Below are 139,277 nucleotides of genomic sequence, written 5' to 3'. Positions count from 1 at the left end.
GATTTCCGTGTTTAAAATGTGTATAAATAAAAACAACGTACATAAATAATATTCATTAAAATTCTCTTCGCTGTGTTTTATTGCCCGGGCAGACCGAACGTCTCGCCACCATGTATCGCCGTCCAACGTTCCAAGGGCTCTTGTCAGTTTTGGTGCGCTTTTCACCGTTCGGTGGAGGAAAAACCAAACGACTCGGTTTAGGGCGCAACCATTTCCACCAGCATCAGATCCATTGGCGAGTTGGCAAGAACGTCCCAAAAGCGGAATGCCGTCATTGCTTGGGGTTGCGAATCGATTTCGTTTGAAGAACAACAGATCGTGTTAATCGTTAAGAGGACGATCATGAAGGTAGTGCTTTGCCCAGAACCTGGAGTTTCGTTGCGTTTCAAATTGTCTACAGCTCATACGGGAGTTGGTAAGGTATTTTGTATTCCGTTCTTTGACGTACCTAACGCTTTTGACTACCGTTCAGTTATGCTGGAATTGTTACTTCCAAAAACATGTTTCTTTATATCGGTCCTGCAGAGTGGACGTCTATGTGTTGCTCGTTGGAATCATCAAACGAATCAATTTTTTTTCGATTTTTTAAACTACGTACTTTTCCTGAGAATTTAGCTACTTGTAACAAAAAAAAAGCAAAGCGTGTTATTAATCTCTGCCAACTTTATTGCAGACTAAAATTTTGGGTCGAATTTCAAAAACCAATGGAACTTATTCTGACATCCTTCAACCTCGTGCAGCCGCCCTCTGCAAGGCACGTTGGATAGCCTCCTGGCGGACCTGATCCCGATATTGTTGTATCAGTTCCGCTTCGCTCGCCGTAGTGGAAGCAGACTCAGTAGTCGTTGCAGAGTCGGCAGTGGTTGAAGAACCAGCTGTCGTTGTGGCATCGGCAGTTGTTGTAGATTCAGTAGTTGTGGTCGCCTCAGTAGTTGTGGTCGCCGCAGTAGTTGTGGTCGCCGCAGTAGTTGTAGCGGATTCAGCTGTTGTGGCTGCTGCACTGGTTGTCGCTGATTCTGCTGTTGTCGCTGATGCTGCTGTTGTTGCCGAGCTAGCTGTTGTCGTTCCCAGGCGTTCCTGAAGTCGCTGCTGTATTATTTGCGCACGCAACTCTTCTATAGTGAGTCCTTCTATGGCTGAAATCTATAACAATATTGCATCAATTAGACCATTCAAGAGCAGGTATTTAAAATTGATCCTCGCACTAATATTTACCATGCTGAAAGCAACAACAATCACCACGATCGAAATCAACTTTTGCGGAAACATGTTTGTCGATATGTCTTTCTGGTTTAGTGTGAAACTATGAACAGTCGATACACTTCTGACCGTTTTTGCAAGATTGCAACCTTCTTTTTATACCTTTAGCTGAGAAAATGAATATACGGAAGTGATCATTCGAACACCTGAACAAACGATTTACTACCTCGACGAAATAAAAACACATGAACCGATATGTTTGTGCGCATGCAAATGGTTCAACAAACTTTCACTGACACTTGACAGGCAGCTTCTGGTGACGTGCGGGTACTCTGTTTTAACAAAATATCACGTGGAATAGGTATATTTGAACAGTTTTGACTATGCATCGCACGTGTTTGACATGTTTTGGCGCGCGTGTTTGAGCTGAAATTAACATATTTTTCTCCCATAAAAAGTAAATGTTGGTTGTATTCTGCGTACGAAAACTTGTGCTTCATTATTTTCTTTAATTTTACTCTTGAAATACTATTTCTTTACCGAGCGAAATGGGGAATCTAAATCGAATAAAATTCTTGCACCATTTCTGGCGCTCCTCAAAACACGCCAAGGCGCATCGTAAATTCAATCAGCAACGATATGACGTCGGCCACGGATGCACCTTGCTCCAGCTGCGCTGCATACCAAATCCATAACCCCCCGGCCTGTCATCATCCAGGGCGCGACACCCTAAACTAATGAATCGAATGGCTCCGGAGTCCACGGAGCAAATTATTCCAGCCGCAACCAAAGCTTCATTAAAGCAACAGCTTCCCCCCGAAATTCCCAAACGAACAAACGATAACGATAACTTCCCCGTCCCGGGCTCGTACCGAACATACATTCCGGGCCGATTTTGCGTAATTATATCGAAATAAAATACAGCACTGCACTGCAACGGATTCCCCACCGGGGACGGGGTCGGGGACTGGGGTGGGGGGATCGTCGACGAATCGATCGAAATATATTCGATGATCATCGAACTCCCAATAAAACAAGAGACAACAACGGCCGTTATCGTCAAACAACCGATAACCGCAAGCGCGGCCTTTTGCTTTTCCCCCACTTTGGAACGGAACCCTTTTGCTTTTGTTTGTCTGGGGTCCCGGGAGGGGGGGATCCCGCGGGGTTCATTAACATTTCGTCATCTAATTACGCTGACGATTAGTATGCAAATGTGGGTGATGTTTCAGCTCCGTGTGTGCAACGGTGGACGCTTCGGAACGGAACCTGCTCCGGAACTCCGCTCGTTCCCGGCGGATCGGTCTGTCACACACTCGTTTGACGGCTGCTCGACAGCCGTCGTTGGGCTAACCTGTTTCGTTTGCGTCCCGAAAAATGTCCGCCGTCTCGGATCGCCCCCCCCCCTCGAGACACCCCAAAAGACGGTTGGTTGAGTTGATTGTTCGAAAGGTATCGATTGTTTGTTGGGGCATCCTCCAGCCACGGGACCCATGCTCCGACGAAATATATTACGCTCGTTAACTGCAAACCGCAACAAGTCGTAAATTGTGTCATAATTAGCCGGGACGTGCATAACGCGCACGGACATGACGCCGAAACGCCCGTCGGTCGGGCTCGTTACGACCAAATTAAGTCCACTCTCACCTTCTACGGGGGTAGGGAAAAGGTCCTGGCCGGACCGGCGCGCGGACAAAGGGGGGACTGATTTGCTGTTGGCACGGGTTCCGGGTGCTCCAGTGTCTGCATGCCTTAAAGCGAGATCTTAAGATAGCGCGCGGTGACACCTAACCGGGCCGATGCGATCGATTTGATCCGCTATTGATCATCGAGGATAGATGAAGCATAGATATCGTAGCGCTCACTGGATCCAACCAATGTTGACCCTTTTTTCTGGAGGCCCTTTCCCCCCTCCCGTCCCCCTTTCCTCCATCGGATTATGAAGAAAAACATCGAACAGAGATCCGACGCACCAGATAATCTCGCTTGCGCCCCATGTTCCGTCACCCGATCCGAATCGCTCAACCGAAAAACAAACCAAACTGGCTAATAACACAATTTGACCGTTTTTAATTGGCTTTAAATGAGGGGAAATTTTTCATAAAACTGCCGATTCTGGCACTCGCCTCGTCATGTTCCGCCCGATAAAGCGCACCGATGCCGCCCTTGAGGCCGCGGGTTAGGTCGAGGCAGCGGGGGTTCGATTCGAGAGTGGATCTGAACCGGCTAATCGATGCGATCGGATCGAATGACGGGTTCGGGGTTGTTGGTGCCGCAACATTTTGACCACATGCGCTACCTGCGGTGCTAACGAATTGTTCGAAGGCGTCTAGCTGTTTATTGCATTGGACGAGGGCCGCGCGCTCATCCTCCCGACCGGGAACAACCATGATCGTGTTTATTTTATTTGAAAATCTTTTTTCTATAAGTTCCACATTAGACCAGCCTAGAAGACATTTTAAGGAACGTGAATATTAAAAATCTAACGTTCGTGTTCATTTAAGCCATCAACTTTCAATAAAAATAAATAAAATTTGCATTACTATACGCAAGCTAAACAATTTAACAAGAATAAAACAGACCTACCATTCATATACTCCAAAACAAATACTAAAAACCCAACACCTCGGTGGAACCTCGCTGCCCTCGTCTGGCCGGACGGCGAGCGGCAACCGGCACGCTCAATAAGATGCAAATGTTCCAGAAACCAGCGGGAGGAAAATGCCGACGGAACAATAAACCGATGGCAATCGTCCACGGGCACGGTCAATGGGTGTAAAATGATTTTTAATGAGCATATTCCGACGGACGATCGTTGTCGTCAAAGCGATCGTTGGTTCAATTTTGGACGTGTGTGTTTGTTTGTTTATTTGTTCGCTCGGGCCACTTTCTTAAGGCATCGAGAGGGCCGCATTTTTCTGCTCTCTTTTTCCAACGAAAAAGTTCCGCTCGCGTTTTTATGACATATTCTTGAAAATGCGATGGCCCGGCAGAAAACCTGTCGGTGGCGGCATGGCCCTGATTTTAAGGATTGCACCCGCGGCAAAGGAAATTATTAATGAAGCATCGGGCAATAAATTAGTGCGCTTGTTAGCGACCTCGCGTGACATTGATGACGCTCCTCCAGCTTATAGTGGTACCAGCACCTATCGGGGACCGTGTACAGGTTTTTCCCAATTCCAAGCGGAACATCAATGTTAACATACTTGTCAAACACCTTCATCAAATCAATGTTGAAATTATCGGTTAGTAGATGAAAATTTGATTCAATTTGAGTTATTAATTATCGGTTCGTTGATAGAATTTTGAGTTATTATACTGACCCATTTTCTAAATATATCTACTACGTCTTACTTCTTTCTTTAGTTTTCTACGGTCTTGGTAAATTTCAAACCTTGAACGTAGTTTCCGAAATAGTTGGCCACGAGATTCAATAACAAACATCCGCACTAAAGGATATTCTTGATAGGATCAATTCAATAAACCAAGTTAAAACGCATAATCTGACAAGAAAATACTTCCTAAAGCTAAGCTAGCACCAAAAATAAACTCATAAATTGACGCACTTGTGGTTTCTCACATCTCTATCGTCTGGTAAATAAATGTTACCTATATTTGCGGTGACGAAACCTGCCACTAACGTCACCAATCCTTCTACATTCGAGTGCCGCATTCTTTAAGTTGTTTTTATTTATCCCTTGGCTCCCGTGGGACTTGGACAGAAAAAAAAGTGAACCGGGACGCCACTGAAAATGTGCCTGAAAGCCTACCGGCCGGGATGGATCCTTCCTCCTGCAGTCGATGGCGCCCTTGTGCGCAGGCTCTACCACTGAGGCACGGATTTGTGTGCGGCGGTACCGTACCATGTAGTATGTATCAACAAGTAGCAATGACCTTGACCGTCCGCTTGTGTGGGTAATCCCGGGTACCGCACCACAAACGGTACGCCGGCCGGGTAAAAAAGGGGGGCTCGATGGGACGTGAATGTGGGTTGTGGGCTCGCGGTGGGGAAAAATCGATATTTCATTCTACATTTTATCCCCAAGGGGATAAACCACAACGAAGGGGAGGCGAATGAAGGAAGGCATGAGGGGCGTTCTAGACGGGCATCCCACCTCCCAAAACTTGTCTCCTTTTTTCATTCTTCCCGAATTCGGGCGGCCATTTTGTTGACGTCATAGCATGCAGGCGTATTGGTGAACAAGTCTCCAGACCACCCTACAAAGGGGGGAAAGGGAGAAAACGGGCGCCAAAGGGATGCCGATACAAGAATCACACATACGAGGACACACCGCAACGGGCCACATTTCGCAGAACCTTCCACCACAATGCGAGGACAATTCTGCCCGCCAGCTCGCCGTTTTATGAATGAACCCACACACTACTATGACCGCTGGGCCGGGCCGCAACGTGGTCGTGAGCGTAGCAAAAAGCCTCCTCTCATGGCCTCCACCATCTTTTGAACTTGACACACACACACACACACGCGCGGCCGAAACCATGACCGTGACGAAGGACATCCGTATCGTCCGCATCCTCCACCGCGACCAGCGCCGTTCCGCACAGCAGGATGCAATTTGCAAAGTGCTTCCGGTCACCCAATTGTTGCAGTCTTCTGCTCCCCTCACCCCGAGACGGCGTTGTGCACCTGCACCACACCGACACGCCGGTCCGCTGGTGTGATTATTGACGTCAGCAAGCGAAAGGACTCGCGTGCAACATAATGCGCCGTGCGGTCGATGCTGCCCTGGACATCTGCACGTTTTCTTCCACCCTGGGGTACACGCTGTTGCTTCGCCTAGGACCGTTTTTTCCGGGAACGGATGATCCGACGCACACATACAAATCCCTTAAATATCCGGGCGTATGACGTGCTGGAAGAAAAACCGGAGTGGAATTAAAATAATCTCATTACCTGATGAAACGAACATAGTCCCGAAACGGATGGAGCAACCACACCGAAACGTGACGTGGCACAACTTTCATGAATGGAACACCGAGCGCCAGGAGTGCGACAAACGTAGCCAAAATAAACTAACCCCCCGTTCCCCATCTCCCTTCCAACCTGTTTTTCGACGTGACTCGCATGTTGGATGTAATTTATATAATTGACTCAAGTTAATCATATCGAAGCCGTTTCCGCCATCGAGCTGCACGCGGTGTTTTCCCCCGTTTTCCGTCACAAAACCGGGCCGGAAATAGAACCGCATTGACGAAATCATGCTTCGACCGTGCGAGGCGTCCTCTGCTCATCACGTGCCATGCGTCTGGTACCGCCAAGACTTTCGATTGCAAATCTTTCCTTTGTTTTCCAATTGACTGCTTCTCGAGAATATTTTTAACGTCAGCTCGCTTAGCCTGGCACTTACTGTGATTTGGCAAACAACGATTAGTAAGGATGGTGATACGGAGAAACCCAATGGATGGAAATAGAAATTTGAGACAAAACAACCGTTATCTCCGAAGCAATAATCTTCGTTACGCTAATCAATTGTCAACCCCGCAAGAGAATGTTGTGCGTAATAAGGTTTCAATGAGAACGGTAGAGGATATTTGGGCTAGGACGTGGTAGGAGTTTGGTTTACTGCAGTTGGAAAGATCATAATATAAACATAGACAGTTCTGAAGCATTATGTTAAGCACTCCAAACACGAAATAAAGTGTCCTATGTCGGAAGTTCCAAAGGATAATGAATGTGATTAGTTATTTATAAAGCTTTAATTGGGAGGACAAGCAAGTTATGCGACACATAACCAACTTATGGATGAAATGTAAGACTACAATAAAGTAAGCATAGCACTTCAAATTAAAAATAGCAATTCAAACAACATGACACATAGATGACATACCAGTAAAATACCTTATAATGTAACCAGCCATTGACGTCAGTAAGTTCACAGAATTTCTCAAACCTTTCTTACAATGTTGCAGTTGATGGTTTCTTCATAATTTTTCTCAGCATGATATTTCTTTGTTTTGCTCTTTACTGGTAGGTTCAGCATAGTCATAGTTTTATTGCCAGATTGGTTTCCAAATGTGGTTAATACCCCCACACACATTTGATTGACTTAGCTTAACCTTTTGTACACCCTCCTACTCATGAAACATATTAAGCAACATTAACATTGAAAAGTAACAATAATAATGAACCGAAGTTCAAAGAAAACCCACAGTATTAGTCTATGCTCTATGTAAAGTAATTTCTTGACAATCTCACCGGAAAAAGCACCTGCTGTTTGCTAATTTAAAGCTGTACTTCTAGAACTCTACTATTTTCCCAATCACTATGGTTTTTTTTATTCTTTAAAAGTAGTTTACGATATTCAATTCTTAATCGGACAGTCATGTTTCAAGGCCGTGAGGAAAACAAGTAAAAATTTCTCAGCTCTGACATAATTTCCTGAGCACGTTGCTTTAATGAGTCATTCACCAAAGTTTTGGTGGGTAAAAAATGTAGGTAAAAGAAGCTGCATAAAAAAACATCGGCTGTGTGTAATATTCAATTATCTCCATGGGGCTATTACATTTCACCAGCATCAACCGGGGCGGTAATAAGCTCTTAAGTGTCATGCTTTTATGACGGTTGTTAACATTCGTTTATTCGCTGCTTTCGAACCCGCTGCCCGAACCGTTGCTTCCTCGCCATACGTTAATTTACATGCGATGCGCACACCGAAACCAGTTCCCCGTCCCGTGTTGGGCCAAGTGTCGCCCGGGGGACACATTTAAACGCACGTCGGTGCCGCGCCGGTCGAACGGTCCAAAATGAAAAGTAATTGACATCCGAAGCCCATGTCCGTAGGGCGCAACGGGTTTATTAAGTCCACGAAAGGTCCTCGGACACGGGCGAGCGCGAGAACGCGGGCAACGGTGAAAGATGCACCGGCGGATTACCGATCGCGTTGCACCACGAGTCCCTTTCCCCCCCTGCTGGCTCCGGCAGCTCCTGTCCGGGGTTCCAATCGACAAAAGCAAATGGAACGAAATTTGTTCCCTTTCTGCTTCCCTCCGAGCCATTCGGTAATCAATCTTGCATCCCTGGGGGCGGTTGGGGGCCGGTGGCTTGGGGCAGGATGAGTTGATACCTGCCTCGAAGGAACCTGCCCCAACATCCCCACTTGCAGAGCTGAAAAGTGTCATCCACATGGTGGCAGCCCGAAAAGATTGAACAGTCCGTTATGAATATTGACAGTTTGATAGATTTACAAACGCGCACCAACAAAGTCGTCAGCCCTGACTGAAGCCTTTCGCGTCGTCATTAAGCGCTGAAGCCTTTAATGGCAGGCAGAGAAGTGGAATCGTTGCTTTACACGAGTGAAGCAAGCATGATGGAGCTCGCACGTGCCTTATCTCGACGTACCGGTAGCCAGCATCGAGAGCCGGGAAAGAAAGTAAACTCCAGCCTCCATTTACCTTTCTCGTTCATTTCGATGGCCCGAGTGGACAACAAGCAACGGCGAAGTCTACAAAACTGTATGCAGATCAAAGTTATTGCCAACCGGTGGGAACCGTGACCGAATGATTTATAGCACCGTTGTCCAGCGTCAAGGTGACCGAGAATTTGATCGCAACTAGATTACAATACTATGTGTTTGTTTCTTGAAACCAAAGTGAGCGTAGAATGTGTTATTTTCCTTCAATCTTATGTTCAAAATCACTATGATTCAATTGCACAAGAATGCACTCTGTGTTGCAAAGAAAAGGATTGCAGTTAACGGAGTCAACAACAAACATGCTTTTAAGTTTAACATACCAAAGGAGATAATCGTTGTTAGCAAAATTCACCTGTATTTGTGTAACTGAATAATTAATGAGCTTAGAATTAGAAAATAAAAACAATCGATATTGGACCACGTAAAACAACATGTTCAACATAAAATTCGTAGTGCCAAAAAGAATATGAAATAACTCTACTGCTTTGTAAATAGAAAGCCGAGTTTTAACTCATCCAATAAACTGTTGTTGTATAAATCACTTATAAGATCCAAACAAATGATATTCATAGAAGAACCTCAATGGAAAAAAAATAGTTGCTACACAAAGGAACTCAGTAGCAAGTATAAAATGAAATGCCAAACAAGTAAGTTTGTTGTTCAATAATAGCTAAATGCTTTTAGTAGTCTCTACGTCAGGTGTAAATGTATTTTCTTATTATTATTTTTTGATATTAGTTGTAATTTGTTTATGTTCTTTTTTTCTACATTAGGTGAAATGTAAAAAGCAATTGCAAGGATTGTTTTAATGATAAGTGTTTGATGTATTTTTCCGTTAGCTTACTTTATCACAACATGGTTCAATATGATGATTCAATGATCAGCGCAAAAGTTCTAGGACTGTCGACTTGAGGATACGTATCCAGTACCGAAGCATTTTCAAATGTACAAATATTGTAGAAATATTATACATAAATAAAACAAACTTAAAAAGGATCACGTAAAATATTGCAAGGATCCCTCAGAGTGTTTGAGCTCTCAGCATCCCATTCGGCTGAAAAGCTCACTCCAACTCGTCGGTTTCTTAGTTAAAATTGTTCGATAATCCGCCCCAACAAGTTCCCTAGGGGACGGTACTACCATGCACAGCATCAGATAAAGCTTTCTAATGCCCTTGTCCAGCGTGTAATCTCTCGGGCCCTGCGGGCACCGCCGCCACAGGTTCCCGTGACAGGTCGACCCGTTCGCGCCCGCGCTAGAAAAACAAGTCCCCCCACCCCTCCCCGCAACAAGTGTAGGGTAGAAATTAATTAAAATTTTTCATCACACAACAACTCGCTTCGCCAGCAAATCACGTCCAGCCAGCGCGTTTCGGAGGGACGAAAGGTTCAGCAAAAGGTGGTGGCGGTCCGGGGGGGATTTCGCTCCAGGTCCGAAAACGATGATTGATGCCTTTCAAAACGATCCACCACGGTACGCTAATTAGCGTCGTTGAGGGCTCTTGCTTCCCTGGACGATCCCTCCGAGGCCCAGGCAAGAACCTGATTCGGTGTCAAACTTTAACCACGTCTCGCGTGTGCGCGCGCTCGCGTCAAAGTGCTCGCCTCAGAAGTTGGCGATAGATTTAACTCATTTTGGGGTTCGAACCGGCTCCGGCGACCCGCCCGGGGTTTGTCCACACCACACCAGAAGAGTGAGAGCTCGCTAACGGTTGCCACGGAAGATGTGTCATTTCCAACGGTTTGTGCTCGTTGGGCCTTGGGTTAGGATTTTTGGACAACTTAACCATCCCGCATATTCAAGCCTTGCGGGAGTAAAAATCCCCTTCTTCAGTGAATGGCTCGGATGGACAGATTGATGGTTCTGGCCGCCACATAGGAAGGAAAAGGCAAATGAGCCTCCGAAGCCCGACAGGGTGTGGGAATTGACGAGCCAGAAACAAGTCCATTAGCTCTGCTCGTCAACGGGCGAGCGTGTGGCTGCACAAACCATCGCGAGTGCGTGAAAAATAACGCCGCCGGGAAAACTGTGGCCGGAATACGGCCCCCAAATCTCTCCACACAACCGGCAATTATTCACCCGTAGCGTTGCTTGTGTTGAAATATCATAATTGCGATAATTGATTGATTGGTTTCCTAATGAGTTCTGTTTTAAGATCTTTATCCCAAAACGCAACTGCGTGCACTAATCGATCGCGAATCGTGATTCGTTTCCCCGTCGCCGAAGGTCGGAGTGGAAGACAAAGAGGCTCAAAGCAAAGATCACTCCGGCTTGAGAACGGCCAACGATAAGTATCGTATTTTTCTTTCATCGACTCGAATCTGATTCCATCCCGGCGTTGCATCCCGGAGACGCACCATTAACTTGCGGTCATCGCAGCGGATAGCGATCATTTCGCTAATTGGAAGCATTACTTCGCACATTCGGGTGCATTTTTGCTGTCGAAGCACGACATCCTGCGGGCCGCTACCGGCCACTCGGTGCTGGTTTTATGGCCTTCCCCGGGTTGCACGCAGGAAGCCACCACGGGACGTGTGAGTGAAACGCCACGCCTCCCCACAGTGGCCACCTCGCACACATCGCGATCGCGATCGGCTCGAAGGTGTTGAAGATCTTAACGATCCCGAATCGTCGATCCCGTGCGCACGATAATGGACTCGAACGAAATGAAATAAAACCTCCCTACGAGACATGGACATGGATATACATTTTCGAAACCACGGTGATCGACTGACGATCGATCAAGATAGGGGGAAAAACGGTCGGCGCGGCGAACGCGCTGACTCATCGGAACGAAAGACTTCAAGCGACGAACCCGCGAACCCGGGCGCTCGCTAATTTCCAGCCCGTTCCGTATCGCGACCGAACAGGAAGAACTGGGAGAAGGATGAAACCATTAATAACTCACCGAACAAACAAAAGTTTGAAAACACCATTTTATGCTGGCATGCCATTTGGCATCCGAAGACGACTGTGAATATTGTGACTTTTGTTCACACATATTTTTTTTTATTTATTGTTCTTTACGCCCGCCATTCGCCGCTGCCTCCGCCAGTCGGTGGCCCGTTTCGTTTCGATTCGCACGCTGCGCCTCATTTATTCCCGTCATCATCAGCATGATCATCACCACCGCAGTCATCGTCGTCGTCCGTTCCACTATCATCCCAACAAAACCCCATGCTCATATCTACGATCGTTACGATCGGAGGGAATATCAGACATAAAATATTGTAATTTGATTTGACAACAATTTCCGGTTGATATAATGGCTCGGGGCCGGGGCGAATGTGTATGCGGCAGTGATATTGGGTGTGTCCCGATGGAGCGCGCGATCAGCTTGTGGTAGAAAACGGCTCGCATACGGACCTCAATCGTTCGTTGTTTTTTATTTTTATCTACCCGCTTTCCGCTTTCTCAGCTCTGTCCTGCCGCCTCTTCCCGCGGAAACACCGATCGACGGAATGGCCGTGACGGAAAGCAAATTTCGGCGTAGCATCAGTTGCCCGATTGTGCAAACGTGATTGATATATGAAACGGCCATTAGATGCTGTCTGACATACGGCCTACGCACCGAGCTACCAGATTTTATGCAAATGTTTTATGGATCCCAATTCATTCCGTGCCTATTTTGCGCGTTTCGTCTAGTTTCGATCGGGCTAATGGGCTGCGGGCTATAAATTTACCGATATTATTGCACAAATTATGTCGCATGAGAAATTATTCGGTAATTTGATGCGTTTGGTGCTGGTTTCAAGCAAACTCTATTTACGGAACTCTGGTGGACAGCACAAAGAGAGTTATAAAAGACAAAAGATTGTTTTGGAGAGTTCACAAAGGAAATTCCTCTTCGATAATGTTGTAAAGAACAAAGTTTAGGATAATTTCAACCAGGGTCATCATTATTTAAACTTTATTATTCAACCTATCAAACCACAAATACTCTATCGACGGAAAGTAAAAACAGGAAGAGGCTTCAATTTTTCAACTTAACAAATTATACTTTGTTAGAGGAAGAATAATGGTGCAACCATCGGCGATGGATGGTCCTTCGTAGGATCATCCGACCCGATATTCTCACACGTTTCTAAGCCGTGCCCAGCTACGACTACACCCGACTTGCGTCGCCCAACCACTCACTAAGCCCCAATTACGCTTGCGTCCGCGTAATGAACCACGAAATCCTGCGGGCCCTTCATTACCGCGGCTAATGGATTGTTTGTTTACGGCGAATTTGAGCCTAATTTCACGCCTTTTCACACGCTTCAGAGCCCATCGCCTGGGGATGGACGGGAAAACCGCAGCGCCTCTAACGCCTTCGGCCACAGCCTAACGGCTCGTAAATATCATTCTTCCGCGATTTTCAGCACCAGCGCCAACCATGCGCCTTATGCGACTGACGAATGCACCGCACATTTTCGAGCGCCCAAATATATGCACCGACACCGTGGATAATGGTGGCCCGGTGTTTGCTTAGAAGGAACGACCGCAGTACTCGCCCTCCACCTGGATGGCGAATTATAAATGACTCCGGTCGGCCGTCTGGCGGCGGTTAATGGGGTCAGGCAGGGTTGCGCATGCGCAGGAAAAGCGCCATGGCATTTTCCAGCGTCCCGTGCGTGATGGAGTACGGCCTAAGGCACATCTACCCGCTGCAGACCCGGTGATGGATTGATGCGCAAACAGAGATCGAACGGAGCCCCCCTGCGCAGACGCGGGGAGACAAAGATAATGCGCGAAAAATAAATGTTATATAATTACACATATGATCTTCCGGGCCCCGGCTTGGTCGGATCGTGTTCCGGAGTCTGGGTGGAGAACGGTTCTATCGGGTCGGGATGCAGGGATGCATGTCAGGCGCATGTGGGTATCGTTACCGAGAACAATGGCACGGACGCGCCACAAAAAAGGGCATAACAGTCCACAACATAGGGTAATATCGATAACACAGTTTGCTAACTGCATTAGAAAAGAACTGGCTTTGTAAAAAAAAAAAAAATGTTAATGTTCTCCAACGATAAAGAAAAAAAGAGACATATTGGTAAATTCAACACTTGCTAAATCATAACATATTTTTTATTGCTGAAAATATTCTATTTGGAACAGCTTATGTATAAAATATAAAATTTATCGATGTACTGTTGTATGCTATAGGGTTATACAATATCCTGTTGCATGCAAGAATGGTATGCAACCGGTAGCCTACTACAGGATTAGAAATAAATCAGCTTCGCATGTGATACATATACAAAAAAAAGAAAATTGTACGATGTTCCTGAGATTACTACACGTCAAATGCACAAAATTTACCAAACCACAATCCAGAGCTAACTCTGTTGGCCTCTACGTGGAAACAAAAGGCTATGTTTTATCAACTATAATTTCGAAGCTTGCTAAGATTTATTTGTAGTTGGACTGTATCTACATGAATGACATAAAAAGTAGCAATTTCTTTCCTACTGGGCTAGAAAACAAATTTGAATTAATTTTCTGAAATAAGTTTTACATTTCACTACCATCTAGCTTTTACCTTACAAAATGCATCGCACTGCCCGCGTCCATATAAGCCAGTAAAATTAAAAAATTGTAAGACTTCCCAACTTCTATGATATTTCTATTATTCCTCAAACTTATTGTTTTTGTGTGAACATAAAGAACAAATAAGTCTTTCAATACGTCTCGCAAAACCATTTTGTTCGCCATGCAGAACATCCTTCCACAGTGCTCCAATCGTTCGCAAGTTAACATAGGATTTGCGGACCAGCGAAAGATACTCGAGAATAATTTTCATTAAATTGCCTCGCAACTTCCCCCTTTCGTCGTGGCGACGACGAGTCCTCGTCCGCTCGAACGAAAAAAAAGGAGATGCTGTGTGATATTGAAAAATCACTTCACGGCCGCCCGGCCCGATCGCGGGTGGATCAAGCGGAACTCATATGGGCAAAAGGCACGCAAATCGATGCCGCCATCGTGGCGCGCACGAGTGGTGCAGTGCTTTTGTTTCCCCTTCTTCCTCTGTTTGCCCGATTTCCTCATTTTCCCGAATCCCGGACGATTCCCAGAGCCCGACCCGGGCGATAAGGTCATATGTCATATCCGATTCCGATTTCATGGCTCCAGGCGAAAAGTGGATCGATGCGATGCGGGCGCGCACGAGACAGCGATCATGCGCACGACGAGAAAAACGATCCCATGTTCGATCCCGTCCGTCGACATGCCCTCATACTCCATCCCCGTTGGGGGAGTGTGGGGAGATATACCTTGGGTTCCGCCGAACGAGGGTGTTCCAGTGAATTATGGTTTATCCACAGGCCATAGACGGGTACGATGGTTCCGCTCACGTGGTACGATCCCTCGTACTTGCCATTTTTCGTCAACTTTCCGGCACTCGACGGAAACCGCTGGCGCAGCGCTAAGCAGGTTGGAGGCAGGGGGCTGATGATGACCGTTTGACCGCTTCCATTGTTGCGCTCGGTACGTTCGTTGGCTCGAGGGCTAAGAACGAAGGCAGGAAGCGGGAACCAACAACCAGCGGAAGACAAATCCTCCGGGATCGCTAATAAAGTGATTCGCTCGATAGGTAAAGGGTCTTCCCGGGACGGTTGGAGGGTGGACGAAGAGAGCATAAATAAATAATTCAACCGCAATGCTCACACGCGCTGCCAAACCGATCCTAAGGATGCAAGGGAGAAGGTCAAGGTAGGTGCATGTATATTTCGATCGGTTCCCTTTTTCTGCCATGCTTTGCCTTTCTGACAGATTGCCTTCACGATGGATGGCCCGAGGCAAACGGACGGGACGGGCGCACTGGCCCGGTTGGAAGAGGTGGGAATGCTCATCGCCGGCTTATGATGCGACTGATGAGCGGATTCATTTGTTTATGAGCGTGCTAGGAAGCGGGAGGTGAATCGCTTGCGGCACCCAAAAAAGCGCTGGGAAAACATAGGAAATACTTTTGAAATGTCCACCATTTTTGGAAACAATTTATCGTAAAGATACTTTTTTATTTAATAAATAAAAAATCCCGCAAGTGATAAAAAATCATATAAGTACTGAAAACGATCGAAACGGTGAAATTTTCTTTACGAAGAAATAATTAGAACCTAAAGATACGGGAAAAAATAATGTTCTAGCGACTTAATGTCTGAATCATAAACATTGCTTATCTGCTGACAGTAACTCATCGCATTACGTTTAATTTATATTTCATCTTGACAAAACTCTTTTGCCTTTTTGTTCTTCTGCTTTAAGCATAGTTTAATGAGATTCTATTCTGTGTTTTATTTTTATTGTTGTATTTTATTTTACATGTTAAACATCCACCATTCCATTTAAAGGATAGGATGCATATGCAATAAAGCATCAAAGAATTAACTATGCAAATATAAGTGCCTCCGATCTACCATAACCTCCGATGCAATACAACAACATACCCAACCCAGGCATACGATCAAACACTAATCCGTCAAAACATCGCTTACGGAAAAGCTAACCGGCTGCGGCTCAATTTGTCAAAGCGTGCAATTATCAATTAGCGTTCGCGGAATTACAATCGTGATAAAACATCATTTTTTACGAGACAAGCTAAGATTTTCCCGCACGGTCCGGCACCGTTCCAGCCGTATGTGTGCAGTTCACATCTCCGGACCGCCCGGGCCGAGCATTAAAACGAAAAGAAAACGGACTGTTTTCCTCTCTGCCCTAAACAGTCGATCCCCGCGGCACGACGATGCTTGTACCGTTTTTGAGATGCAGATTTGTTTTGTTGCGGACAGCCTTCTTGCTGCCACCACCCGCGCGGCGTTCGGTCCGGCCCAGGAAGTGCTAGAGCGTACCCTATCTGAACTTCATCGACTTGTACTTGCCCTTGGCTTGAGAATGCGGAGAAAAGATGGCAAGGCAAACGGCGGAGAGCCTTCCGCGGAGTGTGTGTGCCTTTCTACATGGTTTCGGGTTCAAGCGATAAGTCAATGGAAAAACATGGACATATGATCGCGGAAAACCATAATCCCTGCAGGCCTCGGCAATAAGGCGGGAAAGGGGGGTACGGGAAGGAAGCACACCACGATGGCTTTCAACACCTCCCGGTATTGGACCGGCCCAACTAAGGTCCAACGCGAACGAGCCAAGAAAAAGAACGTCAGAAATGGCAGCCAGATAACGTACATAATTATGCAAATAAATAAATAAATAAAAACCCTGCCCTGACGGGGGTTTGACAATATTTTCTTGTTAAAATAATGTCCGTCCGGTAGCGCACTCATCCCGGCCCGGGTCACGACCCCGATTCACCGGCGGATTGGTTCTGGCGTCGTGGTGTGTGGCTTTGGCCGCAGGCGGTCGTACCTTACCCGATCGGACGTTCCGATGCGGTACGGCGTATAGCTCAGAGGGTTCTTATCTGCGCAGAATTATCGAACCCTTGTGTGGCGAAGAACGAACGCATGTGAACACACGAGGAAAAACATTCAAAATCGATACACCTTGTGCCGGGGAGTGTTTGGCATCGGCGAGTTTCGGAATTTGGCGTGTCGCGCTGGAATTGCTTTCGCATATTGACTCGATTTAGATATAAACATCAGATGGAATCATGGGATTTTTTTTATCCTTTTTTTGTTGATATTATGTTTTAAGTTTATTTTCATGATAAGATTGTGAATAATTGACAGCTTCATGGTTCTAAAAATGCAAGAAAGATTTTTCTCTCTTTGCTGGTTATGTTTTGCTGCTCAACAATCGCTTATTATCTATTGAACCTTTGGTTTCTTTTAGTTCCTATTTTCAAACATTGATACAAAGATTTGTTAAAACATTGACTTAAAATGCAAACTCGCAGATTTCATCAAACCATCTTAAAATGAATACTTGTACAATAAACATTTGTTAAAGCGGTATTACACTCCATATCCAACCCTTGGTTTAATGGATGGACAACAGCGTATTCATTGAAGTACCGTTCGAAATAAAATAATCTTTAGCGGTGATTCTGCGTGACATTTGCCCATTCGAACGGTTTGCGCACGGCCTTTTCCAAGCAAACCCTCTCTCTATCGATTGCGTTACCGTTCGATGTAAAAACCGGCGTACAATCTACCGCAGGTTCACGAGGTTCACCTGAAGTGTTTACCGGCACAGTCCCACGCAAGATAATGAGCGCCCGGTTCGCAGTCCGCCATCATGCCCTGGCGACATTAAGTGACGATCAATTTACCCGACCGACGCCGCATGTCCTTATTTGTCTATCGTACCCCGCCAAGGGGCCACTCCTATTTGGCCACTCCTAGCCCGCTAAAATTGAACCCCGGCCGAAGTGGTTAGAACCCATCCGGTTGCTTCCTTTTAAGGACAACCTTCCGCGACAAACCCGTGGCTGTAGAACGATCCGTCGTCGTCGCTAGAACGATCGAGGCGCCCTTTACTGCGCAAACATTGTAAGAACCCTCCCCTTATTCCGTTGGCAAATACAACTGCGATACGTTTTGATACACCTGTTACCTGCTTGAAGTGTGTGTGTGTGTGCAGATACAAAAATAGGTTGTTGCTACAACGGCGGTGGTACTTGCCAAGATTTACTTCACGTCTCGCTGGAGCGCATCAACGGAGGGGCAATAAAATCGTGCAAAACAAAAAAACACACACACACACACACCTATCTCCACTTCACTGCAGGGCTGTAGACAAGCATGTTTAACAACATTTAATTTGCCGCCGATGAAGACACCGGATCCGGCCATCCGGAGCCTTCGACGTTTAAAGACACTCATTAAAAAGGAGACAAGAAACGCGCCAACATTGCATTGCCAATGTTCCCTCGCACTCCGGATGATGGCACACACACGATTATTGGAGTGAACAAAAAACAAGTTTGCGCAACAAGATGCTCCAAATCAGCACGGAGTCGAGTGGAAGAGGGTAAGGTGTCTCAAGAAACCGTCGCGTCTTGCGCGTTGTTGGTTCAAGCGCAACCATGCGTAACAAAATGAATTACTAGGTTTTTCCTTTCTCTCTCTCACTCCACGTTTTCATGCTTCAACAACTCCCCTTATGAAAACGGGCTCACTTCAGCCTGATTTCGGTCGTTTCTCACATAATATTACCATAATCAATTTTCGGGCCCGACCGCTTTCCACTTGACCCATCGGCAATCATCGCCTCGGTTCGTCGCGGGAATGGTTGATTTGCGATCAGCACAATCCCACCTCACACATACACACACACACACACTCCGAAAGGGCCCATTCGAGAGGAACGGGTCGTGCGGAAAACAAAGACAAGCAGTTCACACGCTCCACCCCCGCCCGGCCGGCTGAAGGATACGTGAAGAGCACCGCTTGGAGTGTCGCCCGAAAACCGAAGCGAACCGCACTAGGACCCCGTCGAGACGAGCAAGCCATCTATAATCGGGCCACTCCGTGCTCTCAGTCTGCTCCCTTGCCGGGAGGTCAGCCACGGCTTGACATCGAAAGCCACCGAAACCCAGCCAGAACCCGCTACTTCGGTGCACCGTACCAATCACCCTCTCCGACTGGCGTCCGTCGCTGTCAACGGCTGAGCGGCGATGAGCGCGGCGTTAAAACCTGTCCAGCGCCAGCGTCTAATGATGCAATTGACAATGATTAATGGCCATCCATAGAACAATTGAAAATTTAAATTATACCAATAAATTTCGAAATTACTCATGTGCGCATAATTTAAAGTTAAACGCTCGCTCGCTCGCTCGGGGTTGGTCGCGGCGTTGACAGGGATGAACGAGGGAAAGGATGGTAAGGAACGGTTAGACAAGAAGAGTATCCCCTTCGGGAGCCATCGCGTAAGAGGTCGCGGGGTCCGCTGAGGGGAATGTAAATGAACCTGTCCAGGCACGGGATGGAGGATCGCACTATGGATTCGGGAAATGGCAAGAAAACGATATTTTTTTTGAAAATGGAAAAAAAATGTAAATTACTCCGAAAAGGGTTCCGATATATTTTCGAAGGAAGCATATTTACTGAATTGACAGAAATAAACAATTGGAACAATTGTTGAAAGGTTTGATAATAAAAAAAAAAAAAAAACTTTTATACTCAACACTGACAGGAATAAAAAACTGTCTGATTCAAAAATAAGCAAACAAATTTCTCTAAAACATTTGATTCCTTGTGTCATCTTTTTCGCCTACAGAACATACTACTTCACCCGCTCGTCACAACCACAACCGTTACCCGCTGGCAGTCGGTTAAAACAAGAAACCTTACGCCCTCTTCGCCCTCCGAACCGAAGACGACGAAGACGAACAGTGATGGGCATATAATAGGAAATAACCTATTAACAACCACCGATGATGTAAACAGCTTGGGAAATCATCAACAATAACAGTTTTGAAAAGGGGGGAGAGAGCGGGCAGGTCCGTTGCCATCGTGTTGTGCCTTCTGCGTTTCTGTCCCATTTTCGATCCTTGCTGCTTGCGTTCAAGCTCGGTGCTTGAGGGTACGATTGGGTGGCGGTCTTTCTAACCTCCGGTGCTCCAAACCGTACCGTGTTCTTTTGGAGTGTGCTCGGTTTCGGGTGCTTCCCTCTTCAAGCCGACCAGTGGAGAACGGGATGTTCGGCGGGGGCCGGTGGTAGTCTAAAAGATTTAATGTTTTGTTTATTTTCCTCTTCAGTACTTGTTTTCCGGGCCCAGACCCAAATTCGTAATGTTCTGGTACTTGAAAGCGACGACTTCGGTAGCGAACGGTGCAACGAAACGAGATGCTGCAAAGACTTCCTGTGCTCAGCTTCCCCCTCTCAGCTACCCCTTCCCACCACGCCGGCAAACGATGGCAATCATGCTTGACCGCAGTGCATCGGTTACGCATCCTCCTTCGGGTTTCCACCCGCCCGGTGGAACATTAAAAAAACCCGCCCCGCGTCGTTCTGGGCGTTCAAATTTTGGGGTGTAAAATTAAGCTACTCACTTACCGTCGCGTAGCTTGGACGTGCACGTCATGGGAAACTTTTCCGTCTCGATAAATCGACACACATAAGTGGCGTAAAGGCGCCGACAAAAACCCGCCCTCGAAAAGCGACATGGCATTTGTTTCACTAACTGTCGAGTGCACCCGTCTGGAGGAAACGAGGTTAAGACGGGAGCCGTGCTTTCCGCGAAAAGGTCCCCGCGACGTAAACGTATGTTAATTTACGTGAGAAAACACATGGGGGAGTGCTTTTGTTTTACGATGTCCATCGGTGCCTGCACCGTAGCTGGGGGCGGGAATCGTCAGCATTAACTTTACGTATCGTTTATTGCACCATGTGATTGTAAAAACTATAATCATAATAAACGATCTACTTTACTGCTCCGATCGTAAAGTGCATCAAAGATTGTATGCGCAAAAATGATATAAACTTTTGGAGACTTCTTGGAAGCAGTAAAATAAAGCAACTGCGCAGAAGCTCGTCCTCATTAAATTATTATTTTCTCAATTTTCCAATCGTTGATGAAGTGTGTGAAGTGATATTATTTCGTTTTAAATTGTAAAAACAAATTCACCAACTTGTGCAAAATTGATGAACACAAATTCGTTTTGCAATTCTCACAGTCATCGATCACCTAACGTCGAAAGACTGCATTTCGCCAACGGCTGACTCACTAGGGCTACACTTCAAGCATACAATTGCACACAATCACGCGAACATCTGGAACATGCTAAGGTCTCTCTCTCCTCCAATCATATTCCAGTACGAGCTGGAAGGAACAAAAGTTAATTGTCCTCCCTCTTGCATATAATTACAATAAATCTTCCCGAAGCAAAAACGATACCCGAGTACGGCACCGGCGCCCTCGTTGCACGATCAGCATCCTCCAACCCGCTGGGCGACGGAGCGTTTATGCAAAAGAGAATCTTCCCTCCCCCTTTCGGGAGGGAAAAAAAATGGGCTCCACCGTACGTGTCATTTCCGGTCGGTTATTTATGTTATTAGCGCACGAAGTGCTCCCCTAACGTGATGGACTGGGTGGCGGGGGAGGGGGTGAGCTGTCATTCTATTGTCAGAGGGAATCCTAAAAGCTAAATCCAAATAACAACCGAGCACACAGCACACACACGCACACAAAACCCGCTCCAAAGTGGCGAACAATCGCGTATCGAAAAAGTTCAAATCAAAAGACTTCAATCACAAGCGACGAACCTCGTGTCGGCGCCGAACCGAACTGCGCGTGATGGACATGCATCGCGTTACGGAACCGAAAGCATGGCACACAGGCCCTCCTCGGGCCACGCAGAAGGGAAAAGTCACCTCATAATAATGCTACTTCATTAATCATGCTACCTAATCCTGGGTCGCCGTCATCGTTCACATGAAAAGAGCGACAAGAAAACGGTGTCACGTTTCGCGTTCTAAACCATCGATGCCCGGGTACGCCTGTCAGCGGCTCGGAACGGTGTCAAACCAGTTGACCATCCAGTCCATTAGCGGGTGTCCACGGATCCAGGATGCTGCTCGCTCTCGTTAGGGTCGATTTGTTTTGTCCGATTTGCCATTTTGCCGCTTCATTTACCATATTGGAACGAACATTGTTTGACAGTAATTGGGCGCAAAAATTGATTTGGAACGAGGGTGGACCAGCAGGCGGGGGTTGAGGCCATCGGGAAGGAAATACTTGCAAGTCAGATCCATTCACTGGTGAGTGGGGTTTCTGGGGAGTTCATTGATGGATTTGTTGCTTTCAGTCCGTCAACGGTGGTTCTAACCGTTTCCCGTTCGGGTTGCATGTTAAAAGTTTGAAAGCATCTCAAACCTCTCCTGGCACATTTTCTGACGCCATGAACATGTGCCACATAGCTTGTTGAATCAAAATATTCCTCATGTTCAAGGATAAATGTTAAAGATAAATAACGCCAGAAGAGTAATTGTATTTCATTCTCCAACGAGTGGATAAAATGTCCCTGTTTATTTCCAGCATATCGCAGTCACGGTATGCAAAGATCACTCTGTTGGAACTGCCATCTCTTTCAAGTGAAACAGGTAAATAAAATATTCGCTGGTTGAAAACCCAACGCTTCTCAAGGTTGAACACAATCATTATGATCATTCGATAAGCGCAGCACCGTCGATCAGTGGGATAATTTTTACGATCATGAATATTGCGAAGATAACGAAAAATCATTCAGCTCTCTGGTCCCAATGAGCGCAAGCAAGTGAGTGATAAATATTAACAACACGTTACTGGTGGACAAGCTTGTACAGACACACTCTTAAGAGTGCCTTTTGCTCCATTCAACAACTGCATTGTGAAGCTTTGTTTTCTTTTTTTTCCTGCAATCATGCAACTTATCCGCATCATTTCCGAGCGGTCGTGCCGCTCGCGACCACATCCTTCTTTTTTCCACCTGAGGTGCACATTTTATTTCACTTTATTCGTATCAACCCCGGCCCCGGAAAGGGGAGGTCCGCATTGAATTGTGAATAAAATCACAATCGAAAACGAGACCACGAGCAAGCGCGACACTCCAACCCCACCACACATGAACACACACACATACACAATGGCTTTCCCAACCCCGATGCTCCCCCCCTCCCGCTTTCCAACCGGTCCGGTTGCCATTGACGACAAATCTGTGTCGTCGTGTTGCAGAAAAACAGCCCTCCCTCCTGGAGTTTCGGACTCGGCTGGTGTGTCTCGCTGACACCACAACCACCAACCCAAATACCGGCGGACGCGGAGGCTCGAGAAACACAATGAAGGTGTGTCAAAAAATTATTATTATGTCTGCCTTCGGAGAAGCCCCTCCTTCCGAGGGGCCCGAGCCAGCGCTGCGAGTGTCATTTCCGTGCAGCATTATTCACGCGGCTGCGAGGGGCGAAACAATGTCACTGGCAGCAGCCTCCAGATGGTACGACTGGTCGGGGACAAAGCCCACGCGTCCAAAAGACGGCACGATCTATTTATAACACTCATAAAACTGTTGCATCTGCAACATTTTGCACCTCGGCCGGCCGGCCCGTTTCATTAGCCTGTTGCCTTTTTGCCTTTTAGTTGTGTACAATTTGCTTCGGTTTGACTACGCTTTACGCGTCCCGGCGTTGCGATGCGCATCGAGCGAGGTGATAGGAACGACATAAAAAAAAAGAAATGCATCCTCGGGGCACGACCGACGCGCCTGCCGAAAATCATAAAACGATATTGTTATAATTAATTTCCATCCGTGCACATGCACACGCTCGTCGCTTGGAGCAGTACTCCAATAAATCTACCTCGTGAAAAGCGAACCAAAGCGGTGAAGATGCCTACTCCAAAAACGCCACCCACCAAACCAGCGCCATCTGGCGAAGTGGCGTGGGCGCGAATGGCATGACCAGATCCGCAGTGTGTTTTTGTATGGCCATTTTTGGACAACTCACCACCAGGCCGGAACAAAAAATACTACCTCATAAGATATAAACATTTCAGTGATTCATGGGGAAGTGGATTCGCTTTAAAAAGAAAAAGCGAAACGAAACTACGCACAGATTCACCAGAAAACGTCCAGTCGAAACGGGGGGAAAATTAGTGGAGAAATCACCACCGGCTACCGTGCGGTCGTTGCCGCAGGACATTTCATCGATTCGTCACGGCACCATTCGTAACTTGGCCAGATCGCCCGAAGATGTACGATCCGATGGCCCGAACCGATCGATGTACGATGCACCGGCGGCATCTTAAATTATGGATCCAATTAAAACACACTTTCCGCCCAAATTGGATTCGATACGGGCGCGCGTAGTCCGGGCAAAACCAGTCGCCGAAATCATTCGTCGCTGTCTCGCTGCACGTTTGGTGAATCTTCATCGAGGGTGTTTGCTGGTAGCGGATGATAAAAAAAAGCACTGTTGGCGAGGATCAAATGAGAGGAATGGTGAAAAAGCACAAACAAACAAAATTACGTACCAATGAGACACGATCGAGCTACGGGGGGAGGTAAAACGTGTAGAGGTGTGCGCCGCGGGTGCGACGACGACCACGACGACGACCGAAAGGCCCCGTGGGCGGCCGTACGCGTGCCGTCAATCATCTGTTGGCACGCCGGGGAAAAAGATCCCCGTGGCCACCGTGATCTTGCCCGTGACGGACGGAATTTATGTGCGCCCGCTCGTACGTGTGTGTGTGTGCTTTGGTTGCCCGCTGTTTTGAATGGCCCCAGCGATGGTCAACTTCCCGTCGGAACACATCCATTTCCGTGGCATGCCGAAGAACCGATCGCACACACTCACGCAGTTTCCCCTCCGGATCCTGGCAATTATTCAAAAAAGGAATAGACATCTTCCATATACATTACCCCCCACCATCTGGGCTATCAAAATGTTTAACGGCTCCAAATACGTAGCGATCGCGTGCAAAATCACGACCGTCTCACGCAGCGAAATAGCTTCGCCAAATCGAAAGACTTCAGTCACAGGCGACGAACCTTCAAATGTGTGATCGTTGCTCGAAAGATTAACGGTAATGCATAGATTCACAAATCTTTTCATTCACACGAAAACATAACGCTTAAATGGACTGGAAACGAGTCTGCGTCGGTTGATCTTCCTGAGAAAACTAAATTACTCAACAGCCTTCCTCACGGTGGAGGGCAGATGAGTCAAGCGCCTTCAGCACACCGCGGCTGTCAAGATTTGAAATTCAAAACTAAATTTATCGTGTTAACAGGTCGCTTCGGAACGGGTTACTTCCGGTGCCGGTTTTACTACAATAGTATCGCTCTTCCGAGAATCGACCCATGAGTAAACAAGCGGTACGCGTGAATCGAGCTGACGACGGGACCAATTAAATACGCCCACCGTATTGTGCACGCGCTGATTAATCCGATGTAGGTTTACAGAGCGTATTATTAACTTTTAAATTTTACTACGCTCATAACAATTAATTCGTAGCATTTTAATAATTTTGTTTCATGTTTATATCAATGTTGAAGAAAATTTTCGTTTTTACACCATCTTTATCTGATAATCCTCAAGTCATTGTAAGATACCGTTATCGATCATTTTGTAAATTCTTACTCGAAATTAGCACTTTTTATTATTCAAAAATCTTAAACGGGTTTTAAATTCAAAGAAAAATATGGAGGCCAAATCAATCTTTGGCGCAGACAATCATTTGATTTGTGTAACCAACCTTCGTCCAGGGGGTTCTTGCACAACATTTCAAGCCTCCTGGGGGACACAATTCTTCCTCCGATTTGTCGCACAAACGTGCTGCATTTTCCTTACGTCAAAGATTGCCCGATGTATCGTAAAATCAGCCCCAGGGAAGCTGCACACGGATTACGACCGGAACGTTCCCGATTTCTCCTTCTTGAGGACACACACATACAGCGGACGGAACCCGGAGCCCTCGGGAAGGAAAAAGCAAATCGTCACCCAGCTGCAAAACACGAACTCCACGATCGTCAGCTCCAGCCGGAGTTAATTAAATCCTTCCTCCCCGCAAGTAAATCACATTAAAGCGCGAAACAGAGATAAATAGCAAAAATGGCCGCTCGTCGGTGAGGTTAGGCACTAACCTTTGTTATGGTCGCTTGGGGGCACCCGCCCGGTCGCGAAAGGCTGGCGAACGGTGTATTTAAAGCTATCCCCCATCGTGGCGACGCTGGTGGCGATCATCGCGATGATGGTGATGATGATGAAGATGTGATACTCGTTATAATTCCCAATCATGTTTACGGTGCATGGCGGCCCGGAGGCATCGGCTGCGGCCATCTGCAGCCGGCATAACGCACTGCCATTTTCTTAACCGTTTCCGTTCTCGCCGGAACGAGAGCCGGGGAGGGCTGAGCAAATGACAAACGTAAAAATGTAGAACGGGGAACCGCGGGTGACGGCCCGATCCCGTCGGCAACGGTGATTTCCGTACCGTCTTAAGATCAGCCCTCCTGCCGTGTCTGGAACCCTTCCCCGCTTCGGGCCCTTTTGGGCTCGACAGGGGCTGGGTGTTTCCGCGATTCGTTTCGCGTCGGCTCCGGACGGAACTACCAGAAGGGAGCTTTTGTCTCCATCTGTCATCTGTACCCTGAGCCGGTATGTGTGTGTGTGTGTACTGACTCTCCTGGCTTCGGGCAAAGTATCGGTTGTAGCCGGTGAGAAGCGTCGAAGTTCGTACGGATGTGGCCACAACCCGGGGGAGAGGACGAACCCCCCGAACGGAGGGGCACATCATCCGAATGAAAAAGCACAATTATCGAGTTTAATAAACGAGCCAGTGAACATTATCCAATTACGAGCGTATGACTCTTCGCTCCCTTCGTCTCTTCCCCCGCGAGAGCCGCTTTCGATCCAATCCGATACATGAAAAGGCTGTCGTCGTCGTCGTCGTCGAATCGACGATAAAAGCGATCCCCGAGGGGAAAATCTAACGGAAAGGGACACGGCAAAACGGCGAAACCGACTCCTGGCGGATCCACCGACGACAGGACGGGCTTCGGCGTGATGTTCGGCCGCATCGGATTTCGATCGCACAGCGTAAGGAATATGCCCCAAAGACAATGTGCTTAAATTAAACCGCTTAACCGAACACGGCTAAATTCTGCCCCTCGCGCCCGCACTGGGTGCATCACGTTGCATTATTGCCGTCATAAAGTTGAATTGAATTAACCAAAAGTCGGCGAGTGCTGCGAGTCGGAAAACCGAGGTGGCTTTCCACCCGAAGACGCTCCACGGCGAGCAGTGGAAAACGAGAGTATCGTAAATCGTACCGGGGAGGATATGTTTTCGCCTGCTTGCCTCTCCCTCGGGGGGAACGGTTTGATTCGTTGAGTTTTCGACTTTTTTTCCCTTTATCCTACTGATGTCACTCATCATCGTTTTCTGGTGGAGCTTTTATTGCCCCTGAAGCTCAACCCGATTGGTCCCATTGGCACCCCCGTGTTGATATATTTTATTGTTTTATTCATCCAATCGTTTCCAGTTCGATTCGCTTATTTTGCATAGAACAGTAACTTATTTTAATGAAGCCACGCCACGCGGCGCGCAGAGAGCACATTCCAAACACAAATTAATGCGTGCATGAATTTATTGGAATGATCATTCCCGCGCGAATCTAATAACAAACCAACAACCACCGTATTTAATTATCAAAGGTGCTGTTTGCGATTGAAGAACTACTCTTTGCGTACCCGTGCGTGGACAGTTTCCCTCGAGAAGGCGTGCAGACGCAAACAACAAATCGGTTTGTCACCGTCACAATATTCGCAGACGGGGCGTGCACAGCATTTGACATTCGGTGAACTTAAAATTCAACGATCCTCAATGGATGCAAATTCCTACTCCATTTTCGCCGATCTGCCCAGGCGTGAAATAAATCATCATCACAACTATTATGTTTGAGACCCTTTTCGGAGAGCCCTACGCAATAACTTGCTGGAAGAACCAAACAACTGCGTCCAAGGCGGGGACATGGAATGTTGAAAAATATTTACCACGCACCGCGTCAGCTTTGTGGGGTGATTTTTATTATTTCACCTTTCCATCTTGCACCAAAGAGCACTGCACTGAGGTGAAGCACCATTTCAAACAGTTAAAAAGTCGTACACGGCATCGTAAAATGACCATCGAGGCTTAACACGATAATAAACCGAGCTGCATGAAGCGGTGATACAAAACCGAAATATGTCAAGGTTCGCAACCGAACTCACCCAAACCGGACGACTTTTTCAAACCACTGACAACCGTGCCAACCACTTCAAACTGCAACTGACAAACAACCGCATGCAGATCGTGATTATTTTACGGTCACTACATGAAAATGACAGCATTAAAGTGATGGTTTCATTACTTCAACGTAGCATTTCGGCATATTCAAACGTCTCTCACGGGTATTAAAGAGCCGCGTTTGCGTGTTTGCAATAAAATCGTCACCGAACGGGTCGTATTGTTTCATGCCACCAGTGCACTGAATGTATTTTTAAACATAAACTATCATGCGAAACGAACGCGCAATTGCGAACGTGTCGGGGCAGTTTCGCTTAGGACGTTAAATAGGCTTTTTGCCGATCAACAAGATCATATACTCTTTTATGTTCCCATATTTTTTTCAGTATTTTTATGGTTTGTCGTACGAAGGCAAACCGAGGATATCAGGTGGAAATGGAGTTTATAAAACACATCTGGTTTATTTCTTCTCGAAATATGTGTTATTCATCGAAAAACGATGTTTTATTCGATGCCATAATTGATAAAATATGCTGAACACAATCTAGACAACTGTTAGGAGTACAAAGTACTTCCTTACAATACAAACCAATGTCATCAAACTTCTTTCATTAAATGTTTCATCCAAATGACAGTATCACAGGAAATCACCAATCTAAACTGTTTAATAAAGCTCTCAATTTCTAAACCCTTAACATCGTTCTCATTGTCGTGCCAAGTTCGACAGAAAATAAAGCTTCACCAAAACTATAACGCAGGGCATGGTTCTACCAAGGCTGGCAGAAAAGCAGAAATTCGCTCCCTCCCCCATTTCCCCGGCCGGGCCCCGGATTTGCGAACGTTCCATCGAGAGATCACTTCGGCGACCTGTAGTTCATTAATAAAACGCGAAGCCCTCTCGGTACGACACCCCTTCGGCAACATAATCTGACGTGCCTGCCTCTCCGCCCGTCCTCCACTCCTGCAGACGCGTTATTTAAGGACAGGCAAGTTCGCGGGAAACTGGTTCCTCGCTAGAGCACGTCACACTCCGACGCCGCGCCATCCTCCATACCGTCCGCCCGGTCGTTTTATGAATGAAATTATCGCTGGATTCACTCACACACACACACACACTCCGAGCAGGCAACTGTTCGCTCGCTTCGTACGACTTCAAATCGTGCTAAAGTTCGAGAGCTAGAAAAAAAACAACAATTTAAACACCAAGCTGAGGATTAAAAGCAAGAAAATATACGACACTCAGTTTTGCAGCCACAAGGCACTGTCAAACGGTTCGGGCAGGAAGAGGCAACCAAAAGGGGCCAGTGGAGACGTTGGCTGGTGGTTTTTGTCATATAAATCCAACACTTTCGTATAATAAACCACTTCCAATAACCCGGCGGTTGGACACGTTGTATTGCGGGGCGTGCAAAACAAAGCTGTTGAAGCGACACGATTGTGTGTTCTTGGACCGAAAAGAACCAAAGTACTGATCAAATGGTTACAAGCAGCCAGAACCGCTCAGCCATGTAATCTGCAGCTAGTTTAACTAACGTCACGAGAAAAGATTAGTCCAGAAAACATATTGGGTTTCTGAATCGAATACTTTAGCAACGTATTCGACAGCAGATGGTGACTAGTCTTATTACTTTTTGTTAGAGTTGTTTTTGTTTATTAGTTCTCGCTTAAGCCGATGACGTGTTTAACGAAAATATTCAAAAGCAACATTTAAGGGTTTCTTTTGGACATTTTTAAGAAATGAAATAGGTAATTCATAATTATTACACAACAAAACCAAACAAAAGTAAGTGCCAATAAAACTCATTCAAATTTCGTACCAAATGCCTGATAGTTTTACTTAACACACACTTATGAACTTTTCTATCAACAGTCCCAACTAGTGTTGGGTCATATGAATCTTTCGACGAGATTCATTCACATGAATCTTTTACGGAAGATTCATTCAGAATCATTCATGAATCTCTCGGGATTCATGAATCTCTCGGGACTCATGAATCTCTTGGGATTCATGAATCTCTCGGGATTCATGAATCTCTTGGGATTCATGAATCTCTCGGGATTCATGAATCTCTCGGGATTCATGAATCTCTTGGGATTCATGAATCTCTTGGGATTCATGAATCTTTCGGGATTCATGAATCTTCAGATTCATGAATCTTCATGAATCTTCATTGAGAGATTCATGAATCTTCGTTGATTAATGAATCCTTAGGGATAGGAATCTTTAGGGAACAAACTAAAACAGACAACGACGATGCTTTGCCCCACCGTAGGAGGTACAGTCCGACAAGAAAGTATCCGTACAGTCATCAATTTTAACTTCAAGCCTAGTTATCTCAGCGACTACGTGACCTAGGACAACCATTTAAACGACATATCGTAGATAAACTTCTACTACACTGCGTCCCAAAATGATAGCCTCACCTAGTTTTTTCTGTGCAGGGTGAATACCGAGCATATAAATTTTTCCAAAAAATTCACAAATATTTGTAAGTATGAAACGACTACTTTGCATAAATATTGTTGAAGAAAACGAGAGAACAATCCCTTTACTACCAAGAAACTAAAATCAGTGGTGTCCCAAAATGATAGCCTCACTTAGGATTTTTATTAAATTATCAACAAAAATAGCATAAACTTATTAAAAAGTCATGATTTACTAATCAGTGGGGCCTCCATTACGATTTATTGCTTGGAAAAATCTTGATGTCATGCTCTCCGACAATTTTTCTAACGAATTTACTGACAAGGAACGCCAAGCATTTCTAAAAGCAAGTTTCAGCTCTAATATGGTCTCGTAATGTCTCCCATCTTCATAAATCTCTTGAACTAGCCTTCCACAAACATTTTCTATTGGATTAAGATCTTTGGAAACGGCTGGCTAAGACATTGTTTCGATACTCGATCGTGCATAGTGAGTTCTTGTCGTCTTACTTGCGTGCACGGCAGCATTTTCTTGCTTGAAAATGAGCTGTTGAGTGTTGTGATTTTCCAGATAAGGCTTTAAATGATTGTCCAGGATGTCGATAAACATATCGCTGTTCACATGTGTTGGTATAATGGCCAATTCACTTCTACTAAGATCACTGAACACAGCCCAAATCATGACCAATTCACCTTCAAAATTTGCGACTAGAGAAAAAAAACGTGGGTAACGTCTTAAATCTCTCCGGTAATGGATGTTTCCATCTGGTCCATCTAGATTGAACAGTATTTCATCATTATAATCCACCTAACATGAATTATTAATTTAAAATTTGAACAAGACTACAAAGTGACAACTTACGTTTCTCCACTCATTCTTCCTATCATATGTTCTGTAGCAAACTCCAATCTAGCGACTTTTTGGTGAAGTTTGAGGGCAGAAACTTTCTTCATGGACTCTCTTACAATATCAGAACATGAATTCAAAGCTCGCAACACAGCATTTTTGTGCACATTCAACCAGAAATCGTTTTTTGTCCTACGGCAACCTTTGGTTGAATTGAAAGCAACTTAAAAAATCCTCCGATTATCACACGAGGAAAGATTTTGAAGACGACCAGGAGACTTCTGAAGCCCATATTAACTGTAATCTTTTACATAATCGTTAATGAGGTTTGTGGATCTATTTATTAGCACACCAATCCCATGATTTGACCTGCCCTTAAAGCGATAAGCATCAATTTGACTTTTTTCTCGTTCCTAGAGTTGTTTTCCGCTTCCAATGTTCAAAATAAATTACAAATTAAAGAGAGAGAACTTAAAAATTACTTTTGGCAACTGATGACGTGGCTAGGAACTGGGTTGCTTTGTTAATTTGAATGATTTTTGAAGTGAGGCTATCTTTATGGGACACTCCATTTTTTAAATTTTTGATCAAAATGTTATAATTAATTTTTTTTTCTGATAAATTAGAAGTGAAACAAATTTATTTTAGATCAGGAAATATGTTTCGGTCGTTTATTTTACCTTGCGATCATTTAAAATAGCATATGAGTGAAAAAACTGGGTGAGGCTATCATTTTGGGACGCAGTGTATATCCAATGAGGTCTTAACATTTCGAAAAAGTTACTTGTAGGTCACTTTGTTTTATAGAAACCATAAAAAAGGCTCAAAATCGATGGCAAAAAAGTATCCGTACATGATGAGTATTGATGATGTGCCATCGGTACCTGATGTGCCAATATGTTACAATCAATGCCACTTGCCTCAATAATGGCCAGCAAGTGCCAAGGCATCATTTTTTTTTTCGAAAGATGCTGGAAATTTGACCCGATTTCTATAATGTTTCTAAAGGGGTTTTTCGACAAATGTTGTACAGAGATCGATTTCGTAGACTTTGGGAGTATCGTCAACACTTGTACGGTCTCATAAAGTGGTAATTCTTGGACAATACATGGTCTATTCTTGGGATCGTTATTTTACTCAGAGAGCATATTATTGAACATTTAAAGTTTAACCTAGCCCTGGCTTGTCCAAGTGACAAAATGGGCGAAGTATACTATGTCCCACAGATGATTCATATTTAATTCAATATTTCCAGTTCGATTAATGGTCTTAATGGAACACCATAACACAAACTCTCAACTACTGTGTTTTATAGTAGGAACAACGTTGCTCGTAATGATGTTTGAGTTCGACGTCTGGTGTCTATTGTTACTCGTTTTTTGGCCAAAATTGCTTAATTTTGTCTGTATATAGTGTATAAAACATTGAGCCTACACGCCAATGGCATCAAAATACAGCGATTTGCAAATCCCCAGTCTTTCTTATTCTTTCCTAGGAAATGAAAAGTTTGCAACTTACAATAATGCAATGTAATTGTTATTTACAAAAAACCTTCTTAAGAGTTGAAATCCAAATCATATGATTGATGCACTAGACACTTCGTTCGTCATGTTTGAGGACTCGAAGTATGAAGAACTTAACACTCTGACGGCCGGCTACATCTATAGATGTAATGGCTCCGTTTCAGTTTGCATCCGATCACATCATTTTGGTGTGCTGTCCACGCTGTCACCAGACACGCACCACAGACTACTGAATGTAAACAAATATCAAATGGAAAGTAAACAAATTCCACAGGGCGCGTTGCTGTTCGTTCGTAAATTATAATAATGATTGAAAAAGAATTATCAAACAGGGCGGCCAGATACGGAGGAACTAGTGCAAACGCGCCGGTCGCAAAGCGTTGTGACACCGTGAATTGTGCGGCCGTCAAAGTGTTAATAGCTTTTCGAGCAATCACCCTCCCATAGCGATTGAGTAACCACGAAAGGTGTCTGTTTGCGGGGTTTAGTCTAGTTGCATCCTGGTTAATTCGACAAATTATAAGTTCCTGAGACTTAGCATGAGATTTTTCACAGGGTTCATAAACTTGCCAAGTTAGGTTCCCTTTACATCACAAGAAAAAGATAGCTCTCTATCGGTTGCAGCTGTTTGCCTAGTTTCACCGGCCATTTCACGTTAAAATATAAAAATAGTAGATATAAAATTGTTGCCGCCATACTTTTAGACACTTGATAACTCTAAATAATGACTAGGCTGATATTTTGACTACTAGAACCTCACCAAACCGGTGTTTTTGGTCAAGAAAGTCGGGTGTACGAATACTTTTTTGTCATCGATTTTGAGCCTTTTTTTGGGTTTCTATAGAACAAAGTGACCTACAAGTAATTTTTTCGAAATGTTAAGACCTCATTGGATAGAATAGAAGTTTATCTACGAGATGTCGTTTAAATGATTGTTCTAGGTCACGTAGTCGCTGAGATAACTAGGCTTGAAGTTGAAATTGGTGACTGAACGGATACTTTCTTGTCAGACTGTATATATTTTCCCATCATCTCCTATTTTAATGTAGTGGTTGCGGTTGACAAAAATTCAAATTTTTTGCAGCTTTCATGTAGTTACGATTACCGAAGAATGCACTTGGAATGCATGATCGGTTCGCTTAGCAAGAACGCATACTCGAAACGCATACTCCAGACGTTATATATAATAATATATATATTTGATAATATATCTTTACTATTAATTATACATATTATTTATAGACATGTTAACCGTTACCCGTTCAACCGCTTACCTGGGTAGTTTTTGGATTTATGTTTTTAAATAACTCTGGATTGGATTGGCGTATCGGCATGAAACTTTTAGAATGCCTAGAAAAACTCACTTTCTATCGTTTTACTAAATAAAAAAAAATTTCCAAGGAATTTAAATAATTTTTATTCGAGTTTTTCGGTTGATACCCCTCAAACGTTCAACCGGACTACCCGGGTAGTCCATACATTTTGTATGGGAGATTCCGTTTTCCTGTACTTCAGACCAAATAACTTTTTATCTAGACGTCGGGAAGATTCGAAATTTTAAGTTTGGTAAATTAGCTCGCGAAAAACGCGACGTCGCTTTAGCTCTTGTCAAATGTCAATTCAAAACGTAAACAAACCGACAACTGGACAAAATATAGACAAACCGAAACACAAACGCGAACAAAACGAGCAATATTCTCCACGAAACATCGGAGTTTTTGTTTTACTACTTATTTCTACTCTTCTGAAATGTAGTTCAGTTATAAAACTCCGTTTTAATTGATATTCTTACCAACGTTTTTCCGGTGCCGAAACGAAAACAAACTGGCCGGTTGACAGAAATTTAATTTTTTACTACTACAGGTGAACGTCGATTATCCGGGGGTGTCGGGACCGGGAGGTCCCCGGATAATCGAATTCCACGGATAATCGAACACATACTAAAATACGTTTATAATACCTGGTTTGAGTTTTGGCTAGTTCACTTTTGATCAGTTCCAGTTAGTTGATTAATCATAAAAAATGTTTGAATTTTTTTTTATGGAAATTTTTATTGCTAATTTCGATCCGACAAATTATATTTGACACTATTCCTAAAAAAATGTTGTGAACCAACCTGATATTCATGGAAACAATTCAACCCGGTTGTGCAGTTGTCAGTTGCAAGACACCCGGATAATCCGCCCTCCGGTTAATCCGGCCCCGGATAATCGACGTCCAACTGTATCATGTAGTTCCAGCAAGAGTCCCAGCAATCTGCCATGGAAAAACTTGCTGTTACTACATGACAGCTGCAAAAAATTTGAATTTTTGTCAACCGGGTGCACTTCATTAAAATAGGAGATGATGGGAAAATATATACCTCCTACGGTGGGGCAAAACATCGTCGTTGTCTGTTTTAGTTTGTTTTCTCAGTGAATTTCTTTTGCGCCAAACTAACCAAGGTTGAATGAAATACGTAACTAAACAAATGTGTCAAAATTCAACAAACTTTTTGGGCCGAATTTGTGCTCAAATGTAATATATATTTCCCAAAACTCCCCTACCTCTATCGCGCTTTGCTGTTCCCTAAAGATTCCTATCCCTAAGGATTCATTAATCAATGAAGATTCATTAGTCAATGAAGATTCATTAATACCGAGAGATTCATGAATCCCGAGAGATTCATGAATCCCGAGAGATTCATGAATCCTGAGAGATTCATGAATCCTGAGAGATTCATGAATCCTGAGAGATTCATGAATCCTGAGAGATTCATGAATCCCGAGGGATTCATGAATCCCGAAAGATTCATGAATCTTCATGAATCCCGAGAGATTCATGAATCTTCATGAATCCCCAAAGATTCATGAATCTTTCGTTCAGCGATTCAGATTCATTAATTTTGTTGAAAGATTCATTCAGATTCATGAATCTGAATCTGAAATACACAACTCTAGTCCCAACCCATTCTCTTGGAGGTCTTGGCTTTTGCCAGGGGAACGGAACACGGCGACTGCAAACGGTGAAACGCAGCCTCTTACCGACCGAGTCAAGATTTCATTCATAAATTCAAAGTCTCGTGCGGTGTGTCTGTGTGTTTATGTGTGCCACACCAAGGACTGGTTGAAGTGGTAGAGGCCGACGAGGCGCTGCGCGTACAAAACTCGCGTAGGAGTCTGTAGTCCGCATTCGCTTCGATTCAGCTTTCGAAAGCTTGTGAGCAAAACTTAAGAAACCGAAGAGAAAAAAAGCAGCAGAGGGAAAAGTCAACCTGAAGCATAATGCACACACCAGCTCGCAACGGGGCGGGTGGAAGAGAAATTGAAGAAGAAATAGATGTTCCAGCGCATGGAACGAAATTACGGTGGCCATGTTGTTGTCTAGAAACAGGACAGCCCAGTACAACGTTCACGTTTGGTCGAAGCGGGCACCGGGGTTCGGCATCGGAAAGGAAAACAAAACCCAAAAGCCCATACGCGCATATGCCCGCGGTACTGCAGCTCGCGAGTATGTATGTTAATTGAGCCCCGCACAGGACATAAATCCCGCCCGACTTGCCAGTGACATGCAGAAACGTCGTGCGTTTCCTGTTTCTGGTGTGGTGGTCTCCCCGGAGATGGGAGCAGTGGGTGAAGAAGAAGGTTTAATTTGACAACGAGAAGATGAATGGATTCAACAACATGCAGTTTTTATATTACAGATTATGGAACAATCCTTAAATGTAAACAGTGTGTCAAAATTGCTTTCAACACCGTATTTTACCGAAATATTTCACTTAATTTATTCAGTGTTATTTCTACCAAGCAATTCGGAAGGAACATTGTGTTGGCATCATCTTCAAATTTTTTAGAGATAAAATTTATAATTTTACTATCTCTAAATTTGATGTTGATTGAGAAATATTGATAAACAAAATAAAGTAATTCGTTGCCGCTAAATTTTATAACCAGATAAATTTACGCGATTGTTGGCTCTAACAATACGGCAGCGTCCGTCATACCCCAATAAATAAATAAAATAAAAAAAAATAAATTTACGCAATTTCAGACTAATGTTGGGCAGTTGCAAATTAAGAAATCTGGTCTAGAATAAATACAATTACATTCAATTTATATATTAAACAGCTATAAAAAGCACAGTTGACAACTGGGAGGCATAAAGTGATCAAACAGAGGTAAAACTTGTGATTTAGAATTTGGCAGCATATTTTTAAACTGTGAATTAACGTGAAGGAACAATCAACTATGTGAGAGTGCTTTTGATACTTGAAATTTGGGACAGTAGAAAAATCCTATCCTATAACTTATCCTAAGGCTCCCGGACAAAAAACACATGCTCGTTCTCCTAGCATTTCTCACCCTCGCGTCATCCTGTGCCGTTGATGAAGTGCCCGCACATAATGACAATCATTACCGTCCGTTACCGATCGATCGTTCGGCACTTTTGCCCTCCTTTGCTTAATGATAAGCCGGACAGTAACGGCCGTCATCCAACACTTGCATACACACACACACACACACCAGCATAACCACCCGGGGTGTCCCGCAAGTATCCATCGCGAGGGCCATCATCGCCAGCCGTGGCGTAGCGTTATCAAACAAACTGGTTAAATCCGCTGGCAGGTCCCGGTGCTCGCGGACTAAATTACATACCGCGTTGCATAATGAACGGGCTGTGTGATCAAACGAATTACCCGGCCCCCTAACCTGGGGCCGCACTTCCCGCGCACACAAACAAACGATACGATATTATATGCGCAAGCCGATCGGAGAAAATTCATTATAATTTTCCGCTTAAATAACGCTTACAAAAATGTGACTGCACACAACCGGAGGGCTATTCCATTAGCCGGAGCAAAACGATTCGAGGGCAGGGGCCGGGAACTACCCTTGCGGAGGTCCTGTCGGTCGGGAAAATTGTTTTCTCCCCGCCGCGAATTCTGCTCGCGGATTTTGTGTAACGTCATTTAACGAGAGCACGGCACGGGAGAACATGACCCGAGCATGCGTCGGACCCATCGGGTCGCTAATCGGTAAGTTATTATTGTGCCTAGCTTTTATGTCTTCATTACCTCGAAAGTGCACCTTTCCTCTCGACCTCTGGCCTCTTTTAATCGGTTGATGAGGTCGTTCCCGTCAATGAAATTAAGTCGATCGTTGCTCATCGACTTTGCTGAGGATTCTGCTTAACGACTTTATGTGAGTACAAGTCCGATATAAGTGGTTAATAAAATTATTCCTTTTACGGTGTAGGTGCTTGATGAATGTCATTCCAATTAAGACGTAAATACGAATTAAGTTTTTTTATTTGCTTCGAATTTAAAATTATTTCGATGTGATGGTATTGTTCTGTTTATTCTTCGTTTAGTAAACGAATTGTACTAACCGGAAGTGATGACAAAACAGCAAGTGACGGTCACTTTAGGTCGATAAAACAAACAAACAAACATACAAACAATCCTTCTGGGGTCGGAAAAAAACAGCAAACAAATCAACCGTCAATCCTACGCATTTTGGGCCACGCGCCATTTTTCCTCCGATTGTATTCGCCGAAGAACTTGTTGCGCTTTCCTAATACCACGCGGATGCGCTTTTTCTCGAACCCCTGATACGGTACACGTGCTAGCATCCCCCAAGGGAAGCAGGGCCCACAAGTGTCGGGCACTCGAGTGTCTGCACGCTCTACGACCATTCACCGTTCGCATGTCCAACACCGAGATGAATGACGATGTTGAGCTTTCCATCGTGTCTGAAGAAGATGGACAGCATCGAACGGGCCACGGAAGAGGGGCAGGAAGACCAACCGGACCCCGATTCAAGTACCGAATAATTTTTCCACTCGACTTTCGAGGAGAAAGGCCGGTGCGACAAGTGCCTCCCGGTAACAAAACAGTCCGCTCGAACTCCGCACCACGCCACATTACCGTTTTCAACATTAGGGAAAAAAAACATCAAACAGTCAGTGTCCTCGAGAGCCCGGGGTGAAATAGTGCTTCAAACGGTGAGCATAAATAAAGTGGAAATGGCGGCATCGAGCTGGCAGAGTATTTGTGTTTTTATTCCAATCTATGCAATCTCACGAGAGCGAGGACTCACGATCAGTTCGGGGATGAATCTTGATGAACAATTCAAGTTATGATTTGGAGAGGGTCCTGGCCCACTTGGACCGTGCACGAAGCTAGCCATGCTAATTACGGAAGCCGATGCTTACTCATCCGGTAGCGGCTAGTTTGGCAGCTTGTTGACAATTGAGACACGACCATCACCAGGATCCGGCGTTATCAATAACGTAAAATCGCGCATTAAGCCTCCCATCAAACCCGAAATCGCGTCGCAAGCCTTCGGGCCCGGAAAGTGTGTGGATTCCTCCGTCGAAAAAGCACGGAACACACAAACTAGGCGCCAGTCGTATATGAGCAACACGCCCAACCTTCCTTTGCCGCAAATGTTTGCCGATGTTCTTAATGAAGGTGAAGCGCATGGAAAAAAACGAAAACAGTGGCTCCGTTTTATTGCCAACCCTGATCGTAACCGGCCCGCGGGAGATCTGCTAAGGTCACCCACTCGACACTTGCTCGAGCAGTGTCGTGAGTCACTGGGTGTTTTGTACCTATTCGCGAAATGAATCTCAAAAAGCTCGCTACGAAGGGCAAGTTGTTGAAAAATATTGCGCCTTTATGCGGTGCAGTAACATAAAAGTTAACTTGTCCGCAACTGGATAAGATCTCGAGGGTAAATTTCGGTCGAGGATTAGCGTTAGGATTAGAGTTCGAAGAATCGCTACGTGATTCATGCCTCCTTCAAAATTCGAATCGGAAGTGCGCACTTCATATGCCACTTGGAAACATATGTGTAATTAAAGCCAGAAATGAAAAGCCTTTGAATAACACATCATCTGAATGTGTAAAATCGTTTGCAACAGAACACTCAAAACAACTCTAAAATTAGGAGAAAACATCGAGAACCCAAAGACCAAAACTGTATGTTGATCAAAACAGTAACTAAAACTAACATTAGCACGAAGATATCAACACATCAATCACGAAAAAGGCCTAAAATAAAAACAATCATCAAATCAGTAATTTTTTAATTTGATATGTTGTTATCAACAAAAATAGCAGTTTGACAGATTAATATTTTTTAATATTAATTTATTTAATAATTGATTATTTTTTATTTTTTTAACACAACCAAAGAACATTGGTAAAATAAATGAGGCAAAATATAGGATAGAAATCCTTCCCATCTCCTTACTTGATACGCTGCAAACGGAATGCAAGAGAACAAATAACTTGAGCAATGTTTATGAAAGGATTGCCACACACGATACCATGAAAGCAGGGTGACTGTTTCGCTGCACGCTGTGGACTCAATAAAAATCCTTGACACCATCATTTACCCTCAACGGATAGTTTAGATAAGAGCGCCGATACTCCTTTCGCCGAACATCGTTTTCCGATCATCGTTGCGCCATTTCCCGTGCGCCTAATCGACAATAACATCAAATCGTGCGTGGCAAAAGTGAGCCAACTTTTGCGAAAAAACAACTCCTTCATCCAAAAACCAACCTGAGAAGTCCTTCGCAACGTGGGCTGCTATTACGAATGTCGACTTTTCTCCTCGCTTTGGGGCATCTGCTAGTGAGTTTGGGGAAAAAAAACACACCCCATTCCCAAGGGAAAGAGTGGCTTATAACCACAGTGGAAGCATAACAAGTCACACGATGCATCAAGAGGCAAGAGTAGAAGATTGGGAGAAGGTAAAAAAAAAATTGCGGAACGAAAGCTTCCGAGCACGTGCTTCGGATGGAAATGACTTCATTGCGGGCGCTCACGCAATTACTGTCACTCGGACGCGTTACGTTGCACTTATTATTATTTTTGTAACGCGTTCTTCTACGCTCCCGGGATCAGTTCCTTTTCGGTGCCAGCATTCTCGAAACCTCACACAGTCCTCCACAGATTCACTGTGCATATGAAAAAAACAATAACAACAAACAGAAATACATGTGAAAGGATTACCGGGGAACCGAAGACCTGCCCGCCGAAACCTGTCACCTATCACCAAGAGCGCCAGCCAAACTCTTGGCCAACGACCGTGGCACGACACTCGGCCACGCCGAGCACGGCATCCGGCAACCTCGTCGTTCGATTCGGTTAAGATTTAATGGCATTGTTTGAACATGCGCCCGATTGCGCCGACGCACCGAAGCTGACCATTCCGAATCGGAATCTTATCTGCTGTCCAGGGTTTTTATGCGACAACTCGAAAGACAACCACCCGCTTGCTGCCTCTGGCTCGTGCTCGTTGCCGGGATGTGCCCGAACGTAGGCCGGAGCCGTCCCAAACTTATGCGACTAGCACGAAAATAATGTTGACAACTGTTACGGACCGATCGACTTGCTCGAAGGCCCTCCGGGAATGTCCCTCTCGTTGGGCCATCGAGGGAAAACTTTTTTTTTTCCCACACGATATCTGATGAACGCACGGTGCTATTGCGCGTACATTGCGCGATAAACACCAGAAGGGTGACTCCGAGTGCGTCCGGCATCGTCTGATGAACGCTGCAACATAGCGATCAGGACTCCCTTTTTGAAACCCACACAAAAAGAAAGGGAACGATCATCATCAACACACGAGAGCACGTGGAACTTTCAACGTTGGAATCCAACGAAGTAAATTCGCTTTATAAAGCCTCATTTGCGTGAGCCAACTAAGAGCGGGGCAAGTGCGAATGTACTGGTGAGTGCGTTCGAGGGTGCAGGAACCAAAATTATGCTCTGAATTGTAGTATAAATTTCATTTTCCAAGATATGCTCCGATCCTTCCGCGGCTGTATCTAGTGTTACAATTTCGTTTTCCTGGGGTAGTAAATAAAAATCACCGGAACCTTGGTATGCTGAAACCCGCGCAGGAAAATGAAATTTATTTCTTCCTTATGCTTCTTTTTTGGAGTTTTACCTTCCGATGTATGTAGGAATACCGACGGGTTGGTTGGGTGAGACGGTGGTATGAAGCAAAATTTGCAGCTCGATTTATCCAGCGTATTATCCGATTGTGGCCATGGCTTAATGGATGCCTACTGCGCGCCGAATCCGAGCGACGCGACTGGACCGCAGAGGGCCGCCTCGGGATAGATCGTAGCGATCCAGCCATCCAGATGAAAGTCTTCGCGCGAGTTCGGCATCGGTGGATAGATCGTGCCGTAAACCTGTTCGTACAGATAGAACCCGTAGCGTGTCGGCTGCCCATCAGCATCGCCATCATCGATGGAGCGCGGTGCAGGGGATAGATAATCTGCATTAAGCAAAGAAACACGTTCGAACATTAACGAAACACAAGGCACGGATTCGCCGATCGATCGTGCGCAACAATGTAGCCATCAAGATGATGGCTGATGAACTGTACTGTGCGTGAAGAGTAGCGAACGAGCGAGGGAAAACGAACAAGTGTCACCGCAGATCGTTCGAATGCTTACCCATCACTGTATCACCATCCATGTATGTCATTCCATTTAGAAATGAAGATTCCTGAAGGAAGATGAGACAAGAGCAAACAGTTTTGCATTAAAAAGGGAAATAGATGTGAGCTTAATTCTCGAGAGGATTGTATTACACTTTTACTGGTTTTGGCGTGTTAAAATTTAAAACAAGTGGATACATCGAGTAATCGATCATGCCTGCCGTAGTGCCTACTTTCAGGCGTGTATTATTATAGCACGGGCCGATCTCAGAGTAACCCTTCATAGATCAGGTGTATAAGTTATCACATTCCGAAATGTTATACGCTTTTCATAAACACACATTCAAGAAACATTATTTCAGTCAATTATTGGTGCAACACATAATGCTCATGATTTTTTACTAAAATAAGATTGGGTCCTGTCCCATATGAAAGGTAAACAACACTGAAAAAAGTGAAAAAATGACTGGCCGTCTCGAAGATCTAAAACGACGTGACCTGCGTGACGAGATGGTGCGCGGAAACGAAACGAAGCGCGGCTAGCCATTTTTTCGCTTGTTTCATTTCATTTCATTTTATTGTACATAAATTGTTTGCCCCGAGGGCTATACAATTGGAACAAAAGCGGGGAACAAGGAAGGATAACGTAGCGGAGAAGGAGACGAAGAAGGATCATGACGTATGGGACACAAGGTGGGAGCGAAAGCTGGCAAGGGACATATTGTAGTCAAACCGATCACTCACGGCATTGAAGGCACGCAGGGCACGCAACCATAAAAAGGACCGGTCTTTCGGTCCTTCCAGTCATAATAACCTCAATTATTTACTTCTAGTATCTCGTATCAGCCAGCTGAACAATATAATTTTGCGAAATAAACGAGATTCAAATATGAAATGCTGTTTCAAGGGTTTATCGGAAGTTGGTATAACTATTATGGGTAATGCACTCTGTTATACCATTTTATAGCATCAGCTTAAACTTATGTTTACAGTGTTTTTGATAGCATTTCAAATATTAATGGCTTAGTTTTGTGTGAAGTATTTCAGAACGAGTAAATACTTGCGTTATATTTGATTTGACAAAATAAAATTCTCCATTAACCCGTTGTCTGCCGTGTCACCCAAAAGCGGGTGACACCAACAAAGGGGGTCCGCAAAGAAAATCCCTTCGACGGCGTGAGTTCGAATCCCAACTGAGACCGGACCCTCCCTTATATGAGAGGAGTGACTATCCACGTACATGATTTTCTGTATCCCTTGGGAAGCCTAGTTATAATCAAATTTGAACGAAAATGATTTTCTAATTAACTGTACTAAAACAGCGAGACAGTCAACGGGTGAAAGTAAATAATCACATCTTCTGCTCTGCCAAACTATTCCGTTTCGAGTTGGAGAATTATGACGCTAGATATAGAGTTAAGATTTGTCGAGACGGATCCGAATAGAGTGTAATAGTAGAATATTTTGCAAACATATCAACAGCAAAACTACCAGTTTTAATCAACGCCATGTACTCGACACAAAAAGCTCATTATTTTTTGCAATTGTAAAACAAATCCATCCACGATGTTTGCTTTGACATACCAGTCTTAACCATTGTGTCTCACCATGATAGCAAATATTTACTTGCCCCCATCGTCCCAATACACGAATCGTTCACAAAAAAAAAAACAAAACAAAAAAAAAGAAGATAAAAGAAAAAAAGGTGCCAACACCATCCGTTTTGTCGAAATAAATCTACACTAGTGTCACGGAAACGGCATGTACATGTACACCGGCCGGAAGTTGGCCTGACCACGGCGGTGCTCAGTGACGCCAGCAAATGACGACAATAAAGGCTGAGTGGCGACGAACCACTTCAGCTCGAGAAGCAAAACACCGCGCAAAGAGGTTCCATCACTTCCATCGGCGCAAGTAAGCCATCCATTTGGTTTACGGCGTCAAACGCCATGCGAAGCTTCGAAATTCCAAACTATAAATTATTTTCCCACCTCTCCTCCTGGTCAATAACTCTGACCGCAACTGAATAAGAAGCGTCATAATTATGATTCTTTTTTTTTTTGCAATGGCCTACCATACATACGCAAGGTAAAGCTAGGTCGTGCCCAGGTTTCGATCAAGTGCTACAATTGGAAGGCCCAAGTGGCCCTCTGCTGGAAGTAATGCTGGATTTTTTTTTTATGTATGTACTTCAAACACTTTGCCGAGATAAACATGCGAACTGCCGAAACCCGAAAAACGAACCGTAATGGACGCGCAATGAAGTTCACGGAGCAAAACTTGTTTTCCAACAGCCACAGTCCGTCCAAGTTGAAGGTCAAAATCCGACGAAAATGCGGCCACCTCTTCGGTCAAGAGAACATGCTGGCCGGACTGGGTATATACTTTCGCTTGAAAAACAGCATTCGCGGTTTTATGTTTACCTTTTTCCGTATCGTTTTATTTTTAGATTTCACATGGCCCCCAAAGGAAAGCGAACAAGTGGGCTCGTTCGGTTTTCAACTATTTAACTGTCGGTCAGATCATCTTTTGGAACTCATTCCATTTAATTCCAGAATGGTGGAGAAGCATGCATGTTCGTATCTATTAGCGAGAGTGTTCTGTTCGAACACCTTGCCAGTTGAATGTTAATAATTTGCGTCGCTGAAACGATGGCGATGACGCGATGTTCTCAGACGCTAAATTTACCATCTTATCTCAAACAAACCCCGCAGGGACTATCTTGCGAATAATAATAGAGTGCTAATTCGTGGAATTCTGAGAATCGATGTATAGAGGAACTCAATTGACCAGCAATATATGTACGCGATTAGATGCCTCTAGGGGTTAAAAAATTCGAACAAAAATTTTAATTTTGCAGTATACTAATTTCATCCAAAAGTCTTTGCAGTAAAATGAACAAAAAAAACTGAATTCCATCTGACACCTATGACACAATCGTTGTTGATGGAAACCATTTCAGGCAATTAGCGATCCACTTTCATTCGGCACCGCTTACGGCACCAACGGTTGTGTTTGAAAAGAAACCGAAATTTAAACACCACAAATTCATCAAAATCCTACGATGCTGCGGCCTAGCTAACTGCTTCGGTCAACAGGTTGAACAAACGGTGCCGGACATAATGCAACGGCAAACAGATGGAACAATAGTTGCACAGGCAAGTTAGTGCACATTGAGGCTCGTTTGTGACGGTTTTGGTGGCTTGCATGGCAACTGGACAATCACAAAGGTCCTATCCACCATCGCCCGTTTGGTGTTTGCCAATAAAACATGCATCAAAAGCGGGTCCGACACTTTGGTGACTTTGTTTTGAAGAACGCGTACCTTATCTATCTTCCCATGGAAGATCAATTGATTTTCGTCGGGTCGCATTGGGAGTTGCTCGAACTCGAACGACAGGTAGATGTCATAAAACTAACGTCTTTCACACGGCACCAACAGGTTTCAACATTAAATTGAACTTTGCGCTCCGTAAATTGGCGAGCTGAGATAAAAACGATCCCACTCCGAATCAATCCCGCGAGGATCGACGATTTCATCAGCTCGCGCAAACGACCAACATGCCAATCAATCGAAGTGGCACAGCACAGCAATCACCGATTCGGGAAGAGTACCTTCTCGACGTCAACGGTGACGCAAATCGTACGCAAACCGTTCCCGGAACACTCTCCAGCTCTACTCACCGGTACGTTTACTACGAGCCACTGGAGATAGAATCTGCGGTCCTCGGTACCTCGTCTTAGGCTGGGTTCGGCAACGAAAACCACCGTGTACAGGTGGTCCGGTTCGGCGTACTCGTAGTACAGCACCGGTGGCACCTCGAACGCTTCCGGTCCTACGATTTCGCCACAGTTTTCTCGCGACAGCACCCAGCCGGAGCGTTCGGCAAGCGCCAGCAGTGGGTTGAAGGCACACGCCGCGATTCGTTCGGCCTGAATTGAGGCCGTGCAGGTCGCCCCAACGGTGGGGGAATTGTCGCCGAACGTTAGCAGGGTCACCAGTAGCGCTAGACACACCGGACGAGCCATCGTGAGGTCTAACAGGCGGCGTCGACGGCGAGATGATTCCTAAGGATGTCGTCGTGCGTGGTCGCGCTTTTCAAGCCATCTTGGCGACAGTTTAAAGCTCACCGATTCCGTGCGCCACCTAGTAATTGGCCCCGGGGAGCTATTTTTCAATTTCCTCGTAATCGCTGATAAGCGTGCGTATGTTCTCGTTCGCTTCGGCTAAATCGGGCTCTTCGATACCTGCAACCATATGTTCCCAGCGAGACGAGCATTAGTCATTATCAATTAACCTTTGAACGGTCGTAACATTCCGTGCTTACCCTCATCAAGGTAATGATGTAGGAATGCTCTACGGTCGTACAGCTGCTGGTACTTGCCGGCGACACGCGACCACGCACCTTTCACGGCCGTGTTGTTCGACAGCACGCACAGAGCCTGATCGGTGCGGGCCAGATCGGAACCGGGTACGGCGATCGGTGGTTGATAGTTGATGCCGATCTTGAACCCGGTCGGGCACCAGTCGACGAACTGAACCGAGCGATTCCGGCGTAGCTCCTGAAGCGAGCGGTTAATCTCGATGGGTGATACTTCACCCCGGTAGAGTAGACAGCAGGACATGTAGCGTCCGGAACGAGGATCACATTTGACCAGCTGATTCGCCGGCTCGAAGCACTGTTGTGTCAGCTGGCTCGTGGTGGGCTGTTCATGGCGTGCCGAAGCACCAGGCACGAGCGGCGCGTACGTCACCAGCGGATAGTGGATGCGTGGGAACGGCACCAGGTTCGTTTGGAACTCGAGCAGATCGACGTTGATGGCACCGGTGAAGCGCAGCGAAGCCGTTATGCACGACACGGCCTGCGCAACAAGCCGGTTCAGGTTGGTGTAGGTCGGCTCCGGCACACCCAAGCTTCGATCGCACACATCGTAGAGCGCTTCGTTGTCCAGCACGAACGTGCAGTCGGTGTGCTCCATGGCGGCGTGTGACGCCAAGATCGCGTTGTAAGGTTCCACGATCACCGGTGACACCCGGGGTGACGGGAAGATGTCAAACTCCATACGGGATACCTTACCGAACTCTTCGCCTAGCCGCTCGAGCAGCAGCGTCCCGAGGCCGGCTCCCGTGCCACCGCCCACACTGTGGAACATCATAAATCCCTGCAGCGACGAGCAACCCTCGACCAACCGCCTCACCCTATCCATGGCCGGTTCGATGATGGACTTCCCGAGCCGGTAGTGACCCCGGGCGAAGTTACTGGCGGCATCTTCGCAGCCCGTCAGCAGCGTGCTGGGATGGAACAGGTCCCGGTACACACCGACACGCACCTCATCCACCACCGAGGGTTCCAGGTCGAGGAGCAGAACGCGCGGTACGCACCGACCCGCACGGTCGCAGCTGAAGAACGCGCTACAGTCTTCCTTGTGCGTGCATTCGCAGAACTCCCCATTAGCATAGATTCCGTGCTCGAGACAGTAGAGTTCCCAGCAGGCGCTGGCCATCTGGACACCGGCCTGACCCACGTGCAGCTGAACGATTTCGCGCTGTTGCGGTAAAAATGGAACAGAACCCGTTCCTTAGTGCGGAAAATAAAAGTCTTATCGCCAAATTTACACCCGGAAATAGGACGGCTGTTGTCTACTGCGCGCGTAGACGGAACTTACACATTTCGCCATTCCGGTCGCCTAGCAGGCTATCGTGTATTCTTTCGCTTTCTGCACCGCGTGCTGATGAATATTTACGGTTTTTTTTTGCAGGCTTCGTTTTATCCCACGGCAAGATTGTTTTGTTTTTCTAACCAGCCACACACAGATTTGGAATATCTTCACGCAACAGAGTGCGCCGCTACGTGCGAATGTTCAACGAAAGGATTTGGAACCGGTTTTACGCCGAAAAAAAAAACGGATGAGCAAACAATACGTCACTGTCGTCGGTATCTCACCGTGCGTTTGTCATAGGCCCATCACATCGTCAACGCCATCGTCGATCCCAGCAGCCCCAGGTGAGGCCAATGTGTACTTGGATGTCGCGAACAAAAACCAAATCCATCAAACCTATGTGAAATGCTAATAGAGAAACAAAAACCAAACCGAAAATGTTCTTTGTCCGTGATGGTCCTGGAGTTCTGAGTGCTCCCCTCCTTTGGAGGTTCGTCGCTTGTGGCCTACCGCAGCCGGCCCAAGTCGTTTGTAAGGTTGCGCGTGTTGGTTTTTCGTTCTACGTGCTTTGAAGATTGTTTGAAATGACGCTTCTCGTGGAGCGTTAGAAAAAAAAAAAATGAACCACCACGTCGTTCGTCAGCGAAATAAATTGAATGGTCATACACACGAAACTACAAACCGCGCGTAATTATCAGTACTCGTTTCGATCTTGCGATGTGGTTGCCAGGAAAAAAAAACGTACACACCTGCACAGATGTGCCTCACGTTATGAAGGCGAGTGAAGCATTTCTCATTCGTTCTGCTTCGCAACCATTGAAGCCGAAATCCAGCATGAAACGTGCTAATGATTTGACGTTGGCAAAGAATAGGTCTTAAAACTATGGGTAAATTATATTTCCAAACTTGTGGCCATTCATAAAGGTCACTTATAGAATCGGTTGCGAGAGATGGAACATGTATTAGTTGAATTTTATCTATCCCATCCATGTTCCGAGGAGTGGATCCAGCCGAGGAGTGTTCGCTTTTATTAGTATGCCAGCTCAACGGGTTTCCAGCCAGACTGTAAAACGATTTCCGTATTGAAGATTTTTGCATATTCCGTTCCAAAACCCGTTCGGTGAAGGTTCATCACTAAAAGTCTGCTAAAATTTGAGACCGAGTTCCCGTCTTAGTAGCGAGTCACTTTCCATACGTTACACATGCTTCTAATCTATTACCAGGAAACCGTCAAATCAAAGGCTGAGGCTCGGAAAGGCATTCGGAGAAGTCAAATCAAAGGCCGAGGCTCGAACAGGAATTCGGAGAAGCGTGTGCCTCATTTGTGCCGTTTTCATTTAAGTTTAACTACCGTTCTCAGAAAACCGATACGATGGGCATTTCGATCACAAACCCCTGCCACATGGTTACCGTGATCGGCCAGCCTCTAGATCAGTGATGTCAAACTCGTTTCTCCTCGCGGGCCGCATTTCCTCCCAAAATAGATTCGCGGGCCGCATTTCCTCCCAAAATAGGTTCGCGGGCCAAACCATATAATTGATTGGATTGATAAAAATATGTTCTTATCAATGTGGTTTTATCTTAACAGACAATCATGTTTTACATTTTCACATTTTTTCATATTATATTACTTCTTATAAAATCTACTAATTTTGAGTAAAAGAGAGGGTTTGGTGCTCAATCGTTTTCCAAATTTTAACGCATTCAAATCAAGTTTATTGAAATATATGTTGTAGTTCAACACTTTTGTGTATTTCGGTAAAGATTTTAGAAAAGTAAAGGTATATAATTACAATAGCTAACTTATTGCTCCACATATGTTATTTTGTTTGGAATGGTCTTGTAGTTCATCACGTTTGTTTTCTATAAACACTATTTATCCACTTGTCTAGAAAAATCTGCGTAAAACCTTTGCTGTTGTCAACCGCTATATGTCGGCGTGATGTGGATCAAAGTTGCATATCACTTTCTTATTGAAATTGTTTAAATTGACAATCGTTCAGTTCACTTGCAATTCGCAGTTCGTGAAACGATTTACATTAAATATTTTGCTATTGAAAGGAAAGCCAATACTCAAGGATCCAAACTTTCGATGTATTGTTTCAAAGGGGTCGCGGGCCGCACCCAATGTTCTTGCGGGCCGCATGAGGCCCGCGGGCCGCATGTTTGACATCCCTGCTCTAGATCATCAGTCCGACCGGTTATTCAAATGCTGCCGGTAGCCTCTGCCAAATAGTTCAATCAACTCGAGCGGCAGCCCTTTTCGGTGGTACCGTTTACCACGTGGTTGGGAAGCACCTCGGTGCCTTAATTTTATTGTTGTTCGTTTGTCGCTGTGTGACTGCTAACCTTGACAGATTTAAAATCGGAACCAAGCACGCGCTTTTACTTTCCCTCAGAGGTTATTGCCTATTTACAGCTCTCCACGCGCGCCAAGGTCGGAAACCGGTTTAGTAGCGATCGATTATGCAACCAATATTCATTCGGACAGAGTACTAACTTGAAAAGGGTCGAAATATTCACGGCTTGCTAGCGGCGTAGGAGTGAGCAGACTTCTCGCCGCTGTAAAGTGAAACCTTTTTTCAGCTCGCCGGATTTTTCGGACACATCTTCACGGTCTATGTGCCTTTTCCTTCATATGCAAAGGGATTTCGCGTGTCGTGTAGGCTCTTTACTACATTAAAATTGAGTCACTATCCCATAAAGTCATAATGTGTTATTTCGTAGCAGTCATTGAACCCTTATACCCACACAACGGATGGAGGAAAAGTGCTTACAATCACTTTTAACCGAACGAATTGGTCTAAAATATATTTATATTGCGTCATAAGCAACATTACCCTTTCAAAACACACGGTTGCATCGGCACAATTTCTCTTGCTGGTCGCACTGACTTGGGAGGCCGGAAAAGGTTCTCCTACTCAAGAGTTCACTTACCGATCTCTGATACATGCTAACAGATTGAGCAAACATGTGGAAAGCCGTAAAAAGATGTCCACCCCGAAACACCGGCTGACGAACGCCAGCGGTGACCTAACGGAGATTTGCACCTCGTTGGGAAAACGCGGACAGCAAACACGTCGAGCATTGGACGTCTTCGAGCCGAAAACACAAAAATCCAAAATTTAAACAACTCGCCAGCCGAATGAGGAAGAGGATTGCTATGCCAAATGGTCAACTTTCATACGAGCATGCCGCAAACCGTAGCAAACATTGCCTTTGGTAGGGGTAAACAATCTGGTCGCATAGTGTAACGCAGACCGGCGAGCATATGCGATTCGACACAGTATGCTACATGTGGACCTTTCTCCCTATCCTTCCCCTGCAGCTTCTCCTTTTTTTGAGGCATAAGACAACCATCGGATCGGGTCAGTTCCAACCCCAACAAGCTTCTGGCAGGCCCAACGAGTGACGAGAGCAACCTCGCGGAAACCATCGAGCACACTTCAACAATGGACTCTAACCCGCGGCCCCGTCAGCCAACGAGCACCTGTGTGTGTGTATGGGTACGGCAAGATCATCATCTCGGTACGACGTTCAATTGCCGCCTCAACACAACCGTGCGCACTGTTTGCCATGTTTAGCGCACTCGGTGGTTCCGATTATGAAGTGTGAACTTCATAAAGTCTCCCACCTCGCGACGGATCCTGTATCGACGGGTTGCGGACCGCGGCAGTAGAGAGGACGGTGTTCCAACAAACCACTCGCTAATCATCGATAGACATTCATCATTTCACCAGAATCATCTCTAGTGCGCGCTGAACCGCGCAGACAGCAGCAGTAAAAGATCTTCGCTCGCGACGGCGTACAGTGCGTCAACTGAGGGCGAGCAGATTTAGGATCTCCTTCCACGCAACGGAAAGGAATAAGGAAACAAGCAAACAGTCTAAAACGAAAACCATAAAAATCTAGCCCCCCGCCTAACATCGGCACAGGCGGTCCGGGGTTGCACGCAAAATTTTCCTCGTCTCGCCATTAAGTCCGCGGTTTCTTCGCGACGTCGTAACGCGACGTAACGTTCAGTGTACAAACAGAACGCGCCCAGGATGGACTTCTACGAGCCGGTCCCACTGGCGTTGGCCTACGGAAACGGCAGTCGGGAGTGGTTCGTTGAGCGATGGAACACCCTGCTGGACACGATCGGTAAGTAAGGTGTCACCTGTTGTGCCCGGACTGTGGACTGTGAAGTTTGGTGAATTCCTTAAACCGAGTGGAAAGCGTGTTAAAAGTGGAAATATGCAACTGCGATTGATATGTGGCTTTTCTTTTCGGGACTTCGGTCCCTAGGGGACGACCAGGAAACGCTGTACGTGTGGGTGTTGGTGTTCTACACCAATGCCATCTACTGGATACTGGGTGGACTGTTTGTGCTGATGGATCTGACCGAGTGGCCCAAGTTTATGCGCAAGTACAAGAACCAACCGGGCATGAACGAGCCGCTGGATTGGGAAAAGTTTAAGAAGGTAATGGGTTCCCAGAGGCCTCAGAATGGGCTTATAGTGCAAGAGCGTGTGTCCTGTCTATGCGAGAGCGTGTGTGATGGTGTACTGTACCTTACTCTTCCCTTTTCCCGGCGTACGTATTTAGCTAGTGAAAACGTTACTCTTCAACCAAACGGTCGTCGGCATCCCGACGGCGTACCTATCGTTCTACGTGAGCCGTAACGGTGTGCCACCGCCGCGGGAGTTCCCGACGGCGTGGACGATGGCGCGTGACTTTGCCGTGTGCATCACCCTGTGGGAGATCACCTTCTACTACAGCCACCGGTTGCTGCACTCCCGCTTCCTCTACAAGCACGTGCACAAGAAGCACCACGAGTGGACGGCCCCGGTGGCCCTGGCCGCCATGTACGCGCACCCGTTCGAGTACGTCTTCAGCGATCTGTTGCCGGTGTTTGCGGGCCCGGCCGTGATGAAGTGTCACGTCGCCACGACCGCTATCTGGTTCGCGTTCGTGATGGTTGACACCGTGCTGGACCACTGCGGGTACCATCTGCCGTTCCTGTCCAGCCCGGAGTCGCACGACTACCACCACCTCAAGTAGGTACACCGGTCAGGCGGGAGGTCGAAGGACGCATCTCAATTCCTTTGTGCCCATTCCTCAGATTTAATCAGTGCTACGGTCTCTACGGATGGATGGACTGGTTCCACGGCACGGACTCGGAATTCCGCAAGAAGAAGCAGTTCCAGCGGCACAACCGCATCATCGGGTTCCAGTCGGCACGGGAGCTAGTGCCGGATAAGTAAGGATACACGTAACGGCTCCTCCTCGTGAGTACCTTCCGAGGGCTCTGGGCGGGACTCGGTCCATTGCGGGACCGCATCCTGCATCGTGTGTCCTTCAGTGATTCGTTTATGATAAGGCATTCAAATCTCCCTACTTTCCTACTTTCCTGCTCCCCCTTCCCTCCCTCCCGTCCCCATCCCTTGTGTATAGTGTTAGAAGAAGTGACTAGGCAAATTGGACCACCTGCGTCCGAACAAGTTGATCGTTGAAATAAACGAAGTATACATTGATTTTTAAAAAGAAACAACCTTAAAAGCTGGCGACTTTGCAAGCAATAAAGTACAAACCGTACCACTTTAGCAAACGCAAACATTTTAATCCGCGATCTCCATTCATCCGAAACACCGATCGTCTGCTACCAACACACACGACTCCAGCACACGGGTGTCCCTGTGCGATCGGCAAACACATTGGCAATGGTTGTTGGTTGGGGTTAGAAGTGGAGTTTGAAGGCCTTCCTTTCGATCAAACACTGCGCCAAATCTCGGTGGCAGTGGACTTGGATTCCTTTCGGCACTGTGCCGTCCGCCGTGGTGTTGCCAAACAGAGTAAGTGAACAGTTTGCCGGCGAAAAAGATGGTCCCGATGATGGTGGTGGTGCAAATGAAATAACCCAACACGGCTTTGTTTTGGATCGCTCTGCCGGAGTATGATCTGGGGTTGGATGTTTAAATATTTTTACAACACCGCCACGCGTGCCACGAGCTAATTTCGGTTGCGTGTGATTACTTTCTGTTTATGGCGGCACATAAAACAATCAGAGTATTGATGGGCATCTAACAGTTCTCGCGCGGCCGACAAGAAACTACTGTGCGGTCGTAAAACACCTCGAGGCGCTGCGTATTCTAGGCACGTTTACGTTGAGCCGTAAGAAGACAATAAAACAAGACTAATTGGATTTTGCTTTCCTTGTGCTGCAGCTTTTTCTTTAGATGTCCAGATGCTTGTGCAAAGAAATTGACAATCTAACTTGAAAAGGTTTTTTATTTCTTTTAAAGTGCATCAGCTTTCGTATTGTATTGTATTAGCTTTTCTTTCCGTCGAATTTGTGGCCTTCCTCCGTAAGCCACTAATGGGCGTTACGATTCATTGAAGGGCTCACGCTACCATTTCGACAACAAACTGCGCAATTTGACATTCAGCAACTACTGTAAACTGTTTTTTATCACATTTATTTTACGGAACACCGCGGCTACGGTTGGCGCCGCCAACAAGTCAAACACACTTCGCTGTTCAGCCCATCGCAAGTTGGCCACCAAAATAGAAGATTTCACATAACCAGGTCAGCTGAGATAAATTTCACTCACTCGTGCCCCAGCGGCGACGCACTCGTGTGGTTCGGCGCCATGTGTTATGAATAATTGCTGTAACGAAGCGGAATGTCTTTATTACTTCACTTGTTTTGCTCGAGACGTAGGACGGGGAAATTGTAAATGTTAATTCATTCACGGGTAGAGCAATATGTTTATTTGTTGTTTTGTTTTGTTTCTTTCGCGACGCCCGCGCTCGGTTTTTAAAAGGAGTTAACTGATTTGCAATCTTATGCGGCATTATTTAATCATATTTCGGTTATTTCATCAATCATACGACGAAAAAAAGAAGAATATGTTTCATACAACTCTCCTTCAATCTTCGATTCTCTGTAGCGGAAGTTGCATTTGTATGAGAAATGTCTTTCTTTATAATCACACGTCTTGTTTGGTCTTTTAATTCAATGTTTATCTATAATACTTAAGGTGCTATCCAGTTTCGATGGAAAATGCTACGCGCAGATTTTAATCTCGGATTTCGTTCCATTTTTTTTACTAAATAACTATAAACTGAAATAATTCTGTATGCACAGCATCTCTTGCCAGTCCTAGTGTCACTTATTTAAAATATTTTCGAAAGACTTATTTCATGCAAAAATATACACGAATTCTATTAATGTATTGAAGGACACATGGTGTATAGCAACTGTGAATGATTTGTTCTTTGAATAGAGATTTTACATAGATTTTCAATTAAATTTTGGTTCAGATATCCATTAGAAAGCTATTCATAACTACAATGTTAATGAACGGGTAACTAAAGATCATCTGATCAACACGAGAGTTAACATTGAACACTGGTCTATAGAGGTGTACATTTCCATTTTCATTGCCTATTCTGTTTCGTTTAGTGAATGTTGAAACACTTGGAAGCCTAGCATGGAAACAACATACATTTTGCCTCACTAATTAGATTCATCAAAAGGCTCGATGCTGTCAATCAATGGTAATGTTTTTCATTGGCGAATACACCTCAGTGGCAACAACGAAACCTTCCGGAGCTTTTGGCAGTGATTTGGCTTTAGATAAACATTGAACATTTGGAAAAGTGTAGACTCATTCCATTCGATTGCCCCTGGATCGTGCGTAGCGTTGCGCAGCATCCAGTTTGGTATTTTTTGGCAAAAAAGAACCCTTCGATTGTGCACTTCTTCAGCGGCCAAAGTAATAACAGTACGTTCGATATATTCCATCGCCGGTCAATCGATTCGTGTTCGAGAACAATTAAGGGTTGTTTATTCTATTCTTCCGCCGCAAACGAGCGATAAAAGTTAGGGCCTCGTCGCAAATGACGTCCGAAGCAAAACGTGCGCCAACGCCGGTCCGGCCGGTACTGCAAAGGACGAAAGCCGTTTACATCGTCTTGGCTGAGCCAAAATGGCTGCCGGTGTTTAATGGCATTTGAATAACAAAACGAACCACCGTTAAAGCAGAAGAGTTTAGCTGAATCCAGTGACCTTCGCGGTCACCGGGGTCGCAAGCAAATCCGATGACAATTTATCGTCTCCCATTCGGATGCTGTGAAACGTCTTATCTGGCATCATGGGCCAGGGTTTGGCAATCTCTGGGCTTTTTTCTATTGGGCGTGGGTAAATTTTTGTCAACTAGTAACATTTTTCAAAATTACTAAAATATTAATTCGTTGCTAATTACTTTATAGAACCTGTAGCTCATCTTTTCGAAATTGCCAGAAATTTCTCCCTTCCTGAAAAAAAGGTTGTCGACTCCTGCTCTGGGCAGGGTACATCATCACTCAAATCCTCATCAACGGTCAAGTGCGTATGTCATTCCCAAAAAGTCCTGCGCATCTTCCATGAGAGTACTTTCCAACTTCCAACAAAAGACGTACACATCGTCGCCTGAGCTACTCTGGGTGTTTTCACCCTAAACATGCTGCGTCGTTTGCAAGCCCCGAATGTTGAACTATAAATATTCGTAGTGCAAATATTATCTCAAACAACACCGCACTCCGCAAACATAGTCTTGTCTTCCCTCATTTCATCGGGACCAAAACGGTTTGTCTTTTTTTTTTTGTTATTGGCGAGATGCTTGTTGTCTTTATTTCGGCGTATGTACTTCCTCGTCGCGTACAATCGGAACGGTCATGACGGCGGTACACACCTCCCTCGCCCGCGGGAGGCTTTCTTAGGTATGGTAGGACCCAAAGGACCCAAGTCTTTGGATCCGAAACGTTTTTTTTTTTTACCTTCGCCAATGATATTCCAGTTTCGGGTATGCAAATATTCTTCGCCGTCCCGGCTGGCAGATGGAACACAGGGCGGCCACGACAGGTGAGTACGCGTAGGTCATGAAGAAAAGGTGAGGTCACTCGGACGACGTGATCTGCCCCGCGTCGCGGTCGACCCCCGGGGGCAGCCATCGATCAGGTTTGCCGCCGTAGTCAACACACTTGAACGGCGAGTAACAAGTGATTATTTTCGGTCGTCACTAAAACCTCCCATCAGCTTCGACAGGGTGTCTCTTGTGCCGCCGTCGTCGTCGCCGTCTTTTCTTCGCCCTCGCCGTCGCAGATACACAGACACACACACGCACCCCCTCGTGCCGTCCCAGGTGAAGACGGTTGGAGACTCATGGGCGCAACCAGAATGGGTCGATGTTTATTATCATCCCCGGACGGATCGATAGTGGTCAGTCGAACGCGGATCGTCCTAAGCGCCGGACGTCTCTCCAGTGTCTAATCGAAGCAGCTAGCTGCGGCCGCCACACGTTGCGCCTATCGGGTCCGGTCAAGGACGTACTAGTTAGTGCGTTTTATCGTCGGCTAAGATGAACCTCTCGAGCGTCCCAGCGCTCGACGCCTGGCCAGCGAACGGTACGGTCGACACGTTCGCGAGTGTTGCGGCACTTCCTCGTGGCGATGGTCCACTGTTCGTGTGGTTCAACCAAACGTGGAACGGCTTTCTCGATCGCATCGGTAGGTCGGACGGTCCGAGGGTGGCGTCACCGGAGGTTACCTAAGCGGTGGCCTCGGCTCGCTGGCTGGCTGGCCCCTCGAGCCCTCGTTTGATAAGCGCCGGTATCTACTCTTTTCACTTTCATGCAACACCACCTCCACCGCCAGGCGATGACAACGTGACGCTCTACGTGGGCTTCCTGACCGTGTACACCTACTCCTTCTTCTGGCTCGTCGGTGGTCTGTTCGTGCTGATGGACCTCACGAACTGGCCGGCGGCGCTGCGGAAGTACAAGAACCAACCGGGCGCCAACGAGCCGCTCGAGTGGGATCGCTGCAAACGGCTGGTGAAGGTGGTCCTGCGCAACCAGCTCCTGTACGGCATCCCGACCACGTACTTTGGGTTCATGCTGCGCTGGATAGTGTTCTTCGAGCCACCGGATCCGCGCGTCCTACCCACGCTCGGTACGATCGTGCGCGACATCCTGGTGTGCATCGTGGTCTGGGAGATCACCTTCTACTACAGCCACCGGTTGCTGCACTCCAGCTTCTTCTACAAGCGCATCCACAAGAAGCACCACCAGTGGACGGCGCCGGTGGCCTGGGCGGCCATGTACGCGCACCCGTTCGAGTTCGTTATCAGCGATCTGCTGCCCGTGTACCTTGGGCCGGCCCTCATGAGCTGCCACGTGCTGACGTTCGTCCTGTGGTTCACGTTCGTCATGATGGACACGCTGGTGGACCATTCCGGCTACCATCTGCCCGTGCTGGGCAGCTCCGAGATGCACGACTTCCATCATCTCAAGTAAGTGTCCGTGTCCCGGGGCGGGAGGCAAACTTCTCGTCCCAGGTGTTAATGATGCACAACAGTCGTTCTGTAGGACAGCAGCTCGGCGTCCTCGTTCGTTGCGCATTCTAGCGATGCTATTAAAAGTGGAAATAGTGAGGATCAATATTTACACTCCGGTGTCGTAGTTACATCCTGTGATCAGCCCCGTGTGATCGATGGGATGTGGTGTATGTCTCCTACCTTCCAACCGCATTAGTGCCCGTCCCTAGCCAAAGTGTTAACAAATTGCAAAGAACTAAAATTGTCCTTTAAAATGAGCACTTCATTTAACACGCGGAAAGCCCCACCAAGTGACGCAAATTGTGGTGCTTACACGTGACAAAGTGAACTTGCGCCCAACGACTCCAATATTCAATGCATATACTTCTTCCCTGAAATTGATGGATTTCCCGAGGGAATCGAATTATGCTAATGAGTATAGCAATCGATCGTTCACTTTACCATTGACGTAGGATTTTTCAAAAAAGTGAAAATATTTTTTGAACAAGTTTGTTTGTACAAAAAAATTCTTACCTATTTCGTTCTATGGTGCAAATATGTTGCGGCTATTACAGATCTTCAGTTTGATTGTGATTTGCGGTAACTTCGAAGTATGTTCGGAGCATTTACTCTAAGTGAAAGTTTCAAATCAAAACATTTAATGTTTGCCGTAGTTACAGAGGTTGCTGTTATGTTGAACTTATGTGGGATATAGTTTTTTAATTATGATTTGATTTTTTCCATAATTCTATATGCTTTTATTCCATACCAACTTAACCCTTTTACATTATAAATATAAATAATATTAAAGACAGATTTGATATACTTTTACCACACCTCTTGAGTCCTTGTCTAAAACCGTATAAAAGCTTCGAAGCCGAACCTTTGTCATAATATGTATGAAAATTTACAACTCGATGCGATCGAAGTTCGAGCTGAGGCTGTCCATTTTGTTTTTCTCTTTATAACCATTTTTTAAACTTTTATCCTTGCGACAAGATGCTTGCGATTCAGCATGACTACAAACCTCATCCATGTCAGCAATTTATCTTGTAGAGGGGGCATTTTGGCAGCTCAAGCAATTTGATTGAGCGCTATAATAATCCCGTCACATCAACCGAATCAATCTCCACTACAAAATTTCATCGCAGACGGACGAAGAGGACGAAGACGTTCGAAACAAACCATCACTTGACTGCTTTGTTTGGTGACAAAAACCAAAGGCAGCATCTGAAGGCTCGCAATTAACTTCCCCGCCATTCTGGAAGCGCTTCTTATAATTTGTACCGCAAACACGGAAGTTTTGACATTATCATCCACAACCAAAATTACGGAACACCAAGAGCTGCATCACTATCATCGAAACAAGTTTTGGATGAAACCGAAATTCATGCTAATCGACAGAGTTGTCCCGGTAGGCCGCACTTATACACCCGACCGGACGCATTCCGTCGTTTATCGTTCGACCCCGGGGCCGCGCCATTCCTGTGTTCTAGCCGCACTCTACCCATCCGTCGGCACGATGATGCCACAAGTCAATATATCGACGGAAGGTGCTGAGAACACCGGAAAGGTCACATTTGCTCAACGAAATACGCCCATTAACACCTGCCTCAGCCACTATTAAGACGTAACGCTCGGCGTTGGGATATCGAGTATGTGTGAAGAAAACAAGGCAATGACGATGAAAATTAAACTAATTATCATCTCACGACGGTTGTTGAGCATGCGGCTTGTTTAGGCTGCGTGCCTGAAGAAGGGTGATCTGAATTCAAATGCATGCTCAGCCCTAGAGGGGGTTAATTTCGTAACACAGATTGCAGGTGACATTATAAGCAGTTTTGGCCAACAATGCATTCCCTTAGCTTCAAGTATCAAACTTTGAAGAATTGAAAACACTACAAAGGCACATGAATTTTAAACTTCACCCAACGGAAGCTGGCCAACAATATTGGCCCACATCCGGTGTGCAAACCTTGACCATTGCTGTTCGCATTAATGTTTCTATTTCAAATGTTTAAATCAAATGCCGCCACTATTCATGAAGGCCAAAGAGTGGGCAAAGCGCATAAGCTTTAGGTACCAGCTTATGAACGAAGAAGATGAGTACAAAAAAGAACAGTGAACTCAATACGGTTATGTTAACGGTAGCAGAAAGTGTTCCATCTCAAAATAAACTCAAAACATATTGCAACATTTTATTGGCACACATGTGTGACATGGTTAACCAAGTTCAAATGGCACTTATTGCAAGTTTGTTGGAAGTTTTAAAATCTTCATCCTAACCACGACCACCATATCACGTAGTGGCAATAGACCTCTGTTTAGCCTTTGTTTTCACGGTATGCACGGTGGATATTAAACAGACCCACTTCTCATGCCTGTGCAACCCGACGAACGACTTCCTCATATGCCGTCCGTCACTGGCCCCCGTTCGAGACCACACCCAAAACGGAATTAATCATTTGATAAATCTATCTGACAGGGTGGGCTGCCCTGAAACTGCCACGGTCGTTAATCGCATCGTTTGCAGCAACTTCAGCATCTATTAGTATTTTATTTGGATTGCTGTTTGCTGGCTTATTTTACACAAAAACGAAGCTACAAGTCAAAATTTCTTATCACACTTACGTTGTGCGATTATATAGAAAGAATATAGAATTTGGTGGACACTACTGAAACATGAGAATTAATTAAAGAAAAACCCGCAAGATCAATCGATCAAGCGTACCACCGTGCAAGGCATCGCTAAGTCAGGCGGAACTAATGATCGTTGCAGAAATATCCTACCCGATGACTATCGGTGGGCTCCGAATTTGGGTTGCAATATCAGTAGCAGGTTAAATGAATAAGAGGCGGAATCGTAGATGGAGCGTTTCGAATGTTTTGTCAAAAAAAACTAATGATTTATGAATGTCGTTTCCTATCCACCATCATAAAATATTGATAGCCAAACATTATTTTAGGAAACATTTAACTACTCACTGCTTATATTACTGAAAAAACTGGAAATCATACTTTTCAGTTTGTTGTAAGGGTATTTGCCCATTAAATGAACTGTGTTCAAGTAATTCTGCTCAGAGTAAGATTGTGTTTAAGCCAACGTTCGAATACTTACAGCATTCAAACCTTTAATGAATGTTGTAACTAAAACAAAAGCAAGTTTTATCTATTTTCAGAATAAAAATTGAACTAACGTAAATTCCTAAAATGAATTTGTTAACATTCAATAATTATTTGAGAGTATTTCAGCGAAACTATAACCGCTATTTAATAGTTTCTAATTGAAATCCTAATTTGATTGGACACGACCGAGATACTACAACAAACAACAGAAGAAAATCACCTGTCACACCGCTCCGGATGTTCGTTTCAAACGTCCTTACAAAAAGAAAAGTTCTTTTAGGCCGGATACTACCTTTCCGCTAGATCTCATTTCTATACGGGAGGGGATACAAATATCTTTGTCCGGTTTTTAGAGTAGCCGAAAAAGGAGTTTTATTGGGGAGAAGAAAAAAAACATCTAACTCGGATCGAACGGATCGCGAGCGTGCTCGACAAGCAAGTCGTGGACTGCAAACACCACTCGAAGTCGCGACATCGGTGGCAGCGAGGGGAGGGGGATCACGCTTGAGAAGTTGAGCCGTACATCGACGACTTCGGATCGAATCCTCCGCCGCGGAAGGCTTCAGTTATGCGTAAGCTGCCAACAGCAGCGCACCTTTTCTTTAGCGATAAGGCGTTCGCCCGTGGGTTCCTATTTCGTGCAAACTTTAACGACGCAATCTTTAGGAAATAGTGCCAGTGTTGCACGCTACTGATTGTGGCTTTCGGCGCTGTTGTGATCGATACCTACCAGTTTCGTGAGACACAAAAGCAAACGCAGTACAAAACATGGATAGCCTACTAGATCTTACGGCGAACGTCACCCTTTTGGGGGCGGAGGAATTCGTGACCCCCAGTGTTAGTTTTATCGAACAGAAATGGAACGCATTTCTAGATATAATCGGTACGGTCTGCACGAGTGCCAACGGGATCTAGTGCAGGTTGGCCGAGCAAAGTGCTTCCTCACCTCATATTTCTGGAGTCCTTATAAGATAGGCTATTTCCGGTTGAGCGATTTGGAACGCAGTGCCGATGGTCAGCATTAGATCCCGGAGACACTAGTGCTTATGTGCAGTGAGCGATAAGTATGGTGAATAATGATGATCCATCCCTTCATTTCCTTCCATCGCCGCCCTTCACCCTACGGTATCAGGTGACGATGTCGACACGCTTTACGTTTGGTTCCTGACAGCGTACACGTACGGGTTCTTCTGGCTCGTCGGCGGCTTGTTTGTGCTAATGGATCTCACCAACAAGCCACGGTTTTTGCGCAAATTCAAAAACCAACCCGGCGCCAACGAACCACTCCAGTGGGATAAATTTGTCAACCTGGTCAAAACCATCGCCTACAACCAGCTGGTGTTCGGTGTGCCGACCTCCTACCTGTCGTACCATGCGCGCAAGTTCATCGGGGCCGACATTCCCGATCCACGCGTGCTACCATCGCCGTACATCATCGTACGGGACGTTATGGTGTGCATCGTGGCGTGGGAGATCACCTTCTACTACAGCCACCGGCTGCTGCACTCGACCTTCTTTTACAAGCACATCCACAAGAAGCACCACGAGTGGAAGGCACCGGTGGCCTGGTCGGCCATGTACGCGCACCCGTTCGAGTTCATTATCAGCGACCTGCTGCCGGTCTACGTCGGCCCAGCCATCATGACCAGCCACGTGTTCACGATCGTCGTCTGGTTCACGTTCGTCATGATGGACACACTGGTCGACCATTCCGGGTATCACCTCCCGGTGCTCGGTAGCTCCGAAATGCATGATTACCATCACCTCAAGTAAGTTGAGTCGACGGGCCTGTCACCGGGACATGTCCCCGAAATAAGCGTCCTTTACGATAAATTTAGATGCGGTAGTTTGAGGCATTATGAGGAGACCCACGGGAAATTTTCGACACAACAGACCACGCCAGAAGTGAATGTACGGTCAGCAAGACCTTGGGGTACTACGTTGTCAGCCTCAAACACTGAACCAGGGTTTTCTGCCTGTGCTCCAGTCGAGTTTTGGCACCAAATGCATTCAAAATGTTTAATCTAGCTTTAAAAGGCTACAACTTGTTTTTCGTTGACATGATTCCAACAATCCTTGGATTAACAAAACCGGATTAGATTTTATTGCGAATTTCGTTCGTTGTTCATGATTAATTTATCTGAAGTTTTGCATGAATTGTTCGACCGCCGCTTGTTAACATGGTTTATTTAACAAAATTGAAAACAAATGTTTGCGTTTCAAAACTGCTCCAGTATGGGCAGGGTGATGAAGAGTTATGAAAGTCTTATCTGTTTTTTTTTCACATCATCATACTAGGAAAACTTTTTTGAATATGAGCTATTATTAACTCACAGAACCCAAGGCTTTTCCCATTTTCAATAACCTTACTGGGGAACATTGGGATGCAATACCATTTTGGTAGCTTCTCAAGCTTTTGATTCACAAACTGGTTTTTACCGATGCTGGCAACGCATCGTTGTGCAGCAGACCGTTTGCATCGAAATTACCTTTAATTCACAGAGTACAAGAGTACTTTCCATTCACCAAAATTTTATACCGAACATCGCGATGTAACGGATGTGGGAAACAGCAAAAATGCGCACTTTTTTACTCCCTGGTATTTTTTAAAACAATCCCCAAAAAACGAGCAGAATATCAAAAATACTTCCGTAACGCGAATGAAAATGAACCAGGAATTGGATAGTGATTGACATGTGCAACAAGCCGAAAATCAAGTTCGACGACATTTTTCTTCACAACCGCGCTGCCAACTTTAGATAGACAGATGATTTCAATCAAATTGGTTTTTTGCATCTTTCTTTGAATGGCTCTTGGTGTCTTGTATGTACATTTTTTTACAGTGTTTGTTTAGGGGATTATATTTTACCTTTCGAAAACAAATAGATGCTGACCAGGTTTTTTTTAAAGCGATCACCAGTTCTGGTAGAATACAGTTTGACATATGAAGGAAATTGAAAACTGAACTTGATTAAAAAGTTTGCACTTCAGAAGTACACCACATCAATGTGAAAAAGATTTAACAAAGTATTATCGTTGCGTTTATCTTGCTCACGGTATGATTAATGTTGATCATGATTAATCCCACCAGTTACCCCTACATAGGTTTGAGAAGGACGAACGTATCTTAAGATATGAAATGCAAGTCATCAAACGAGAACTCTCTAGAACATTCGAATCCAACTCTGCTCCATTCGTACAACGGTCGCCAACAATTGCACAAAGAGGTATCATCTTCGATTTCGCAACTAGCAAAAGGAGAGATTCTTCACTTTCTGGAGTAGGGCACGTATGTTTGCTCTGTTTTAGTTTACACCACCAGTTGATGGTTGATAATGTGGTGAAACTTGTCAATACTACTTAAGGGACCTGATCTTGTCCCTTGCATATAACGGTACCGACCATTCCCCTCGAAAGTTAAAAAGCCGATTCGCCCAAGGTTAATGAGATACCACTTTCCGGAGTGTAAGAGGGTGTTTTTGCTTTGTTTTGTAGTTCACACCCTCAACTTCCATTGGTTGATAATGTGGTGCCACTATCAAGAACACAAAGAGACCCAACCACTACGAGATGTTCTGATGCTCCTAGTTCTTTTCGTACAGTCATGTCCACCAATCGTAATGCCATTTTTGCTTCGTCTTGAAAGCCGATTTCAATCTAACAGGTTTTTGTTCGTAGCGCTTCGCTTTGCAACTTCTTGCATACCTCTTAATTTAAAACACTCTCAGAATGCATTCGATCCACTCAATTAGCATAAACTTGGTGGCGAATATGGAGATGCCACGGCAGCGCGAAACAGGAAAAGTAAAGATAATAAAAAATCACTTTTTAAATATGTGAATAAGAACAAACACATTCTTAGAAATGTCGCGTTAACCTGCTCTAAAAAAAGTGTATGAAACATTTAATACTAACCAGGAACTGCTAAGCCATTTGCAACAAGCCAACATTCCAGTTTTGACGACGTTTGTCGTTGTGGTTTAGAAGAAAAAACCAACTTTGCAAACTTTAGAAGAAGAAAGGATCCCAATAGATAGTTTGTTGCCTTTCGAAACGGCTTTGACTGGTTGTGGACGTTTTCTACACTGTTAGTTTATCAGATTAAGTTTTGCATGGCAAAAACAAAGGAATACTGCTGCTTTTTTATGTCTAGAATGAATGTTCAGCCAATTCATTTTGACGGACTGGACACCTGTGGACTGGAAAGGTCTTCCGTAACATAAATATTTGTTGGAAGTCTTTTCCTACCAACCAGCCGCAAGAGACATTTTATAACGTTTCTAATATTGTTTTTTTGATTCACATAATAGGGTCACCGCCAAGGCTACCGGTGACCCCGCCAGTGGCTTGTGACGACGCGTCACGTATCCGCTGACGGCGCAGAATCGCTAGATGCTCTTTTCGATTCATCTCTGCGCTGAAAATACCGGTCAATCATGACGGGCCGACGTGACGCTCACGAAATACGAATCGCGAGGAGGGGGCGCACTCGACCAACCTCCTATCGGCCAACGCACGGTCGGTCGGTGTCGAACCTTGGTTGCACCGAATTCCCTTTCCACGGTGGGCCTAACCTTACACCTAAACAGACCTACTAAACCTAACCGGACCGGGCAGCGCGCTACTGCTGGGCGATCTTCGCTCGGTAAGGTCGGCGGCTTTTTGGGGGGCCCGGTTTCACAACATAATTCATCCCCCGAACGCTCGAACCTTCCGAGACTTGTCCCAAGCCCTACAGAGTAGTCTTAGCATGACAGCGGTGCCGTGGAATGCAGCACGTAGTGGGTGTTTTATGTAATTTTTAATTCTTACAATCTCCCGAGTGAAAAGTGGTCGCGAATCAAACCCTTCGCCGATTTTTGTGGCTTAGGACAAAAAAGCCGCAACCTTGGTATTTCTTTCACACCCCAAGCTCGGATGAAGTCGGTTTGACCATCGTGGCCAGCATTCGTAATAAAGCACGGCTTCACCAGCACGCAACAACAGCGCGTTCCCCGCACTAATCGTTAGATCACCGAACGAACCGCTGAACTTCGAAGTCTTCGCCGACAAAAAAAAAAAAAAACAATCACTTTCTAATTACTGTTTCTATCTTTGTTTTTTCCTCTCTTTTATTGTCCTTTTCTTCTCCAACGGTCAACTCCGACCGCAACGCATCCACGGCCGAACGTATGTTGGCGAAACCGAAAACTAAAACGCAACCTCCGCCCCCCCGCCAACACGTTGGACACGTGAACCGGACGGCGCAACCCGAACCCAGGTTCAACCAGTGCTACGGTCTCTTCGGCTGGTTGGACGGACTGCACGGGACGGATAGCGAGTTTCGCAAGAAGAAGCAGTACCAGCGGCACCACCGTATCTTCGCCCTCAAGTCGGCCCGCGAACTGGTCCCGGAGCACTAGGGGTGGAAGCGGGAAGCGGGGTTTGGGTTCACGCCACCAGCTCCAGGAAGGATGCTGCACCCCCGTCGGACCCTGCGTGCCCGGGGCCCACCGATATCGAGAGCAGTGTGCGCGCCAACACCGACCTTCGGTAGCAAGGTCGTGTCCGTTACGCGCCGGTGCCGGGTCTGTGGGGTGGGGGGGAAAAGGGGAGGAAATGTTTCTAATGTACATTGCGCTTTTCCTCCGGTGGGCCACCTTTTCGCAACTCTTCGCAGACGGTTTGAGTGTTTAACGAACGTCTGCCGAGGTGTTTCAGTATTTAGCTGTAATATTATTTTCGTGTTGATTGTGCGGGACTGATTTTAACTAGCCGGTAAGCAAGGTACCTCAAATAGTTAAGCTATTAATAAACGATTGCGCACTATCCGAACTGTTCCAACGTAGGTGCAGGTGTCACACACATGCAAATAAAGACAAAGTAGACTAAAGCACCGCAGCATCTGCGTTGGTTGGGTCGCGTTCGGCAGTAGTGCGAATTGTTCTTGAAAAATGAAAATTGAAAAATAAAAGCCTTCGGGCCCTTCGGCCTTCTCAATGAGAAACTTGAAACATTTTCGTTTTTATTTTGCGTCGAACGAACCATCTCCACATCCACCCTTCACAACTCCGAATTGATAGGAAATTTCAATCGGTTTGAACCTGACGGTACGCACGTAGCAACATTTGCCTCCGAAAGCAAGATGGAAGAGATGAATTAAAAAACTACTTCCACATTAATGACCGTCAATGACTAGCGAGTTTGTTTTATTAATAAGAGAACAATTAACATTTCTTGTGGCCATCGGTAATGTAAAAATAAACACAAACAAAAACAAATTAAAATCCCTTTATGGGTAAGTAAGTATGTCCTATTTCTAATTCCTGTAGGGTCTTCACCATTCCTGCGGCCAAATCCCTAGCAGTCACCACGAGGTCAACCGAGATGGGCTTATGACGGGACTTTCCATCTTTTTTTTGAGACTGATTATATTATAAACTTTAATTAGCTTTAACTGTCAGCAATTAAAGCTGAGAAATGTTATTTGCATGGCGCAGGAGGAGGAAATTGAATGTCAAGCCCAAATTAAATTACGTTACTGTGCATGACTTGGACAAATGGATGTCTTCATTTCGGTTCCCATCTGACGCTTCATTACTTGCTCTCTCTCTCTGATGTAGTATCTTTTAATTTACGATTTGAAATGATCACATTATTTGTTTATGCTAAAGTGAATTTAAAACTAAAATGTGAAACAATTCAAAGTACCAGTAAAACGAACGGTATTTTTCCGTTGATAAAAATTATTGATGAAAGCGTTACCTCCCGTTACGGGAAGATTTAAAATACGTAGTAAGCTTTCGCCTCATGTAAGAGCTTTCGACGATCGCATAAACGTGGTACAAGGTAGTTTGAGCTTTTAACAAACCGTTTCTCAACGCCAACATTGTATTAGAAAAGAAAAAACTATAATCTTTCTATTGGCTGATTTTTTCAGATTTTCAAAAATTAGTGTAGATTAAAGTAAGATAAGCTTTGCTTGCTCACTTTTTTAGGCTTTCATTTCCACACAATACATCATTCGGAAAGATACTCAGATAGGATCATAGGTAGCAATTTGGAGCCCATACATCTGCGACAACTTCGTTATCATTGACATGAATCGATCGCTGTAAGATCCACCCTCACCTCTACATTTCGCACCTTAAATGTAACACGCTGGTGCAAGATCGAACTAAAACTAATGCTCGCTACGCTTCAAAAACCACCATTCACCGTGAGCCGCGACACGCGGGCGAAACCGATCGATGAAGGTCGCATGCTGTAATGGTCCTAATTATAAGACCATCTCCATCGTTTTGGCGACGAAGAACGGGCTAGGAGAAATTCGTGTATGCTCCCATGCCGAATCCACTCACGGCACATAATTAAATATAAAGGTTGTCGAGCGGGGAGTTTACGTTTTTGGTGGCTTCGTTCAAAAACACGATGCAGAACGCAACCACGCTGAAGTCCGTCGCGAGTCGCCGCAAGGGAAACACAGTATACGAAAGTGTCGTTAGGGTTTTACGATCGATCACTTTAGGGAACAAAACGATAGCATTAGTGTTAATGCGGAGGCAGAGTGTGGAAAAGTTCAGCTGGAAAAGATCGTAAGAGAGCTTACTACATCAGTGCAGTGTGAATTTTTGAGAAGAGCACAATGAATGAAACGTTTATTGACGTGAATGTGACTGGAGAAACACACAAGTTTGACCATTTTCTGGAGCAACAATCAAGCATCCAGCATGGTTTTGTGCAACGTCAGTGGAATGCCCTTCTTGATGTTATAGGTTTGTGTCAATTGAAGTTTATGTGAATTAAAACGTTACGCGAAATTATCACGTACGCAAATAATACCGGGTATAATTAGTTTTGGTTTCGTGAAGTATGAGAGTTGGGGAAATCTGGAATGTTCTCTTTATGTCCTACAACTACAAGCCAGTTTATTTTTTTTTACCGTTAGGCGATGATCCCGACATGTTGTACGTGTGGTACCTGATGATCTACTCGTATGGATTGTTCTGGATTGTTGGTGGACTATTTGTCCTGATGGATTTAACGCAAAGACCGGCCTGCATGCGCAAGTACAAAACACAACCAGGAACCCACGAACCACTGGAATGGGATCGCTGCAAGCGCCTCATCCAAACCGTGGCTTACAATCAGCTAGTGTACGGGATACCGACAACATGGGCCACCTACCATGCCCGCAAGATGTTCCTGGACAGCGTGCCCGATGTGCGAACCATACCTACCTTGGACGTCATCCTGCGCGACATGCTGGTGTGCATAGTGGCGTGGGAGGTCGGGTTCTACTACACTCACCGGCTGCTGCACTCAGGCCTCCTGTATCGACTCATCCACAAGAAGCACCACGAGTGGAAGGCCCCGGTCGCCTGGTCCGCCATGTACGCACATCCGGTCGAGTTCGTTATCAGCGACCTGCTGCCGGTCTACCTCGGGCCGGCTCTGATGACGTCGCACGTGTTCACCATCGCCATCTGGCTGACGTTCGTGATGTGGGACACGCTAGGCGACCATTCCGGCTACCATCTACCGTTTCTCGGTAGCTCGGAGTCGCACGACTATCACCATTTGAAGTAAGTTCAGTCTGCCATCGATTAACGGTAAAACGTTGCTTTGGTCGATGCATCTTCTATTTTCCAAGCTACTGAGACAGGGTCATTGAAGGTTAAAACGAACAACAGGCGTTACGCAAATGCCGATGCTAGTCTAATGACAGGCCATTAAACATGTTTGACTGATTGGTGTAGCATGCTGCAAGCGGAGTGCTTCCAAATGGAACCCCAAATCTGTTGCTCATGCACTTAACCAACCTTATCGTGTTTCCGATCACTGCTTGCACAATCTAGCTTTTGAGTTGCTATAATTCGATACAGACAATTCTATCCATTGTATAGAAGATCCTGACATAGTGTTGAAAAAAAAACCCTTCTCTCAATTCAGCTAAAAAAAATGTTTTTTCTTAACTTTCAGCTTCAACCAATGCTATGGCAATTATGGTTGGTGTGATCGACTGCACGGAACCAGCGACGAGTTTCGAAAGAAAAAGCAATTCCAACGGCACCACCGAATTTTCAGCCTGAAATCGGCCAGGGAGCTTGTACCAGTTAAATAGAGCAAAGTGGTTGTTATTAATTAAATTTTTTTGTTTGTCTACCAAATGATTGGAAACAGTCTGATTAAGCTGATTAGATTTAATTTAGATACATACATTTACGATGAGGAAAAAATGCGGCTTGACTTCTCGAATAAGGAATACTAGAAAGGCATGGCTATTTCTTTCACAATTGCCGTAAACAAAATACCGATTATTTTGACTGCCGAAAAACGCCCGCCAACCAATTTAGCAATAGATTTGCAAAAGGCACTGCGAAAGGAGTCTTCCGCTGTTGCACGCTGCCATTTACTCGCTTTCAATCGAGTTAGTGATCATGCGGTGCTACGTGTTAACGACGATCGATACACTGGCGGAAAACTCGGACTGCCATCTGCCGTTGATGACAAGTTCTGAGTACGACAACAACTATCACCTCATGTAAGTAGAGAAACATACATTTTAAATACTTTCTATGGGTTCTGTTTGTGGAGTATACTAACTGATAACACTATAACAACGTTACAGATTTAGTCTTATGCAAATTAATGTTTGAATGGTTTTACTTTAAATTTGCTGAATGAAATGTTTATCCAACTTACTATGACATTGTATTCAATTTTAAAAATTATAAACTACACTGTAATGACAAAAATGATAAACCATAAATCTTTACACTCGAAAAATCTTGAGAAAAAAAAGTCGCTAATTTTTCAATTCTAAAATGCGGTTTGAAAAATCAACAATCTGACGCCCCCATTTTCACGGAACTAAAGATAAACAAGAAGCATTACCATAAGAAACCGTTCCGATACGTGCATTTCCTGTTCACACCACTTGATATGCGAATACATTACGAACGTGTCCTTGAATAAGTTTGCTTATCGCAAATATAAACAAAATATCAAACCTAAAATTCAGCATGGTGGAATAATCTCTCCATTCTGTTTCTTGTGAGGTTAAGCATGAATAAATTAAGTTAGACATAGATCTACAAAAAAAGTGGAAGTTGCTATCCATGCCGTTCGATTGAACGATGTGGACTAAATTTATTCATCCATACGGACATTAACCCTTGCGAATCATTTTAAACAGGCTATGTCTCTACCTCTTCAGTATCAGAGAGAATATGACGAGATTCGAATGGATTGTGTGGTTTTTTTACAAACAAAACAATGTTTTGTTTTTTTTTTTTTTACAAATGTGATGTTACGTTTCTGTTATGACTTACGAGGAATCGGATTCGAAGCAATTTTTATTTCTTTCAAAAGTTAACGTCGAAAAATAAAATTTAACTATAATTTTTCCCTCGGCTTAACTTCTACGCCATGTAACTTATTGTAATTTTTTTTTTAAATAATCAATCTAACATTAGGATTTCGTAAGGGGCATTGGCCCAGACCTTCGAAAAACTAGTCTTGATCCAACATTCAAGACCAAGTCAAAACTCGATCGGCGGTGAGGGTATGCCGTAACAATGGACTCATCCCGTCAGGTTTTATAAGGTGAATGTGTGTGGGCCCCAAAAAAAATCTTAAATTTGCAAGCGGGGAGCTTTCATATCGATGGTTTCATTCAAAACCACTGTGCAACAGGGAGCCACAATCGAGTCCGTCACGTGTGGCCATCGCGGAAACATCAATTGGAGAGTGCACAGTTCAATCGACTGCTTTCTTTAACGATCAGTAAAGATAAGATATACAAAACGGCTGTTAGTGATTATGTTATTTTTATGTGAGATATAAAAGTGCGGTAGGACACGATCTGATTTTGGGAAGTGCATGTGATGTTTGAGTGTGAAACAATGAATGAAACACTGAGGGAATTTAACGTGACTGCGGAATCCCGGTTTGACGGTTTTCGGAACCATCAATCTTGCATCGAGGAAGGATTTGCTCAACGTCAATGGAACGCACTGTTAGATATCATAGGTCAGTTCGGTCATACATAAATAGTTAGGTTATTTTGTAAGACAAATGTGTAAACTTGCTTCATATTGAATTCAGTGAGATAGCAACAATAAGTGTATTTATTTTTCACACTATACCAGGGGACGATCCCGACACGCTGTACGTGTGGTACCTGATGATCTACTCGTATGGACTGTTCTGGATTGTTGGCGGACTGTTCATACTGATGGACCTAACGCAAAGGCCCACTTGTATGCGCAAGTACAAAACACAACCAGGGACCCACGAACCACTCGACTGGGATCGCTGCAAGTGCCTCATCCAAACCGTGGCTTATAACCAGGTAGTGTACGGCATACCGATAACGTACGCCACATACCACGCCCGCAAGCTGCTGCTGATCAGCGTCCCCGATGTGCGAACCTTGCCAACGATGAATATTTTCCTGCGCGACATGCTGGTGTGCATCGTCACGTGGGAGATCGCCTTCTACTACACGCACCGCCTGATGCACTCAAGCTTCATGTACAGGCACGTCCACAAGAAGCACCACGAGTGGAAGGCCCCAGTCGCCTGGACCGGCATGTACGTACATCCGGTCGAGTTCGTCATCAGCGGCCTGCTGCCGGTTTACATCGGACCGGGCCTGATGACGTCCCACGTGATCACCATTGCCGCCTGGCTGACGTTCGTGATGTGGGACACGATCGGTGACCATTCCGGCTACCATCTCCCATTTCTCGGTAGCTCGGAGTCGCACGACTATCACCATTTAAAGTGAGTTCAACCCGTTACCATTAAGCTTCAAGATGTAGATCATTTCCTTTATACCTTTTGGTTCCCTCCAAACCCGAGGATAACTAAGTAGAAAGGGAAACCGCTAATCGAAAACCACGGCCAGGTCAGCCTCTGTTTCGTAATGTTTTTGCTAATCCAGTGACAGGTTATCAAAAATTTTGACTGATTGATTGATTTACTGCTGCCGCGAGCTATGTGCCCCTAAATGGAACCCTAACCGAACCCCTTTTCCAAGCTTATCGTGTTTCGGATCAATGCTTGCACAACTCATTTATTTGCAGGCAGGTTTTGATGCAAAATATGTTTCACTATTGCTAGTCAAATTAAAATCTCCTTATTTTTAACATGAAAGCAAGAACAACACTGATTTAATATGCAAAAAAACCCCGATCGAAGAGATTCCCAAAAGCAAACCTTCGATAAACAGCATAAAATTACTTTCCACTTTCAGCTTCAACCAATGCTATGGTAACTATGGCTGGTTCGATCGACTACACGGGACGAACGACGAGTTTCGGAGAAAGAAAGAATACCAACGCCATTACCGGATCTTCAGCCTTCAATCCGCCAGGGAACTTGTACCAGCAAAATAAATTTAGTCTATTTTTTATGATTCGATTTTATCGATCGTGTTAATGACAAGCAGTGGCTCAGGGTTTACGATTTAGGCTAGATATTAAGATGACGTAACACTCGAAATATAACGTTTTCCAGCGATTTGAATACTAAAACAAGGACCTCTTTGGCGTGCGTTTTACTTTTTTTTCATGCATTAATTGTGACAAACCGTTTCGACGGTAAAAACGATATCACCCATCATAAAACGGTTATTGCTAAATTTTCCAAAAAACGAACTGTGTGGGTCATCATTCATTTTGAAACACACTGTAATGGATCGTAAAAGTATACAATCCTATCAAAACAACCTTGGTAATCAACAACACGGACCACGCGATCGGTCCCTCTGCAGTTTCGCAATGCAATCGACCAACGGCAAAGACACCGGAGAGCACAGGATCAGTCCTAAGCAGTCAGTCTTGTGAATGCCTTCGTTGGATGCACATCGGTGCTGGAAGGTCCACGTGTTCCGTTCATTGTTATCGTACCCGGTAGGTGTTCTAATCAGTGTTGCAGCCGTCAGTGAGTCGCAGGAAAAGATATTCGTACGGCAGCAAAATGGGTGATGAAATAAGTGATCTTTTATCGAATGCAACGAATGTGTCCACAAGTGTTCCATTTGTCCCGAACGTGTATCCGCACTTCATCGAGAGCAAATGGAATCAATTGCTCGATGTAATAGGTAATAGCAGTCTAGCAGTTGGTGAGCTGTATGGTTAAGGGCACTGTGCGCGTGTCATAAAATCGTTATGAAAGCTTAACGATCGTCCCTCTTTTACCCCTCGCAAAGGTGATGATCCGAATGTGCTGTATGTGTGGTTCATGACGACGTACACCTACTCATTCTTCTGGGTTTTCGGGATGCTGTTCGTTGCGATGGACCTGACGGGTCGGCCACGGTTCCTGCGCAAGTATAAAATCCAACCTGGCACCAACGAACCCCTGTCGTGGGATCGGTTCAAGCAGCTCGCTCTCATCGTGCTGCGCAATCAGCTCCTGTTCGGCGTGCCCATGTCCTACATAGTGTTTCACACCTGCAAGCAGTTCGTTACGGAAATCCCACCCGTCCGGGTGCTTCCCTCGCTGTATAGCATCGCGCAGGATATGCTGGTGTGCATCCTGGCCTGGGAAATCTTCTACTACTACACGCACCGACTGCTCCACAGTCGCCACATGTACCGACGGTTTCACAAGCAGCACCACGAGTGGAGTTCCCCGGTGGCGCTCGCTGCCATGTACTCGCATCCGGTCGAGTTTGTGCTCAGCGATCTGGTTCCGGTCTACGCCGGGCCCGTGATCATGCGGTCTCACGTGTTCACGACGCTCATTTGGTTTACGTACGTGATGATCGACACGTTGACGGACCACTCGGACTACCATCTGCCGCTGATGGCTAGTTCGGAGTTCCACGACTACCATCACCTGAAGTAAGTTATGCAACAAGCGTTTATCAATCATCCTGGCCCCAAACGGAGTCGTATAGGGCCGATGCGGTTGATCGCCTCTGTTTGTGGTTTTTTCGCTAGGGCCTTGACCTGCGCCCCTTGGTGGGCGAACTTTTGTTAGACTCTTAAAGTTTCCATCACTATCATTACTAATTTTCTTTCATCATGCCGTGAAATTGCCCTTAATCATTAACATTTTTTGTCGCCTCTTCCATATCGACCAGCTTTAACCAGTGCTACGGAAACTTTGGGCTTTGGGACCTTGTGCACGGAACGGCGAAGGAATTTCTAAAGAAGAAACAGTTTCAGCGACATCATCGACTCTTCACCCTCCGATCCGCCCACGAATGGATACCGGATAAGGACGAGTGAGCACGCACGTTACGAAATGCTGGTAGTGTTGAACTGAGATTGTTTACTTGTTTGTATGAATCAAATGTAAAAAGTCGACAAAATTATGTGCAAAGCAAGTCGAGATTATGCCAACATAGGCATGATTTCCCATATCACCGTGCACTCTTAGCGAACTCCAAACCCATTGGGCATATGACATCTGCGACACCAGTAAACCAGCATGATATTGCAGTTTTGAGGTGGCAAAATAGTGGTTGTCTAACTTATTGCTTTCACAGAGCATAGATATTCACATCTGTACGAAAATTTATTCATAACCTAAGATGGAACCCTGAATAGTCACACCTGCATCCTAATTTATGCATCGTTGTAGTGCATCGTTTCAAACATGCATGCTTTTAAAAAATTTGTTTGTTTGTTTGTTTTAGAGCCATGTAAGCAAGTGCCTTTTAAATTTTTAAAATGCCGTAGGTCAGTGGGGAACGAAAGAGGCGAGAGAAGAGATACCGACTGAAACGAGAAAAACGCAAAATACTATATAGTGCAAGCCATTATATCAAACACCCCGAAACGTTCAATGAAACTGAAAGGAACAACCATTCATTATGTCGAATAGCACAATTAGCGTGAACGGTAGCCGGTCTGCGAACATTCGCATTTCACACCAAGCATTAATGGATTTCGAAATTTTCAATTAGTATATCCAATGGGGTAGTGGAAGTGGCATTGATCCGATTTGGAGTGGATCGACGGTTCTCTGTGACCAGAGCGAGTTGTTAACTTTGTAAAGCTTTTTCAGAAAGTTTTTATTAAAGTTTTAATTAGATATTTTCTTTATATTGTTTGCTTAATTCGTGTATAGAAGTGAGAAATAAAGAAAACGTCTTCATACCTGGTGTTACAATTGGTGTATGATGTAAATATTCTTTTAAAGTATTCATGTTTTGATATTGCACAGAAAATAAATCGCAATCAATAATAACGCTAGTTTTTCTCAATTTATTAGAAGGTTTCGCTTCTAATTAAGATAAATATTTAAAATTCTGCTATTGTTACCAACAAAACATATTCGAAAGGTTTGTACAGATATAAGATGTAAGAGATTTGGTCCCCTGCGATTCGATCTATCTAAAATGTTAACGCATATAAGGACTTTTACAGAACGCTTCTCAAATGTATTGAAACTATCACAAACACAAACTACACTAGGGTGGTAAAGTTTTGAGAAAAGTTTAGATGGGAGGATGATTTAATTTATATGTTACGTTAAATAACGTGCAAAAATAAATTAAAAAAAATCATGTTTAATTACATTTCATGTTGCACTAAAATTCATTAACGCATTAAATCAGATAACATTTGGAAGCGTTAAAGTAGTTATTTTTAATATTCTTTCTTATGTTCCTTAGACTATCTAAAACTGACCCAAATTTGGGATTTAATAAAGCAAACGAATTATGAAAATAAACGATTTTTATTCATAGCAAGGAATCAAAAAACAAAGTTTTACCTGTAAACAGAACGGAATGTATTGGGTTTCAGCTTAGTTGGCAAAGCTTACACCAAATGGAATGCAAATCACTTTCCTTTGATTGTACACTGTGTCGAGCAAGAAGCGGCGATCAAATGCATCCAGCGAAACGTACGAATCCCAGAAATTGTCCGCAATGGCCAACCGATGATTTTCTCCGTACGCCGCAATGTCCGCCGGCGAACTGATGGTTTCGTAGTGGACACCGTTTTTAATCTGCACCGTGTTACCCCGATAGCTACGCGTATCGGCCACATACGTGCCAAGACTCTTGATGGCGGCACGGTTACGGTCGCCGCTATTCACTGGGGCGGTCTTCGAGGGGGCAAACACGGTTTTTACCTTCTTCTCACAAACGGCATAGTCGGAACCGTAGCAGAAATCTTCCGCCCGGAAAGTATACGGGCAGTCCGGGTTGAATTCGGCGTAACTGTTTACCCAAACGGTTTGGCTACGTAGTCCATACGCAACCTCGAACGTAAGCGATAGTTCCTCGCTCCAGAGCGATACCGAGCCACCGTTGTTGCTGTTAACCAGCGATATGGCCTCTTTTGCGGTGCGGAATGCGTTCAACACTACGATCGGACTCGGCGTAACTGCCGATTCGGCAGGCGACACCAAATATTGGACGCCCGGGACGAAGGCAAGCGTAGGCTTGACCTCGCTCGTATCGGAATCATTCCTTATCAACTGCGAACCCAAAGATTCCGCCGCAGCGAGTGCCGTCATGAAACGATGCTTCAGGAGGTGCTTTTGGCCTTCGGTGAACGGTTTCAGTTTGGATTTTACCAGCAGCACAAATTCGTCCTTTATGTTCTCCTGCACCAGCACACTGCGAATCGACCACGGAGCATCGTTGGTGGACCAAGCAGCCGCCAACCGATCACTGGCTGACTCCAGGTCGGCCGAATCAAACACTACCATCGTGCAGTACGCCAGCTTCAGTGGAATTTCTGCGGTTAGGGTTAGCTGGTCGCCATCGCGGCTCGAAAACGACGGAAACTGGAGCAGCAATTTGATGAACTCGCTCGTGATCGGATTTTCTCCGTAAAAGTACAGCTTAAAGCCAACGCAGGTGGCCCGCATCGAAGCGTGCAGATCGAGCAGGATCTCGAACGGAGACTTTCTGCGATCGATCAGGACGCGATGCTTCGATTCGGGCTTATCAACCAACCCATCGTCTTCCAGGCGCATGTAGTGCTGCATGAAGCTCAGCGCCAGCTCAATTTCGGCCGCTGCCTCCTCCTTCGGCAGAAGCTGAACGGAATCGATAAGAGCGGCCTTTTGCTGCGTCACATAGTTTAGGAAAGTGCCCGACTCTGCGTTGACCGCATAGCAATGGCAGTCCAGCACGGATCGATTCTGGAGAGAAAGTTGCTTCAGTTGGCAATGCCGACCAACGTTTTACGAAGAATTTTGTAGTACTTACATTCGTTTCTCCGGTAGCGCTCATCTTTACTTTCTCTATACTTCCGTGCTGGATTCAACTGATAGTAGAAAACACGGAATTTAATCTACACACCGAACGTTTCGAGATTCGTTCGACGCCGCGAGCTGTTGATAAAGAAAGGAACCAAATTCCAAGGAGCAGATGCCGGCTGGCGCGTAGATGTGTCAAAAGTAAACGATGTCAAAAGTGACATTTCTCGAAGAGACGAAAACAACATTTCGCAACATTTCGTGAAAAAGTTCACCGCATTTTTGCATCAGTATCGTAAAACCAAAATTATTTAATTAAGTTGTAGTAAAAGTACATTAAGAAACCATGTTTAACTGCCTACGTTTAAGCTCGTGTCTAGTGCGTAATGGCGCAAGCAGTTGCAGCAAATTTTCTGCATTTAAAACCATCAACCCTGCCAGGTCATTCGTGAGTAATTCGTTCAAACAAACCGGCGGGGGATTTACCTTACGAGATGCAACAAAGGTACTTTATTGAGGCGATGATTCCATGCACATGTAAAAATATAATTGATTTTTTTTCCATTTACAGAATAGTCTTCTAGCGATCAGTCGATCGTCGTATCGAGCTCCCATTAGCCGATTCTGCACTAAACCAAACCTGCCGGAGAAAGGCAGTAAAGCGGTCGGATACTGGCTGCTCGGATGTAGCGGCATGGTCTTCGTGGCCGTTGTTCTAGGTGGGATTGTGTACTATGAATTTGTGTTCTACTGCGTGTCGGTGGTAGTTGAGGAAATTGTTAAATTGGCAGGAAAATAAATGACCATTCACATAAACACTAACTGTTGGCGTCTACTCGGCACAGGTGGCGTTACGCGGCTAACCGAATCGGGCCTCTCCATGGTCACGTGGAAGTTGCTCGGGGAAAAGATGCCCCGGACAGATGACGAATGGCGCGAGGAGTTTGACCGATATCAACAGTTTCCCGAGTTCAAACTGTAAGCACCAGTAATGGTTCTTCTTTATTGTTATCAACATGTGATTTAATATATCTTTAGGAAAAACCAGGACATCTCACTTCAGGAATTTAAAATGATCTGGTACATGGAATACGGCCACCGAATGTGGGGACGTGCGATCGGTGCATTTTACGCTATCCCGGCCGTTTACTTCTGGACCAAAGGGTACTTCAATCGAGCCATGAAGATTCGTGTGCTCGCCTTCGGCACCCTTATCGGTATACAGGGGCTTATGGGCTGGTACATGGTCAAGTCGGGCCTCGAAGATCGCTTCCACCAGGAGAGCGATGTGCCCCGTGTATCCCAGTACCGCCTGGCATCTCACCTTGGATTCGCGTTTGTGCTCTACTCCCTTTTCCTCTGGTCGGCCCTCGATAAACTTCTCCCAGCCCAGCGGCTTCTCGGCCAGATCCCGGCAGCCACATTCCGCTTCAAGGGCCTGGCGCATGCGACGAAGGCGGCCGTCTTTCTGACCGCACTGTCCGGTGCGTTTGTGGCCGGGTTGGACGCGGGACTCATCTACAATTCCTTCCCAAAGATGGCCGACCGCTGGATACCGAGCGACATTCTGGCCCTCTCGCCGACGTTGCGCAACTTCACGGAAAATCCTACGACGGTTCAGTTCGACCATCGTGTTTTGGGTACGGCCACGCTGACACTCATTACCGGGATGTTTTTGATATCGCGCCGAAGAATGCTTCCACCGAGAGCGTACAAGGCCGCTACGGCGGTGGCCTTTATGGGTTGGATGCAGGTGGCCCTCGGCATTACGACGCTGCTGACGTACGTGCCCGTCCCGCTGGCAGCCAGTCACCAGTCGGGCTCGTTGATACTGCTCTCGCTGGCCATTTGGTTAACGCATGAAATGAAACTTGTTAAACGACTGCCCAAATAAACGTGATAACAATATAGTCCCTTACAACTACTCGTCTTTGCTCAATTTCTCATAAATTCAGTCCCAAATTTTACAATTAAATGTATTCAAATGAAAATATATGTTCCATTCCAAAGAAATGTATGTAATGGGCCATTACTAGACTTAATTTCTATACGAAAACCTTTTTAATCGTTTTAATCTGTATTTTATTGATACTTCAGAGTTTCGAAACGAATTGATTCAATCGCACACAAATTTAATAAGGGGGCATAATGTTTAAGCGTCATCATCGACGTACTCGAACGGTTCCGGTGCTTCCGGTTCCTTTAGATCGTCATTCTTCGGACCGCAGGCAGCGACGGGTTCCACCAACACCTGGTCACCTCCCGCCGTATGATTCATCATGACAATACCTCCGATCGTAACATCCTTCAGCGGTGTGTAGGGCGTACCTTCGGCGATACTTATCACCTTCAACTGCTGGCGCATGACGCGGGCCGGGTTGGACAGGATCTCGAAGCTCGGTTCCGGTTCCTTCGGCGTTTTGCTGGCCTTATCCTTATCCTTGTCCGCTTTGTCGGCTGTTCCACTGGATCCCGCCGTCGCATCATCCGCTGCGGTCGCCGGAGCCGGTGATCCAGAGCCCGTGGTTATTTTGTCCTTCTTTTTCGATTCCTCCTTTACCGGGGTTGTGGTGGTGGTGGTGGTGGTAGAAGTGGATGTTTTCGCTTCTTCCTTCACCTTCGCCGCATCCTCTTTACCAGTCGCGGTCGTTTCTTCGTCCACTTCCATCTTCGTCTCGCCGGCAGCAGCCGCCGTCGAGTCTTTCGAATCTTTCTTCTTGTCTCCCTCACGACGTTTAGCACGGGCCGCAATGGAAAGCACGGCCGTGGTGACCTTTTCGCGTTCTTCACGTTTCTTCTCCTCCAATGGGGCCGGGTAGGCGTATAGCGATGGGCGGGCAGCCGATTTGAAGTCAATTTTCGGCATTTTTAGATCCGAGTTTAGTGCAATGATACAGGTCGGGGTGAAGGCCAGCGACAGGCAGTGGGACAGCGGGAACCAGTACCAGTACTGCGTGAACAGTAGCATTCCCACGACGGCCTGCAGGTTCGTGTGGCCCGTACGCGACTGCAAGCTGACGGTTACGTTGCGTCCACCGGCATCGATGATACCCTGGGCCAAAATGGCTCCAAACTTGGCCATCACGTCCTCGTGCTTGTTCGTAATCACCTGCGTGTACAGCTGCCGGAAGAAGGTCACCTTGGGGCAGGTTTGGTCGGTGTGCTGGATCAGTATCATGGCCGACGCGATCAGTGCACCCTGGCGCACAAAGTTCACCGGATCAAACTTGGCCATCGGTTCGAGCAGTGCGATCGCTTCGCGCGATCCCGTGCCGGCACAGGCAATTCCCAGCGCCATCGCAGCGCCGTATCGTACGTGCGGGTTGTATGACTCCGCCAGTAGCGACACAACCGATGGGCATTGTTCCGGCGAACGGAACAGAATGAATCCAATCGCGGTGACAGCGGCACGACGTACATCATCGTTCACATCGCTGACGGCTACGTGCAGTAGCTTACGGATGGCCTGGTTGTTGCCCGTTCCACAGTATGCCATCGCGATCGTGTACATTCCACTACGGCGCAGCACCGGATCCTTGTCGTTGGAAAGGGAAGCGACCAGAGCGTCCGCTTCCTCCAACCGGGCGTACATCGTCAGCGAGATTCCTACGGCAAGACCACGCAGGATTTTCTCGTGCTGCGTTTCCTGGGCGTACGAAACCATATCCTCGATTGCCTGTGCGTGCTTGGAGCCCAGCATCAGCATTCCCATCGCAATGCCGGCCGCTTCTCCCGTGACTGCATCATCCTGGTAGAGGTTAAACTTGAGCTGCTCGTAAACATCCTGCCGGTGGGTTCCCATCGCGGCCAAACCAAGCCCAAGGCATCCTCCGTGTCGGACGTTTTCGTTTTGCGCGTCCTTCAGCTGCTGCAACAGGTAGTCGATGATGTTCGCGCCGTGGTTGGCATGAATTAAACCAAGCGCATACAGGCCACCACCTTCGGAGTAGCCCGAGCTGGGACCGCTCTCCTTTGGCAGGTAGCTCTGCATCAGCGCCAATGAATCCGTCTCGTGTCCACGATGGATCACACCCAACGAAGCGGTTGCGGTAAGTTTGGCCCAGTTCGTGGCCCGCGCCAGCCACTCGAGGTTATCGCGCAAAAACTGATCGCTCGTCGTTCCACTGTGCATGAAGGTGTTCGCGATGACGGTGGCCGTATGGCAAATCGAAAGCCGAACGGACTCCTTGGTGGCGCGCAGGATCTGCAGGTCGGCGTGATTGCTACGGATGAGGAACTGAAGCTGCAGCTCGATGGTTACCTCGCCCGAGAGGATACTGGCCAGCTTTTCGATATTTTTCTGGTGCACCTTCTCGGCCTCGTTGAGACTTTCGAGGGTACGTTCAGCCTTCGGTTCTACGGGTGCTGCACCGTCGGATGCAGGTTCTTCGGTGGAGGTGGTGCCTTGCGGTTTAAAGTTGGAGATGAGCGCCGAGGGAATCGGAGCAGTGGCTTTGAGGGCCTGCAGCACCTGACCGAGGTATTGCTGGGTAGCCGATTCGTACAGATCGAACGCAATCTGGTACGCCATCAGTACCGACGATTCGGTCTCCTTCGTCAGCCCATCGAGCACCTCCGCTACGGCCAGCGGATCCTCGAGGAAGATCAAACACTGGCACATGTTGACGTAGTCCGGAACTCCCGCGTTCCTGTACAGCTCGACCAGGCAACGCAACACCTTATTGCGGAACGCACGATTCTGGATGAATCCCATCGTCACCTGGAACGCGTAGGCCAGCATTCCCGGCACATCGTCCGCCTTCATGATCGCCGCCTCAACGATGTCCATTCGGCGGGTTTCGAGTGCGATACCGAGGGCCTGCTTGTACTGACCATCCTCCAAGCAGCGCTGAATCATGCGGTTCACAATCGCCTCCAGGCGCGAGTCGATCGGTTTTGCCTCCTGGTTTGTCTCTTCCGCCTCAACCAGGGCCACCCGCAGCTGCGTGTAGTGATCGATGCATTTGGCGATGATAGTATCCACGTACTCGTTGCGTGCATTCACGTCAAAAAGGTCCCCTGCGCCGAGGGCGTACGTGAGCGAGTCCTCGAACGACCCGAGATGGTAGTAAACCTTCGAGGCGACCAGGGCGGCCAGTTCGTGGTCCGGGAAGCTTTTGTCTTCGTGCAGCATTTCAATCTTTTCGGCCGCCTCGGAGATTTCCGGCCAGAACTCGCCAACAATCATGTTGAGCTTCTTCAGCGCAAATACCTTTAGCTCCGCGACCGGTTCATCCAGCAGGCAGATGATGCCGGCGGCTGAGGTGATGTTCACCATGATTTTACTCTACTTTGCTGGAGCACTTGCACGAAATAAGTACTGCTCTGTATGAAACACTTATTTGGAATTAACAGACGAAATTACAAAGCTGTTTCACCGACCGTGCTGTGATGACTTTCACAAATTGCAAACAATGATAAACGCCATTTATCGAAAAATGTCAAATTCAACCAAGGTACTTGTGGGACCAAGGTAATGTCGTGGCGACGAAACGTCAGTTTCATGTCATCCTCAATGTGACTATATCCAACACTCGCCTGGAAGACAATAAATACAACAATGATATTCCGCTAAAAATATTCTGTTGCACAGAATGCATTACGAAAAAAGACGTTTCCTGTTTTTACCTTAAACTGATATTACCTTAATTTCACACCCTACAAACAAGTTTGCAGTGGAAAAATCCTTGATCTCACTTTCCGCTACCAAATTGGCAGCGTGAATCAAAGAACTGGTATTTCCTTTTAAATCATATATGATCACGTGCAAAGCCTAATGAGAAAAAAACGAAGTCTCGTGCTTCATTTCAAGTTTTTGCGCCGATATGACCGCTTCCAATTAAAGATAAGACATTCGTTTTATTCGTAACATAACGATGTTTATATATTTACTCCAATTTCGAATGCTTCATCATGTGTGTGTATTTTTATCTTATCGCTTGTTTAATTAAGTCTTGTAGAATAACTTAAAAAAACGGAAATATCAGTATTACAAATCATCTGCATTCTTCTTCTGTTGGTTCGGCAAAAATAAGAATATAAAATTGTAAAAAATACTACTTTCAAATTCTAATATCGAAGAACAGAAAAAAACAGGAAATCTAATTACCTAGCACACGGTTGCATGAAAATACTTTCGTCTTTGAATTATTCAAAAAGAAACCTTCGTCCTGACCACCCCCCGACAAGAATCAAATTTTCGATTCGTCGCCAGCACCTTTGCAGTCCCTCGTACCTCAGTCGCCAAAACCAATTATAAAGCCGGTAAATTATGTTTGCCTTTATCTCGAGCAGTTTGTTTAGTGTTGTTTTTGTGCCATCACGTACCATTAACTTTGTCTCATCCTATGCACCATTTGATGGTTCACAGCTACGACCGGATTGTATGGTATAGCTTGTCTCTATGGTTTGTAGTTGGTTCAAGATGCATCCAAGCGCACAGATGGCAACAAGGAGTACAGTACGGTCACCGGAGCACAGATTTACTTCCGGCTAAGCCACATAAAAGTTTTGAATAAGAAATAAGCCATCCCAACGCAGTAGATGATCTTTTCACGTTGCTGCCGGTTCACCGACTCGATTTCGATGGCTAGTAGACGACGGTTTATCTTGGCCACCTGGCGCCGCAGGTGCGTTACCTCCTCAGACGGCGTTAAATTTTCGACACTACCGCCAAAAGTTGGCGTTTCTTCGCGCATGCTGGATAGGAACAAGTGAGGAAACATGCTAAACAAGTAACACAATATTTTTGCGGTCTTTTAGTATTACCTTCTTGTTAAAGTGAGTTCATTGTTGTACTTTGAAAATGCGGATCGTTTCGAGACATCCCGACCGTGGGATGCGGACGGTCTGGAAAAGTATCCATTGCTGCTGTTGGGGTCCTCCATCGAATCCAACGAAGCCGGTCCGTAGTTATCATCCTGGTTGTTGTCTTTGGCGTTTTCTTCGGGCTCATCCGAAGCCGACGGAAAATGGTGCTCCGAAAGCGTAATCACGCGCGGTGGCGTAGAAACGCGTACGAAGCCTGGATCCTTCGGCAAAATGGAGTTTTCCAGCATAATTTCACGCGGTGCTGATTTGGTGCCTGATGTAAGAACTGGCATGATTAGATACCGTTCGGAGTGCGTTCGTAAATTAAGGAAAAAAATGCACGTGAAGGGTATGGGATGTTAGTTCAATGTAATGTGAGTATATAAACGCCCAGTGTTGGCTATTGTGTTTAGGGCATGTTAGATGGCTTTTGTTGCTCTGTTTTGTGGATTGCCAATTTCTTCGCCCACTTCTTCACATACTCTCACTTCCGCTTACCCAAATGCTGATCCTGTCCGAGCACCACAATACGGTCCGGAACATTCATATCGATCTTGTTGTGGTAGTTCCACGAATTAATCTCCCCATTCCCATTCGGCAGCAAATCCTGGTCCTCAAAGTAATCTCCTGTGGCACGGATCCGCTTCGGTACACGCATCTGTTCGCTGATATCGTGGGTAAAGGCCGCACTCTGGAACAACGTATCGTCTTCGTAGTTCGAGTAGCCTCCGGGACTTATCGAGCGAGCCATTTTGTTAGGTACGCTAAGTATGGAGATTCCGATGGGCACAAGATGCAGCTGGCTGCAAAACTATTTATAATAGTGCTGTAGAGCGGCGGGCCTATTTTCGTTGAACGTGCGTGACACAGATCGGCACCGACGCCCGTGCGAAAGTAGATTACTTTAGTTTTTTTTTACTCGGTTGAATAATGTTTTCAGTTTTCTTTTTGTTGCGCGGAAAGGATTATATTTTCACTGTTTTCCAATTGTGCTGCTCTTTAGAAAATGACAGTTGAGCCTGACAGCGTCCACGTAACTCTTTGTAACGCATTAATAATTTACAAGTTTTGCAAAGAAACTATGAATTTGGGCAGTAATATTGTAAATTTATAAAAAAAATTATTGCAAAATTAAATCTGCAAGTACAATCACGCAACTTGGATGGTAAAATGGCATAATAAAAGAATAATAGAATTTCTGCTATCAACTTGCGTTACAGCTAAGGTGAATAGATCTATACACCTTGATTCTATAAATTATCGTTAAAATGTCATTTACAAGTGCAAACGATAATTGTTCCGGACTTATCGTTTAGCATAGCACCTCGAAATAGTTGTTCGCTCGTCGTGCGTTTGACCAAAATTTTCTTACATTACACGTTTGTTCCTCCCCGCAGGAATTGCAAATTAGTTAGTGCTACGCGTGAAAAGTTGCTTGCCATCCTACACACGCTCAGTGTCCGTGGCGAAACGTTCTACGCTTCATTTTCACTTCGTTGCTGCATTCCCATTACCAGCTTCCACAGGACTGCCTGGCAAAGCGAACAATTTTCACAGCTTCTCGGTGCGTTGAGAAAACGGCAGCACGCCTCGAGCACCACCTCGTGACGACCGTAGTGGCGCTTTATCGGTCGGAAAATATGGTCCATCCGTATTTCCTACGCGCTTGACGATTGAGCATGACAGCCGAAAGTGGTGCTTCTAGCAAAATAAGGAAACGGAAACGATGATGGAGGAACAAATACGTCCAAGTGCGCACTCTTTCGCTTTCCTGGCGCTGTAGTTTCGCCGTTCGGCGATAGTTTTTAACAATTTCGCTCTGTTTCGGTTTACATTTCCATCCCTTCGCTACCACTTTTCGCTTCTGCACTGTTCTTAACCAAGCGATCAACAGCCAGCACCACCATCCACCCTTACAACACCGTGTCGTAATCATTGGGCGAGTGAAATTTGTGTGCATATAAACAAGTTCTAAAATATCATCCGAAAATCCCCAGCGGTGAGATATCTCGGCGCAGCTAGAGCTCGGAACAGTAACAGGATAGCGGCTGCGATAGGCCTCACGCTTGTGACCGCGATAAAGGGCAACGATTTGCCGACCACACGAAGTGGAAGTGATTTGTTTTGAAAGGTGCAATAACATGAGAGAGAAAAGAACTTTTCATGTTTCCAACGCATTTTGCGGAAACATTTTAAACAGTGAGTTTTGTAACTGGTTGCCCAGTGTGTAAGCACCGATTCATTAGCAACAGTCCGCAATCGAAGAAGCCGGAAGAGCGGTACCGAACCGTGCCAGTCATAAAAATCCCCCCCGTGCACAATGCACGGAACATAAAACATCGATACAACAAGCGCAGAACAAAGTAACCTGCCAGTCTACACCAAGGCGACTGGTGCTACTGGTTACTAGCCGCCATTTACAAGGAAACTAAAGGATTTCAACCCAAATCAGGGAGCCCCAATGCAACGCATAATCATTGACCAACCTAACCTGCCCCAAGCGTGAACGGTAGGAGTACAACCGAAACCCAGGGAACGTGTACCGAAAAAAAAACCCCCATCCATCGGTGTGGGACATCAGGAAGTGAATTCGTAGTACGAACCATAGACGTAGATTTGCGATCCCAAACGTAGCGGGAGGCCGAACAGACGCATTCAAAATGGGTAACTGCATCGGCATCAATCGGAACGACGAAACACTGGACACCGGATCGAACAATGTCTCCCGACCAGTAACGGGTACGTACAGCATAATGTAGCGACCGAACGGTGGATCCGTCCAGTTCGCAGCGCTTGTTCTATTGCAGGAAATCAGCTGAATCGTCACAGTCATCACCAGTAAAGGCGGTAGTAAAGGTTTCAGAAATTCATCACCCTGTCAGTCATACGCATTTTATCGAGCCGCTCGCCAAGCTGGGGTATTCCCAATTTACATATTATTCACATCGACACAGCCGTCATTCGCCGACGTTGGACGTTGTGCCTGCCTAAAGACGTGAAACGTAAATATTCAGTCGATCGTCCAACACAACGCAGATGGTTCGAGCAAGACAGAATGCAAGTAAATAATCGGACCGAGCCCGGAGCGACACTACACACTTTCCGTTTGTGGTCGCATATTATAACGGGCCCATTCAAACACAAATTCATACCAAGTCACATGAGGTGAATTTTAAAACATTAATATTTACTACCCGAGCGTCGTCGTCATAACAACTTCCAGCAGCTACTTCCGTTTGGAGTGGCGATCTGCTGCGCGATCGGCGCGAGGTTCGAGATGAGGTTTATGAAATTGCGTTCGTCGCATATCGATATTATGTAGCTCTTTCCCTTCTGCCTTCCTTCGCCCCCCGGGAGGAAGAATGCAAATTCCGAAACGCTCCATGCGCTTTGGTTCCAGTTTTTCTAGTGGGATTGGTTTTTCTGTTTGCTGTTGTCGCTTCTAATACGTCATCCTGCTCGATCACCTGGCCGGCCCAGGCGAAGCCATAAGCAGTCCGGTTCGGTCTGGAAAGCGGAAAGGTAACCACTTTTACTCTACCCCGCGTACTTCGCGGCGCGAGACGCGTCGTCCTTCAAACACTTGTTTCAATCATTAATATCGCCACTTGTGCCGTCCTCTGGTAGACCCACGAGCGTGACTCGCTCGTGTTGGTGTTGGTCGGTGCCGCAATGCTATTTTTGTTATTAGTTCACTAGCGGCGGCAATAGCAGCAGCAGCAGCAGCGCCAGAAGCAGCGCGATGTGCTTGAATGACATATTTTGAGCGATCGATAGAGTGGATGAAAGGGCAGGCAAACGAATGGCAAGGTGGTGGCGCCCCGTCGACGGAACGGGGCCGAAAGGCACACACCCTTGATTCAAATTTGCGTATTTACCCTGCCCCCTGGTAGTCTTCCCCCCGCTGCATGTGGGTGGTTGAGTGCGTTAATATTCGCTCGTATGTAACGACACGACCCAGATCGAACGCGAACCGTTTCCTTCCCAGCGCTCGTTGGCTGTGGATTAAAAAAAGAACCATTTCGCGACACGGAAGTTGAGAAAATTAACCGTGAGTAAAAGGGTGCCCACCGCACACTCGGTTCCCATTAGTCGCCCATACTATTTTTCCTTTTTGTTCGTGCTGGACGATCCTTATCACCGGGAAATCCTTCACCTTGATTGGAAGCGATTGATAAGCGATGCAAATGCACGTCGATCGTTAAATGGATGGTTGGCGGTCACGACATGCCACTTTTTTTTTGTTGTCACGTAAATATTGATCTGTTTGACAGTTATGGTGTTATTTAAAGAATATAAACGGTAATTTATGACTGTTTTTATTCGTGTTTCTTCGCCCATTAGATGGCTTTTGACCCGTTCATTCCCTATCGCAAAGCAAAGCGTTATAAAATCTGTTTCTATTGAATACACTCGCACCCGACCGACTATTTGCATACACAATCTGAATTACTTTAACTAATGTGCATGACATGGAAAACCCCAACAGTTGTACCTAATAAAATAGTAATAAGTCGGTACGTCGCATTCTAATTGGTCGCATGCAAAAATATCAAAAGCTGCCCGACCTTATCTTGAGGTCTTTTGTGGGAAATGTGGTTAAACGATATCCCTGAACCAAGTAATGGGACTTTCTGTTCCACTCAGTCTTTTTGAAAACTCACTATCCAATCGAGTCACTCGTATGAACCATCTGTTGGGCTAAATATCTCCTCGGGATCATAATTATTGCGAATTTTTATTGATCATTCGGATGAATTAATATTGATCATTTTAACCCAATAAATGGTCGTTGTTGTCTCTATCGGCTGCACAGAATGTAAGCTACATAAAAAAAAGGAATTAAAGAACCAACGAAAGTGCTTCCCAATAAATCTTTATCAAGAGAACAGATAACGTTCGCGTCGCACACGCTTGTTGTTAAGTAATTTCGTTCAAGCAACCTAAGCGTATCAGTCAATACTTATTATTATCTTGCTTTACTGAAATGATACGCCTAGCGAGGGAACAAAAGGAAGCTTTATTTCCCCACGCCACTGGTTCCTGCTCCATAAATGAATCGTTTACATTATTCGCTGTTCGTCGAGGACCGTACTAATTGCAATCCATGCTATGCCTCTCCTTCCAGGGACGACATCCAGTTTTGTCGGTGTGCAGCGCAAAAATCATCCTCTCTGTCACGAGACAATACGCTGGAAATCGGAAGTGCCGCTAACGGAGGGGCAGTTGCGCAGCAAACGGGATGAGTTCTGGGACACAGCTCCCGCCTTCGAGGGCCGCAAGGAGATCTGGGACGCGCTGCGGGCAGCAACCAGCGCGGCCGAGGCGCTCGACTTTCAGCTCGCGCAAGCAATACTGGACGGTGCCAACATTTCGGTCCCCAACGGATACCTCACGGAGTGCTACGACGAACTTGGTTCACAGTACAAACTCCCGATCTACTGCTTATCATATCCTGTCAATATAGTTAAGGAAGACTATGGGCGCGACTCGCCTGCCGAATACTCGGAACCTGTCGATGGCGGTAGGTTGAGCTGGATGTGCTCGGAAAAGGTTTACGATAATGCAACGTTTTGACCTTGTCTTGATTATTTTTGCTTTTGCAGGTACGGAAGTGATCCTTAAGCTTCGCTTGTCGTCGACATGTACGGATGTAAAGCTACCAGTTTATTCTAAAGACACAATTGGACAATGTAAAAAGAAACTTCAGGTACGTACCTATCCATATCAATGTAATATTTCGTGAACCTTTATCATTTAAAACCATTTTGTGGCTGCGTAATTTTTTTTTATGCATTCACTATCGATGTAACACCCCCGCGAAAGGAAACTCCAAACCATTAGCGATATCGATTTCTCCTTCACAATCACACATCCCACAGACCCTTCCACCCACGTCCCTTTTCCTTGCGGTTAATAATTCATAATTAATTCTTTACAACTGTCTGTCTATTTTTCTTTTCTTTCACCTATCGCGCTTCGTCGGAACATGCTACCTACGCTACCAAATCAATTGTCCTCCAACCCTGCCGGTGCATCTCGGTGGCCACTACGATTGGGTGGAAACGGACCACAAACGTACTTCGCTCGCGTGTGTACCCTTCATTAACTGCCGTCGTTAATATTGTCCCCACCGTGACGCACTATCAAATGTTATCCTGTCGCCCCTTTGGCACCTGTCCACCGCGGTATCCACGAATTGTTAACAAACATAACAATACCTGTGACCTCCCGATGGTGGGGCGGCATTTCTGAAACGCGCCCAATCCCGACCTGATTCCCGCCTACGTCGGCCACGATAACACCCGCTAGGCTCAGGAAGGAATCGATGCATTTACTCAGCGCTGGTTCTACGGTGGTAAATTGTTAGGTGATAAAATGCACATCGATGAGGCCCACATACAGCCCGGATACATTGTGCAGGTCATTGTAAATACGGAAAAACAATCGTCCCTTGCCATCAGCTAGCCGATGGTGGCGTGGAACGAGCGTTACCTGCGGATGTATCTTGCCGCCGGCACGCATCACCACCCCTTTCCACCACCCGTTGCCGGCGGGGACACAATGCACGCGAGGCGACAAAGAAAAGCGGCTAACATGGACGACGGTCGTGGGCGGCGAGTTTTTGCTACCACACCGCAACAGTAGCGACACGCTTGTGAGGCCCCTGGAGAGAGTCCCCTCTCTCCCCTTCGTTGGGGCTACACACGACCGACCTAAACATAAATTTCGTTGATACATATATATACACATAAGCGCGAGGCGAAAAAATGCAACCAAACGACGAACGTTGAAGAGAGTGGAAATCAATTCATACAATAACCCTGATCTGGCTCGATCAGTATCCTGCGATTCGCTCCCCCCGCGTACGGACATGATGTCCTTTGCCGAAGACGGATTGAATGTTAAAGCTACCTTAAACGATAGAATGCTTTTGTATAGACGCGTGAGTCCGAACCCGGACACCGGAACGCTTATTACCAATTTTGAGTGTGGGAGAAAGGCCATGTGGTGGCTGACATTGGAGTAGACCGTAGCGACAAGACCATGCGCTGAGCCATGGTAAAACGATGCACTTTCGTGTACATGTAAATAAATACAAATGTGTGTTGGTGTTTATGCGTGCGTGACATTGGCAAAAAGGCACACAAAAAGCACTACCCGGTACGTGACTAATTCAAAATAAAAGAAAAAAAATGGAGCGCGAAACCAACAACTGCCCTGGTGCCATCCACCGGTAGCGGTGCGTCCGTAGGGTGGTTTGATTGACGATCAGCATCATGTGGGTAGAGTGTAATGAAATGATATTAACAAAGTTTAATGTAAGCGAACTGATAGTTATTATTTTTACCGATAGGCTAATATATTACGGATATATAAACGAGCTAAACAAAAATAATATATTTCGAGATAACAGAAGGCTATTTAATTTGAACCGTTGCCTGTGTTCCATACGTATGATTTGCAAAGACGACACACGTGCATCCGAAAAAAAGATCGAGCAGGATTCAATTGCTTACTACTGTTTTTGATTTTTAAACTTTTTTGTAATTCAATTTCAACATCAAACTATTTGAAACTAACTTATTTTCGATGTCACATTCCATTTGTAGGTTTCAGTAGAAAACATTTTTTGCGTGTTCACAGACATTTGGACGATTTAGTTATTATCAGATCGATAACATCGTTTGTTTTTGGGTTGTACATTAGTTTCTGGTTTTGTTTTCTTTCTTTTCAAAACAATTATCAATTTCTTCGAAGGCAGTTTTATGTAAAACGTATAAAAATAAGTCTATCAATTTTATTGAAGAGTACGATTTGCTGTAAACATCACATTCGAGTTCCATTACATTCGCGCTCGTTCGTTTTTTTTTCTCTCCCATCGGGGAAGCGGAAAAAAAACACATCAAACGCTTCGAACCGTAACTAAGTACAGGGCAAAGTGAAGTGCAGTGGAGATTACAGTTATTTACAAAGAAATCGCTTAATTTTGATAGGAATCCATCCATGCGAGCTTAGACGTCGGGTTCTATTTTTCCGCCCCCGAGGGGCTCGTATGTTTGTCGCATCTTCTTTCGGCAGTGATGTTTCCATCTTCGATTGCTTCTGGACTGGACTGTTTTGCCCGGCATGGACGGCATTGGTCACTTAGGCAATCTAAATTGTTCTACATTGATGAGTATTTAGTGGCGTAGAGTTCGATCGTTGTCAGATAATAATATACGACGGCAGCACGTTTGTAGACCGCTTGTGCGTTCGTTTTTGATTGTTTGTTTTTTTTTTGCTTTTTCTTCGAACCTAGAGAAGCTGACCTCTATGGTAATCATTGGGCAGTGACAAAGTGGCATTCTCTTCTTCGTTCTTGCTGTCAGCTTATTATTTTCTGCGGTCTTAAATTTCCGCCGCGTTGTAGCTGCAGCGCGTGTCCTTACGTTTATATCGAGTCTATAAATAATTGTTTCACAAAATCACACTTCACTCGCTCGCTCCTCATTCTCGCCCGTTCGTTCGTAGGTTAGGTAGTAGCAGTCGCCGTACTTGACTTTGCACACATACACACGCACACACGTACAACAATTGCAGTTCCTGATCGCTCGCTGATCGATCTCGCTTCAGCCTGTAGCTTTGCGTTCCGGAATCAAGGCTCACAACCGTGCGTTACCATTATTACCCCAGGTGACCTGGTTTCGGGGCTGCATCCGTAGCGAGTTGCCATCGTCATCTTCTATGACGGGCTCGTACGCCTGGTTCACCTGGCCGGTGACACCGTAGATGTCGCCCCCGGGGCCACCGTTGACGTTGAAGATATCCTTTACGCTGACACCGGCATTCGATATACGCGTCGGTCTGGCTGGTCCATTATTGTTACCCTGTGCGACACAAACCATACGAAAGTGCTATTAGCTCAGGAGAGCATGTAAAGGGCGTGAATAGATATCACTTACATTCGGCACTCCGGTGATGCCGTACTCGTTGTTGGCGCCCAGCGTTTGCATCTGCGATTTACGTCGCTCAGCCATGACGGAGTTCTTGCGCACCTCGAGCGCACGGATCGTTTCGCGGCGCATCGTCATCCGGCGCGTGAGGATCGGCGTGGCCGTGTTGTTCTCGTCGGCCGTCAGCTTGAGGAAGCGCTTCTTGAAGGCGACATCAAGCGTTCCGATCTGGCGTCGGGGTTGTCGGGCCTTTTCCAGATTTTGGATCGTCCGGCGGCGAGCGATACGATCCGGTCCGCTACCGGAGTCGTTATCGTAGTCCCCATCAATGCCTTGCAATCGTTGTAGATTTTTCACTATCTCAACGGCGTGCTGGGTGGAAAAAAGACACCACAAAGAAAGCAACATTAATCTTTATCCAACCAACCCCCCGGATGCTGTGGCTTCCTCCCATACCTTATCTATAAGCGCATCCTGGGACAGCTCCTCCGGTTTCTTGTTGCAGGCCCAGTTGAGCTCGGTTGAGGCCAGGATGTGGGACAGCGTACCGAATCGATGGAACATCATCGCCACGAACTGAATGATCAGAATGAGCGCGAAGAAGAACACGAACACCAAACCGATCGGCTCCAGCTGGAGGTACTCCTTCGAGATGGTCACCTGTGTGGGAGTGGAAGGAAAACAGTGAGCACAACTGTGTAGCTGTATTTTGTCCATCTTCCGCATCTGAGTTACTCCAAGTGGTTTGTTGGTTAACACATTGAACATTTGATTAAAACGTAACGTGGGGAAACGTGTCCGTACCACTACGCTGGAGGGTCACATTAAAGAGCCAAACGGTGTAATAAGTAATTTTTATTTTGACCCCTTAATCGACCGGACACCACCGTACTGGACACAGACGGGAGGGGTAATGTTAGCAGCCTTTGTTTGCATTTCCAAACAGAAACAATGTATTTTGAACAAATGGGTTAGCACAAAACATAATCCTTATTTTAATTTTGCAATCACTGGAAAGGAATCAAGGGAACTGGATTCGTTGTTTGGATCGGGATGGATATCAACTGTGAACGTAGGAGGAACCGGTGGGGGCGGGGGTTTTGCGTCCATGCAAGTCAGTACCATGCAATCGTAGGGAGAAGAGAGAAAGTAGAGAAACACAAGCGTCATGTCTTTAGTTGCCAATTTATAGATAGTATAGCCATAATGATCACGTGTCCTGTAGTATGGCGCGTCAGTTTGTTGTTGGTGGTTGATTGGGAAGGGGTTTAGGTGGGGTTCACCCCCTTAAAGCCATGCTGTTTTAAGTGGCACCAGGGAAAACGTAGGGGAAACATGCACATGCTTTCGTTGCTTTGTTTAATTTTCCATTGAGTAACTCCGAGGCCGTAGTATAGCTCTTATGCAAACGGGTGTGAAAAGTAGGAGCATTTGTGTTGTGGAGCGAATTGATATTCATTTAATATCCGTTTGGTTTTTTTTGAGTATTTGTTTTGTCTTTGAATTGAATTTGTTCTAGTTACAATCGTTTCAAAATAGGTACGAGGATGGATGTGTAGGAGGAAGGGTTTGCGCTTGTAATTTAAAGTGAAAATGACACCAAAGAAATGTAGTATAGAGTACGTGCAACGAAACAGAGATTAAAGATAAGTTAATTACATTCTTGTAATACATTTCGTTAACGACCTTGTGGAAACAAATCAGCAAAACATGCGCCCGTTGGTAAATGAGGTAACAAGGTTATCTGTAACCAGGAAATAAACCCAACGTTTCGGTTAAATCCTGCCGGAGCATCCCAAAGTTGTTGGAGGGCCGGTGCGCTCATCCCTCACCTTTTCCGGTGGTGGGGGATGAAGGCAAACACCGAAAAACTCCCTTCTTTTTGGTACATTACAATGCCCATTAGAACCAATTAGTGGTGGTGGTGTTGTTGGTGGAGCGGTGGTAGATTAAGAACGAAAAAACAAAAACACTTTCACCAATTAGCCAGGACGCGCGCCAGCACGCGCGAGCAGGGAAGAAGTCAAAAAAGTAGTGAAGGAAGGGATGGGCAAAAAATAGTAAAATTACCCCCATGCTCCATGCTTCTGGCAAAAAAACAAGATAGGAAAAAACAAAAACCATTGGGAGTCAGTTATTTGTAACGACAGAAGAAAACGAACCACACCAAACATAGCCACAAGAAACAAAACACATAGGGGATGAGAAATGGTTTGTGGTGAGAAACGGAAGGTGAAACAGAAAGTGAATATCCTTTTTATTTTTGGTAGCAAACCTCGGCTGTCACTTCGTCATAGGTAATGTTCGTTTTCACGCCCAACGGCCAAATGATGTGCAGCTTGTCTTTGTTCAACTGCAGCAAGAACACGATCAGGACGAACAGCGCGTTGAACATGAAGAACGCAAACACGGACTTGTTCCGCAGTTCTTTCAGATCGACGGCGATTCTCGCCTGCATTGCCATGGTTGTTGATGTGTGTGTTGGCGGTTGGTGGTGTCGATGTGGGTGGTGTGTTTGTTGGGGGCGTGCGTGTTCGCCGAGGTAGTGTGATCGAAGAATTTCGAAGGTTGTTTTTGGTTGTTGTTTTCCGGTGCGGAATATACAGTGGAGGAGGATACGTTTTTTAATGTGATGGGTGGCGTAGAAAGGAAGGTTGTGGTTCACGTAGCATAACGTTCGGTTTCGGTCGGCCAAAAATATTGGTTTGGTGGCAGAATTTCGAGGTAGGTGTTGGTAGGTGTCGAAGGGTTTTTTAAACGAGTTGTTTGTTTAAATTCGATTTGATTATCCATACGCACAGTCCGAAGATCAAACAAATCAGGAGATTGCATAGATGCCAAAAAGTAAAAGAAGAAAAGAAAGAAAAACGAAAAAAACAAAACTGAAAATTAATACTCATGTCCCGAATGGAGGCATCCGGCGTTGCCATAGCGGGGGAGGAGAGGGGGCGACAACCGGGAACGGATTCTTCCCGAGCCGAACTCCGCCCGCTATGAGCGAAAACTTGCGCCGGTGCCTCCAGGCGTTTACCTCTTGCGTGGCTTCATCATAGGTTATGTTAGTTTTAACACCCAACGGCCACTTGACGTGGATGTTATCCTTGTTGAGCTGTAGCAAGAAGACGATCAGCACGAACAGTGCATTGATCATGATGAAACCAAACACGGCGGAGTCGCGCAACTCCTTGAGATCGTGCGCAATACGTGCCTGGGGGAGGAGAAAGAACGAAAAAGAGTCACAACCTGTCGCTCGGAAAATGCGCGATCACTTCGAATTGCATCTCCAACCCCATTTCGGCCCACAAACCTGCTCTTCCTTGTTCTGATCGATCGGGTAAAGGTACTGATCGATCAGGTCCTTCCAGAACTGAATCTCGGTGCTGGAGATAAAGTCCACCTCGCCCTTCTTCAGATCCGGATCCTCTATCCAGTACGGGTTGGTCAGGAAGTCGCGCTCGTCCCGCTGCAGCGTAGAGGTCTCCGATTCCTCATCCTCGTCGTCGTCCTCCGTGTCCTCCGCCACCGAACCGAGATGGTGGTCCTTCGAGCCGGCCGAAGCGGTCCGCTTGCGCGTGTGATGACCGTGCGGGTCGATGTGCTTCTCCAGGTTTTCGATCTTCTTCGTGATCGCATCCAGTGCGTCGGCGATGTGGATCAGCTGTGCCTTTTCGTCCGTCGTCTTGCCGTGCGTGCAGAGCAGACAGCGGAACAGACCCGCGATCGAGATGTCGATCGAACCCTCCTCGTCCGAACCGTTGCCGACGTTACCCTGGAGGAAGCCGAGCAGTGACTTTTGCTTCACCCGTTTGGCGGCCTCCTCCGCATCCTTTTTCTCCTGCTCGAGCTCTTTCTTCGTCTTCTTGGCGACGACTTCGCGCGTACCCCAGGAGACGACGTTAAGGTTGATGATCGAGTACAGGATGAGAAGGAGGTACATGGACGGAATCGAGAGCAGATAGATGATACCGGAGGCGATACACCAAAACTCTTGCGGATGTAGGCAGGCTGCTATGAAGAATGAACTTGTCATCGCTATCAGGAAGATGGCCGACGGTGAACCGATGCCGTCCTCGCCGAGCTGCAGCGCCGTACCGACGATTACCGCCATCATGATCAGTGCGTACACGGTGGATAGTATCTGTGCTACCAGCAGCTGAATGTTCGACTTGCACGTGAAACACACCAGCATGAAGAGGAGGATCGGGATGATGTTGTAGTAGAACGAGGTCCAGTTGTCGATCTTGAAGGCGGCCACGAACGCACCCACCAACATGAGGAAAATCGTGCCCGGACCGAGGATGGTACCGCCCATCAACATCATCTGGTAGAAGATGTACAGCAGCGAGATGTTGTCGTTGATCTTGATCGTGCGCTTGTAGTCCATCAGCAGGTCCATGATGTTGGCGATGGTGGACGGTACCCAGCGACGACGTTGGTTGTAGAACTCGTTGAAACCCTCCGGGCAGTGGGTGTAGGCGTCCGAGGCAGCCGAGTACTCGACACGGTAGCCACGCTGGAGCAGCAGCGTACACAGCCAACGATCCTCTCCCTGATCGTACTGCACGTAGTGCCGAGCCTCATCCGATCGTGTCGTGTACTTACGCATTACATTATCATCCATCAAACCTTTTCCTGTAATGAGAGGGTGATGCCAACAACAGTGAGCAAGGGACTCTAAGGGGTTTTACACTCGTCCTGACTTACCTCTGAACAGCGAGAAGCAACCAGGGCTACAAAGTACACAACCGATCATATGTTCCGTCGCCTTCTGCAACCAATGGCCGATAGCGTACTCGAACTTCTGGTACCACACCATCGGTCCGGACCCGATCGGATGAATGCGACCGCAAGCCGCGCCCAAGTTCTTGTTCTTCTTCATCAGATCGACCAGCAGCGTGACCGCGCTCGGATTGAAGTCGATATCGCCGTCCAGCGTCAGCAGGTAGGTATTCTCCGCCATCACCTCCTTCCGGTCGACGGAAATCGGTAGCTCCATCAGCCGGTGTCCGAGCAGATAGTACATGTACATCACCTGTGACCACCGCTTACGGTGCCGGATGCGATCCTTGTCCTTCAGATGTGCGATCATCTTCGTTTTGCCGGGCAGTGTCCACACCAAGCGTCCACCGTACGGCGTTGGGTACTTCTTCGGCGGGCGCAGACGAATGTTCGTCTGGTGCACCTCCGAGGCGGCCTCATCGATGGTGTCGATCAGGATCTTCACGAACCGGTTGCACTGAATGTCGTCGTCGCTGTGGTCGGATATTTCGAACGCGTCATCGAAGAAGATGTGAGCTGGAAAACAAACGAAACGTGAATAAGGGAACCTGTCGGTGCACAAGGATCGTGCTCGGTGGACGTACTTTCAAACTCGTAGTAGTCCGGATCAACGATGCGTAGATACTTCTGGGCCACACGTCGGGCGCACTGGTCCTCGTCCATGCGCATGATAGACTTCAGGAACACCATCATCTCCTCTTTCGTTTCGTGCCAGAGGGTGGCGCAGGCGTAGATGCGAGTGATATGGTCCGACGACTTTACGCTCGGCCGGGGCAGCGCCGAACCGTCCGTATGCACCGAAATGGTCTCGTAGTACTCGTCACCCTTCTCCTTCTCGATTTCGGCCAAATCTTCCGTCTTCACATCGGCCTGATCGTCCCTTCGGCGGTTCATCGCCATGGATTGATCGATCAGCAGCGCGCTGTACATCGGCGTCACGAACAGCTTCTCCGTGTTGGCCAGACGTTCGCACTTGGGTGTCCAGATGTGCAGCGTTATCCAGGTCTGCGACAGCAGCCACAGCAGCCAGGCCCAGGCCATCTGGCGTGACGCGAAATCGCTCAGCCGGAACACTGGCGGGCTCTCGAAGAACAGATAGGCCGGGATGGAGCCGTGGAAGAAGCACGGATCATCGTTGCGGATACCGCACGCGGCGATCAGTAGGGAAATGGCGACCGGAACGGTCAGATTCACGGGGAACGCGTAGCTGAAGCCTTGGATCAGAATCTTACAGGCGAACTTGCCGAAAATGTAGCACAAGTAAGCGGCCAATATCTGAATGATGAGCACGTACGTGACCGTGCTGTATGCCGCGTCGATGTCAACCGTGTCCACGGCCTGGGCAGCCTCTACCAGATCGGGCAGGGCCGAACTGAACGGAAGGGCAACCTCCTCCACGACGATCTTGTGCGGTCCGTACCCGGCACCGAAGAGGGAGAATAGGTTAGCCACCTCATCCCCTCGAACGAAGAGGATTCCCAGCACAAAGCAGAACAGCAGAAGGATCTTCCACACGGACAGGAACATGTAGGTGAAGTAGCGCGTCTGCTTGAGATCCTCCTTGACGCGGCCGAGCGAGCGAACGAACGAGAACGGACTCTGCGGGGACACATAGTTTTCCCACCAGCCGCACGACGTCAGCAGGGCCGACACGGGGATCAACCAGAGGACGGGACGGTTTTCCAGCAGTGGCCACACGACAAAGCCGGTGATTTGCGCGGCAATGGCAGCGAGGTCTACGATCGATTTGACCGCCCGCTGGCCTTCCTTGTTGGTGCGGGAGAATAATCCCAACATACCTGTCGATGAGAAGGCATTCGTTAACTTTGGTTTTGTTTCCCTGTGTGAAAAGCCTGGCTCTGGTACATACCTGGTATAACACACAAGCAGTTCGTCAACATGGCTCCCTTCACCGAGTCCACCTCCGGCAGCACGACGAAGAACAGCAGCACCAGCCCAATGGTGTGGAACGACTCCATCAGGAAGACGAGCAGAAAGTGCGACTTGAGCGGTTTCTTCATCGACTTGAAGAAGCAGATACGCGTCGACCGGATGAACGTGCCGATCTCGGGCACGGCGAACGCGATCATCAGCGCCCACATCCACGCTATCCGCTCCTCCTCGGGCAGCGAGACCACGAACGACTTATCGCGCGCCAAGTCCCGGTTGCAGTAGGTGATCTTCCGGTCGCGCCGCAACTGCGACGACATGAACAGTACGCATCCCTTCGCCACCACGCCGCCCACCAGCACGATCACGAACGTGATAAGGTAGGCGAAGATCTTCAGGATCTTGATCGTCAGATCGAGGCAGGCCTGGTCGGCCATCGAGCCCGTATCCTCCTTGATTGGTGGATCCCGGAAGACGTCCCATCCTTTCGTCTCCTGCACGGTGCGCTGACTGCAAGGGTGAGTGAGATTAGTGACAAACAAACGAACTTGTGAACGACTACCGACTACGTGTTTATTTGTTTCGTTTTAGCGATTGTTTCGTGTAATTCCGACACCCCGACGACCACAGACGTTACGGATCGTTTCCTGCGAGCTTCGAGCGGGCGGCAGATCGTGTTCCAAGTGGTGGAGGTCGTTTCGGCGCGGAAGACAAATGTTTGTTTTTGCGGTTACAATTCGTTTTAGGCTCCACGCACCAAGGCACAAGAGTTCTAAGTGAGGTGTACCATTGATACTTCCGCATTTCTCGACGTTTGAAGAAGTGGACCATCAAATTGAAGCTTGCGGAGACAGAATCTTTTTGTTTTGTAAAGAAAAGTTTAAAGTTTCTTCTCCCGTAGGGGCTTAAGAGATAACATGACAACATCTGGAAGTATCATTCCAAACGCACAACCATTTTGCAAGGCGCCTATCAGAGTTGATTGACGTTTTGGCCTAACATTGTTGTTTTTATCCACTACAACTTGCACGCTCCAAGAGGTGACCTGTCCATCACCACGCACGCGTGCGCATGATACTGTAAATCACTTTCATTTACAACGTTACGCATAAGCACAATGGTTGCGCCTGGCGGACACGGTTTCACGGCAGCTACGGGTGTGAAAAGGAGTGAAAGTTGCGCACGAAATGTACCGTCTAGTTGTACATTGTACTGTTTAGAGAAAACACAACCCAAGCGACGATACGGCACAACACTGAACGTCTGGAAATTTTAAGCTAAATAATCCGAAGGACCTAAAGAACATGTTCACCGTGCGTACATAAGATACTCCTCCTCGTCGTCGTCGTTTGCAACGCGACAGTAGTGATGGCTCTGGTAGCTGATGTAGTTGTTCGCCTCGCCACCGTTCCGTTGAGGGACTGGTGGCTTCGGCACTCCGGGCAGGGCGACACCGTGCATGGCCGACCCGTTGTTCTTGGGGGTGGCTGCAGTGCCTGTTGTAGCCGCATTGCTCACTTTTCGGTACATCCTGGCGCGGGTCGTTTCTACGTTTGCGAGGATGCCATGCGGAAACGTGTTTCACTTCACTTTACTTGCTTTGCCTATGCCTTTATACTATCAATTCCTTTTACTCTTTTCTGGATAAGGGATATTTCTTGATTTCTCAACTCAACGCTAGGAAGAACACCCCAACAGTTTTTTTTTAAATTTTCACTAAACGATCCTTAAAGTGGATGCAAAAGGCTCTTCCATTCACATGTACGTTACTTTCGGGTGTTGGCAAACACTAAACTACCACCGAAAATAACTCGGACAATCGAATTCGCGGACCGAAGGGCACCTTGGGTGCTTCCGATGCCAGTGGATGAGCCGGACTGAGCGCGTCTTTCGTTCGATCGCGTTCAGTTTGCGCGGTCCGTTTTTATTTAACTTTTTTCTCCGCTCTTCCCCGTTTGGCACTGGGGTGCTGATTGGTCAAGCACGCCACCACCCAAACCGTCTCGATCGATCGGCCGGACCACCGTTTCGTTGAGTGACCAAAACTGAGCCGACGGAGGAAAATAAAAAAAGAACAACCAATAGGTAAACGCAACAAAACACTACAAAGTTAGAAAAATAAAATCGAAATAGAAAAAAACACCAGCTACTACGGCGGGTCCTCTCACTGCTCCACCTCGTTTGGGGCTTTCCTTCCCAACACGTGCGTCGACAGTGAGAGTGGCCAGGTGGAACCGCGGTTATGACGACGTCCGATGGAAACCATGCTGATTGACGGCGCCTCGTTTAAGATGGACCATCGGAATAGAAGGGGTGGAACAAAAAAAAACGATACAACAACAAAACATCCTCCAAACATACAGACATGCACTCGTGCATGGCACGCACGCACGCCAATCTGCGGAGGGATCATGTTCCGGGGAATCATGCCAGCAATCACCAACCCACCGCGTTGCCAGCGCATACGGTTTCGGTCGCTCACTCCAGGGCCGAAGTGCTGTCTGGGCGATTTCTCCGCCAATTGGGCGGATCTGCCTGGTGGAAGCCATCGGCATTCCATGCTTTCCCGGCTCACGCAACACCGTGTTCCGAAGCTGGGGAGGATGGATTTCTAGCGATCTTAGTAATTTTTCGTTTCGAAGGAGCAAAAATCAAGCCTCGACGGAAGTGACGGACCACGGCAGTTCTACACATATCCTCGTTGGGAATGTTAAGGGGCAGGTGGTGAGGGAAAATTTATGAACCGAACGAAATGCATATTGCGTAGGTGCCGCATTTTCCACCGGTCGGTTCCACGCCGGTGACGAACCGGACACATTCGAATATTTTATTACCACCTTCCCAAACGCTAAGCCAACGATCGTTTGGGTAGCTAAATTATTTTTATTGCATTCTTTCAAAACCTTTCGAAAAACGTATCCAAGGAAGGTAGGAAAACCTTCGCTTTGCAGGTGGCTAATAAAAAGGTTCCATTGATCAACCCCCAAAGCAGTGGGGGTGTTTTCCTCGAATCACTTGCTGTTGCGCCAAAATGCATCTCAACCGAACCAAATTGAATGGAGCCCACTTTGCTCGTGTCAATTAAGTTAGGGTGCGGAAAAATCGACGTTACAGGAGCGATCGAATGAAGCGGGTGGTTTAGATTTTCGATTAATTTCGTAACGTGTAACAGTTGCCCAGACAAATGTAAAGGCCCTGCTGCGCCGGACGAACTAACGTAACGCAAATTCGATGCATTTGCAGCAATGCGCGAGTGTTCGTTATGCTAGTGAAAGTGATCCGCCGAGACGTTTCCGCTGGCCAATATTTTTGCCAGGGAAGTTCAGGGAAGTTAGCGAAATAGTTTGTGGATGGAAACCCTTACCGGCCCCAAAGGCGATTCAGTTCTGGTGGAACGGAATGAGGTGAAGGGAAATGTGTGTGCCTTGATCGGATTTTACGCCGCGTGAACACCTCACTGGAGTGTGAAAATTGTTGGATTGATTGAATTACGTACAGCATCAGATATTTTGTGGTGCAGATTTCGGTAACACCGTTGAACCTTTCCTCGTTGATGAAAGAGTCATACCTAGTGGACGCAAAAAAGCTTGGCGCAATTTTCCGAAAAACCAATTTCGGTGTTGTTTATCCAATGAAGAAATCATTTCATTCGGTGGTGTTTCGGCTTTACAAAATACCAGAAAAACAAAAATTATTTTTTGAATAACTACTCTTATTTCTAACGATGTTTATGATAGAGGTAAAAATAGGTAAATATAGGTAAAAAAAAGCATGTCTCATGCATGCTGGCCACCGCCGTTCCCAGACGAACGACAATTATGTTGGCAAGCTAACGGCCAAACTCCCTGGCTGTAGTAAAGTTGAACAATTTGTTTACAACCGTTTATGCTAAACACACACACCAGCAAATAAGATCACTTTACGCTAGCAGCTTCCGAGGAAGAAAAAATGTGCCAACCAAATGCCATTCCCTTCGTCACAGATTTGATTGTGGTGCTTTTTGTTCGGTAAAGACGACTCGTGCGACCGTGAGTTTCGTGAGGCGGTGGTTGAGCTGTGCAAAACATACCGACGACGACGACGACACTGGCACGGTTGGTTGGTGTGTGTGTCCGAACATTTGTGCCCCACCAAGAAGATGGAGCATCATCTGATCCACGTCCATGCTCGGCACACACTGGTGCTAGTGTAATATTGTTTTTGGCCGCGTCCTCCCCCCTCCACCCCTGCACCCTTTTTGGAGGCCCAACGATACGGCTGTGAGCCGCGCTGTGCTAGTGATGGTGGCGACTCTCAAGTGGTGTAACACTTCTCGGAGCAATCGCACGTTGTTGCATAATGTTGCAGTGGCAGCGGTGGCGTCCCTACGGCTCGGCAGATCTTTCCTCAGACACAATTCAGCATGTTTCGACCCGAGCTGCAACTCTCGCACCGAAGAATGACGTCTGGGGCCAATGATGATGCTGATGATGATGACGCAGGTGATGCGGTGGTGCGGCGGAGTACGGCGTGGGGTGATGCATTCCATCAGCTGCATAATTGTTGATGTTCAAAGCCACCTAGATATCGATCCGGTGGCTGGATTGAGTTCTTGAGCCAAAGTTTGTAGTTTTTGCTTACCAAAACAACCAAAACTGTTTGGAAGAGACCGCCTCAGACAAAGGCACACAATGCAGATTGCGGTAATTTAAAGCAACCGATATGATTGTACTGCATCTTCACAGGGTTGTTGTTTGATAAAAAGATAAAACTTCCTCAACACGCTAGCCAAGGTTCTGCCACGGAGAACGCTGATTGTTGGTTGTTTTTCTTGCGATTGGATGCTAATTTAACCGATCGTTCGTTATCGAATCTTGCTGTTCTAGGTTCGTGCCACATGCTTGGGAAAGTGCTAAAGATCCGGGTTGTGACACACTTTAAAAATTGCCATGCATTTCTGGCAGTTTTGTGAGACGTTTTTCTTTCTTATAAGCCTTCTTTCCACCGAATAAACCACACTGATCACCCCCACACCACCCGGTTCGGTGGTCACTTATGCTAAGTGGGCATCACGCATACATTAAAGGCGCACCAGGCAACCCCCGGGCGACATCGAATCCGCGGTGGTGAAGTTATCGAAGAAAAACAAAAGCAACAATCAAACAAACAAGGTCGAATTCATTATTCATGGTTCATGGCGGCTGGCAAATTCCGTGGCTATCGGAGTCTTTCTTCGGCAGGCGAGGAACGGAACGGAGGCGGAGGCGGCGGAGATGGCGGTGGCAAAGGGCTGCACACTTAGTGTCTCTCGAAAGGAGGAGAAAGCTGGCACGCAACGCCATTACCCTAACGAACTATGTTTTATTTTTCACTTCCATTGCAACGTTCTCTTTTTGCGCCACCACGTAGAAGCGAGCGATGCGTTGGTATCAAAAGACTTCAACAGTGGGATAAGCGAGAAACCCTTCTTTCTAAAATGTCTTATTATGCTGGCTTTTATTGCAATGGACACGTCTTGGAGAGGGTTGTGAATTACGGAACCGTGACTCGCTAGCTTCAATTGTGCTCCGATTGAACCCGCTCTTCATTGTATTGTTGGGAATGAATCATTCAAAATTTTGTTTAGAACAGAATGAACGATTTTATACAACATTTGCTGCACTTTTACTTTCCAATCGACTTACCTTCCTCCATAGATGTCGTGCGTCAGCGGTGTGCTCTCGTCATCGGAAAAGTTGTCGTCGCTCTCGTTGGGGCCATTTGCCAGAGGTCGATGTCTGATAGCAGACATCTTCTCGGCTTAAGCCTCTGTAAAGGAACAAGAAGATTGAGAAGGAAAAAGGTTAGTAAAGGCAGGTCGGCGATTTTACTATCCGATGCTGTTCGGTGATGTTTTTGTTTCGCAAAAGTTCAGCTCATTCAGCTGAAAAAAAAATGTTAACGAGGGAGAGACACAAAATCTTCATCTAACTTCTTCATGAGAAGTGGTCAGACTAGTGACATTTGAGAATCCCACACCACGATCGAACGTGGCTTAGGACTGGCGAAAAGGACTGTAAGAAAGAAGAAAACGGTGATATTTGAGACGGGCGTCGGGCTTTTTGGGCGGGATACAGGTTTCCCTTACGGGCCCGTCAAGGTTACGGTGGGTCTAAGCGTCACGTTAATAATACACTTTATCATATGTATCACCTGGCTGGGGACGGGGGGTGCGAGGGTTTTCACAGCCGAAGCGTAGGGTTCCACCACTTCCTGCAGACAAACATACCTCTAACCGGTTGATCTTGTTTTTTGTGACGAAAATAAAAAAGAACGACGGTGTTTTTTTGCCTTTCGGAAAGGTTTGCGGTTCAAGCCATCATTATAGTCTCCCGAGTTCTAAGCCAGTATGCTGACCAGATGTAATGTTACTCTGTTTGATCCACGTTGACTTTCAAAATATCATTGCGCGAATAAACCGACTACGGCGCAGTCGAGATTAAAATCTGCCAGCTAATGGAGGTCGTAAAAATAATATACACAAAAATGGACCAGGTTTAGATTGTACACACCCGAATCGCATCTAGCAGCGCCTCGTTTGCCACACCTTTTGGCGATTTGTTGGTGGCAAGACGAATGATTTGAAGAAAAAAAAAAAACAGCAACAGTGTTTGCCATGTTTCCGAAAAAGAATAACATGATTGCATTAAAAACGAAGCTACGAAGAAACTGAAGTGTTGATTTCATCGTGCCAGTAACGGTGAAGTCGATGGAATGTCGAGTGTTGGTTGAATCACTTTGGACCTTTTATTTTGCCAGATATCCATGTAAGGTCATGTATCGCTTAAGAAGTGGATAAAAAAGTCCCTACTACCATCTCTCAACGGAATTTCCGCTTAATCAGGGTGCAACTTTAATCTTTAAGGATTACCTTCTTGTTTCATAGGGCATCATAGCGTCGGTATGACTCAGCGACCAACGTCATAATCCGCCAAAGACACCTCCAGCATTAGCCAGATGAATTCGATTTATCTTCAACCAAAATCCCACGCAATGGCCACAGACCTAACGAGCTGCAAACTGTTGCGGCGGTACGCACCGGTTAAACCCTTACTTCCTTTCTAAGCTCGCCTCATTGATCCGGCAATACCGTCGTTGGCCAGTGGTACCGGACCGTTCGTTGCTCTTTCGACCGGTCCATTGTCATTTGTAGGAGGTTGAATTAATGGCTCATCTTTTTTTCTGGTTTTTTTCCCGTCATAGGAATTGTTTCATATTTTCCCCCGCACCAACCACAACCGGGAACCATTTTAGCACAATGGCCCGGAACTTTGCCAACTTCCTACTTCCGATTTCGGTCGGAAAAGCGACGTCCAATTACGCACACCCGTCCTTTGCGGTGAGAATGGTCAGCTGCACCAGTTGGGGGTTCTTTGCGTTGGCCTGAACTTGAACCTTTTTGGTGAACGATATTGGGTCGCGACAATGGCCACGACGAACTGCTCGAAGGCTGGCGGACCCAATTTGTTGTTGCAAGGGAGTTTGGCAAAGTGCGTCAAAGTCCGGTGGGTGCCAGAAACAGTTATGTCGGGTAATATGGCGCGAATATGGAAACATGATTGATGGGAGGAGTGGTTAAGAGATTTGTGGCGTAGGTGTGGCGTTCTGCTGGGTAGAATGAAGAACCCGAAGAGAAAGCAGCAATAAATATATTATTCAGTCCTGTGTTTCGTCAAATGTTGTACAAGTTTATGATTTTGAGAACCACGATCTTCGTTCAGCAACCAACTGAAAGATTTTCATTTAAAGATTCTGCGCAAGAAGGTTCATTCGTCGATGATTTATTCAAGCAATCGTTTTAGATTGTTGCAGAACGAACCATTATGAGTACAGGTCACCAAACTTCCCCCCACGCCTTCGGTTTGATTTATTTCGTTCTCTGACCAGAGAACCGGTTCAACGAGAACGGCCCTAGGGTTACCGCCCGCTTCCTCCTTTCGCGGGCCCGATGGCGGGGTGGCAATTGTGTGCTACAAAATGTGAATGGCCGGAAAAGCCAATCGACGGGCCCAACCGTGGTCCTCCCAGGAGGAAGAATCCCGGCTGGCATTTAACACATCCTCCTGGCGCGAGGGTTCGTTGCTTGCGGCACGGTTGAAGTCTCTTCCCGGTTGCTGTTTCCTCAGTCGGCACATTTGCAGTATCTTTCCAGTTCTTTTTGCCTTCGTCCGTGCACTCCAGTTAAATGTCAGTAAACTCACCGCACTGACCTTCACATGGAACGACCGTATGCGTACCCAACCCTGCGCAAAGGTGATAGGTGCATAGTGGTCGTTGCGGCTACGCCTTACCAACCCGTACCGTGCCATGGAACTGTCCTAAAGCGATGCTGCAAGGGCGAAACGATTTGAGTTCGTTGTTGTTTTATTTCGATGCGATGGTTTTATTTTTCCTATCCCCACCCCGAAGGGTGTCGCTTGCGGTCCGAATGGCCATTAGTCAGCCGATCGATACGGCAGCAACAACGCCAACTCGGTTAGTCCTAGTGGAGGTAAAGTCGCTTATCGCTGATCTCCTGACGGTGCCGGGTACATAAATCGCGAACATAGTCGAGCAAACCAAAGCGACAAACCGGAGTGTCCGAGTCCGACTGTCTAGTTTCTTGCAAGGACTAGGTGGAGTTTCCTTGTGGTGGACCCCAAGTATCTCGCGACTTTTGCGCCCTCGATCGTGGAACGGGTACAAAAGCGAAGGTACATTGCGATTCGTTTCAGCGAGGGAGCAAAAAACTATAATTCTCAAGTAGGGTGTGATCGAAGTTGATCGGCTTTTTACTTCTGCTTCGGGGGTTTCCGTCGGAGGCGGCAAAGAGAACGGGTGCGATATAATTTAGTTGGCAGTGGATATTTTTTTTTGTGCAGTCTTTTTTTATCACTTCTTACCTTCCTTCAACGTTCTGTGCTCTCTTTTTAGCAACTCCTCTTTTAGTCGCTCTCTGTCGCTCACGTTACATCCAACCCAGATTCTGTCGTCATGCTGTCATGGATCAATATGAAACTCCGGGTTGGGCCAATTAAAATGGCGGTGCCACGTTGCCGGTGTGCAACCCCTCCGGTTAGCCACCCCTAGCACGCCCGTTCCTCTCCATCCCCTTTGCCCGCCTCAGCTCTCAGAACCGGACCGAGCTCGAGACTCGGTCTCGCACGCGATTGATGGTGACTTTCGATTTCGTTTAGTACTCAGTTTAAAATCTGCATTGTGTGTACGGCTAGGCTTGCGCACGGGTTGATGGAATGCTGCTTTAGCAGCTCGAACTAAATGGCCAGCATGTCAGAAGTGGAATGTGACTCCAGTGGTCGGGGCTAAGGCGGAAGTCTAAGGTTGAGGAAGTTCTTGCGACAACCAATATGGAAAAATTGTAGCAGTGGGGAGGTACTTTTCATATTGCTACGGGCTCCACTTCTCTTGGTTATAGCCGTGATACGGACTGTTATTAAAGTAAGCCGATGATTTGGATTAAAGTACGGTGGAGGAGAGTCTCTTTTGTGGGCCCTTTTTGAATCCTATCAGTTACGCCCCTCAAAGCCTACACCTTTGAGATGAACAACCTACGTGGTGTGACTACATGGAAGCAGATACCTAGAATACATCTACAGCGTACACTATCTTTACAGGTGATCCAGGAATGCAAAAATGGTTGGCCATTAATCACAACCTTAACCTCATCTCGGTCGCTTGGGAAGCTCGTTCGTAAAAAGCTGCGTGTCTCTCGGAAATCTCGGATGCCACGAAAGCCTCTCCCTTTTCCCTTTCCATTGGTTCGCTGCCCGAGGATCGCATGGCATACGCGGTTACGGTCTGCTGGGGACGCCATAAATAAGCCGCAGAAGACCAACAGCCGCAGACGACCTTGTCCGTTTTTGCTGCAGTTCTGCACACGGTTCGTGTACGTCGGGGCTATGTTGTGTGAACTCGCAGGGCAGAGATGGTTCGCAACTTCTGCTGCACCCGGGTGTCAATAGCATTGCATCGGTGGTGGTGGTGGTGGTGGTGATTTTCACCGAAGAACTTTACGATGCCCCGTGGACCTGAACGTGCGGGAACTGGTTTCTTTGTTTAGCCCAAAGCGCCCACCGATCTGGTCAGGTGCGTTCAGGCGAAAATTGTAACACGGTCCGGCTCACATATCACACTCTCTGTAAACTAGCAGATGCATCAAACGGGCACGATTTAAAGTTCAAGACTATTCGTGGTCCTGAATGGCACAAATACGGAGGATGAATAAACGGCATCAGAACGACGTCATTAAATCATCGTAATCGTATTCAAAGCACCATCAAAGGTGTCGACGATGGACGCGAGGACTCGATCAAAATGTCAGCAGCTTTGCTGCGCCGACCTCTGCCGACACCGGGTGATATGCTCTGCCCGAGAATTCTAAACAGAAACCTACACTCCGCTTGCATACGAAATTGTGCCTCCGGTAGGGCATGTAACCTTCGGTTTTCGGGCGACCATTGCGGGCGTCAGGGATAGACATCAAACGATCTTTATTACACCCTGGGAAACAGTCATGCTGTACGGTAGCTGATGATGTGCATGAGCTTTTCCCCACACCCGGTGGCCTAGTGTCTTTATAGTCGTTCCCCCAAGAGCAGACCTTTTGGGTCGGGAGTGCACTTTGATGGTGGGAATCACAGATGTACCGTGCCGGTGTACCGCAACTCGCACATAATGAGCATGATTTCGTGATGATTTCACCGACGAGGAGCTTTTATTATTCTCAAGTATTTGACCGGCAACCCTTTTGGGGGAGGGCAACAGTTGTTGATTTCGATCGTCAGCGATACGTGGCTACTTGTGACCGTGGAGAACTTTTTGTTTGTCGGAAGAGGATAGGTCAGTAGGGTCGTCATGTGTGTTATTTTGTGCACTAGTCATCCAATGTGATTCTTCTGTTCAAGACTCTTCAGAAGATGTTTTCAAGGAATAGGGGTAACCTTTCAAAACTCTTAGATAGAACAGGAAGCTGAACTTAACAGATATTAACAAGGACTCCCGAGGGTCGTTTGACATGCTCAATAATTTATCTAATTTAATATTCTTCGTTTCATATGGTGTGAGACACTTTTAACATTTTAAAATGTAGCAAATCAGCGATACGTCAGTATTGGTAGTAGCTGACAGGGAAAATCGTGTTCGTGGTGGTTCGAGCCCACGACTGCGCAGGCCACGGAGAGAAAGAAGCGGGCGTGTGTACGCTGGATCGATTTCCTCACACTCTACTTTGCCAGTGGTCAAACCAGTTTTTCTAGCCCAGCACGGACACTCCGCTGGGACGGCCGGCCAGCTTGTCCGCGGAGGCGAGATAAAGGAAACAACTTTTTCTTTCTTTCGAAGCACAACGAGCGACACTCTGGGGGGCTCTGAGTTGGCGCAACCGAGGCGAAACCGCTCGAAGGGGGGACGCTCGGGGAATGGATGTTGATCTACGATATTTTCTTGTACTCGAGCGGCAAACGGAGAACTGGGCTGCGCAGCTGTACGCTTCTGGATGTCGGGTGGGGTGGCCCGTTGTTACCAATTGCTGGCTGCTCTTATTCGGCTCAGGACTAAGTATTTCGAAAGTAGTTTTCGCGTTCGGGTATGGCAAAACGCCCACAGGAAATTGGACTTGCAAAGCGCCCGCTAAAGAACTTGGACATGCTGGTTTATTTATTGATTATTTTTTTCCATTTGTTCTCCGGTCGAAATACATATTTCGTTACTTCGTTTATGGCAAAGCACGATTGAATTATTTTATATAAAAATATTTCTTGAATGAATGGTTTTGTAATATCAAAACGGGTCACTTTGTTTAAAGTTTAGGCAATAAATTTTACTGTATTGTTGAAAGCATGATAAGCCTTATCGATCCCGAGAAGTGAAAGTTACAATAATTTTTAATTTGTTTTCTGATCGATTGATTATTAATTTTACCGTAAAATAAATAGTTATTAATTTTATATGTTTGACAATAATATGAAAGCACAAAATTTTGTTGATTTAAAAAAACTGTTAGTAGGAAAGAATTAGAAACAAAATCAAATATACCAACCAGCGAACTTGTGGTTCAAGCGCTAGCAAGTATTACATTGTCCATCAAGGCTAAATGTTTAAATTGATTTACAGTTTTCATAAGCCAATGTCTTTTTACAACATCAGTTTTAGTTTCTCTGATGTTGATGTTGATTAATTTTGTAGATCTTTACATACCTACACTCATTTTCCACGGCATCCAAGGACCAAACTACGTCATCCAAGAAACGTAACATGATTAGAAAGGGCGCTGGGTAATGATCATCGTACAGGCGGTTCTGCCTAGATTTCCTAATGAGTTCCGCCAATATTCCATCATCGCCATCTCATCGACCTAGCGGGGGCCAATGTAACAGCTACCGTACGACACGCAAGACGTCCGACGACGTCGTGTGGAGTGTGAATTGTAATGATGATGCAGCGCATTGTTCGCGAGCCCCTCGGTTCCGTGCGCGATGGTACCGTTAGAAGTGACAGTACGTTACATTGTGTTACGGTAACATTACACCACCGCAACACGGATATTCTGCCGGTTAGAAGCTTGGGGAAGCCGGATCCTACCGTCCGGGTGGGTCAAGGATGTCCATAACGGCATTTGCAAAGTGTTTGTAACTATTTATGCGTCTTTCGCTCTCATCTCATTGACGTGCAAGATCGTTAAGAGCGCAAGCGGGAATTCGCGCGCCTAAGTCACTAATGATCCGCATCAGCTGCCATGCGAGGGCCCAATGTGATTCATTCGAAAGATTCGCCACCCATTAGACGCCCTCCGGTTAGTCAAGAATTGACCACTTGCCATTTCAGTATCGTCAAAATCTTTCCATTATTTAAGAGTTTCGCTCCTCCAGCCGGCTTCAAAACACGAAGCGGCATTCAAGACGTGCTGATTATCACGATCGCCTCCCATACACTGGTGCGGTGGATGGGTAGTTTTCAGGGCCACACCGAGTCGCGGTTGTCGCCAATCCGAACCTGTTTCCCATCCCGCCATGCAAAGGCCAAACTTCAAACGGCGGCAGATGCCGCAGTGGTCGTAAAGCCGACCGTCAGCTCCATCCGCCTCACATATCGTGGCGACAACCTTGTAGAGGCGCAGGATTTGATCGGATTTCGTAATGGCCGTATCTCAAGATTTCACCTTCACTTTGTTGCGGTTGTGCGTGTGTGCGTGCGTCTGTTGGAGACATTGCAAGGCATTGATTTCCTGAATTCGGGTAAACATAACATCAACGGCAAACGGGTTTGAAGAAAACGAAAGTATGATCGGGAAGCAAAAGCGGCATTAAGAAGTAAAACCAAAACACAAAAAATTATCATTATCGGCATCTGGAAAAGATCAAGTAAACAAACACATAAAACTGAACCAACCAGCAAACTCCCGGCAGCAACCGATGGAAGCAATGTTGCGGAGAAAGTTTGCTACCTTTCTGCGCCGCAAACGTATTTGCGCATGTTTGGAGTTTCAGGTATCCAGTCAGGTGCAGCCTTGCAGTTTCCGTTTTCCTCATTTTCATGGCGATCATTGAGCAACGGAAAGTCTGCTCATAATTCACTCCTATTTATAGCGCCGATTCGATGCTGAGGAACAGTTTCACTTCGCCACCATTGGGCATCATTACTTCGCAGAAGGTGCCCGATTCGTTTCATGTGCGCCCGTTTGAGCTCACCTTTTACCGGTTTGTGGCATGCGTTTCCAATTGGGGCATCTTAAAATGCACTGCATTACGATGGAAATGGCAGTTAGCGATGGGTTTCCTTCCTTAGGAGTTTTCCTATCAATTTACCAGGCAGTTAAAACGAAAGCCATGGTTGACTAGTGTTCCAATGTTTCATAGAGTCTTATAATGATGCAGTGTACTTTAAGATTAGTTTTAAATTTATTTGGTTTGATCAGTATGCATATTTTGATGTGAAGAACTGCAAAAAGCTTGTGAATTTGTTCTTATCTCTAGAATTAACTCTCTCTACCGCAACAAGTCAAAATTACTGTTGTTTTTAATGTTGTGAATCTGATCATATCTGAATTTAATGTCAGAACTCATGAATTGACAATTGAATCATTTCTCATTGAAGAAGATGAGGTGGAAAACAAACACCGTCTTGGATAATTAGGATCGACGGTGCAGGATCAGTCAAAAAGACTGGTCCAATAGCTTGTGTGTTACGTATGAAAGGTATTACAATAAAAAACTATTTAAATTTATTATTTTTCATGGAACCGAGACAAACACTGGCTGATGTATTTGATGAAAACATATTCGCTATATTAATACAAGGCTTTGCTAGAAAACGTTGTAAGTGCCTTGCATCTGTTTCAGTTGATTAATTTTTCACATTTCATTTCCTTCGTTCTCACCCGTCCGCTTTTCTCATTCCATTAAAATCCTTCCAGCGCACTGTATGGCCATTAGTGTGTGTGTGTGTGTGTGTATGATTTCTAATTAAAGTGTGCCACCGATTTGAATAATATTTAACCCTACACCCACCATTATTAGCCTACAACCATTTGGCCACCGTGCAAGGTCGAGCCCATTGTCAAAGACACCCCAAAAGACATCGCTGTTACGGTCATTAGCGGTTCGGTAGCGTGTGTTCTGCTCTGCTTCCATCAACATTTGGCGATAATGAAAAGGGAGAGAGAGAGATAGAAAACACACATCCCACCAAAAACACATCGGTGGCACACGCAAATGACACGCGAAAACAACGCCAAACTGCGTGGCGTTGGAAGATTGAACACATTTTCAGCATCCCCCCGAGCAATGAGTTGTCAGTACGGAATACGGTTTTTTCGTCGTTCGTTGTCAGTTTTCTTTTCCACCAGAGGCCATTTAATGGCCGGAGTGTACGCGGCTGCGATTTAATGCTGTTCGGGTAGTTTTTACTTTCGAGTTTTGACCACGACCCATTGCGCAACGGTTTGCGCGGGTATTCGTTTTTCTGATTGTTTTCTTCTGTGCCACCCGCCTTACTTTCGCGCTTTCATGTAGCTCGACGATCTCCAACTTTTTTTTTTTGCAAGCCAAAAACCAAAAAAAACTCTCGCAAGTATTTCAGGGCTCCAGCACGTACGAATGGTACTCGTCGAATAATGCCACCGAAACCGCTTGGTGTTCGACACGTAGAGAACCGAATCTGGTTGGCTTTTTATATTTTGTCCATGGATATAGAAATCCTCCATTGGATTACAGCTTTTTTTTCGACTCGATACTCGAATCACCCCTCGCGGCGACGGGGGGTGTTCCGTGCAGCTGAGTTTTGGGCGAGGCTACATGCCAAAAAGCGCATGCATGTCTTCGGTACACACACCGTACACTTCAGCGTGAAGGCCGGCGAAGTGGTGGCTCGGATCGGGCAAGATCGAAGAATTAGCTCAAGCCGTGTCCAGCTAAGACGGTGTGTGAGAGGTCAATGGGTGTTAAGCTTGGAGCTAGTTGAACCATTCGAAGGTGGTGTTGGTTGATTCACCGCAACCTAGATTTCAGTATCTTTTAATTTAGTCCTCAATCCACGGTGGCTTTTAAAGTGCCCTCGCACAGATTGCTGTTTCGATAAGGCTTGAGCTAAATAACTTATTCATTCTAGCTCTCGTGTCGCTTGTCCTTGCGTTGAGGATGTTTTTGATCATTCATTTTATATCTTTTCCGGCTTAAAAAGATCAAATTCAATTGACTAAGGCATCTTCTTGTTTTTTGAATCCAGCTTAAATTCTCACTCTTATCTAATGGCTCAGTTTGACCTTTGTCTTTCGTAGTGTTCATTATGTAGCTGCCAGCACTGGTGCACAAAAAAAAAAGATGGATTGTGTACGACTATTATGATGTTACTTGCATCTAATTACATCTAATTTATCACCGTCAGCATGCAGAAGGCAACAGGTTCCAACAAGAGCATAATGTTTTCGGTGCTAGTATTCCCCCAACAGCATAGTTACATGCAACACAAATTATATCACGCGTGTGAAGCCCGCTCCAGGGCTTTTCTGCTTTGCTACCGTTTTTTTTTTGTTCGCCATCGAGACAAATGTGTGAACCTTTGTGAAACGCCGCTAGAAATGGACTGTCAAAATGGGTGCTGGAGGTTTGGGAATTTGAATATTTTCCTACGTTGTGCCATGTAGGGGAGGGTTTAATTTTTTGCATCTTCTCCTTTGGTCACACGGAACGAAAAGAAAATCAAACCAAAGGAATGATCTGCAAAGAATGTTGCGGATTTGTATAACGAGCTACGGTGACCAACTCGGTGGTAAACCTTTTTTGCATACGTTTTTCTATCTCCGTTCATTCTATCTCCTAGAATGGCAGCTACATAAAGATTATGTATCTTCGACTATTGAGATTCGATGTGTTATACCAATTATTCTTCAATAGTTCAGCACTAGCAACTAGCAAGTCGGTGGCATCGTCTGCAGATGGATTTATAATTTCCCCCAGTGGGATGCTTCGCATAAAAGTGCGTGGAAAAACGATGGCCGAATAGGGAGCGCACTTTAGTGAGCACACGGCCAACCGTCCCCACTAATTATCGCGTATTGTTATTTCTAACCGATAGTAATTGCAGGACTACCATCGCACATTTTCCAACCCGGTACCGCCGTTTTCCACTCGCCCGCACGAAGGGAAAGCGGTGTGAAAGTGCCTGGCACGGCGCTCCACCTCCATACCATTATGCTGAGCGCGGGACGAGATGGTTTTTATTTTTGCTTCACGTTTCACTTTAACCGGAATCATAACCGGGAATCAAGGTTTATTGTTTTCTCGTTTCGAGTGCCAATGCAACATGTACGACCCTTTGCGGAGAAAGGAGGGAGGAGAAAACGAACCACTGATCAATGCACCGTTTATGGAGACGTTTGTTTTACAACGCGCTTTTGTGGCTGGAAAACTGGTCCACTGAGGTGTGCGCTCTTTGTTGTCCTCTTTAAAGTAGTAGTATTACTTTTTCAATAAAGGAATACTGTTCGTACGATCGATACTTAAAGTGGTATGTGGTGTGTTCCTAATTTCTTCTGACTACAGTTACCTACACTGAAACATATTTTTTTATTGTTTTTATTCCACCAATTCTCGCACATGGAACTCATGTGGAAAAATTTAAGAGAGATACATTTTGAAAACTCACCAAGTGGATACAAAGCAGGAATATACCAAGCTTCTATAGCTTACAAGCTTCACTAACGTTCAACTAGTTAAACTTGTACACGTGTTAACTGAAGATCGGGTTTGCACTCAAAACTTTGGACAACGAAAAGAAAATATTACCTATTCCATGTGCATGCATGGATCGACTGATCGATTGATCCATCATGCGAATATTTTAAGCCAGACGGGTTGCCGGTACAAAACCGCCAGTGAATGTATTCTATTGATATATTTTCAGTCGGTTATCGGTTTCAGAACTTTTGTTTCCATTCTACACATAAAGAAGATATTGTGACGGAGATGTATGTAGGGTTATTTTCCCACTGGGGACACACTCCAAAGGCGTGTGTGACCTAGTGTAAAGCGTTGACCTTGTTGATAGCAGCTTGACGATTTCAATAGACGTAATCCTTTTTTCCTGGAATTCACCGTTGTTTACGCAGCTTGAATCCTGTTCATGTCTCATTTGATACCTCAAAGTTGCTTCGCTAAAATATAATTTAGAAAACAATTCGTATTTTATGTTCCCTTCAACGATGTTGTCGTTGCGTTTTCATGAGACAGGGTCTTTATCTAACATTTCACCCCGTGGTTTCACTTTCTGTTGCCGAGACGATCATTTTTTTTTGTTTCTTCGGTGGGTCGACGATCTGGCGCATCATTTTGTTGGCTTCTCGCGTTGTCTGCTGTTTCGTTGCCGTCGACGTTCCTTCCCCATTCGCATCCCTGCCGGGTACGAAGTGATTTTCACTTTTCAAATCTCCACTGCGGAACGAAGATCGGGATCTCGTCGGGCCCCGTCAAATGCCCATACGGCCGAAAAACTCTCTCAAAGTATGGTTTGGAGAAAAAGTTTTCTTTCGTTCTCTTTCCCACAAACATAAGATTCGCCAGACACGGGTTTTGCTTTGGAGCCGGTTTTTGTTTTCATTCGTTTCCGCCACATTTTCACAGGAAGCACGGCAGGTGGAGATTCGTTCGATTTTTTTGTGCCTGAAACTTTGCTTTCATATTCCGAAATCTTGGCGACCGGTAGTGTACCGTATGCTGACCCAGTGGTTCGATTTTTGAACACATTTCGCCATTGCCCTTAAAGAAAAAAGCGAAACGTATTGCCAAAAGGCTTTTACGGAATCATCCCAACACCCTTTCCCCATCTTTATGATGGGATGAAATAACATAATTTTAGGGTAGGCAATTTGGAACCACTTAACACTTTCCTCTTCAACCCGAGTTCATTGGCTGCGGCCAGGCCGGAGGAAATTCGCTGGCAACCTTCAGCGCCGGTGCGAAGAAAGTGCTTCGTTTGGGGGGCAAATGCAAATTTTGAGTTCTTTCCTCCCCCCATCATCGGCTGCTGATGCTCGTTAGATGGGGGTACAATTTTCACTTTCCATACGCCCCCGAAACGGCTTTGGGGCCGCCCATTTTCCACCCCGATTCGTTGGCGCCTGCTCGATGAACAACGCATTGCACAACGCATTAGACGGGCTCGAGCGGGGCCAATATTTATAGCAATTAGATTGTCTGCGGCGAGGTGAGAAGAAAGCCATTTCGCAGCTTTTACAGCGAGATAATTTGATGCGCCTTTTTTCCAACCTCAAGTTTGCATGGACGTGGAGTTTACTTTTCCTATGTGCATGCATATAAATGAAAGCAGTACCAGCCAAGGTTTAAAGTGCAATGCCACAGCATTGATGGTTACTTTTGTTTTGTAATTAGTGCATTGCAGTTTTCTTTGTTTGAAATTATGTATTGTATTTGCATACTGTTAATCACTACTTGTAGTGGTCTGATGAGCACTCATGCATTTGCAAATCAGGTTCGTTTGATTTCCAATCATTATTGAATACTTAATTAATGCGTCGTATATTTTCGATAGTGCTTTAAGCTGAAGGTGTTTTCGTTCGATGCGTTTGGAGATTTTCAACGACCAACGTTTGTTTGGTTAAGAAAACATAGGAATGAGAAACTGCACATACCGATGTACCAAAATCTAATAAACAAGCTAGTAACGTGTCGTTTTATGGGTATATTATTGCCATCATAAGCTACCACAAGTGGCCTTCTTTATTCAACTGAAACCACTAATCGCCAGTCAGCTTGTGAGTAGGTTTGTCATAAAAAAAAAAAAGTTAACTCTGCTTGACCCGCCTTGTTGGCTCGATATAAAAAAAATCGTTAATGCCAACCGACCGACCGATCGTAATCGTCGATTGTAATCCCTTTTGCCTGGGCCCTGCCACACCAGCGCACCCTGGGTGTGCGATGGCGTGAAAGAAGGTCATCAAGTACATAAAATTCTTAAGCTCAAACGATCACCACTTCACCGCTGTGGTTTTCCCCCCAACGGTGTGCGCAAAACCCAACCAACCACTGGCCATTACCAAGGGGCTGTCTGGATGCATGCAAAAAGTTAAAATAAAGTAAACCAGACAGAACCATTGGCTCGCTCGCACAACAACTGGGCGCCCAGCACGACCCACCGAAACGCAGTGAAATAAAAACATCAAACGGCTAATGGCACGAAACGCACGACACAGAAGCGCAGGACGGAGGGCGGAAAATAAAACCCCCTGAAGCTTTGCCAGTCAAACCCACCCCGAAGCTCCACCCTAACGTGTCGAATTTCGAAGGCTGCCCCAAGTGTGGCATGCTTAAGGGCTCCACCGACCGATCGGCAGCAGCTCGCAGCAGAACGGCCACTACCGCGGTGAGCTTTACCCTTTCCACCACACACACACATGCCCACGACACCCTAGTGGAGTGGGTGAAGTTGTTGTTTTCTTATTTTTTGCAAAAAAAAAAAACAATAAAACCGAGCCACTTACGCCTCAACCGGAGCAAGCAGAGCGCGGACAAAGCAAATCGCGCGTTGAGGTTGATCGTGTTCTTGATTGGCGCAAGACATGCAACAACAAAGACCGTCCATACGTGGGCGTGCAGTTTTCCTCGCGGGCGTGATATTTGCTCCATTTTTTTGTTTGTTGTGAAAATGTGTAGCGAAGCAAACAACTTCGAAGCGGGACAACCAAATTTCAACGACCGCACGAACTGCAGCTTCGCCAAAGCATGCACGTGTCTACCTCATATGGGGCCCATTTTCCAAGCTTAGCTGGGCCGGGTGTAATTAGCTGACTTCCAGCGCCAAATGGTTGGCGGTTGTGAAAACGGCTCAACACCAGCAACACGGTTTACTCTTGCGCCACGCGGTCGGTAGAAAACGGAACGGGCCGATTAAGAATTTCCACCGGAAAAATCCACATCCGTTTCGATGGGCGGGGGTGGTACCATCTTGCCCAACAAAGCCGGGCTCAACAGACGAGAGACAATGCGGTTTTGTTTTGACGCGCGGACGGAGTGGCGTGAAAATCGGAAGCGAAAACTCAAAGAAAAAATGGCGCCCGCATGTAACCCACATGTTGGGCAAGCTGACCCTGTCGGTGATAATGGAATGAAATTGGATTAGGAACGGTACGCAAATCAAATCCTTAACTGGTGCTTGCAGTGTGTTTGAATGTTCTGCCCTTTCTGGGCGGTAGAAAAGCGGCATATGATGCAACCGAGAGGGCAAGTATACATCGATCATAAGTCGCTCGCGGTGTGCTCGCGTAAGGGTTACGAAATAATCGGTAAAACTGAAAACAAACAAACATTAGGCCGAGTCTAGCGAGCCCGGTACTGATCTGCAGGCGTACGATGGTGTTTGATTATTAACACAGTTTGGTGCTGCTGTTGCATATTTGTTTTCGTTTGCGAAATATTTCACGCATCGTAGAGCGAAAGAAAAGCAAACGCGAATTTAAATCTTTGGGATGTGCCTTTGCTTAGTTTTAAATCGGAATTATTATGCCGAACTTATGGCAGCGCGCTGATGAAAATGACATTCATGATATCATTCTGTTTGATAAATATTTGCGAACCAAATATTGGAACCGTCCGTTAAGTAATTCCACTGTTAAGTAATGTGTGTAATACCTTGCTGTAAGGCACGATGGTAGACAGAAAAAAAAGTTTCAAACATTACTTAGTCTTAGAGGCTTCAAAAGATTAATCATTCAAATTGTAGGACATATCCAGCACTCACCTTAAACCGCTTCCAGTCGAAAGGAACGCTCCACCGCCGTGAACCTATGCTTTGAGGCTGCCCTTTTTCGCGTTTCTATGCTGCCGTCGATATCCAAAACACAATGCCACACAGGCAGGCCAGCTGCTGGAAAGGTTGTTTGTTTCCTTCTCGCTCCTTCTCTCTCGCTTAGCTCACCCGTTATCTTACGCAACATGGACCACCGCTCGAACGACGGACCGCGACGTCGGCAACGATCGGTAGACGCACTACCTTTCACCCGGGATGATTAAACGGTTGTTAAAAAAAAGGTATCGAAATAAACGGAAAAATGTTTCGAATATTTCACGTGATCGAGGATCCAATGGTATTTTGTAATTTTAAGTTATCTGCATGTAAGTCTCTTTGTCCTTTTGTGCCTGAGGATCAAACAAGATCATTCAGAGATAGTTTTAAATTCATTCCTGATTACGCCCTTTAGAGCGTCAACAAAATGTTTCGCTATCGTCAGAGACAGTTTTAAAAGCTAAAAATAAGAGTTTAGATAATTTCCTTCTTTGTTTTCGTTCGATCGTAAATCGATTCCCCTCTCCATCGACGAAGTTGAAACAAGAGGTCGAAAATGCACTGCATCTTGTTCGCGGTTCGATCGAACTACTACCAACGGCTTCGGCATGGCGGTGTTATGCTGCTCCCGATGTTGTTACCTTCACAGACCTTCGCCCCTTGGTCGCCCTACCGCCCACACCACCCCTGGGTATCTTCTCAAAGGGTCTCCCAAGACGTGCCAACAGTGACACACTCACTGAAGCTGTTTTGCCGTCGAAAATCGATGGAGTAAAAAATCCTACGGTGGCATACCGACGTGTGTTGGTGGTGGCAGTTGGTAGCTTTACAAGAAGCACACAAAAAAACGTTTATTGTAATGCCACACACATCCTTACCAGTACACCCACACCAACACATTGAGTGTGCTTGCTGTGGTTCTTTGGCGCAGGTCTGGCGAGCATTAATCGTGCCTCAAACTTTGTCCCACTTGAGGTGACCGGATTGGAATGACTAATGTTTGAAGACACAAGCGAACGCATACACCGGACCTCGACAAGGTGCTTGTCAACTGGCCAGCTAGAAGAACCAGAAGATAGTGTCCACACACTCTTGGGAAAGATTAGTCCATTCGCGAAAACTGTCTTTTTAGTGGAGTTTTAAAATTAAATTCGCACAGATTTTGAGAAAATTTAAAAAAAATCCAGAAACACCAATAACGGATTTTTTCGTGGTAATGAAATCATATGAAATTCTCCACGCATACGCTTAGGTATTTCGTTTCGCATCTCACTCAACACCTCGCCAAACTTGTCATCTGATCTCACATAGTCTGCTGGCTTTCACGACTCTTTTCTTTCCCACAAATCATTGCTTACACAACACCCGATCTCCACAGCACTTTCACCGTCCCGCGATCGCATTCCAAAATTTTCTCCACAACTTTACTAGGCAATATCATTGCCATCGAAGGCTTCGCTTTACGTGATTGATTTTCGTTCATGCTGGAATTCTTCACATTTACCAAAATCGTTGGTACAACGTGTCCTCCCGTACAGTGAATGGAAGGTTCAGCCTTTAGCCTTCAGCGTATTTCTGCACATTTATGTCGCATTTGTTTGCACGCACTTGCACTTCATTACGGTCACGCTGTGCTGCGGACCCCGCGGCAAAAGACACAAAGTTTAGCCGCCACTGTCGGAATCGTCGTAATCCATTTGCTTTGAAAGCAAGATCCACCTCAACTCCCCCCCCACCATAACCAGTGAGGATCCGTGTGTGATCCGTTCAGCGCCGAAAAGGTGAAGGTTTTGACATTTCGAGCCAGCAGCAGCTGCGCCAGCGGTGGCGGTACCGAACTGGATGGACAGGAATCGCAAGTTTCGAGACCGTCCCTCGATCGCTTCTTCGCATCACCAGGTGGTTGAAAACCACCCACCAAGCGCACCTAAACACCGCGGCGTCACATTCACTTCGCGCAGCCCCGTTTTCGATTTCCACACAACGAGTTTATTTTTCCATTTCGATGCGCGCGATGCACCACCACGACGTCGGGAGGTCTTGAGATGGAAAGTGATAAAGAGTCTGTGTGTTCTTGCAACGATCGTGTGGCTGGGAAACTTGGAGGGATGGAAAAATGGGGCCAGAGAAAATGCACTCACACGCTGCGTACCACCACCACTCCAGGCAGAACTGTTCCACCGGGTTCGCGCACAAGAAACGATCCGTTTCGTTTCGTTTTTTTTAATTTGAACCTCAGGGAGCCACCGCCAAGAGCGCGCGACAGCATGCGACCAGGGTTCGTTGGAGACTGATCGTTGAAATCTCTCCCCGTCGGGCGTACCTGTGAAACGTTGCAAGACGTTGGGTCTTGGGTTCGTTGTCTTGGGGCGAACTGGTTCGCGTAGTGCCCGCGTAATACGTTTGTGTGTGTGCGCTCGCATACGTCTGAAGACTGAAACCATCGAGAAACCCGCGGCGATCGGCCCCAAATGCAGACCGTCGAGAAGCGAGCGCATGTGATGCAAGGAACGAAACGCATGCAGAGGCGATCGCGATGGCTGCGATCGCGGATGTGATGGTGATCGCTGCTTAAGAGCCGTCATGCATTGCATCTTTCAGTAAACCGTATGCTTGTATGTGGTGTACTGCAGTCGGTAAATACTTTGGCTCTTCGCCTTTTGGACAGTGTGATTCACATTTCTTCGTCGATGCAACCACGCGAGTGCATCCTTCAGTGGTGGTGATGATGATGCGGCGCTGCGTTTCCGTGACTTATCAGCTGTTGATGGGCGATTTTGGAAGACGGAACTCACACAAATATGAGTAATTATGTGAGTAGTCAATCTAAAACCCGAAGGACACTTTTAGTAGGATGTGATTCGATCGGAAACTATTTCTTACGTATTCTGCAGCTTCTGGTGAGTCATGTGTTATCAACATAAAATTTGATTTAACTATTATACAAACAATATGTACGAACAGCCATCAGTCAGATTAGAGCTTAATTGTTTTTTTTCCCAAATATTTGATCTAATCTGACAAAGATGAAATTGGGAATGGATAGAAAAAAATCAGCACACATATAACAAAATCAAGACCAATTGTTTATTGTGCAATTTAATCTTATTCCATCCGATCGTATATTTATCCCATAGTTTGTCGGAAATTGAGATAGCATTCAGTAATGTGGTGTATATGAAACATTTACAATCATTTGTACAATGTTTGAGCAACATACTTCGTAATTGCGTAATATTATACACTACATTATCGCGGCTCTTTACTTCTTAACTACGAATGCCTGACAATATGAGAAATGAAAAACTTGAATTGATACTAGAATTTTCGACCACGCTTCGACTTGTTTTTATTCAAAAAGTCATTTTCATCATTTATTATTCACTATGCAATTCATATTTAAATATTTTTGACACCCTTTATTCATACACACTAAGCACAAGCTATTAAGTTTATTTTTCTAAGCAAATCGATGTGTACCCGTCAATTCGAAACAAAGTTCTTACCAAGGTGCATGCACTACGTTGTTCAGCTGGGATGTAAGTGCCTTGGCTCGGACGTGCTGTCAAAGCTGTCAAATGGATCGACACAAATATTGTGCTGTCAGCAATTGCAGTCTCTTTTAGATTCCTCCCAGTTTTGGATGGTGGTACTGTTTGCTCTCGAATTGTCGTAAAAATGACTATCTACAGTAGCATAACTTCCTTTCTAGTCCTCGCTATTAGTTTGGTTTGTATCAGTGATATTTTAGAAGGTATGTTTTAATTCATACTTAGCAATAGAAAGAACGTTGTTCCGTGGCGTTTGTTTGCCGGCGTCAGCCTTATTCTAAGACCACGTCAGTGATTACATTGTGATTAGAACGAGGCAACTAATGGAAAATCTTCTGATTTTGACTTTTTTAGCTGCCCGAAATAACCGATTTGTAACATGCGGAACGGTGCTTAAGCTTCAAAACGTGGACTACAAAGTGAGATTACATTCCCATGACGTAAAATATGGTACAGGTTCTGGGCAGCAATCGGTAACCGCGACTGAGCTGCAGGAGGATGTGAACAGTCACTGGGCAGTGAAGGCTGCTACTGGTAAAACTTGCGAGCGAGGGTAGGCATGATCGTGTCTGGCATACCGAATGGAATCCTAATGACTAATCCTTTACTCGTCGAATAGGGAACCCGTAAAGTGTGGTGACACGATTCGCCTGCACCATTTGGCCACCAACAAGAACCTCCATTCGCATCATTTCCAAAGCCCCCTGTCCGGAAATCAGGAGATTTCAGCTTACGGAAACGATCAAGGTAACGCTTGAACCCCGGCAACATCTAGTTGAGTGACAATAATCGACTCCAAAATTTCAGGCGAAGGTGACTCCGGTGACCACTGGTTGGTGGTTTGCTCGGGCGATAGCTGGCAGCGATCCAATCCGGTGCGATTGCAGCACATTGACACCGATATGTATCTCGGCGTGTCTGGACGAACCTTCGGACGGCCTATCAACGGACAGATGGAGGTTATCGGACTTCCAAATCCGTACTCCGGCACGGAATGGGTCGCTGCCGAAGGTCTCTTCATTCACCCGACTGAGAAGGATAGTGGTGCGCGGATCCATACGGAGCTGTGAGCTGAAACGTGCATATTGCACCGACACTACTATTATTTATAGCGCAAAAGAAGATCAAATCCGAAACAGCTCAATTTTATTAGCTTCTTTTCTGCGGAAAATTGCAGCCAAGCACACCCGTTGCTGTGCTGGACGATTGTATAGTTTCTATTAAGAACAATGTGCAAAATAAACGATCTTAAAAAGAAGTAATCGGAACACGTAATGGTTGAGTCTATTTTTTACATCTTATCATTAATATACGTTGTTTCAATATGATTCATAATATACACTACTTTTGAATTGGGGAAACTAAAGGGAAAATATAAACATTAAAAAAGAACACAGAAATGTTCGATTATTCAAACTCTCCGAAGAGTCGAGAGAGTTTGAGAGCAAGATTCTGAAGTGAGAAAGAGAAATCGAAGCAGTGCACAGTGGGATAAGGGAGAACCACCAAGCGGACATACACATTGTTGATAAATTTCAAGACGGTTTTTATTTTTAACCAAACTTGATTCTAAAACATGGAAAAAATCTAACTTTATATTGGAAATCCAACTGGCACCACTGTATTATAAAATAAGATTGGTAATGTATATACTCATGCAACAATTCAATGCAATTGAATCCCTTACGTTTTCTCAATGTTCGAATAAAACAAATTTATTTTAATGGTTGTACCTGTTCAAATGAAAAAACTGTTTTTAAAATGTCTTTTAAGGAAGTTTTAAAAAGAGAAAGTTTTAAAAAATTAATTCGTTTTGAATTGACCAAGGAACATTTGCTTCAAATTTGCGCTAAATGTATAAAACATTAGATTCCTTATAAAGCTTTTACAAAGGACAGCCAGAACATTGAGAAATGTTTTGGGTTAATATTAAGACTTTTTCTAAGTTGTCAATTCATTTCTGTACAACAATTTTGAGTTTTTCCTAAATGGCTGCCTCCTATCCCATCGTGCAGTGTGAGAGCGTGAGAGATTCGGTTCAGAACAAGAAGAAGAAGAAAAAGAAGAAGAAGCAGTCGATATCAGAAGAACTGGCTATCCTAAACGGGATGTCAGCAGTTGTATTGTGGACACGATATCAGAAGCAAGTGTTCGTGCCGAGCCACTTAGTGAACGCACTGAAAGAAACAATAAGAGCAAATCTAGTTAACCTGCGCTTGAAATCAATCAAAGAAGTCATACGGAAGGTTTAGTCTTGTGCTGGCAAACTGGTCCCACCGTGCCACGTCCCTTCGGGCAACTGGGTTGTGCAGAAGAACGGATACATTCCCTGGCGTTCCCCTCCCGGTAAGAAAGAACAGCAGCTTGCTGTTTTGTGCGTGTAGTGTGCTCACGGAAGCAGACCAGCTCGTATTTCGTAGGGCTGCGAATTAAAACCATTAAAACAAGCGGAGGCAAGCGCCTTCAGCATCTCGTCGTTCCATGGTCCGTTGATCCATTTTCCCGGTTTCAAGAAGTAAAACAATTTCCCCTGTCAGCGATTCCCACAAAACGGCGTGCGAGGAGTTTTCTTTGGCATCTGTTCGATTGTTTTCGGCGCTTCGTTGGTGTAGTTGTGTCCGGTGTGTTTGTGTGCCCGTTTCTGTACGTGTGAGAGCGAGCTTTGGTCGCTGTGGTTGTGCGTTCGTAGGGTGTGAGTTTGTGACAGCGGGACTGTATCGATTTTTCCCGATCGCTGCGTCCGGAAAAGTGAAGAATTCCCTTACCGTGTCGAGTAGTGTTCCTTGCGAATTCGAATGAGCTTACTTTACCGCGGTCACGGATGAAAACAGCTGACCAACGAATCGGTGGTCATGAAAATCGGGCATCCAATCGACAAACATACAATTTTATTGTTCTAGTGCGCGAACGAACACTTACGGTTCTGTGCCCTTCGCGTTAATCGTTCATCTAGTGGTTGTCCAAGCCTACTCGTTATTTTAATTCAGTTTTGGGGTGTTCAATTACTGCTGACACGGTTGGAAAAGCTCTTCGCGTGTCAAAAAGTGCCACATTCGAACAGCAACCTTCGTCGTCATCGTGGCCCAGCTGGTTGCTGGCTTGCATTGCTGGATGTTGTGAGTGAGTGTGGGGGAAAGTGCGCTGGTAGCAGGAGGAAAGGAAGGCCTCACCAACTAAACAAACAAAAACAAAGATATTTCTGCGCGTTTTGCAAGGGGTCCGGTAGTTCCTTTCTCAACTCAGGTATCGACGGATATTGCACCGAAGCAAAAATGTAAGTCAAGTTTGTTGGTAAGCAGCTCGTTGAACAATTTCTTTCGCTAACCTAACTAACCCACAAATGGTAATGGAATGTGCGGAGGGACCCGCCTCTCAAGGGTCGCTGCTGTGCGCCTGACTATCCGGTTGTCCGGGTCTCGCTTTCTCCAACGGGAAGTCGACGCCGGCAGCCAGTGGCCGGAGTGAATAAGAAAGATCGAAGAGATGTACCTTCTCTTTTTGAGAGAGCGAGAGAACGAGCTCGGATAAAAACAAGTTCCACAAGGTGTTTATTCGAAAGTTTGTCAATTATTAGCATGCCTTACCTAAATTGTTTTGTTGATTATTTATGAAGAGATTCTTTATATGTACACCGTATGGAAAATTTGATTGGAAAATTTCTTAATTGTTTGAAATGCGTAGTGAATTGCATTTCTAGGCATTTTAAATGGATAAGACCTGTTTCTAGATTAGAATGACTCGAAAGTTTCTCTTCCATATTACGACGGACAAGACGAATTCTTTAAGAATTTTAAGGCTTTCTATAATAATTTCTTTACAAATATTAATATTCCTGTACATTCGGAATCCTCGTCCTTCGGAATTGTCGTCGATCCGGATTAATCATTGGACGAAAGTGGCCTGTTATCAATAATGATTACTTCCAAACATTTATTGATGTTTGTGAAAGTTATGTTTTTAAAGTTATATCAAACAATATGAAGATATCTGTTACAATACAACGCAACAGAGATGTTTATTTTTTGTTATGCCGTAGCTTTTTTTGCGAAATCCTGAATTGCAAATTTAATTAGCAAACGGTTGTGGTGGTAAAACTTATCTATAACATGTGCAGGAATCAACGCATATACTTATATTTGGCGTCCAGTTTTTTTTTAACTAATCGGTTTAGTGGTTTTGGTCATCAATTCAAACAACAGAAAAAAAGTGTGAAAATTAGCATCTCTCCATGGAAATCGGTCCGTCCCAATAAAAAATTAGGACAAAATGAAATAAAATTGAAAAAAAAGCTTAATTAAATTTCATGTTATCACATGGTTGATAAACGTCAATAACGTTCTGGTCAACATGCAAGGTTTTCTAATGTATTGGTCAGAATTAAAATCTGTTCAATACACAATTTATTTACAAAGCTTTATTATCCACGACACAGTTCCTTTTGTGGTCCTTCTTTGTTTCTGTATGGTGTTGCCCGGTAGCCTTATCAATGTTTCTCTCATTAGACATTCAACTCGTCTAGCTGCCCAAACGTTTTGTACCATTCGCTGGGAATGTTGACAGCTGACAGCAAATGGGACTGTTCTTCCCTCATTATTGCCGTCATCGGATGTAAGCGGGGTCCACCCTTTCGGAAGAACAACCAAACGGCCAGGAAGATCTAGCTCGGTGTGTGCGGTGCGTTTTACCATCGTGTGTAAACACACCAGAGTGCCACTGTGGAAGGCGCAGCACGGGGGCAACCCGAGTGCTTAGCATAACCTCTTGTTGAAGGGTAAAACATTAGATAAAGCCACCAGCAACATGCAAGAAGCTGCTACGCATACTGCGATACTCCAAGTCGTCAAGGGGCTTTTTTCGGAGAGCTTTCTCCGCCTGCTCTTCTGGACGCTTTTGTATCTTTCCTCGTTCGGTGGGATTCGTTTTCCACGCCGTACCCGCTACTCTCCCGTGCTTTTCCTATCATCTTGGGTGGCGCTCTCTTTCTCTTGAACGAAACTCCCAAGTTCGTCCGGCAGCCCCCCCGGCATCTGCTGTCACGCTCACCAACCAATTTCCAAGGACACCGATAAGAGCATACGAGGGTGCAATCGATCGACAAACATCCTTCGGTAGCAACAATAGATTTTCCCATGCTGCTATCCTCCCCTTGTTTACTAGTCGTAAGAGTATGCTCTACTGCTGTTCTCCCATCGGTGTGTCTTGTGGTCGTGGAAATGGTGTTCCATGTTTCATGTCGTAAGCTTTTCGTACGCCGTTCGCTCTCGCTCCCTCGGGGGCAGTTTTCTCTCCCGAATTTTCTTTCGTAACATTGCTCTGTAACCGACGCTGTAGCTTATCTGTTACGAAACAGATGCGAACGGAAGAGCTCGAGCTCGACCAACCCGAACGGCGGCGACGTAAAAAGGGAAGGCAAAACTCGTTGAAATATAAACAACACCATCACTGCACACACACACAAACAGACACATACACTCGTACAAATGATATTTGAATGTTTGTTTGTATCGTCGCGTTTTCCTGCGTGCACGAGTCAATGTGTTTGTTTGGACGTTTTGTGTGTGTGTATGTGAAGGCTGTTCGATAGATTTGACGTGTGCCTGACGTGTCCTGCACATGCCGGAAAGGATACATTCGATTCGTGTTGCTACCTACCGCTCCCAGCCGCCGTCCTCCCCACCATTTCTTTGCCTGCGTGCTAATGTCCTTCGTAGTGCTTCCCGGAGAGTTACGTAACATACCCTTGCTGCTGCTGCTGCGTAGGGAGTCACCTTTTGCGTTGCGGAAGTGAATTTTACCCGCCACGGGTCACCGAGAACGACGGGTTTTGGCCTAGGAAAATGGCACGCGCAAAAAAACAACCCCACTCTTCGCATATAGTCGATCCGACAATCAATAGAAAATCAGTGAAGCAACAAGCTCTTCTCATAGCCCGGAGAGCCCGCCTGAAAAAGTGCCAAGTTTCGCAAAAAAAAAGAAAACAACAAAACGCCTTGGCCTGTTACTTCTTTCCGTACCGATTTTCCCGCGGCTGCCGAAAGTCCGGTTTTCAGAAATCCCTTTTTTCCGGCAAACTTGTTTTACTGGACACCGATTCACCGATTTCCTCATGCTAATGATGGCACGAGGGATTCGTCGGACCGTTTCGTATTCTTTCCTCGGTTTCCGCAGTCTTTCGGCGGTTGGCTTTCGAAGGTTTTATTAATTCGATTACGTTTTAAGTACCGAACGATGGCTTCGCTTCGATGGCAAATGAATATTTATTACTTTTGCATTACACTTTCCTTCCCGTGGGTTGCAAGAACGTTTTGGTGGTTTCGGAGATGCTGGTGGAAAATTCTCTTGGTGTCGTTCCTTTCGTGAATTCGAACGTGAACGAATTCCTTCCGCAAGTTCGATGACCGAACGGTTTCGATTCCAACAGCAAGTTAATCGAAAGCTCATCGACGGCCCTGTGTACACTCGTCAGCTGGCCACGGTTGGGTTCGTGCTGCATCCTTGAGAATCCTTGCTCGAACAAGCCACCAGGCGCCTCCATTGGGGAAGCATTTTTAATTACGGTTCAACGATGGCGTGGCGCAACAAAGCGAGAGCGTTTTACTGCCCGGAAATATATTTCTCTACATGTGTGTGTGTGTGACTATATTCGAGTCGCGGTGGAAAAAGACAATACAGTAAAGAATGTAAAGGGAATGACACGTTAAACCAACATAACTTGGCCTGTGCGGATATATTCTCAAGGCCATGGCAAAAAAGACGCTACGGTCCAAAGTACGGTGCTATCTTTGGTGGGCGATTTTCATCAAATTTAAATGAGTTTTTACCGTGGCCGGGGGTCCGCACGTTGGTGCCATGCGGCTTCTACTGCTGACCTTTAGGGATTTTAAATTCCGCAAATATAAAAAAAAAACTAACGTAAAACACACAGCCAAACCCATAAAACCACCTCGCAGGCTTGGATGAGGGATGCCTTATCGCTGGGGCGTAAGAACCGGAGCGGGCCATCGCTCGGTTTACGCGATGTGACAAACGGAAAACCGGAGAGCGAAACCCCGAAGGTGTACGAAGAGGAAACGGTTTCGGGACAGATATACGTCAACCGAAATCGTGGAATACGGCAATATTAAAGGATAACCGTTTTTTATGAACCATCTTCGCAACATCCGAAAGCTTTTCGCCTGCCGCTGCTCTGGTTTTGCACACCCCGATCATCACCTCTCTCCGCGTGCTTGGTGTTAGTCCTTACGGCCGGAAAGACGTCGTTCCAAGGCAAGGTGTACCGACGGGGTTGCTGGGAGGGTGCGAATAAACATAAAACAAAAAAACGGTAACGTAAACCCCTTCGGATCCCACGCAAAGGCACAACGGTATGGTTCGTTGTGGAATGGGTGCTTTTTAGAAGAGGGTGGTAGATTATGGAAAACAAAGGTACAACGGAAGGAAACGGATGGTCATGAGGTGAAATATTTGTCCTACCGGGAAACGTGCTCGAAAGACCCGTTTTCGGGTTTCGGTGTCGTGTCGTCTGCTTCGAAGGACATTGGAGCGCACGGTTTTGAATCGATGCTTATGGGCGCACGGGTGCGTGCAAGGTTGTAGCATTAAGCTTGACTATAATACCCGTAGTATCGAAGTAGCTTTTTCGATATCCCGATGTTCATTAATGGAAGAATTTATTCAAACTCTACGAACGACATTTCTTTACCCGAATGACGTGTTAATCTTCGTTCAGGAAAAAATAACAGCAACCTTGGAACTGGTGGTGTTTTGGAATCTTCCTAATCGGACAAGTCTTCCGGCCAATGACAATATACTGTTTACGCTTGCGATAGAGACGTTGAACAGCGCCAAATTTACCTAGCACGACTCGATTCGTACAAACATGTCGCTTTTTTACGGATTTTTGTTTGCCCAATTCGTTAGCACCTCCACCAGCACCGATGGTCTCGGTGTGGTACGATTGGTACGATAAAGTTTGCCGTTCCCTCTTCGACGACTAGCGGAGGTGCAATTAAATGTTTTTAAGGTGGGCTAAACCGACACAAACACGAGTGAATAACGGCGTATGAAAGTCATACGACGCAGTACAATCGATTGCAGCAGGTACCATCAAAGTTTTTTTAAAGGTAAACCTGCGCTCGTTCCAGATTTTTATTGCTTTTCATCATGAAAACAGTGTTACCAAGGATCGTACGCTTTCCGGTGCCCGATATGCTTGTAAGAATAAATGCAGAACAGTGGAACGTAATGAGCTATCGGGAAGATTGCTGTATTACCATTAGGTATTGTTCCTCCGCCCAGTTCCGGCCAACGTCTACCGGTGACAGTATGGATCAATTTAATGCTTTTAAACGAAAATTGATGTAATAATATCGGCACGATAATTGACGAGCAGTAGACTATTGTTGTTGTTGTTGCTGTGCATTTGAAAGCCCTATTGATCGGTTCCATTTTCTTTCCGTCCAAGGATTTCTACTTTGCTTCATTGTGTCCCCGAAAAGGTCAGTCGATGCCGGGGACAAGTACGGTGAATAATGGTTTTTCAATCGGCATGACTCACCGGAAGCCGGGAGTTTTTAAATCACCTTGAAAATAAATACAATAAAGATTTTTTGTCCACATTGATCGAGTGCCGATATTTCAAGTAAGTTATTTATCCCTACTGCTACAAACCCGTGGCTGTTTTTGATATTGAAATGTTCACTAATATCCAATGTAACCGATACCGATTGAAAGGCTCATTTACTTAGCAGCGTATTTTCTCACTTTTGCCGATAAAAAGCTTACGGGCGTAAACATTCTACCCTTAATGGTTATGTTCACGACAATGGCTTTCGCAGGCTGACGGAATCCACTCTACTCTCGAGATTATGAGCTCAATACCATAACGCACAAATGGTGTGCAAATCGACATCGAGTTGCTCCTGCATCGGCTATTCTTGGATGTGTTATTTCATGGTGATATTAAATTTGATTTCAATGCGCTAAATAGATTTTAATACAACGTTTATGTCAAATGGGGAGAGAAGAATGTTTGCTTGCTTAATTTGGTTTCGATTGCGTGAAAACGCAATAATTACGTTGTCAAGATCTTAGTCGTTACATTCAAGAAAAAGATAATTTTATTACGCATTTTGTTTCACACTGCAGTAACAAGACCTGGAACTTTATATGAAATCTGTTCTGATAAGCTCGCGCGCAACATAATTTGAAAGCCATAACCAAAGAGTTTCTCTCTGATTGCATTGAATTTTAGATTCTAAATGGCTATCATATCTTGTATTTCCTTCGGATTTCAAAATTAGGTCTTGTGTCCAAATTTGGATAAAATTTAGAGTGAAAATTTCTCGGTTTTCAGTTGTTAACCGTCATCGGTCCCCGTGTTCACCATTTCTCGCAATCCAACACCAACTTGTCCTATGGTATTGTGCAAACAAAAGGAAGAAACCAAATAACATCGAAGACTTAACCTTGGATTACGGTGGGATTTGCGAATGGCTTAAACAACGCCTGTTTGAACGCACCATAAAAGCGTTCGTATTTGCAATACAAAATAAATAAAAACATGCAACCCTTGCATGGCGTGTTGGTTTAGATAAGGGGAAGATTCTATGTTTAGTTGAAAAAAAGTAAAATGATTACTGATTACTGATCAACGAGATTTGTACAAGCCCCGACTATTATGTGTAAAATCCACTCAAAGTTTAAGCTTGCAAAGTGAATCGTCTACGTTAAAAGAAAATTACGGTTAGTGGATTTTATTAAAAACTTAACTGAAACAGGAAATGCCGGCATTTCCGAAAACGAAAGTCATGCACTGCGGGGTTTTCGTCGGACTGACCCTGAAGCGCTTTCTCGCACAAAGACACCGAACAGAAAAAAAATCAAACTCGCCCCTAAAAGAACGCGGGGATATGGAATCGATTTAAGCACCATCTTCCACTCCACGTCCGGCAGTGGTTTGGCCAGGCCGGAAAGACATTCGCCCCATGTTTTTTTTCCCGACCACCAACATCAAGTCACACCGTCGTGCACACGTGTTCTAGAAGCGTACCACGACGTATGAACACGAGCTGACCTAGTTCCGATCGTCGGCTTTTCCTCGGATTGGCCCATCGTTTTGAACTTGTCACTTTTTCCGGACGCTGGTTTTTTTTTTGCTTGTCGCCTTTCCGCGACCCTCTGCCCTAACGTCTGCCGTCCGAAGTGACCGAGATGAATACCTGAGGTGATTCGAAAGAATCTACCTTCCTCCGATGGTCTCGTTTTGTGGGTGGTTTTCTTTTCTTTCCTTGTCCTCTTTGTTTCCTCCAAGTTGTTCTAGGGTACCTTTTTGCGTTCTTCCGAACACAACAACGGTGAGGGACCGTCATCTTAGGGGTGAATCGGATGTATGTTGTTTCGCTCGCTTGCGGAGGGAAGGTTGTACGTGAGATAATTTTCTATCCTGGCCCGGAATCCCGGCGTTTTCTTGTGCGCTAGTTGGCTGGGCCACCCCATGATCGCTATGCTGGAGGAAAATTACTTTCCTGCACGGTACCTTTTTTTTCCACCACTCCTAGGCTGTAACCTTCACTGGCCTGGCCTTGTCTTGTTCGAGAGAAAAGGCAAAATATCGCTAGAAAATGTCTTCCGCTACACAGAACTTCCGTTTGGTTTACCTTTTACCGTTCGCTCTCTTGCATGGGAGAGAAGATGAAATGCGAAGCAAGTGAAATATAATATTGCCATGAAAAGCTCCACATATGTGTTCGTGCAGCGATGACTTTGGAGATGCCGGACCGTGGTCGCTCTTGGCCTTGGATCCTCGGGTTCGGACTGTCAGCTCCAGCCGCATGTCCTTCGATGGATCTGTCGACGCACTATCGACCGGTGGCTGCATCGTTTGTAGAATCTGGAAAAGAATCTAAGGCACTAGAAAAGGGGTTGCCTAAGACGAGCAGGAGGGCTATTAGGTGAAACAAAAATGGCCGCAAATGGCACGGGAAAACCAACCCAGCCCTCGGCGGTTGCTTCCAGCTACGACTGCCTTCACTACCTTTCGTGAGCGTTTCGAAATAATCCCACTCCCAATCGAATCCTCCTACGGTTCCGCGATGGTGACTATTAGTGAACAACAAAAAAAAACCCGAAAACAAGAAAGTATTAAGACACTCCAAAGAACGAAAGAAAGCCCCCTTTCATCCGGTTGGGGGGCACAAGGTGGACCTCTTAAACCGAGGCGAGACATTAATGAGGCCACTTGAATGCGCCGCGGCTTCTTGCCGGCTTCCTCCTGGTTCCGCGTTAGCTGTTGGTCCTGTGTTGCATGTGTGTGCGGCCGGGCACCCCCGGAACGCCGGGAGGCACTTTCCGGTCGAATAGGTTGTTTTATCGATTGAACAACTAAAAACCATTTGAGTCCCAGTCGCTCTGCCCCGGTTCCTGTCGAACCTGGCTGATGGGTTTTCTTTCCATTCGTTGTTTGTGTGTGTGTGTGTGTGCGGGTTTTTTTTGCCGTCCCTTGATACATGCGAAGCTAGTATCAGTTGAAGCACGGGCGTCACAACGTCCGGACGACATGTTTTTCCGGCTTCCGGTCGATTGGGAGAACCGCCACCCCGCCCAAAAGTTGTGTTTTCCACGCTTAAAAATTCGAATGACGGACAAAAATGGCCTTCTTCCCGCAGCATGCATGGTCACGCCGTGACGCTTAAACTTTACCCACCCATACACACACTCAGGAGGTAAATATGTTAACTAATGCCAAACTAAACTGTGTCGGCTTAATAAAAATATGTTTTTTGTATTACTTTGCTAACATTCAGTTGATCACGATTTAGCTTACAAAAATAAATTTTAAAATTCAACAAAGGCTTAGTTAACTTTCGTGAAACAAAATGAATTTAATTTATTCCGAAAACCTCTTATGCAATCGTTACATAATTATCCACACCGACTCTCATCGTCGGGATTACGTTTGACATAAGGTATGGGGTTGTTTTTTTTTTGGTTTTCGTTAGCCAATTTTCCGTCTCTCTGACAAGCTAATTTCTAAAGGGAAGCTTTTCCTTTCTGTCTACCCCGGCCGCGCTTTCCTCAGGGAGCTTAAGCTACCCCACCACCGGTACCGTCATAGAACCAACCCCCGCAAACGTCTGCTCCCCTGGGAAATACGACGCACGAATCTTGGACACTCTTGGCGAGCCAAGAGTGTATTCTCAAGTGGTCGATTTTCGTTTATCGCTAATTGCGTCACTTGATGACTTTTGTTTCCTTCTTGCACGAAATCCGGCGCGACCAACCAACGCCCTGCCTCCCCCCCCCCCCCCCCCCCCCTATTCGCCCGCGCCACCGGAAGACGTGCAGGGTAAATTCTGGGTGCCTTCATCGAACCGAGCAAAATTACGTGAGTGAGCGCACGTGAAGCGACCCATGTTATCTGCCCGCATCCGGGTCTCCCTTTCCTTGCCTTGCCTTGCCCCGGTGGATTAGGGATTTTTTGGGGCCACGCTGTTGTCCTTCGTTGTGTGTAATGTTGTGTTTTATTGTATCGTTTTTTTTCCTTCTCTTGCTGCCGCCATTACTGGCCACTCGTTGTTTCCGTCCCGACAGGGGGCTCGGATGGATGTGACCCACTCCGTAAGCGACGAAGAAACCGAACCTTGATATCTTTACCCCACCAATGTCATGCACAAGCCACGCGATCGATCCGTCGCTCCTTTGAGTTGTGGTGAAAATGAGCAACCCCGGAAAAGCGTATATACATCATGGTGCTGGTCGGTGGGTGCTTATGCATGCGCTGCGTATGTGCCCCCTTGATTTTTGTGGCGCAAAGACGTTCCAGCAGACGAGTGTTTGTGGTTTTTGTTTGCCTCCTGCGAGGGAGCAATGGGGTGGGGAGAAAGAAAAAAAGCATAAGAACAACGAAAACCGAGCCGGTTTCGTAATGCCTTCTACCGGTACGTACTTTTTCCAAGAATACGCAACTTATCGCTCGCGCTTTTGTGTTTGTGTGTGTCCGTGTGTGTATGTGTGTAGATAGAACAGACGAACCCGGAGCATGCGGGTGGGGGGCGGTAATGATAGCAGATTTTGAGCACAGAATAATCTTCGAACGACCGGCGAAAATGACGCGCACGAAAGAAGGATTCGTTTCGTTGGCCTGAAAGAAGAGGTTCTTTGGCTTTTCGATATGCGATAAGAAGTGGCACTCATTTTCCTGGAAGCTG

At 45.9% G+C, this 139,277-nt stretch overlaps 16 protein-coding genes across 19 annotated transcripts; 9 read left to right on the top strand and 7 right to left on the bottom strand.

Moving 5' to 3' along the window:
- Positions 1-726: 726 nt before the first annotated feature.
- Positions 727-1,312, bottom strand: LOC131259345 (spore coat protein SP96-like). The gene is made up of 2 exons (XM_058260813.1): positions 1,216-1,312; positions 727-1,143 (listed from the first exon to the last, which is right to left on the bottom strand). Exons 1-2 carry the CDS (start codon positions 1,267-1,269, stop codon positions 727-729), a joined length of 471 nt encoding a protein of 156 aa, XP_058116796.1. The 5' UTR covers positions 1,270-1,312.
- Positions 1,313-42,128: 40,816 nt separating this feature from the next.
- Positions 42,129-46,540, bottom strand: LOC131258861 (uncharacterized). Its single transcript, XM_058260253.1, has 3 exons — positions 46,196-46,540; positions 42,528-42,579; positions 42,129-42,346 (listed from the first exon to the last, which is right to left on the bottom strand). The coding sequence occupies exons 1-3, from the start codon at positions 46,538-46,540 to the stop codon at positions 42,129-42,131; spliced, it is 615 nt and encodes a 204-aa protein (XP_058116236.1).
- A 139-nt stretch (positions 46,541-46,679) lies between these two features.
- On the bottom strand, positions 46,680-48,190 carry LOC131258840 (tubulin alpha-4 chain-like). Its single transcript, XM_058260231.1, has 3 exons — positions 48,157-48,190; positions 46,840-48,090; positions 46,680-46,759 (listed from the first exon to the last, which is right to left on the bottom strand). The coding sequence occupies exons 1-3, from the start codon at positions 48,188-48,190 to the stop codon at positions 46,680-46,682; spliced, it is 1,365 nt and encodes a 454-aa protein (XP_058116214.1).
- Positions 48,191-52,218: 4,028 nt separating this feature from the next.
- Positions 52,219-53,684, top strand: LOC131258832 (fatty acid hydroxylase domain-containing protein 2-like). The gene is made up of 4 exons (XM_058260218.1): positions 52,219-52,315; positions 52,460-52,635; positions 52,760-53,211; positions 53,277-53,684. Exons 1-4 carry the CDS (start codon positions 52,219-52,221, stop codon positions 53,416-53,418), a joined length of 867 nt encoding a protein of 288 aa, XP_058116201.1. The 3' UTR covers positions 53,419-53,684.
- A 3,871-nt stretch (positions 53,685-57,555) lies between these two features.
- Positions 57,556-58,491, top strand: LOC131258821 (fatty acid hydroxylase domain-containing protein 2-like). Its single transcript, XM_058260208.1, has 2 exons — positions 57,556-57,703; positions 57,851-58,491. Exons 1-2 carry the CDS (start codon positions 57,556-57,558, stop codon positions 58,489-58,491), a joined length of 789 nt encoding a protein of 262 aa, XP_058116191.1.
- A 3,914-nt stretch (positions 58,492-62,405) lies between these two features.
- LOC131259419 (fatty acid hydroxylase domain-containing protein 2-like) lies at positions 62,406-67,158 on the top strand. The gene is made up of 3 exons (XM_058260903.1): positions 62,406-62,520; positions 62,770-63,406; positions 66,898-67,158. Exons 1-3 carry the CDS (start codon positions 62,406-62,408, stop codon positions 67,037-67,039), a joined length of 894 nt encoding a protein of 297 aa, XP_058116886.1. The 3' UTR covers positions 67,040-67,158.
- Positions 67,159-69,261: 2,103 nt separating this feature from the next.
- On the top strand, positions 69,262-70,740 carry LOC131258813 (fatty acid hydroxylase domain-containing protein 2-like). Its single transcript, XM_058260196.1, has 3 exons — positions 69,262-69,391; positions 69,565-70,201; positions 70,599-70,740. The coding sequence occupies exons 1-3, from the start codon at positions 69,262-69,264 to the stop codon at positions 70,738-70,740; spliced, it is 909 nt and encodes a 302-aa protein (XP_058116179.1).
- A 1,783-nt stretch (positions 70,741-72,523) lies between these two features.
- On the top strand, positions 72,524-74,020 carry LOC131258801 (fatty acid hydroxylase domain-containing protein 2-like). The gene is made up of 3 exons (XM_058260186.1): positions 72,524-72,650; positions 72,770-73,406; positions 73,879-74,020. Exons 1-3 carry the CDS (start codon positions 72,524-72,526, stop codon positions 74,018-74,020), a joined length of 906 nt encoding a protein of 301 aa, XP_058116169.1.
- Positions 74,021-74,603: 583 nt separating this feature from the next.
- On the top strand, positions 74,604-75,862 carry LOC131258792 (fatty acid hydroxylase domain-containing protein 2-like). Its single transcript, XM_058260175.1, has 3 exons — positions 74,604-74,727; positions 74,836-75,472; positions 75,715-75,862. Exons 1-3 carry the CDS (start codon positions 74,604-74,606, stop codon positions 75,860-75,862), a joined length of 909 nt encoding a protein of 302 aa, XP_058116158.1.
- Positions 75,863-77,301: 1,439 nt separating this feature from the next.
- LOC131260948 (uncharacterized) lies at positions 77,302-78,976 on the bottom strand. Its single transcript, XM_058262811.1, has 2 exons — positions 78,805-78,976; positions 77,302-78,737 (listed from the first exon to the last, which is right to left on the bottom strand). Exons 1-2 carry the CDS (start codon positions 78,826-78,828, stop codon positions 77,388-77,390), a joined length of 1,374 nt encoding a protein of 457 aa, XP_058118794.1. The 5' UTR covers positions 78,829-78,976; the 3' UTR covers positions 77,302-77,387.
- Positions 78,977-79,035: 59 nt separating this feature from the next.
- On the top strand, positions 79,036-80,709 carry LOC131260949 (cytochrome c oxidase assembly protein COX15 homolog). The gene is made up of 4 exons (XM_058262812.1): positions 79,036-79,299; positions 79,366-79,513; positions 79,640-79,772; positions 79,833-80,709. Exons 1-4 carry the CDS (start codon positions 79,141-79,143, stop codon positions 80,686-80,688), a joined length of 1,296 nt encoding a protein of 431 aa, XP_058118795.1. The 5' UTR covers positions 79,036-79,140; the 3' UTR covers positions 80,689-80,709.
- Positions 80,710-80,870: 161 nt separating this feature from the next.
- Positions 80,871-84,190, bottom strand: LOC131272397 (26S proteasome non-ATPase regulatory subunit 1). The gene has a single exon (XM_058274115.1). The coding sequence runs from the start codon at positions 84,070-84,072 to the stop codon at positions 80,947-80,949; it is 3,126 nt and encodes a 1,041-aa protein (XP_058130098.1). The 5' UTR covers positions 84,073-84,190; the 3' UTR covers positions 80,871-80,946.
- A 467-nt stretch (positions 84,191-84,657) lies between these two features.
- Positions 84,658-86,599, bottom strand: LOC131271685 (transport and Golgi organization protein 11). 2 transcript variants are annotated; one of them, XM_058273191.1, is made up of 3 exons: positions 86,103-86,599; positions 85,563-85,890; positions 84,658-85,493 (listed from the first exon to the last, which is right to left on the bottom strand). In XM_058273191.1, exons 1-3 carry the CDS (start codon positions 86,353-86,355, stop codon positions 85,277-85,279), a joined length of 798 nt encoding a protein of 265 aa, XP_058129174.1. In that variant the 5' UTR covers positions 86,356-86,599; the 3' UTR covers positions 84,658-85,276. The 2 variants fall into 2 exon arrangements, with proteins under 2 accessions (XP_058129174.1, XP_058129175.1); XM_058273192.1 differs by having other exon boundaries at positions 85,563-85,878.
- Positions 86,600-86,929: 330 nt separating this feature from the next.
- On the top strand, positions 86,930-93,039 carry LOC131264772 (ubiquitin domain-containing protein 1). 2 transcript variants are annotated; one of them, XM_058267073.1, is made up of 4 exons: positions 86,930-88,343; positions 90,733-91,128; positions 91,211-91,314; positions 91,917-93,039. In XM_058267073.1, exons 1-4 carry the CDS (start codon positions 88,265-88,267, stop codon positions 92,070-92,072), a joined length of 735 nt encoding a protein of 244 aa, XP_058123056.1. In that variant the 5' UTR covers positions 86,930-88,264; the 3' UTR covers positions 92,073-93,039. The 2 variants fall into 2 exon arrangements, with proteins under 2 accessions (XP_058123056.1, XP_058123129.1); XM_058267146.1 differs by having other exon boundaries at positions 86,930-88,347; positions 90,746-91,128.
- A 769-nt stretch (positions 93,040-93,808) lies between these two features.
- LOC131258514 (chitin synthase chs-2) lies at positions 93,809-106,979 on the bottom strand. Of its 2 annotated transcripts, none has more exons than XM_058259841.1 (9): positions 106,873-106,979; positions 101,190-101,719; positions 99,904-101,118; positions 99,245-99,835; positions 97,848-99,172; positions 97,572-97,748; positions 94,997-95,200; positions 94,559-94,912; positions 93,809-94,474 (listed from the first exon to the last, which is right to left on the bottom strand). In XM_058259841.1, exons 1-9 carry the CDS (start codon positions 106,977-106,979, stop codon positions 94,250-94,252), a joined length of 4,728 nt encoding a protein of 1,575 aa, XP_058115824.1. In that variant the 3' UTR covers positions 93,809-94,249. The 2 variants fall into 2 exon arrangements, with proteins under 2 accessions (XP_058115824.1, XP_058115825.1); XM_058259842.1 differs by lacking the exon at positions 97,572-97,748 and adding an exon at positions 96,816-96,992.
- Positions 106,980-126,144: 19,165 nt separating this feature from the next.
- On the top strand, positions 126,145-127,336 carry LOC131259664 (stromal cell-derived factor 2). The gene is made up of 4 exons (XM_058261211.1): positions 126,145-126,272; positions 126,424-126,622; positions 126,689-126,816; positions 126,877-127,336. Exons 1-4 carry the CDS (start codon positions 126,197-126,199, stop codon positions 127,137-127,139), a joined length of 666 nt encoding a protein of 221 aa, XP_058117194.1. The 5' UTR covers positions 126,145-126,196; the 3' UTR covers positions 127,140-127,336.
- Positions 127,337-139,277: the final 11,941 nt, after the last annotated feature.

This window comes from Anopheles coustani, chromosome 3 (assembly GCF_943734705.1).
Source record: "Anopheles coustani chromosome 3, idAnoCousDA_361_x.2, whole genome shotgun sequence".
NCBI classification, from domain to species: domain Eukaryota; kingdom Metazoa; phylum Arthropoda; class Insecta; order Diptera; family Culicidae; genus Anopheles; species Anopheles coustani.
This window is presented reverse-complemented; position numbering and strand designations above follow the sequence as displayed.

Excerpts from the sequence above, each read along its gene's own strand:
- LOC131258801 (XM_058260186.1), top strand. The coding sequence starts at position 72,524 with ATGAATGAAACACTGAGGGAATTTAACGTGACTGCGGAATCCCGGTTT. Across the intron at positions 72,651-72,769 it reads CGCACTGTTAGATATCATAG|GGGACGATCCCGACACGCTG; the intron begins GTCAGTTCGGTC and ends ACACTATACCAG. Across the intron at positions 73,407-73,878 it reads CACGACTATCACCATTTAAA|CTTCAACCAATGCTATGGTA; the intron begins GTGAGTTCAACC and ends TTCCACTTTCAG.
- LOC131258832 (XM_058260218.1), top strand. The coding sequence starts at position 52,219 with ATGGACTTCTACGAGCCGGTCCCACTGGCGTTGGCCTACGGAAACGGC. Across the intron at positions 52,316-52,459 it reads CACCCTGCTGGACACGATCG|GGGACGACCAGGAAACGCTG; the intron begins GTAAGTAAGGTG and ends TTCGGTCCCTAG. Across the intron at positions 53,212-53,276 it reads CACGACTACCACCACCTCAA|ATTTAATCAGTGCTACGGTC; the intron begins GTAGGTACACCG and ends CCCATTCCTCAG.
- LOC131258792 (XM_058260175.1), top strand. The coding sequence starts at position 74,604 with ATGGGTGATGAAATAAGTGATCTTTTATCGAATGCAACGAATGTGTCC. Across the intron at positions 74,728-74,835 it reads TCAATTGCTCGATGTAATAG|GTGATGATCCGAATGTGCTG; the intron begins GTAATAGCAGTC and ends CCCCTCGCAAAG. Across the intron at positions 75,473-75,714 it reads CACGACTACCATCACCTGAA|CTTTAACCAGTGCTACGGAA; the intron begins GTAAGTTATGCA and ends CATATCGACCAG.
- LOC131260949 (XM_058262812.1), top strand. The coding sequence starts at position 79,141 with ATGTTTAACTGCCTACGTTTAAGCTCGTGTCTAGTGCGTAATGGCGCA. Across the intron at positions 79,514-79,639 it reads CTTCGTGGCCGTTGTTCTAG|GTGGCGTTACGCGGCTAACC; the intron begins GTGGGATTGTGT and ends TACTCGGCACAG. Across the intron at positions 79,773-79,832 it reads CAGTTTCCCGAGTTCAAACT|GAAAAACCAGGACATCTCAC; the intron begins GTAAGCACCAGT and ends ATATATCTTTAG.
- LOC131258821 (XM_058260208.1), top strand. The coding sequence starts at position 57,556 with ATGAACCTCTCGAGCGTCCCAGCGCTCGACGCCTGGCCAGCGAACGGT. Across the intron at positions 57,704-57,850 it reads CGGCTTTCTCGATCGCATCG|GCGATGACAACGTGACGCTC; the intron begins GTAGGTCGGACG and ends CTCCACCGCCAG.
- LOC131259664 (XM_058261211.1), top strand. The coding sequence starts at position 126,197 with ATGACTATCTACAGTAGCATAACTTCCTTTCTAGTCCTCGCTATTAGT. Across the intron at positions 126,623-126,688 it reads GGTAAAACTTGCGAGCGAGG|GGAACCCGTAAAGTGTGGTG; the intron begins GTAGGCATGATC and ends CTCGTCGAATAG. Across the intron at positions 126,817-126,876 it reads AGCTTACGGAAACGATCAAG|GCGAAGGTGACTCCGGTGAC; the intron begins GTAACGCTTGAA and ends CCAAAATTTCAG.
- LOC131260948 (XM_058262811.1), bottom strand. The coding sequence starts at position 78,828 with ATGAGCGCTACCGGAGAAACGAAT. Across the intron at positions 78,738-78,804 it reads GCGCTACCGGAGAAACGAAT|AATCGATCCGTGCTGGACTG; the intron begins GTAAGTACTACA and ends CTTTCTCTCCAG.
- LOC131258861 (XM_058260253.1), bottom strand. The coding sequence starts at position 46,540 with ATGGCTCGTCCGGTGTGTCTAGCGCTACTGGTGACCCTGCTAACGTTC. Across the intron at positions 42,580-46,195 it reads GGCTCGTAGTAAACGTACCG|GAATCTTCATTTCTAAATGG; the intron begins GTGAGTAGAGCT and ends ATCTTCCTTCAG. Across the intron at positions 42,347-42,527 it reads GGATGGTGATACAGTGATGG|ATTATCTATCCCCTGCACCG; the intron begins GTAAGCATTCGA and ends TGCTTAATGCAG.
- LOC131258840 (XM_058260231.1), bottom strand. The coding sequence starts at position 48,190 with ATGGCGAAATGTGTAAGTTCCGTCTACGCGCGCA. Across the intron at positions 48,091-48,156 it reads AAGTTCCGTCTACGCGCGCA|GAACGGGTTCTGTTCCATTT; the intron begins GTAGACAACAGC and ends TTCCGCACTAAG. Across the intron at positions 46,760-46,839 it reads ACATCATTACCTTGATGAGG|GTATCGAAGAGCCCGATTTA; the intron begins GTAAGCACGGAA and ends ATATGGTTGCAG.
- LOC131258514 (XM_058259841.1), bottom strand. The coding sequence starts at position 106,979 with ATGTCTGCTATCAGACATCGACCTCTGGCAAATGGCCCCAACGAGAGC. Across the intron at positions 101,119-101,189 it reads CTGCTTGTGTGTTATACCAG|GTATGTTGGGATTATTCTCC; the intron begins GTATGTACCAGA and ends TCTCATCGACAG. Across the intron at positions 99,836-99,903 it reads GGACTACTACGAGTTTGAAA|CTCACATCTTCTTCGATGAC; the intron begins GTACGTCCACCG and ends TTTGTTTTCCAG.
- LOC131264772 (XM_058267073.1), top strand. The coding sequence starts at position 88,265 with ATGGGTAACTGCATCGGCATCAATCGGAACGACGAAACACTGGACACC. Across the intron at positions 88,344-90,732 it reads TGTCTCCCGACCAGTAACGG|GGACGACATCCAGTTTTGTC; the intron begins GTACGTACAGCA and ends CTCTCCTTCCAG. Across the intron at positions 91,315-91,916 it reads AATGTAAAAAGAAACTTCAG|GCTCAGGAAGGAATCGATGC; the intron begins GTACGTACCTAT and ends AACACCCGCTAG.
- LOC131259419 (XM_058260903.1), top strand. The coding sequence starts at position 62,406 with ATGGATAGCCTACTAGATCTTACGGCGAACGTCACCCTTTTGGGGGCG. Across the intron at positions 62,521-62,769 it reads CGCATTTCTAGATATAATCG|GTGACGATGTCGACACGCTT; the intron begins GTACGGTCTGCA and ends CTACGGTATCAG. Across the intron at positions 63,407-66,897 it reads CATGATTACCATCACCTCAA|GTTCAACCAGTGCTACGGTC; the intron begins GTAAGTTGAGTC and ends ACCCGAACCCAG.
- LOC131259345 (XM_058260813.1), bottom strand. The coding sequence starts at position 1,269 with ATGTTTCCGCAAAAGTTGATTTCGATCGTGGTGATTGTTGTTGCTTTC. Across the intron at positions 1,144-1,215 it reads TTGTTGTTGCTTTCAGCATG|ATTTCAGCCATAGAAGGACT; the intron begins GTAAATATTAGT and ends ATATTGTTATAG.
- LOC131272397 (XM_058274115.1), bottom strand. The coding sequence starts at position 84,072 with ATGGTGAACATCACCTCAGCCGCCGGCATCATCTGCCTGCTGGATGAA.
- LOC131271685 (XM_058273191.1), bottom strand. The coding sequence starts at position 86,355 with ATGGCTCGCTCGATAAGTCCCGGAGGCTACTCGAACTACGAAGACGAT. Across the intron at positions 85,891-86,102 it reads CGGACAGGATCAGCATTTGG|TTCTTACATCAGGCACCAAA; the intron begins GTAAGCGGAAGT and ends TAATCATGCCAG. Across the intron at positions 85,494-85,562 it reads GAACTCACTTTAACAAGAAG|CATGCGCGAAGAAACGCCAA; the intron begins GTAATACTAAAA and ends GTTCCTATCCAG.
- LOC131258813 (XM_058260196.1), top strand. The coding sequence starts at position 69,262 with ATGAATGAAACGTTTATTGACGTGAATGTGACTGGAGAAACACACAAG. Across the intron at positions 69,392-69,564 it reads TGCCCTTCTTGATGTTATAG|GCGATGATCCCGACATGTTG; the intron begins GTTTGTGTCAAT and ends TTTTACCGTTAG. Across the intron at positions 70,202-70,598 it reads CACGACTATCACCATTTGAA|CTTCAACCAATGCTATGGCA; the intron begins GTAAGTTCAGTC and ends CTTAACTTTCAG.